This window comes from Cornus florida, unplaced genomic scaffold (assembly GCF_030987335.1).
Source record: "Cornus florida cultivar Cherokee Brave unplaced genomic scaffold, ASM3098733v1 CherokeeBrave_3.0.0_Hap2_Chr09, whole genome shotgun sequence".
Lineage (NCBI taxonomy): Eukaryota > Viridiplantae > Streptophyta > Magnoliopsida > Cornales > Cornaceae > Cornus > Cornus florida.
In genome coordinates this window covers 88,761,598-88,905,776 of record NW_026775579.1, presented here as the reverse complement: position 1 = coordinate 88,905,776, position 144,179 = coordinate 88,761,598, and the positions used below count along the sequence as shown (strand labels likewise).

The window sequence follows — 144,179 nt, the reverse complement described above, 5'->3', positions numbered from 1 at the left end:
ATTAAAGGTCTCTAATCCATTGCCTATGAAATTGTACTGTGACAATAAAGCTGCTATTTCGATCGCTCACAATCCAGTGCTTCATAACAGAACAAAGCACGTGGAGGTAGACAAACACTTCATCAAGGAAAAACTCGAAAATGGATTAATCTATATGCCATACATTCCTACTACCGAGCAAGTTGCAGATGTGCTTACAAAGGGACTTCCTACAAGACAGTTCGACCGACTAATTGGCAAACTGGCTATGGAGGATATCTTCAAACCAGCTTGAGGGGGAGTGTTGAAAAGGAAAGATTTGGTAGTAATACTACCAAATATTATTAGCTATAAATATAATATTTGGAGAATATTTTCTGTAAATAGAATATTGGTCAAATGCTGTAAAATAGGAAATTATTAATTAGGCCAGTTAAGTATGTACGTGTATTCTCTCCTATAAAGAAAACCTGTATAAACTCGTGAATTAAGTCTAATACAGAGAAAAAGGTTTTTCTATTTTTCTTTCCTTTATAGTTTATAGAATCAAATAATTAATATCACTGTAAGAGTCACGGTAAATGTAACCTATTGATTAAAAATAACCAATAGAGACTGATGAAAATGACATAGTGTGAAAATCACACAAATATTGTATGTATTGATGGTAAAATCAACTAATTTCTCTTACACTGTAGAGCACTCCTCTTTCAGCGCTGAGTTGGAGGTAGTTGAGGATAGGTAGCTTCTGAGAGGCTGGTGACGCGTCCGCCATGTGGGTTGTACACATCAGCACGTCTTAGGTTGGCTATGTTTTGTCCGAGTCTCATTATGCAGAGAGTTTCCTCAAGGCCATTGTCCCTCTCACCTTCTCGTTCTTCTTCTTCAAATCTAGGTCTTACCAGTTGAAGGTCTTTCTCGACTCGAACGATGCGACCTCTCTGATCATTACGGCCTTGGATCCTTCTCACCAACTCATCATCCACATTTAGACAATCGGCGAAGATCTGCTGATTGAAACCATTGAAGATGTTGCCACCTCCTTCTTGGCCTCGTTGCCACTGTGGACGACTCCCTTCTCATTGTCGTTGTTCTCTTTCCATCTGGCCATAACTCTCCCGATGTTCGTGCTCACCACACGCGCTTTGTTTTTGTTGAATACCTTGTCTTAGATTTCCAGTAAGCAAAAATTTCAGCAAAACATATATAATTAAACCATTAATAGTAAAATCAAACAAAGGTATATATATATATATATATATATATATATATATATATATATATATATATATTTCTTTCCCAAATAAGTGGTTTCTTGAGAATGAAAACCATCCAGTAAAAATACAAAATGATATCTGTAGTCTTAATAGAGTCCAGGAATATATTGACGGAACAGTTAGAATAAGTTTTGATGAACAACGCCTTCTGACTCGCTCTCGTGCTTCTACTTCCTCCAGACTAGATATTGACAAAGGTAGTGACTCAGTCCCTCCTCTAGCAAGAAAGAATTCAAAACTCAATCCTCCGTCTAAAGACACTAAGTTAAAAGGCATTCACATTGAAGAACAAATTAGTCATCCTTACTATGAGCAAACTCCTCCAGTTACTGTCAAGTCTCATTCTGCACCTAATTCCCCTTCCCCTTCTGATTTCATGGGAAATATAAACCCAATAGATCCTTCTCTAAATACTATTAGTAAACCTTTTAAATATAATCTCTCCAAGTTACATGACGAATATTCCTCCTCAGAAAATAAGCTTAAAAGGAAAACCTTCAGAAAGTCACATTCTGAGAAATAACAAAATAAAGTTCTCCGACATTGGCACAGATTTATGATAGATCATCGAATAGAAATCAAATTTTTTGATTATCTCAAAAATTATCATAATCAAGTCAATGTATTAACCAAAGTCAAGTGGAAAAAACCAGATAAGTCAATAGTTTCCTCTTCCCATCCTCCACTAGACTCCATAACTCTAGATCATATGGGAACAGAAATCCCTGCTTTTCCTTTAAAGGCCAGTACACATGAAAAATAATTGAACAAAATAATTTTACCAATCAATATTTGCATACTCTCGGGACTCAACTTGATAAGATTGAGTTTTCCCACACTCAATCTTCTATTCCTCCTGTCATATCCACCCCACTTGAGTCACCAATTATTTCTATGCCTACACAGTGAAAAGGCCTTCCCAAAGCCCTTCCTGATCCTTCTGTCATTCTCCAGATTGAGATTCTTCTCAAAACTATGGAAAAAGGCAAAGACATTAAAAAAGATAAAACACTCACTGTTATCAATAATACTGATGATTCTGATAGTCTTTCTTCTACCTCTAGTTACCCCTCTGATATCCAGCAAATCGAACATGCTTTTTCTAATCTAGAATTAAATCGATTAGTCAATAAACGTGTGAATCCGACTAGTCTTACCAAAAATTGGTACCCTAGACCGACACCTCCTGATCTTCAATATGAAGAAAGAAATATTCAAAATCAATTTTCTGTCTCCTCTGATAAACTCTATGAATAGAATATTGATGGTTTATCAAAACAAGAAATTCTTAATAAACTCAGTCATATTTCCATGGTGGCTAATAATTATGTTACCACACAGAATCTTAGTCAACCCAAAATAGTTGATTTGCTGGCTTCAGGATTTTCAGGGATGTTAAAATCTTGGTGGGAGAAACATCTAACTGAAGATTCTCGAACACAAATCAAAAATGCTATTCAAAAAGACAATGATGGTCTTCCTATTTTTGATGAAGCTATAGGCCGTGCTATTCCTGATGGAGTCAATACCCTTGTTTATACCATAGTTGACCATTTTATAGGTACTTCAAGTAACATCACCTCCAGAAAACATGACCAACTTACAAATCTCTCTTGCCCAACAATGAATGATTTCAGATGGTATAAAGATGTATTCTTGTCTAGAGTTATGATGAGAGATGATAGTAACAAACCATTCTGGAAAGAAAAATTCATTAATGGATTACCTAACCTCTTTGCTCATAAGATCAGAGATACCTTTAGTAAAGCCACAGGTAACATTGATTATGATAATCTTACATATGGCAATGTCATCAGCTTAATCCAAAAGGAAGGATTAAGAATGTGTATTGACATGAAAATTAGTAACCAACTACAAGATGATAGGAAAAGAGCTAAATATGAAATGGGAACCTTTTGTGAACAATATGGTCTTCCACCCATAACTCCCTCTCGACAACACCCCAAGTCACAAAAGAAGAGTTACAAAGGTTACCGTAGGCATTACAAAAATAGAAAACCAGTCTTTCCAAAAAATGAATATTATTCTCAAAAGCCTAAACCTACAAAGAAATTTGGGAAAAAGAGCTTTAAGAAAATGAATAACCCTACTACCATTGATGTTAGCAAGGTTAAATGCCACAAATGTGGTCGTCTAGGTCACTTTGTAAAAGATTGCTATGCAAAGACAAAGATCTATCAGTTACAAATCCCTAGTGAAATTAAAGAATCCATCTACCAAATTCTACAGTTAAAAGACACTGATGATAGCAATAGTGATCCAGAAGTTGGTTCCTCTTCCCAGTCATCCGATGCTTCTCCTAGTTCTCCCAATATCACACTAGGATGTAAAGATAGTTGCTGCAATCCTAATAAGTCACTTAATATTCTCACGAAAAATGATGAACAAGAAAATCTACTTATTGATTTAATCAGTATGGTAGATGACCCCGAGTTAAAAACCTTATATTCTAAAAAACTTAAGGTATTATTAGGTAACTCAGAACCTGAAACCCCAACAATTAATAAGCCCAATTTTAGTCTATATAAAAATTTAGAAAGGTTTAATAACAAACCTAAAGAAGTTACTATCCAAGATCTGCAAACAAAAATTAACATAATAAAAACTGAGATTAAAAATCTCAAGACAGATCACCAAGTCACCAAAAATGATATTCAGGAATTAAAACAAAATCCTGTTTTTTCTTTTATAGGAAAAGAATCTTCTGACTCCTCTGGTGAGGAAACTTCTACTCATTCAGCAGAATCAAAACATTTAAACCCCTTTGGTCCTGAATCTTCTAACAAACTCCAGACTTTAAATCACATCTTCTTCCAGAAATGGTATACTAAAGTTACCCTTATCATCAACAAAGATTTCAAACTTGAAGTCGTTGCTTTGGTTGATATAGGAGCTAATCTTAATTGCATTCAGGAAGGTCTCATACCAACTAAATACTATGAGAAAACCTCTGAAAGGCTAAGCTCAGCTAATGGTAGTAAAATGGACATAATATACAAGCTCTCTAAAGCTCATATTTGCCAAAATGATGTATGTTTCAAAACATCCTTTATCTTGGTCAAAAATATGACTGATAAGCTAATATTAGGTGTTCCATTCATCTACCTCCTCTACCCATTCACCATTGATAATGAAGGATTAGTTATTCGCCTTTTTGGACACAAAGTTCAGTTTGAGTTCCTTAGTCCTCCTTCTCGGAACGAATTAAAATCAATAATTGATTCCTCTGTGTCCAAATCAATAAATCTGTTTCAAAGTAAAATTCAACAGTTAAGTTTTTTTAAAAGAAGAAGTCAATTACAAAAGAATTGATATTCAGTTAACTGAACCAGTCCTCCAAACAAAAATTCAAGATTTTGAGTAACAAATTAAAAATACAGTTTGTTCTGATCTACCAACTGCTTTTTGGCACAGGAAAAGACATTCTGTGAAGTTACCTTATATTAAAGGATTTAAGAGAAGACATATTCCTACTAAAGCCATACCTATCCAAATGAGTCCTGAAGTCATGTAATTCTGTAAAAAAGAAATTAATGACCTTTTACATAAGAAGATTATTAAAAAGAGTAAGTCACCCTGGTCGTGTCCAGCTTTCTATGTCCAGAAAAATTCTGAAATAGAAAGAGGTGTTCCTCGCCTAGTTATCAATTACAAATCTCTAAATAAGGTCTTAGAATGGATTTGGTATCCTATTCCCAATAAAAAAGATCTTATTAGTCGCCTCAGTTAAGTAATAATTTTCTCCAAATTTGATATGAAGTCAGGATCTTGGCAGATTCACCTTCGAAAGAAAGATAGATACAAAACTGCCTTCACTACTCCCTTTGGTCATTATGAATGGAAAGTAATGCCCTTTGAATTAAAAAATGCTCCTGGTGAATTCCAAAATATCATGAATGATATTTTCAAACCTTATAGTCACTTTTCCATTGTTTGTATTGATGATGTTCTTATTATCTATTCCAAGTCAATTGATGAACACTGGAAATATTTGAAATCGTTTCTAGCAACAATTCAAAAGAATGGACTAGTTGTTTCTGCTACAAAAATCAAATTATTCCAAACCAATATTAGGTTTCTTGGTTACCATATCTATCAAGGCTAAATTCGTCCTATTGATAGGTCTCTACAATTTGCTGATAAATTCCTAGATCAAATTTTAGAGAAGGCACAATTACAACGATTCTTAAGGTCTCTAAATTACATTGCTGATTTTTACAAAGATCTTCGCAAGCAATGCAAGCCCCTATTTGATCGCCTTCAAAGTAACCCTCCTCCATGGACCTCTATCCATATTGATATAGTCAAATCTATTAAACGTTATGTCAAGTCATTGCCCTGTCTTGGTATTCCAACTACTGATTCTTTCAAAATAATTGAAACTGATGCCTCTGACATTGGATATGGTGGCATCCTCAAACAACAAGTCAGTCCAAATGCACCTGAACAATTAGTTCGATTCCATTCTGGCGTTTGGACAAAAGCACAAAGTAACTATAGTACTATTAAAAAAGAAATTTTATCTATTGTTTTATGTATTAGTAAATTTCAAGATGATATTTTAAATCAAAAGTTTTTATTCAGAGTTGATTGTCAAAGTACAAAATATGTTTTAGAAAAAGATGTTGTAAATATTGCTTCTAAACAGATTTTTGCCCGGTGGCAAGTTATATTAAGTATATTTGATTTTGATATAGAATATATCAAAGGAAGTAACAATTATATTCCAGATTTTCTTACAAGGGAATTCTTGCAGAAATCTGATGGCAGACTGACAGCCTCCCCAGAGGCCCCAATTAGTTAAACCTTTTGATATTTGCTCCAGCAAAGCCCCAGTCACCAGATCACAAAACCAGTTACAACAGTCCTATGCTTTGGTTGTCACCAACAGATTTCAACCACTTACTTCTCAGTTACCATCCTTCAAGTCTGCTTTAGTTGATCCTGCACCTGATCCTTTCCAAGTTACTACTAGGAGCTCCCCCCAGTCATATACGCTAAGAACCACTACCAAATCACCCAGTAACTACATTGAAAAACCTGTTTCTCCCTTATTCTACATTAAACCCTCTCTTAGTCACATACAGGACCCCATTGAATTGGCCCAGTCCTATTTTCCTCCTAATCTTCATTATTGTTCCAGTCAATCCTTCAAGTCACTTCAATTTTACAAAAATATTCTGTATTCCACAAAGTCCATCCGTATTAACCAAATTTTTGATAAAACTGATAAGAAAAATGTACTCTACCATTCTCTCTATATACAAAAAATCATGTCCTTAAAAGAATGGGGTAGTCACCCTGCTCTATGCAGACCATTACCTAATAATGATTATGTGTTTAATTACCATGATTACATGAATGCCTGGTTTCTCATCCTGCTTCACCAAAATGAGTCATTCACTCATTCCTGGTTTCTCAATTTTGATAACCAATTCAATTACAAAACCCAAATTCCTACCTGGTTTATTAAATGGTGGTCTCAGTATGGCTCCATTCCAGAGATCTTGCCCCTAGATCTTGCAAACCAAGTCAAGTACTTCCACACAGTTTACAAAGTTAACAAACACAACTCTCAGTTCCCTATTCTCCTTCTGTTCTCATGCAAATACAAAGTTCCATGGATATTCAAATGACAATATAATGTCCAAGGAACCATGGTTATCTGTCGTCATTATGTTAAATGGTGGGACGCCTTTCAAATTGACAGAATCATTGGTTACATTGAGGGAGAATTTCCAAAACAGTCACCAACCCCATTCACAGCAGTTCCACAAGCACAACAAGTAACTCGGCCCAAACAGCCCTCTTCTGCAACCACTTCCAAGCCCAAGAAAACTCCCGAGTCGGAGATTGAAGAGCTCAAGAAAATGGCTGCTTCCTTAACTGATCGCCTCCAAGAGTTATCACAAGAAGAAGAAGACGTTGATGATGCATCTTCTGCAGCTGGTGATGCATCTTCTGCAACTGAATCTAGTCACCCAGTTAATTTATATGATGACCCTATATTTCAGGATAGTCAAGACCCATACCAAGATGATCCATTTTGTTAAAAACTTGGTTTGGCCCGCAGTCACTATTTCAACAGTTCCCATTGGAAGAAATCACTATTTCTACAGTAACAGGTTAAAGTCACTATTTCTACAGTAACTGTCGGCAGAATCACTATTCCTACAGTGCTCCCAACAAGAAATTATTCATCTACAGTAACCGTCGGCACAAATGACAGGAACAGTAACTCACTATTCACCAACAGTTAAAAGCAGTCCGAAAAGTCAAAAGTTACTTTTTGAAAACCGGAAATTGCGCCTCAGATGTCTCCAGCCTTGCCTATAAATGCAGTGGTCAGTCCTATTGGATTTCAGGCTTCGTTTCAGAGAGAATTCAGGCTTCAGCTTTCATATCTATTGTAATCTTTAATATTTAGTTCAGTTCTTTCCTTTCTGAGTGTAATACACCAACAGTGTGTTGTATACATTAGACTACTATCAGTAACATATCAGTTTGTAAGTTATTCAGTCCTTATAATCTTTTGTAATTACTTTCTGTTTTAGTAATAACAATTTAGTTTCAATTATTTTACTCTTATATATATATATATATATATATATATATATATATATATATATATATATATATATATATATATCTTGGTCGGTTATATACCGTCTTAATTAATTTATCCTGTTTTATATATATATGCTTGGTCGGTTATACACCGCCTCCTTATCTATTTTAATATATATATATAGTTACAATAGTTACAATTGAGTTATATTTGGTTGTATGTAACTGATGAGTTAGAATTGAAGAAAAAATAGTTCAAATCTTAAACTAATTTTATCCCAATTCTATTTCCAAAACACCAATTCCATGTCTCTTACTTACCCTGACGTTCTGGTCAAGTTGGTTAGCATCATTGTCGGCATCAGCGATTGCAACATTAACAAGCGGGGCCTCTTCATCGTTATAAGCCCAATTGGCTACTCTAGCCGGCAAAGCGAAGATGTCACCTTCATGGAACCGTCGGACCTTCTGGTGCCGGTTTGATTATGATGGATATTTTGAGGTTTCTATCCTTGGGACTGACTGTCGCGTGAATGAAGATGTTATCCGTGGCATCTTAGGTGTTCCAAAAAGGGTAAGGTCATATCCTACCCCTTACTTCCAGGGCCTAAATGGCAAAAGATTTATGACATTTTATGCGTTCAGGGTTATCCGAGATTTGCTGACCACATCCCATCTCGCTATCTCACTTATAAGGCAACGTTTCTAAATTTATTTTCTATAGCCAATCTTGGCTATTGGAAGAAGGATGTGATTGAATTGGATCAGGAGATTATGTCTGAGTTAGATCTCCGTCTCAGATTCCGGAGATTACACAGATATTTCCCTCTAAAGGGAATTTCAAGAGAGATGATGCAAATATGTTGTATTCTTTGCTTCTTCAGAATCAGAAGGCCATACTTGATGCGATTTATGATCTCCAGGCTGAGGTGAGATTCCTTAGAGGACAGTAGGAAAGTGGTTCTACTGAGGATGTCTATAGACCTGCTCTTCCAGATCCATCATTAGTTGCTGAAGATGAGGATAACAAGACAGATGATGATGATAAGGATGATAGTGGTAGTGATAGTGGTGATTTTGAGGATATTCTGACCACTACTGTTCCTTTTGAGGGCAATGCTGATGCTTGATCTTTTGTTATCTCACTCATACATTCATGCATCATATTTTGTTAAGTTAACTTTGTCATTATTTTTGGATGTTATTATTTTTTATTAATGACATGTTTTAACTAAACTAGTTGTTTTTCTTATATATTCTTCGCTTTGATGATTATTTGTTTTGTCAATTTGTTCCAAAAAGGAGGAGAACAATGGTTAATTAAGGGGGAGAAAAATAAAAAATAAAAATGGATAATTTATTCAAGGGGAGTTTTTTTAGAAATTATTTTATTAAACCTTCACTGGTAGTTTGCTTGATCCATATGCAGGGAATGAGGTAAAATTCTGTCTAAGAGAAGAAGAAAATAGAGAAGAAAAATTATGTATCCTTGACAATTTGTAATCTATTTTTTTTTTTTTTTTTCTGCTTGGATAGATTATATTTGTTTTTAGGGTTTTGTCACGAAATTGCCAAAGGGGGAGATTGTGATACATAATTTTTATAATTGGCAAATTTCTATGTCAAAACAAATCCGTTCGAGTTGTAATTCTCAAGTTATCGTATCAAGATCGAGATCGGCTACGGAATTGTAAGGTTGTTCAAGTTTGATAATCACTGATCTATGAAAAATGTATGAACAACACTTTAGGAAGTTGTTTCCCACTTGGGACACTATACCTACATTGTATATTTTTCAAAGTTACCAAAACAGAATTTTTTCCAAGTTTCAAACCTTCTTCAGAATTCTGTCAAGTGGGAACCGGTGCCAAACTTGGGAACCGGTTCAAGAACCTTAACTACAAAGAATCCATTCTATCCTTTAGGAATCGGTTCCACTTCCTGACTACCGGTTCCACCTGTTGATACAGTTTAGGTAATTGTTTCATGTTCTGTCTAAAACTTCCTATTTGGTTTAGAATTGTTCCAAAAGTCCTATGCATGAAAATTACATTTTCCTATGCATATATAGGTTTTTGAAAATTCTATATAAACCTCGATTTACATCTAGGTTGATACGGCTCTTGTATTACAACTTCAGAATTCTTAAAAGCCTATTAGAGAGATATTTTTGTAGAAAATCAAAGTTGATTTTTCTATCTTTCTTTCTCGAACACACACATAAACAAAAGAGTAAGTTTAGAGTGTTGTTCAAATTTCTAATCGTGATCAAAGTATTGTTGAATCTTGTATCTACAATGATCAGAGAAAACAAATTTAGTAGATCCGCTGCACAATTTAGTAGATCCGCTGCACAATTCACAAATTGGTATCAAAGCCAATCTCTACACATTGAGTAGATCCTTGTGGAAAGTTTTGATTATTTTTAAATATTTGTTTTCATCATATCTTATGCGTTGAAAGAAAGTGGTTTTTATCAACGTGATCCTTTATTTGTAGGAAACAATTATAATTTTTGGAAATCTAAGATGAGAGTCTATTTACAAAATTCAGGTAAAGTTTGGGCTATAGTTGAAACAGGTTATACACTACTTACAGAAGAAAAAACTGTGGAAGGTAAAGTAACTCAAGTTTTGAAAGATGTTTTTACCTTTACTGTAGTTGAAACTGAGCGTAATGATGCTAATGGAAAAACCTTATATGCAATTATAAATTCTGTTGTTCCATCTGCATATGTTAGAATTTCTATTTGTAAAACTGTTAAAGTTGTTTGGGACATTTGCAGGTTACTCATGAAGGGACTTCAAAAGTGAAGTTGTATAAAATCCAAATGTTTTCTCATAACTTTGGGAACATTGTAATGAAAGAAGATGAATCATTTTTTTATTTTTATTCTAATCTTCTTGAAATTATTTCTGAACTGCGTCACTTGGGTAAAAGAGTTAGTGATAAGAAAATCTGTGAAAAAATCTTAAGGTATTTACCTAAAAGATTTCAAAAAAAGGAAGAAACTATCACTGAATATTATGATTTGTCTATCTCTAAAATAGATGAAGTTATAGGTTCATTGAAAAATTTTTGAGATACAGAATTTTGATCTAAATCATAATAAAAAGAATTTTACTTTAAAATCAAATTGATATATTTGTCGATGATAATTTTGATGATAATGATGATGATACTTTTATTGACCAAAAAAGTCATTACCATCTTAGTGTCTTACCCACTCAGCCCAAGGCTCATAAATGGGCTACTTTAATACACAAGCCGCTTGTCTGAAGTTGGGGAGCCTTATTCCAATTACAAGTTTCTACTTTGCTAGTTGTCACAGGGCTAAATTACACCACGAATTTTTGCCTCTGCAATGGCACTTGGGGCCACCAAGTCTCAGCCAACACAACAACACAATACACACAATATAGAAATATAAAGAAGACACACACAATTTACAGGGACAAGCCCCAACCTTTGCTCATATTAAACATATTACAAAGGAACATGAGTTCGTACAAGGAACAACCAAGGCTCACACCCTCTTCTCTGTCCCCTCTACAAAGCCCACCTTAGCATTATATAGGCCACTCTCAAAACCGCCCATAACTGCCCACTAAGATGATGGATGACACCCCCATCCACCTAGGGTCGTGCTGGCACCCTCTAAATGAGCCAGCACTATAATGCAGTTGACAAGCCCAACTGCTAGACTTGTTGGCATGTTCTGCTCATGCCACATAACCACAAGAAGTTAGATTCTGCATGGTGGAGGAAACCACCCTTAACCGCCTGTGTGTTGGTCCTCTCAGAATTGTGCCATATGTTTGGGAGGTTACTCAGCACTCCCCCACTTCCCATGATGAGTGGGAAGTGCTAGTAACGTCCCCCAACCAACCGAGCCCACTAAGCCACCACCTCTTGTAACCGCAAGCCATGACTTTGTGTTATCCATGCTCTAGCCACATCTGAGTCAACCTTGTGAACCTAGCCCAAGTCCACCAATCTGCACCCACATATATATGTCTCTGAGTGCACGGCGTGCCAAGCCATGCACGCCCGTGCGCACGCTCGGGTGCACACCAAAGTGCACGCCGGCGCACACACTAGTGCCCTTCTTTGCGCGCCATGTTTGTACCCTCATGCGCCCGTGGCTGCACACCCACCTGGACGCCCATGTGCACGCCGAGCTAGACGCTCGCGCACACTAGGTTGGACGCCTACCCGCGCGCCAACCTGCACGCCCGCACGCACGCCGCTGCACTCCAGCGCGCGTGTCGGTGCATACTTATTTGCCCTTCAATATCTTGGATGCTCCCCACTTGTGCAACCATCTTGGAGTGGTGCAACACGTGCCCATGCACGTTGGCTAAGCCCTCTAAGCAAGCCATGCCATAGCCCAACCGATGCGCTCAACAGACCCCCCCTAATATAGTCTTAAGGAAATCCAGCACTCTGACAGGAGTAAACATCACCCATGCTTGAGGAGTCATAATGGCCTTTCAGACCTTTCCCGACATCCAAATTAAGTGCCGTCTGCGCCAACCAGCTTCTATGGACTCAAGGTATCTCCCATAAAGATCCCGAGTCAAAACTCCAAGTTTCACTTTTCGCCATATTTACGAAAGTGCCACTGGGCACCCCCAGTGCACGCCGAGCATCCTTTTAAGCATCTTGTGTGCACGCTGAGCATCTTGTGCACGCTGACAACCCACTGAGCACCCTCATGGCTGTCTAATCAAAGCCAACGTATTCCTAAGACATGGCATGGCCTTGAAATGCCCATGTCTTCCCTTGGACAACCGTCAAGGGGCTAACAAACCACCCCCACCAGAAGAAGTCGACGCCCTCGTCGACTTGTCCAAGTACTCCTTTACCTGTTTCTCAAACTGCCATAATGTCACATCTCTTTCCCAACTAGCCTCTGCTTCGCTGCATCCTTTCCATTGCACCAAGTAATCAGTTCTGCGATTTTTCTTACTCTGACCCTGGGTCCGGTGAGACAAAATCTTCTCCACCTCCTTGTTAAACTGCAACCGAATAACAGGTGGGGCTCTCTTAGCCTGCTGTCTTGATGTATCTGCAGTGTCCTCATGAAAAGGCTTGAGGAAACTCACATGAAAAGTAGGATGGACCTTCAGTCTCTCAGGTAACTGTAATCTGTAAGCAACATTCCCAACTTTCTTCACAACTTCAAATGGACCATCATACTTCTGAATCAGCCCTCTGTGAACAGTCTTGCTGCTTATCTTCTTCCAAATCTGTGGAGTCAACTTCAACAGAACCTTGTCTCCCACTTGGAAGTCTAATGGCCTTCTCCCTTTATCTGCATACTTTTTCATCCTTCTCGCAGCCTTGGCAAGGCTGTCCTGTGCCTCCTCCACCATCTCTTGCATGGAACGGGCATATCGGTATGCTGCAGGGCATCTTCCACCTGTCCTCTGCACTGCCACCTCCTGTGGTGTGCGAGGTTGTTGCCCTGTTGCCAACTCAAAGGGACTCATTCCAGTTGCTGAAGACCTGTGCAAATTATAAGAGAATTGTGCAGTGTCTAGCAACTCCAGCCAATTTTTCTGACTTGCAGTGACATAGTGCCTCAGATATTCTTCCAATAACTGGTTCATCCTCTCAGTCTGTCCGTCAGTCTGAGGATGGTTTGCTGTGGAGAACTTTAGTTCAGAACCCATCAAGCCAAATAGCACTGTCCAGAACCTTCCCGTAAATCTGGTGTCGCGATCACTAACAATATCTTCGGGCAAGCCAAAATATTTCACCACAAACTTATGAAATAAACCAGCAGCAACTTCCGCTGGGCATGCATGTGGTGCAGCAATAAAAATTGCATACTTAGAGAATCTATCTACAACCACAAAAATAGATCTCATACCTTCCACCTTGGGAAAACCAGAAATGAAGTCCATTGAAACTGACTGCCATGGACGCTCTGGTATAGGCAAAGGTTGCAGTAGCCCTGCCTCCTTCTTCCTTTCATGCTTGTCTTTCTGACAGACCAAGCAAGTCTTGACATATAACTCTATGTCATCCTCCATCTTGGGCCAGTAATATGATCTGGATATCAACGCCAGCATTCTATCCACCCCTGGATGTCCAGCCCACTGAGGATCATGCATTTCCCGCATTAGTTCCCGTCTCAAACCTCCAACAGGAACATATAATCTACCTCCTCTGGCATAGAGTAGATTATCTTCAATGCAGTACTTTCTGACTTCACCATCAGTAACCTGTTGCTTTAGTTTCTGATAAGCATTGTCGGACTGAGATTGCTCTTTGATTCTGTCAAGGAAATCAGTATACACCGTTGTCAACGACGCCACATACTCCTGCACTTCTTTCCTACTCAAGGCATCAGCAACCTGATTCTGCTTTCCAGGTCTGTGAACCCACACAAAATTGAACTCCCCAAGAAACTCTTGCCAACGAGCTTGCTTTGGAGTAAGCTTTTTCTGTGTCTTGAAGTAGGTATTGGCCACATTGTCAGTCACCACTGTAAACTTAGTACCCAACAGATAGTGCTTCCATGCGTCAAGACAATGTATCACTGCAGTCATCTCCTTCTCGTGAGTTGTATACCTCTGTTCAGCATCCTTAAGCTTCCTGCTTTCAAAGGCACATGGGTGTCCTTCTTGGACTAGAACCCCACCAATTGCTCTATCAGAGGCATCAGTATGCACTTCAAATGGCAAACCAAAGTCAGGCAGTCTCAAGACCGGTTCTGTAGACACTGCCTGCTTAAGCATCTCAAAAGCATTCTGGCACTCCTCAGACCAAACCCACTGTTTGTCTTTCTTCAGTAAGTCCGTTAAAGGACTAACCTTCTTGGAATACCCCTTTATAAACTTTCTGTAGTAATTTGCCAACCCTAGAAAAGATCTCAACTCTGTCACTTTGGTAGGTGCAGACCAATCAAGGATGGCTTTCACCTTTCTCTCATCCATTCTGACATGGCCCTTACTGATCCAATGCCCCAAAAACATCACTTCTTGGCGACAAAACTCACACTTCTCCTTTTTGACAAATAACTGAAACTCCTTCAGTTTTGAGAAAACCAATCTCAAGTGTTTTAAGTGATCTTTCAATGACTCACTATAGACTACAATGTCATCCAAATAAACAACAACAAAGCGATCGATGTAGTCATAAAACACATTATTCATTAAGTTACAGAAGGTTGCCGGGGCATTAGTTAGCCCAAACGGCATTACAAGAAATTCATAAGACCCATAACGAGTTACACATGCAGTTTTGGGTTCATCTCCTTCTGCTATACGCACCTGCCAGTAGCCTGCACGTAAATCCAGCTTAGTAAAATAGGATGCCCTTGACAACCTGTCAAATAAGTCTGCGGCATTGGGCACTGGGTACTTGTTCTTCACAGTCACCTTATTCAGAGCCCTATAATCCACACACATCCGCATTGAGCCATCCTGCTTCTTCTGGAACAACACTGGCGCGCCATACGGTGCCTTGGATGGTTGAATATAGCCAGACTCCAGCAACTCATCCAACTGTCTACGCAGTTCAGCCAGTTCTGAAGGCGCCATCCGATATGGGGCCTGAGCAGGAGCCCTTGCACCCGGCTCCAACTCTATCTTATGATCAACAGCACGTCGAGGGGGCAATTGCTTGGGTAGTTCTGGTGGCATCACTTCTGCAAATTCCTCTAGAATTTCAGCAACAGAATCCGGAACTTCAACAAGCTGGTCCGGTTTGATCTCTATCATAGCTGCAAGAAAGGTAGAGTCTCCTCTCTTCAAACCTGTTTTCACTTGCAATGCAGAGATTATTTCGATGCAACCATATTTACGATCTTCCTTCTTTTGGTGCCCATAAAGAGCCACTGATGGAATAAAACATGGATAACTCCTGTCCCAAATAAAAACTCCTCCCAAATATGGTACAACTACCACTCTGGCTTTCGTAAGGAACTCAATTCCAAGAATTAGATCAAAATCATCTAAGGGAACAGCCATAAGACTAACTACGCCCTCCCAACAACCAACTTTCATAGAAGTGGTGGCCATGCCTAAAACAGGCTTGGCTTCAGAATTCACAGCTTTCATCTTATTAGCATGTGGAATTAACTTTAAATTAAAGTTACTTACTTCCCTCTGCGCAATGAAGTTATGAGTGGCCCCCGTGTCCACCATTGCCAAAACTTCCTTGCCGTTCAGTGTCACCTGAATGAACATGAGCCCTTTCAACTCCATGGACTGTTCTTCAGTAAGAGCATTCAGCATTTGCAGAGGATTAACTCGGGTTGGACCAGATTCCGAGTCTGAGTCTCCTTTTGATTCAGCGACAATAGCACTCAGCTTCTCCCTCTTGGGACAGTCCCTAACACGATGGGGACCATTGCAGATGAAACAACCGTAGTTGGGCTTAGTCCCACTACTACTCCCTTTGTTGTTGTAATCTGCCTTGGCCTTGACAAAGCCACCCCCTTTATCCTTCTTTTGATTCTTGTCCTTCTTTTTGTCCTTGAACCTGAAGGACTGGCCTTTGTCTTTCTTCCCCTCCTTGGACTTCTTCTTGTCTTGTGTAGTAGACCCAGTCATTTTGAAATCTACAAGACAATCTGCCGCTGTCATGGCAGTAGGAAGGTCCCTCACACCTTGCCTACGGAGTTCTGCCTGAGCCCATGGTTGCAATCCGGACATGAAATTGAACAGCTTGTCCTCCTCTGACATATTTCGAATGTCCAGCATCAAGGAACTAAAGTCCTTCACATAGTCACGAACGGTACCTGTGTGCTTCAATTTCTTCAGAGATTCCCTTGCAATCCATGCAGTGTTCTGAGGCAAGAACTGGTCCTTCAATTCCTTCTTGAGGGTCTCCCAAACTTCAATCCGAGGCCTACCCGCAGAAGCATCGTCCTCTGTCCGTGTGCGCCACCATAGCTTTGCATCACCAGACAGATACATGCTTGTAATGGTCACCTTCTCGCCATCAGGGATCCGAGCAGCCTTAAAGTACTGCTCCATGTCCCATAGGAAATTCTCCAACTCTTTGGCATTTCGGGTACCACTGAAAGACTTGGGATCCGGCACCTTGATCTTCTGCGAAAGAGGATCACCACCGCCTCTGGAACTCCCATGAATGGCCCTCTTCACCAAGGACACTTCATCTTCAAGGTCTTTCAGGTTCTTCTTGAAGACGTCAGTCAGTGACTCAACATCTTCAGAGATACGGGACAATTGCTCTTTGGTGGCCTGCATGAAGTCACCAAACCCATCAGGATCAGTCTTCAAGATCTCCAATTCAGAAGCCAAGTTTTCAATTCGAACAACAAGGCTCTCTGCACCATCTTGTACCTCTGTTTCTGTAGGAAAACCCACGAACTCTTCCAAATGGGAAACTCTTTCACGAGTATTACCTCCAGCCATCGTAGAACCGGGCTCTGATACCAATTGTCACAGGGCTAAATTACACCACGAATTTTTGCCTCTGCAATGGCACTTGGGGCCACCAAGTCTCAGCCAACACAACAACACAATACACACAATATAGAAATATAAAGAAGACACACACAATTTACAGGGACAAGCCCCAACCTTTGCTCATATTAAACATATTACAAAGGAACATGAGTTCGTACAAGGAACAACCAAGGCTCACACCCTCTTCTCTGTCCCCTCTACAAAGCCCACCTTAGCATTATATAGGCCACTCTCAAAACCGCCCATAACTGCCCACTAAGATGATGGATGACACCCCCATCCACCTAGGGTCGTGCTGGCACCCTCTAAATGAGCCAGCACTATAATGCAGTTGACAAGCCCAACTGCTAGACTTGTTGGCATGTTCTGCTCATGCCACATAACCACAAGAAGTTAGATTCTGCATGGTGGAGGAAACCACCCTTAACCGCCTGTGTGTTGGTCCTCTCAGAATTGTGCCACATGTTTGGGAGGTTACTCAGCACTCCCCCACTTCCCATGATGAGTGGGAAGTGCTAGTAACTTCCCCCAACCAACCGAGCCCACTAAGCCACCACCTCTTGTAACCGCAAGCCATGACTTTGTGTTATCCATGCTCTAGCCACATCTGAGTCAACCTTGTGAACCTAGCCCAAGTCCACCAATCTGCACCCACATATATATGTCTCTGAGTGCACGGCGTGCCAAGCCATGCACGCCCGTGCGCACGCTCGGGTGCACACCAAAGTGCACGCCGGCGCACACACTAGTGCCCTTCTTTGCGCGCCATGTTTGTACCCTCATGCGCCCGTGGCTGCACACCCACCTGGACGCCCATGTGCACGCCGAGCTAGACGCTCGCGCACACTAGGTTGGACGCCTACCCGCGCGCCAACCTGCACGCCCGCACGCACGCCGCTGCACTCCAGCGCGCGTGTCGGTGCATACTTATTTGCCCTTCAATATCTTGGATGCTCCCCACTTGTGCAACCATCTTGGAGTGGTGCAACACGTGCCCATGCACGTTGGCTAAGCCCTCTAAGCAAGCCATGCCATAGCCCAACCGATGCGCTCAACAGACCCCCCCCTAATATAGTCTTAAGGAAATCCAGCACTCTGACAGGAGTAAACATCACCCATGCTTGAGGAGTCATAATGGCCTTTCAGACCTTTCCCGACATCCAAATTAAGTGCCGTCTGCGCCAACCAGCTTCTATGGACTCAAGGTATCTCCCATAAAGATCCCGAGTCAAAACTCCAAGTTTCACTTTTCGCCATATTTACGAAAGTGCCACTGGGCACCCCCAGTGCACGCCGAGCATCCTTTTAAGCATCTTGTGTGCACGCTGAGCATCTTGTGCACGCTGACAACCCACTGAGCACCCTCATGGCTGTCTAATCAAAGCCAACGTATTCCTAAGACATGGCATGGCCTTGAAATGCCCATGTCTTCCCTTGGACAACCGTCAAGGGGCTAACACTAGTCCACTTAAAAATATATTTGTGTTAGTGGGGCTTTAAATGAAAACGTCATGGGTAGTTTCCTTTCTTATAGGCTGCTTCAGCAACACTTTGCATGCGTCATCAAGGACGTAAGCGAGAGCCCAAAATTTCAATTTTATGACCCCACTTTTTCGAGAGAAGTAAACCAAAAAAACAAAAAAGTACTCCATTAGTCCATACTACAATTGAGAAGCGACATTTCCTACCAGTCCGGTCCAACACACAAATTTTCAAAAATGGCAACTTGCTATCTAAAAAGTCTTGAAAGGTGTTGACATATATTTACACACACCACAAACACACACATGCGTATGTAGATGTAGAAGAACTAGCAGCTAATTATACACGATTAACTATACCATCTGATGGGAAGCAAAGAAGTGAAGCTTTTGGGACTATGGGTTAGCCCATCTGTCCGGAGGGTTGAGTGGGCTCTGAAACTGAAGGGTGTTGAGTATGAATACATTGAAGAAGATATCTACAACAAGAGTCCTCTGCTTCTTGAATTGAACCCAGTCCATAACAAAGTGCCTGTGCTCGTTCATGACGGAAAGGTGATCCTCGATTCCCTTGTAATTCTCGAGTACATCGACGAGACATGGAAAGACTATCCATTGTTGCCTCAAGATCCGTTAGAAAAGGCCATGGCACGTTTTTGGGCCAAGTTTGGTGAAGAGAAGGTAACCATCACCAACACTTTTCATATTTTTCGAATAAGATTTTTTTTTTTTTTTTTCAAGAATCTTTCTATGTTATTCGAATTTTTATTATTGAACCAATTAATAACTATGTATTGCAAACATCAATTACTCAGTCTAATACACTATCATGGTTTTTTGTTTTGAAAACTACTCATTTCTCGTGTATTAAGACAATTAATACTAATTCAGGATTTTTGTAACAGCTTATTGTCGCTGCATGGATTGCTCTGTGCTCCCATGGAGAGGAGAAAGAAAAGTTTGTGAAATTATCCATAGAGGCCTTAGAAAAGATAGAAGGTGAGCTCAAACTCAAAGAGAACAAGTTCTTTGGAGGAGAAAACATTGGGTATTTGGACCTTGCAATGGGAAGGATCCCTCACTGGTTGCCTGTCTGGGAGGAAGTTGGGGCCATGAAGATTGTGGACCCACTCAAATTCCCAGCCACCATTTCATGGATTAACAATTTTCTCAATCACCCAGTAATCAAAGACTGCTTACCACCTAGAGATAAAATGGTTGTTTATTTTCAAAAGCGTAGCAAGGAAAGTGAAATTATGGCTCGCGTCGCCGCTCATATCACGGCTTTTAGGAAAGGTTGATTCTAAAGAACTTAACAAGTCTGTACATGAAATTCACTGATTGCATGTATATATTTCCCTACTGATTAAATAAATCAATCTTATGTGGCGTTGATATGTACTAAAATTTGTGTAATTTTCCCTATGATGTATATATGTATATCAATGGTAAGCATATGATCTATAATTACCAGATGGCTCACATACATTTTAATTCGAGAAGAATACTGATACTCTCAAATTGATTGGTTGCATATTAAACCAAAACACACTAAGAGAGCTCAATTAATGCACTAAAATTGGAAGATTTCTGCATTTTATTATCTCGTACATTTTAATTAAACACAACATTCCCGCATACAGGTACAAGAACTAGGAGACACGCATCATAGTCTCCACTAGCATTAGGGGCTTTATTATATATTTAATCTAATCCCTAATGTACCACTTTCATGTTACTAATCTATACTACATTTAAGCATATTCCCCCTGCTGTGACCTAGATCCAGGTCCAAACACTGTGAGCTCCTGCCTGTTGTACTTCAAGCTCCTAGCATCTTCCCTAGATATATCATATGAGTTCATCAGCACTTCTTCCGGCATGCCGCGCAGAGCCGAGAGCCTTCCGGCCAACGGGCTAGTCTTGGCGTTATCGTTGGTCTTGAAGGACACCCATTCCAAACCTTGATTACTTGCCTTCTTCAGAACTGCGAAATTTTGAGGGACGATGATGAGCTGACCCTCACGGACTCGATCATTGAATGCCGATCTTCCGGCTTGGTTGACAATCTGAATCCGGCCACTCCCTCGAATGATATAGATGACACTGTGGGCATTCATGTTCCAATGTGGTGCCATAATAGCATTCTGCACATCACATGAAATTGTCACTATTAGAATGGAATAAAATAATATCATCGTGAGACACATGGTAAATGTAACCTATTGATTAAAAATAACTAATCCTGTGAATTTTCATAAATATTGTACGTATTGATGGTAAAATCAATTAATTTCTCTTACACTGTAGAGCACTCCTCTTTCAGCGCTGAGTTGGAGGTAGCTGAGGATGGGTAGCTTCTGACTGTTGAGGCTGGTGACGCGTCCGCCACGTGGGTTGTACACGTCAGCACGTCTTGGGTTGGCTATGTTTTGTCCAAGTCTCATTGTGCAGAGAGTTTCCTCAATGCCATTGTCTCTCTCACCTTCTCGTTCTTCTTCTTCAAATCTAGGTCTCACCAGTTGAAGGTCTTTCTCGACTCGGACGATGCGTCCCCTCTGATCATTATTGCCTTGGATCCTTCTCACCAACTCATCATCCACATTTAGACAATCGGCGAGGATCTGCTGATTGAAACCATTGAAGATGTTGCCACCTTCTTCTTGGCCTCTCTGCCACTGTGGACGACTCTCTTCTCGTTGTCGTTGTTCTCTTTCCCTCTGGCCACGACTCTCCTGACTTTCGTGCTCACCAGGCCTTTGTTGTTGTTGTTGAGTACCTTGTCTTAGATTTCCAGCAAGCAAGAATTTCTGCAAAACATATATAATTAAACCATTAATAGTAAAATTAAACAAAGGTATATTTATATATATGAAGGTCTTGCTTTGGTTTGAGTAGAGTTACAATTAAGCTATGTTCGGTGGTTGTATGTAATTGATGAGTTGGAATTGAAGAAAAAATAGTAAATTTTAAACTAATTTAACCCCAATTCCAGTTCCAAAACACCAACTACATTCTCTTACTTACTCTGACGTTCTGATCAAGTTGGTTAGCATCATTGCCGGCGTCAGCGATTGAGACAGTAACAAGCGGCACCTCACCATCGTTATAAGCCCAATTGGCTACTCCAGCCGGCAAAGCGAAGACGTCACCTTCACTGAACCGTCGGACCTTCTGGTGTCGGTCTCTAGACCTCCGGTGTTCTCCCTCCGACGACTGCTGTTCTGATTCGTACGTTTCGGGACAACCTGGAATTGCAGTCCCTAGAACACCCCTACCTGCATTATATTGATCAACAAAATCAACCACTGCAATCACACAACACATAGTGACAAATTCATGGACAGAAATGAGAAAATTAACTAGCCTTGGACAACATAGACGAGGAGAGGTGCATTGGTGTACTGAGGCAAGAGAAGGCCTTTAGGTTGTATACTATTGCGACACGCGGCCACTCCGGCACATTCGAATTGCTCGTTGTTTTCGTCCCAGAACTCTGTCACTCCCGCCTCTGACTCGACCCTGCGGTTGGGTTCTTGAGCGCTGAGACGGTCGATATTGCACTGGGTTCTTCCCCGGACCCGGTGTTGTTGCTGCTGTTCCTGTGACGGCTGCGTGTGGTCAGCTAAACAACCATGAAACAGAACAAGGAAACAGAGGCTGAGAGAGAGCAGAGAAATGGAAGCCATTGTGGAAAGTGGAAACACAAAACAAACACTAGGAAGAGATGTCTAGTGTGGGCTGTTGTGAAGAGGGAGTTGGGTGTGTGGGGAATTTATGGTGGAGAGAAGAGAAATCGGGTTTGACACGTGAAGATGGGTCGGTGCATGACACATTTGTCGTCTTTCTTTGCATGGATGATAAACCCTAATTTTTTTACACATATTAGTTTTCAGGTAGGGTATGTGGCGATGAGAAGCTGAGAAGAGTACAGATGTATTTATGTTTGTATTTGCATGTTTGTTTCCATCTGTGGGCTTAGCTAGCTTGAAGTGTTGAGGTGCATTATTTGCAATTAATGAAGGCTAGGTATACGATGGGTTTGTTCAGATGATCGGACGGTTCTCAACGTTCATGTTAGCTAGTGTCAAAATGATTTGTGGGCCAACAAACTCAACTAAAAAATAATTTTCAAATTTAGTTTTTAACCTGCCAAATTATAAAGCCAATCAAGTAACATTAACGAGTTTTTGTCTTTTTTGAATAACAAACAAAACCTGAATATTCAGACAATTAAACTAATGTTATAATATTGTTATAATTTTGATTTTGGCGCAAAACTTCAACAACGTTCATTACATTAGCAAAACTACTAGACCTAGTATTTTCTTTTTTACATTTTTAATTATTCTTGATGGAGTAATTTTGCATAATGTAGATAAAAATTAGTCATATAATCAACCTACAATGCGAACAACACTGATCAGAGTTAAGTTTGATTAAGCATTCCATTTTACCAATTATCGAAATCCAATTCTATCCAAAGTAATTCAATTGAAATGTTCAAGACCCATTTTGTCATAAATTTATGACTAGTCTAAAATTTTCCAAGGTGGCTTATTTTTTAAAATTTTCCATTTTCCTGTCAACTGGCCATTTGCATTTTTTATTTATTTATTTATTTATTTTTTTTGGTGAATTTGCAAAGCCTTTTATTTATTGAATGGAAGTTTATGAGAAATAATGCAATCTTTATTTTTGGAACAAAAGTATGAAAACTCACACTTAAATATCATACAAATTGGGACAATTGTAAAAAATACCCCTAAAGTATACTTCGCATGTACTGATTTTCAAAGTTTGAAGCAAATTTGGTTTCTTTAGTTTACAATTTATTTTCGTTTTTTATTTTTTTTTATTTTACTTTACTTTTTTATATTTTATATTTTTATCTTTATTTATCCATTATTGACATTATCTAATAGCGTCATTTTCGGTCATTTTACAAAATTATTTATTTTTATATATTTTATTATATATTTTATAAAATAGTTGATAATTTAGTCAACTTATAGTTTAAATTTGTCAGACCTATTTGTACCAAATTGAAACTTTAGAAGTATTTTTTGCACTGGTGTACTCGAATAGTGTCATTTCGGTTATTTTATAAAATTATTTATTTTTATAAAATTTATAAAATGGTTTAGTAATGATAATTTAGTCAACTTAGTGTTTAATATTGTCAGAGGATCTTATTTGTATGGAATTAAAACTTTAGAGTTGTTTTTTAATGAAAGATTGTGATATGTACGGTAAACATATTTTTGGGAGTGTTTTTTTTGCATATGACCTTATATATTATTTAATGTTAAAAAAAACTAGAAGTATAACCTAAATTAAAAAATAATATAAGAATTGTTCTTCATTTGATGAAGTGCATGACACGATAAAAAATTATATGGATTAAACTCAAAAGTGTTGATCTCATCCACTTCACATTGATCTCGTAATGCCACTTTTCAAATAATTACCATTTCTTCCGTAAAAAATTACAATTTTTATTTATTTATTTTTTTCAAACAAAATTTACGAGCAATGCCAAAGAAGCGCGCCAATGTCGCTCCCCTTTCTTCTGAGTTGCAAACGTCCCCCTAAACATCTGATCATAGTGATACCCATCTCTTTCTCTCTCTTCATTTATTCTCTCTCTTCAACTCTGTTTCTGTAATTTCCTCTGATCACACAGCTTTTGAATGTCCATTGCGTTCCTCAAAATCAATTCAACATTCAATTTATTTCACAATTTCAGAATTTGCTATGCTATTCGGTGGATTACATGTGCATCAGTAGTTTGATCGGATCGAAAGATAGCAATTCGGTATTGGTTGGGTATCTCCGCGATTTGAATGAAGATCAACTTATAATTTATGCAAGTAAGATTAATTCGTTCTTTTCAATATCGAAGATTTTGGGGATTTGATGATAGGCCAAAATAGATTTCATTGGCATCTATGAAGACTATGCGGAGGCTTCTTCGCCATTTCCCTAAGCATTGTTTTCAGATGGAATGGCAGATCTTGTTAGTTATGGCAATCCTGAGCGTGACATCGAGCAGGTCACTTTCTTTTCTTTTCTCTCTCTCTCTCTATATATATTTATTTACATATGTGTATGTGTGTGTATTTTATTCTCGATAGAACACGTTATGGTGGTGCATGATTCATGAAGACTTAACCAGAAAAAAAATTACTCGAGAAACCACAATTATGCATCACTTGCAGCAGTTTATTGTGTGGTTAATTAGGGTTAAAGTAATTTTTATTAGTTAATTCGAGATTAGGTGCTTGGGAGATCCACAATGGAGTCTATTTACTTAATAAGACAGTCAGTTGAAGATTGTATAATTAAGCAAAGAATCTGTATATGGTCTATGGTGGGCTTTACAGACAAAACAAATTTCTTTGAAAATTATAAGCATTATTCAAGTTGTGTATATACAGAAACTAGGGTTTACATTACATGTGGCGAGACTAATGAATTTTCTATAAACATGGGATTGCACCAGGGCTCTGCACTAATTCCATATTTATTCAATAATATTAGATGAAATCACAAAAGAATTACAAGGAGAAATTCCATGATGCATACTGTTTGCTGATGACATGGTGTTATTGGACACTTCTAAAGAAGATTCAGCAATAAATTTAGAAATGTGGAGAAACACATTAGAATCGAAAGGCCTAAAATTAGTCGGACAACAACTGAACATTTGGAATGTATATTTAGTAAAGATTCTATATTGATAATGTAATGATCATGCTTCAAAATTAAAAGAATATCCAAAGTGACCATTTTTTATATTTTGGGTTAATAATACAAAAGGATGGTCCGATGGTGAGATGGATGATGATATAATTAGTAGAATTGAAACAGGTTGAACAAAATGGAGACAGACTAGTAGATTATTTTTTATGCGATAAAAGAATAACAAATATAAAAGAAAAATTTATTAAATAGTTATTAGACCAACTATTTTATGTAATTGAAGTCTGACTTTAAAAAAGAAACAAGAATAACGAATTCATGTAGCAAAATGAGGATGTTAAGGTGGATGATAAGGGTGACTAGAAGAGACAGGGTTACTAGTCAAAATGTGAGGGAGAAATTAAGAGTGATGCTTATTAATGAGAAAATAGAGTTAGGTGGTATGTACATACCCAAAGAAGATCTATAGATGCTCCAATAAGAAGAAGGATACCAATTTGTATAAATGGTGGGAGGCAAAGAGAGCGACCAAAGTTGACATGGGATGAAATTATTATTATTACTTCATTAGAAATGATTTTAAAAAGTTAAATATTATATGAGGGATGACTTGTAATAAGAAAGATTGGAAAAAAAAAAAAAAATCATTCAGATGCCGAATCCATTCATATGAAATTAAGGCAAGGATGATGATAAAGAAGTAAAGATTAAGTGTTTTTACCCTTTTACCCTTTTACTAATTAATTAGTCAAGTACCCTGTGGTTAAATAGGTCCTAGTAACTTTTACTAGTCAATTAAGTTTCCTATCCTTTTAATTCGAGTTAGCATGTAGTTTAACTGAGGCGATGACCTTAGAGCAGATTGGAGAAGCATGATTTATATAGTAGACTTTATAGTTTGGGAGAAGCTTTGTTTAAGTTGAGTAATTATGAAACATGACAAGGTTCGTCATTTTATAGACCAATGTGGATATCAAACTTGGTCCTAACTTAATAATCAGTAAAAGGTAATTCCGTGATCTATGAATTTTTTTAGCTTGGAAGGAAGAGGTGAGAAGTCGATTTAGAGTACTAAAAAAAATTGAAAGCTTGGCAGTTAAATTCTAACAATTAATTTTGTTACTCAAACATCAAAATTGATGGATCTATTAATACCTTTTGCAGTTGAAGAGTTCGATGGTTGAATGCAACACTGTTTTGGAGTTCAGTTGTCATATCAAAATGAAATGTATTGTGTTATGTTGATCAAAGTGATATAAATGAACAAAGAAAATCCTAGAGATAGGGGTGTAAGGCCAAAAGATGCATATATTTGGGATAGTACTTTCTTAAATTTACAAAGCTTGGGACTAGCATGGCATGGATGAGAAATTAAATGCCATAAGAGGTGTGGAATAGGAAACTGGAAAAGTATTTATATCCTTAGGGTCCCTTTCAATTTGCAAGAAGATGGTTTGACTTATTCTAAGCTAGACTTACAAATTCAGCTGGCTAATGCTTTGAGTATTGACTATGTAGCTAGACTTGCTAGCCTATTGGGAAATATATGCAACCCTATTGGAAAAATTATGTGAAACAAATAGTTTAGTGAATGTAACAACTTGATACCCCTTCCCCATCCACCCCCCCCACCAACCCAAGGAATTGTTTGCAGCCAAAAGGTTTGAAATGATGCTTCATGAGGCACCAGGGCCAAATGACTTACTATTACAAGGGTCATTTGTCCTACATCAGATCCGGATGGGAAAGTGATTGGGTATAAATGGGTGGGTATGCAACACTACTTAATAGCTTGAACTTGAACTTTTGGGTAAATAGGCAAGCGCCCACCCGTGACAATTGATATCAGAGCCAAACCCAGTCTTTGGTCCGACGCCACGCCAAGCGTCCTGCCCGGAAGGCGTCCAGGTGATTCACCTGAGTAGGCAGGGTGGCCCGACCGCAACGAGGGCGTTGCGAGTTCGGGTGAGGGAGAATGTTACAAGGGTCATTTTTCCCGTATCGGATCCGGATGGGAAAGTGATTGGGTATAAATGGGTGGGTATGCAACACTACCCAACAGTTTGAGCTTTTGGGTAAATGGGCAAGCGCCCACCCGTTACACTTATCCACTTGAGCCAACAACCCCTTTGTGGTTGAATGTAACAACTCTCTTGATTATAATTATAAAAAGCTGTCATGTTTCACTTTTAAAAACTTCAAGGAGAAAGGAAAATGAAAACATAGAAAAATAGAAGCAGCCAAAGTCCTCAAAGTATTTCCTTAGTCTGCAAGCCACTCTCTTGCATGCTTTTGTCTTGTCAATAATGTATACGCAAGGTTTATGACTCTTGACAGGCCCAAAATGCTCACGCTTCCGAAACTGAACCTTATGTTTTCTTTGTGAGGCTCACACCTGATGGGACTAATATCATAAGTTCTTGCTCAATATATATTAAGTTCAAAATAGCAACTAATCAAAACTGAGGCAAAATACAAGAAAAAAAGGGCTTTTATTTTTTTTTTTAATTTTTTTTACATAATATTAATTTTTTTCGCTTTTAAATATGAAGAAGTAATAGTTATTGTGAGGCTTCCACTTCACCTCAGAAGGAATTTAATAGCTGAGTTATTGATTGAGCTTAACTCTTCATGTCAATGCTTATTTGATGTTTTAAGGTTAGTCCTGTAACCTTTTCATGTACACAGCATTTTTACCCTGTGACATACTTTTGCTGACATTTTTTTTTTTTTTTTTTCTTTTGAAGGCATTTGTTGCTTTGAAAAAAGGCACCCAGTTAATCAAGTACAGCCGGAAAGGGAAGCCCAAGTTTTGCCCATTCAGAGTTTCTCCGGTATTTTTTGGTCTCTGGCTTGAGATATTCAATTAATTTAACTTTAATGTGATCAATGAGTTCATTTTTTTCATGTTAAACATATTCACTTAGATTTAGAACTGCATGGAAGAATGTTTCAAAAACAAGAACTTATAGGAGTGTGGTGATCATAGTCATATACACTTTTCTTACATCTGATTTATGTTGTAATTTTTTATATTTCTTATTTTAATATGTGGAATGGTACATAATTTACCCACAAGAAAACATGTTTCCACTTGATAATAATTAATTTAATTGGAGATTCACTGATCACGAAAGGGCAATTATAAAAGTGATGCTACAAATTTTATCCCCTAGACTGTTGGGTCGTATGATTTTTGTAGATGCAAGGTTCTAGATGTTCGAGGAGATTGCTTTACATACGCCAAGAACACGAGTAGGCCTAGGTGGAGATCGGCGCTGACACAAAGGTCTTTCCTGTCAGGAGAGGAGAAGAGGAGGCGGGCTCATCTATGTCTCCAAGTTATGGTGGTGATTTATGTCTTTAATAAAGCCTCCGATCCCTGTTTGTACTACTGGATCAAAGACCACAGGACACAAGGGAGTCTCCTATTATTGCCCAATGGTTAAAAGGGATTGAAGCACGGCAATGAGACACCGAGCAGGTGGCCTGAGGCAAGCTATATCTCCTTTTAGGGGGACATGAGTGTATGTGCCATAAACAAGGGCCTTATTTAGAAGGATCTGCATTAAATGTGAGACCTCACCTCCTCTCCTTGTTTCTATTTAGAGGAAATTAGCTCTTCTCCACCTTTGCACTGGGCCGAAGATGACCCTTGGCTTAGCGATGTTGCAAGACCATTCTTTTGGCGGACCTTGGAACTCAGCCACCAGGAAATATAGAGGGATTCCTTGAGCTACAAGTTGCGCACCCATGGCTTATCTGTTGGAAGGAGGTCCTCGAGAACCGAACTGTGCCCAGGGGTTCTTCGTAGAGAGGAGGTCCGTGGGAATGATTTACATCTCGAGGCTTATCTATAGAGAGGAGTTCCTCTAGGGAATACAGGAAGAGGCTCGGCCAAATGAAGAGGAGCCTTCCTATTGGTGACCAGACCCCAGGCTTATCTGTAGAGTCGTCCTCGGCAGAGTAGATAGGGAGCCCTCGGGTTGTTGCAGGGATCCCCTTGTGGAGCCCTTTCACTTGTGGAAAACAGGCAAATAAACTTGATTAGATAGAGAGGGGGAGATCGAGAACCCCACAGGTGGGTCTCGCATCTCCAGCTGGCGTTGCACTTGGATGATGAGTTATCCATGATCATGACTTCCAGGTGACACGTGGTATTTGACTCGGTCACTTTCACAGTTGAGGCCTACAATTTTCAGGCCAGGACACCAATCTTTTTCCTATCTGTTTGGTTGAGGAGGAAGGAAGGGAAGAAAATAGGCCATTTAGTGCTCATTTTACGTTTAGCCATTACACATGAACTCAAGGCTGTTGTTTGAATGGTGAAATTTAATTGTAAAATCTTTGATGTAAGGGCGTAAACTAGAGCTCCAGTGACCTGGGATGGGAACAACCGCAAGAACATTGTCTGCCATTAGCGAAGGCATTCGAGCCTGCTTGACCCCCAAGCATTCTATTCTTTCCTTTTTTGCCACTTATTTTTGGGTGGATTTTTCTGGTGGCCTCTTCTTTCACTCCCACCAAATGATCAAAAATTTCTCCATTTTCTACTCCCTGTCATCATTCCAACCAAACAGGCTGTAAAAGAAAAATTATGATGTTAGTCTGAAGCTTTAATATCTGATTATAAGCCTTGGCTCATGCCATGATTCAGATGCAGTAGAATTCCTGGTAAAAAAACAAATTTGTGACTGTTTGTGTTGAACTTTTTATGCTGGATGACCTTTGGTAGACCAGTCAGTCAATTAGACACTTTCTGGATTATCTTCTGTGCAGATATGTGATTCCATGTTGAAGCAGGATGAGAAACAATGGATGGAGAATTACAACAGGACATATTTTAATATACAGTTGTAGGATTTAAGTCTCCTTAACAGTCCGGTAAACCTTCTTACTGAATGTAATATAACGTGTTTTTTCTATTCTAAAGGAATAGAGTATACTATAACATTCTTTTCAGAAAGTAAAGAATAAGATTGAAATCTTTGCATTTCTTACAAGAAATTAATTGAAAAACCATATAGTTCATCCTTTCAGAACCTGTACTTTTACTTGTTATGTCCTTTTTACCTCTCATTTTAATTTTTACAAGTCGCAATAAGGGATTTTTATTTTATGTGAACATAAAAAAAGGGTGAAATATTAATATATGTTTTGGCTACAGTCTATTATCCTTCTACCTCAACGGTTCTATTGAAATGAGTACTAAACTAGAATTGATTTGCTCAAAAGTTCCAACATTAGTCAATTGTGGATCCTGGACTGTTGGTCCCCAGAAGTTTTGTATGTATAGGCTTTTGAAATGACGGAAAGTAGAAATATAGAAGTTGTACAAATTTGTTGTTGTCAAAGAGGGAGGGATTGGATGGATGCTGACCGAGTTACATACTTTTTGTAGAAGCGATAGGATTTCAAAAATGGTGTTAGTAGAAATATAAAAAGAAGAAAAATGAGAGAATTGTGTAAAGGCTTGAATGAGATGAATCACTCATTCACAGCTCTAATATTTATGGATAAAAAGAGCACATGCTCATATTACATGAAAGGAAATTAAATCAAATCACAGCATATTCTATGGCATATCCTATAGCATAATCAAATCTCTGCTAATATGGTAAGTCATTCCATAAATTGTGGCCATCATATCTGCTAACACTCCCCCTTGAAGTTGGTGCGTGATATCTGAAACACCTAACTTGGACAATGCATTCTCAAACACAATCTTGTTGGCACCCTTCTTCAGAATCTACAAGTTGCAATGTGCAAATCTGACTAGTGATGATTTTCTCTCAAATGAAGTGTCGATCAACAAATCAAAAATGTCTCCTCAGACCATAAACAATTAACAATGTCTCCTCAAACCATTTCCCTTCAAATGTGTAAAACATGTAGATGAAAGAATCAACAATGTCTCCTCAGACCATTCCCCTTCACATGTTTAAAACATGGAGATGGAAGAATCAACGATGTCTACATACATATGCTTAAACAATGTAAATGAAAGAATCAACAATGTCTCCTCAAACCATAAAAAAGAAACAACTACATCTCCTCAAACCATTTCTGAATGGGTGGTGCCAAACTCGCAACACCCTCATTGAGGTTGGACCACCCTTGCTTACCCAACACCTCCCAGATGGGCGATATCACCTTAAACCATTCCCAAATGGGTGGTGCCGAACTTGCTATACCCTTATTGCAGTCGGACCACCCTGGCTCTGATACCAAGTAGAAATATAAATAAAAATAAAAATGAGAGAATTGTGTAAAGGCTTGAATGAGATGAATCACTTATTCGCAGCTCTAATATTTATAGATAAAAGTGCACATGCTCATATTACAAGAAAGGAAATTAAATCAAATCTAAATCAAATCACAGCATATTCTATAGCATATTCTATGGCATAATCAAATCTCTGCTAATATGGTAAGTCATTCCATAAATTGTGGCTATCATTTCTGCTAACAGTGTTAATTGATGTTCGCTCAACTTTAAGCTAGGTTAAAGTTATAATTTTATGATATGTGGTTCCATGTACCCATGCCCATGCATGAACTGTAGTGTGATCTGTTGAAAATTTTATGCACCTTTTAGTAAGAAATTGAACCTGTTTGATTCCTGTTTTTGTCAGACCAGCTTATTCAAATGCATGCATGTATGTATGCAAACTTGCAAAGTCAAAGACTCTAGTTTGCTTAATTTTTTCTATTAGGTATATCTGCTTCATCTTTTGCCTTCATTGAAAATCATAATGTATAGCTTAGTAACCTAAAGTGCATTGATGCTTAGGACTTAATAATATTTACAGGATGGAACAACATTGATCTGGTACTCACGAGGAGAAGAGAGGAATCTGAACTTGTCTGCTGTTTCACAGATTGTCCCTGGACAGAGAACAGTGAGTTTGCATGTCTTTTGTGACTGAATTGATATTTTGATGTTTATAATTCATTTAACCTGCTTTGGCATGTGATGGTATTGAGATCTTGTTCAGCAATTAACAAGACAAAAGGACAATGAAATTTTGACTTGTTAACTTTGACTTTGCAGGCTGTGTTTAGAAGATATCTGCACCCTGAGAAGGAGTATTTATCATTTTCCCTTCTATATAATAATGGTGAAAGATCTCTTGATCTGGTCAGTGAAACTAAAATTATTATTAATTTAATACTTTCAAACTAATGTGTACGTTGTTGATGACTAGTTGTAACACATTGATTACCTTTAGTTGAACTGATTCCATAGATTTGCAAGGACAAAGTTGAGGCAGAAGTGTGGCTTGCAGGCCTGAAGGCTTTAATATCTAGTGCGAAAAATCTTAATAGACGTACCCAGAGTGATATTTCTGATGTGAGTTTTTCATCTTAAATCTAATGCTTGAAGTGATTAGTCATTTTTATGTTAGTATATCTTAGTTTGCCCTTCGCTGACTACGGCTTTGTCTTATTATACACTTTGATTATTCCTTCTCTTTTATGTGGTGTAAATTCAAGTTCATTTGTTTATAGCAAAAAATGATTGCCAAGAAAGTGTCTTCTTAACTATTATAGAGAGATATCCTGCATTACAAGTTCCATCTCCGCCTTTCTTCTCTCAAGTTGTGAATATCATATTATCATATCACTACTTCCATTATCTGAAAGTTGATACTTTAATATTTAACTCTAGTAGGACACTTTTCTATCAAATATTTGGTTGAGAGTCACATTCTACATAGGCTACTAAATTCAACTCAACAAAGCCTTTTCCCAACCACTTGGGGTTGACTACATGAATCCTATTTTTTCATCCACTGTATCTAAGGCCATAGCCCCAATCAAACCACATGTTTATCACATCTTTCCTTACTAACACTATCATTGTTACTTTTGGTCTTTCTCTTCCCCTAGCATTACACTCAATGTGGACCGTGTCACTTTTCCTTAGCCTCAACCTGGACCATGTCCCTCTTACTAACTAGTGCACTTAGTGGCCTTTTTTTTTTCTCTACTTAGGCTACTAAGATGTTCATTATTTTAGAACAATTTTAATTGTATAGTTCATCTATGACTAATTTAGAAATTCAAAATTTCAAGTTTTTTAATACAACAAGAGATTTAAAAGTTTACAAATAATCAAATACTAATTTTATCCTTCCACTATATTTATAGAAGCCGCCAGGCAAGGATCTTCTGTGGGCTCAGTGGGTGTATCTGCCCCCACTGATTTTTTTTGTTTTTGTATTATATACCCCTGAATTTTTATTTTTTTGTATTATATCCTATAAAATTTTGAAATTGTCCCCACTGAAATTTCAGAAAAACCCTACTATATAAGTTTGCCCAACTCACATAATTTTTTAGGTCCGTCACTGAAAGCTGCTATAAGTACCTTGATTTTCTCATCCTTACGAGTTATAGAAGTTTCAAAATGTCCCTACATCAACAATTTGACATTTGCCTGTAAATTTTAGGTTTTAGGATAGAAACTGTTTTCATCTGACTGTATATTATTGTGATTGTGTTGCTTTCACATTAATAATACTCATCTTTGTACACGTTATATTTTGTGTGAGAACTCATATTATTTGGTTTCTTGTTTGTAATCTTTTTAAGATGTTTTCAATAGTAATTACAACATAATGAAATTCATGTATGTGTCTACTTGTTAAAAATCCCTTATTTGTTTACTTGTTGATCTTTTTAATATATTTGATCTCACTGTATTCTTTGTTTGAGTTTGTATCTGTCAATCTCGTCTTGTAATTTTCAATTTAGTATGACAGCTATCAGAAAATGTACCATATGATCGCTTGATGAGTGCACAATCCTTTACTGTAGTTAAATCATAAATCAACTGCAAGCATGGTACAGACACTGTAGACACGGTTTCATGTACTCAATACAGTTCATTTTTAATGTATTCATAGGCATGATCTCATCCATTAAAGTGTGAACAAGTTAGTGGTATATTATTTTCATGGGAACACAATTCATTTGTTTGCCATGTCCAAGATAAACATTTATAGGATAATAAAATTTTCAAACATGTAATTCAGTTGTTGATATGGTTTTATTGCAGTTACATGGTGGTTGTGATTTCATTCAAAATGGCCGTCCTAGTAATGCCCGTGTTAGGGTTTCTGTTGATCTGAGTTCTCGTGAAACTTCTTTGAATTTGCCAGGCTCAGGTGCGGGGTCTGGACATGCAAATATGCAAGCAAGAACAAGCGTTGGAGATGGTTTCCGAGTTAGTGTTTCAAGCACTCCTAGTTCAAGTCAAAGTTCTGGAACAGATGACATAGAATCATTAGATGATGTTTATGTCTGGGGGGAGGTTTGGTCTGGCGAGGTTTCGACTGATGGATCTGGGAGTCGATTTCCTACAAAAATTGACGTGCTGATTCCAAAACCCTTAGAGTCAAATGTAGTTCTTGATGTTCATCATATTTCTTGTGGTGTCCAACATGTTGCTCTTGTTACAAGGCAAGGTGAGGTTTTCACCTGGGGCGAGGAATCTGGAGGAAGACTTGGTCATGGAATTGAAAAACACTTCAGTCACCCTTGCCTAGTTGAATTTCTTGCAGTTACTAGCATTGATTTTGTTGCATGTGGTGAGTATCATACATGCGCTGTATCTGCATCTGGTGATTTATATAGCTGGGGTGATGGTACCCATAATGCTGGACTCCTCGGTCATGGCACTGGTGTTAGCCACTGGATACCAAAAAGAGTTTCAGGTACTATAGAAGGACTTCAAGTTGTATCTGTTGCATGTGGCACGTGGCATTCAGCATTGTCAACTTCTGATGGAAAGATGTTTACATTTGGTGATGGAGCATTTGGTGTTTTGGGCCACGGTGACCGAGAAAGTGTTTCTTATCCAAGAGAAGTTCAATCGTTGAGTGGGCTGAAGACCATTAAAGTTGCATGTGGACTGTGGCACACTGCAGCCATTGTAGACTTTTTAGGGCAGTCAGATGCATCTGTTTCATCTAGAAGGTTGTTCACCTGGGGTGACGGTGATAAAAATCAATTGGGCCATGGAAACAAGGAAACCTATCTGCTTCCAAACTGCGTCTCTTCACTTATTGACTACAATTTCCATCAACTTGCATGCGGACATAACATTACTGTTGCCCTTACTACATCGGGTCATGTCTTCACTATGGGCAGTACTGCATATGGTCAGCTGGGCAATCCAAAGGCTGATGGAAAGTTACCTAGCTTAGTACAGGATCGATTGGTAGGCGAGTTTGTTGAAGAAATATCATGTGGTGCATATCATATTGCTGTCCTGACATCAAGAAGGGAAGTGTATACTTGGGGGAGAGGTGCCAATGGAAGATTGGGACACGGGGACACCGAAGATCGGAAGACTCCAACATTGGTTGAAGCACTAAAAGATAGGCACGTGAAAAAAATATCATGTGGCTCAACTTACACTGCAAGTATATGCATCCATAAGTGGGTTTCCGGAGCGGACCAATCAGTGTGCTCTGGTTGTCGGCAATCATTTGGTTTCACTAGAAAGAAGCGCAATTGTTATAACTGTGGATGGGCGCATTGCTATGCTTGCACTTCCAAGAAAGTTCTGAAAGCAGCATTGGCTCCAACTCCAGGTAAAGCGTATCGTGTTTGTGACTCTTGCCATGCAAAATTAAGAGCTGCTGAGGCAGGTAATGCCTCTAATTTTAGTAGAAAGGCTACTGCCTCTCGTTGCTCGATAGATCTTAGGGAGACATTAGACAGGGTAGGGGCAAGGAATTCAAGAATTTTGTTCTCTCCCACCACAGAACCAATCAAGTACCTTGAGGTCAGGTCAGGGAAGCTGGGGGTGAAATCTGATTCATATTCTATGGTCCGAGCTTCCCTAGTTCCATCATTTTCACAACTAAAAGACATTGCATTCCCAAGTTCTTTGACTGCTCTTCAATATGCTTTTTCAATGCCTCAGCCACAACCCCAACCTCAACCCCAACCTCAACCTCAACCTCAACCTCAACCTCAACCTCAACCAGCAGCCAACTCAAGACCTGCTTCACCGTACTCAAGGAGACCAAGTCCTCCGCGCTCTGTTTCACCAGCATTTTCTAGGAGTGTCAATGATAGCCTTAAGAAGACAGTCGACCTTTTGAACCAAGAAGTGAAGAGATTGCAGAACCAAGTACTGATTTTTTCCCATCTGTTATACTGACAAACTTGATTGCATCCTTTTATTGACTGAGTCATAAAATCCTGTACTTAGAAGGTGAACCTTGGTTGGAATATATTTATTTATTGTTTTTTCTGGACTTCAGGTTAGAAGTTTAAAGCAGAAATGTGAAATCCAAGATGAAGAAATTCAAAAATTACAAAAAAATGCTCAAGCAGCTGCTCGGTTGGCTGCAGAGGAATCTTCCATGTGTGAAGGTGCAAAGGATGTGTTCAAGTCCATCATTACTCAGGTAGTCTTCATATTTCTTACTTTTATTGACTATATGGATTTTTCCCCCATAACCCACAGGGTTATGTATTCTATCATTAGGTATGAACGTAGAATTATTGCATGTTTATCCACTATGCGAGTGCATAATTGTCCATGAATTGCAGTAAAGTTGCATTTTCATTTCAGGGAGGAGCAGGTTCTGCAAGGAACTAATTTGTTAGGAAGAGACGTATCATTTTAAATCCTCTAAACAAACACTGACTACCTGTCTGTAGTCATGAAAATTCAAATCCCGGCTTTTCTTTTAACGAAATAAGTCCATTGATGTTTTATGTAGAACGATGTAATAAGTGGCCTATTTAAATATAGTTCTTGGGATTTGAAAAAGAAGAAAGATGACAAAATGAGAAAGGAAGATAGCTGTCATTCTTCTTTATCTATTTCTCAGGGTCGTGTTAGCCTGAATCTGTTGAACCTGTCTGCTATTAAACCTTACAAGTCCTATAGTTCACCAAGCCGAATGTGGCCAACATAATCTCGCTGGATTGCAACAATTTGCATCACTCAAGATATATCGTCGGAGAATTGTGGATTAGGAAACTTGAATGTAGGACCTCACAATGAAATTGAACACTCAATTAAAGCACCCAATTTGCAACTTTTGTCATGATTACTTTTTATAATGGGAGTTATATACATGTAAAATGCGTATATCTTTTTTTCCCTGGCAAGTGAAATGCATACATACTTGTACAATTTATTAATAATAGACAACAACATGGTTATAACACCGTATACATGAACAAACAAAGACCAGTAAGATATATGAGGTCGGCTTTATGGATCAAATTACAATCCATCAAGACTTTAGATTATTTTGTGACTGGCTCTTAACTTGCATTCTTGCTGTTTTCCATGCTATGCAGTTAGAGGAATTGAAAGAGAAGTTGCCTCCTGAGATCTCGAATAGTGAAACCTTTAAAGCCATGCATGCTAAAGTTGAATTTTTTTTAAATTCAAGTGGAACTCATGCGTCTGAAGGTCACTCTTCTTTGCCAGCAGACTTGGTATATGACCAGCAAAGCAGGCCTGACAAGACTTCTTTGGTTCATGAGTCTGCTAATGGGACATGTCATAGGATGGAAGACCATGGTGCAGGAGTTAGAGACCTACCGCAAAATGGTGAGAGTACTCTTCAGGAGAGTGGTAGATCATCTGATACCAGAGAGGCTTTACCTCAACAAAGCACAGAAAGTGGCCCAAGGTCACCTAAAGTTTCAAAATATGAGGGACAAAGAGAAGTTATTGAACAATTTGAACCTGGTGTTTATGTAACTCTCGTTCAACTTCAAAATGGTACCAGGATCTTCAAGCGAGTGAAGTTCAGGTACTCAAGTAGATTACTTGTTGCTTGTCTTTCCTTCTCTATTTATTTTTTATTTCGTAATCTTTCTGGAACTTTTACAACTTCAATGCACCTAAACAAACGGACACACAATAGATGCTACAAATATTCACACACAGAATAGATGGTATTTTTATTAGATAGGCCTAAAAACTGCAGTCATTTGCTTACATCAGATGTAATTTATCAAGATTAATAATAAGAAAATAGAACTCCTTCTCTAGTTCCCTTTTTCTTTTAAAAGATCTAGATATTAAGTGCTTGCTAATATAATGAGAACACTTGAAAACCAAAGGATTTCTCAAAATAATCACTTTCGCTACTCAGGGTCGGTTAGAAACTTGTTTACACTTCATTATTTCCTCCTTTCTCATGAGTATTATTCATCTGATTGGTGATTACTTTCATTTTCATGAAGCATATGTAACAAGCATTGTTGTTTAATAAATGAAGAAAACCACCTTGTTTGGGACAATTTGAGCTTTTCCTCCCTACTCTTTTATCTTTAACATTTCGAGTTCAACTGAAATGGTTTTACAGCAAGCGAAAATTTGCCGAGCAGCAGGCAGAAGATTGGTGGAAGGAAAACAAAGACAGACTGCTTAAGAAGTACTGCCTACCAAAGAGCAGTGCAGCTGGATCATCCATATCTCCCACGTCTGCTGAGGAAAACAACGAGGTGGCACCATCTTCCTAGGCTTGTTTTTGTAGGTTAGTATATTGTAATCAAATGCAGAAGTGGTTAAGTAGGAACAATGACCAGCTGCTGAGTGGCATCATGAATTTGTTGGGCCAACATGGTAATAGATAAGAAAATTAAAATCTTCTGGATAGGATGATACACAAGAATTCCTTTACGATAAAAAGGAAAAAAAATAGATTCATCGGTTGCTGAAGCCTAAATGATATAGAAACAATGTTATCTTTAATTTTTATCATTCATTTGATTCTTGATTCTTTTGTGTTGTAGTATTTTTGGCTTCTGGTAGTAATTTATTATGGTTGTACAGGAGATGAACTTGCTAGCACAGAAACACATTGTCATTTGTAAAGCCATCGTTGTTATGTTGAATCCTCTGCAGCTTAATGAAATGCATTTTCTGCTCTTAATTGTGTGTTTCAGGCTCTTATAAATTAAATTGGCTACCACATTACCACATTATTTTAAATTTCAAGCGCGTACTTTCTCTCCCACCTCTCTCTAACTTTCTCTCTCTACCCAGCTTTCGTCTTCTTCCCTCTGTGCCTCCCTGCTCCCTTCCATGGGTGGGGAGCTGATAGCTGCCTCCAACGGCTGCAATAAACTCGGCGTGTTTCAATAAGTGCGCTCCGTAGGTGTTTTTTACGCCCTTTTTTTGTTTTTGTTCGGCTAGATCTGCTCCTGTTGGGTTCATTTTCAGCTCACATGGGCAGATCTATTGTTTTTCTCCGGCTAGAACTCCGATCTAGGTCGGTTTTGGTCTTGTCCCGTCTAGATTTGATTTTTTTTTCCTTGATTTGATCTTGTGCGGAGTTTTGGGTGTCAGAGCGCCTTGTGGCAGTAGTTTTGGAGATGTTGCCTTAATGATGACCAGACATTTGGGTCACTCCTATTGTTGCTTTTCTTCCGTGGTGATTCAGAGTTTTAAGCTCTGTTTTCTTCACAGATCTGGAACCTTTTTTCATTTTATTGCTTGTTTTATGATTTGTATACCTCTTTTAACTTGGCTTTTTGTCTCTAAATTGCCGTTGGCTTGGCCTTTGTGCCTACAAAATGACCAAAAAAAAAATAAATAAATAGCTGGTATATTTATATTCCTCAGAGGTGCAAGAGTGACATTATTTTGTGTTATTGATCCTAGATAGGAACGTGACTCCTAGAATTCATAACAATTAGGCTGCCATCATATTTTAGCAGCTTATTTAAAAGCTAAATTTTTGTTCATGAACACGAGTGGTGGGTGCAGGTCTGTATCTAGTTTGTCATATCCCTAAATCCAATATATACAAACTAAATATTCAATTTTTTGATATTGTATCTAGTAAAATATCTAGTAAAATAAAAATTAAAAAAAAATCTAGTAAAATAATGTTTTTGCTGGTTTTGAAGTAAAAAGAATTATTTAATATACTTGTTAGGTTACTCGAGAAGATGACTAATCATACCTAGCATACACATATTCCAGACTAACACACACTTCTCATCCAACATGTTTCAGAAGCACTGGGACTAGACCACGCTGGTTGGGATATTCTCGGAATACCATATAATAGTTTTAAAATATATTTTTTTCAAAAAATTAGTTTTAATATAATTTTGTAAAATATTACTATGTATTAATTAGAAAATTAATGTCAAATTTTAGAAAACAGAAACAGTACAAGGTAGAAGACCAGGACCCCAAAAAGTAAAAATAATAACAACGATAATAATAGTAATTATATTTATAATAATTTTAAATAATATATATATATATATTTGTATATTTTTAAGTACCACAATTCTGTTCCAATTTTATTTATTACAGTAATTTATGAATTTGTAGTATAATTGTACCCAATATCGTACTGTGTCCTGTCGCGTCATTTGTTCTTAGATTTTGGGACATCAACCTATATTATTGCTGTTTCCCACCAAATAGTGGACCCCGATGATAAATATGAGTTAGACAAGTTAGTTGAAACCACTCGCTTCTGTGGTCATGAAAACACTGGCTCTTAACGCGTATTTCGGTAAGCGTTGAGCAATTAAGAAGAAAAAAATTAAAAAATTCAATAGAAAATAGATGACCTAGCATTACTTTTCTGTTAAGAAATCTCTTTGATTTTTCTTTTTTTATTCCAGAAAACTGGAACTCCCCTTAGCAGTGCTCCTTAGGGATCCATCCTAAGTTATAAATTTGTATTACGCGCACCGACCCCTCAACGTGCGCAACAATAATCTCTTTGATTTTCATATATATATATATATACACTTATTTTTTAATTAAAAAAATTAATAATATTTTAAATGTGTTGTGATACTATCATAAATTCGTAATGTGTCATAACTCTCTAACATAAATGAGTGATAACATATATATGTTTGAAATGATATATATATTTTGAATTATTATCACATTTTTAAGCATATAATATTAGCACTCCGATTTTCACTCTTTAAGCTTCGTTTAACACTTCATTTTAAGTATGGCATGACACAATTATTTTTAATGCATCTTTACACTTTACAAAATCGCAATTATACAAAAAAAAAATTCGTGCACTTAAGGTATAAACAACAACTGTGTTATGTTTATTAAAAGTCAATTTCTTCTAAAAAATAAAAAAATAAAAACAAAGTGTGCTTCTTTTATCTTCTATTTATTTTTAAAATGTAACTTTAAGTGTATTTTATATTTTTAGTAGAGGAAAAATTAATTGGAATGAAGGATTTAACCAAGAGATTGGAATTTTATATTCAAACAATGGCATTTCAGTTGACTAAAAAATGTAGCAACTTCAAAATGTAATGGGTTTGTTTGAATTTCGATTGCCAAACAAAGACCTATTTTGTATTAAAAAATACTAAACTAATGAACTTCTAGAAGCAGAAATTATTCATGCATCTACATCTTCTCTTGCCAAAAATGTCCTTTTTCTGTCAAATTATCATCTATTTTATAAATTATAAATGTACTATTAAAAGAAAATTCTCATTCAAACAGACACAAAAAAACACTCTGTAAAATAAAAGAAAATTAAAATCTTATTTAAGAAAAAAAAAAAGAAAAAAAAAAAGAAGATAAACCTTCGCAGAATTAGTAAAAGTCCTTTTCATTATTCAACTCTGACATTGGTTGTCTCTGATCATTTTGGTTCCGTGGATTTTTCCATCTCTTCGCATTTTCCCGGAACTGAAAAGCTTCGTATTGCCCTAATTTCTTCCAAGATTCAATCTTGTCCTTCAAAACCCTAGATTTATTCGAACTCAATGGGGCAACAACAATCCAAAGGCGAATTGCTGTATCAGCAAGTGAATTATGGCAACACAGAAGGGATCAAAGCTCTATGCAGAGAAGGCGCAAGCCTCGAGGTACCCAATCATCTCCCTTACTACATCTTTCATCATCTCCGTGTACATATACATACGTGTATCTATGTGTATACACACATACAAATATATGCGAATTCGAATATCTACTTACCAAAAAGATTACAATTGCAGTATTTATATTAGAACTTTTTTTTTTATGTTGGTGTTCATTTGATGGAATTTAAGTAATTGAACGTATGTTTACCAAGGTCCTTGTGGCTTAATGGTATCTCCTCTACCTCGGATTGTGAGGGTTGGAGTCCCCAAAGGGGCAAAATGAGTGTGTAAGTGTTGTGTGTATGTTTCTTGCCAAAGAACAAAAAAGAAAAACATATGTTTGTGTGTAATTAGAGGAGATTATGTATTTGACTACAAGATGATGGTTTTGGTGCAGTGGGTTGATAGAGAAGGGAAGACTCCACTGATCGTGGCGTGTATGAATTTACAACTTTATAATGTAGCAAAAACTTTGATAGAATTGGGTGCAAATGTGAATGCTTATCGGCCAGGTATGCTTCTTGTGTTTGTTACTGAGATTAATGTTATGGGTTTCAACTTCAACTTAGTGTTGTATATTATGCATATATGTAGTTTGTTTACTAGGGTAATAGAAATTTTGTAGAAGTTTGCTTGTTACCATAGCATTCCTAGTTTTATGTTCTCGTATGTATTGTCAGGTTTTACAAACAGAACAAATTGATACTACATATATTAGTATGATTATAGTATAGAATTATGAATTTTGATCAAGGTATTAATGTATTAATAGATTTTATTTATTTATTTATTTTTTTTTTTGATAAGTAAAATTTGTATAAAAGAAGCCTTCAAAAGGAGAATGCAACCCTTAGAAGATACACAAGGCCATAGGGCACTGTAAATTCTCAAAGAGTCCAAAAAATCGGCTCTCTAATATGCATAAATGGATTTTTAGCTATAAGAAAAGAATATTTAACGACGTAGTGAAAGGAGGTTGAGTGATACTGATGTAGGACAAAGAACAGGCTAAATAAGAGTTATGGGCTGGAAATTCAGAAACAAAGCTAAGATTCAGGGGTTGTTAGTAGAAAAGAATGAATGAAATTAACAAAGAAAAACCTATTGGAATCACTCCAATAGGACCTAGGTATCACACCTAGAGAAGGCCTCACACCCTCAGAATTTGCGAATCACTCACAAAGAAATCTCAAAGGATAATTTGATTCCATCATTCGCTGAGTATTCAGAGTTACATAGTATCCTTTTTATAATAAAAGATGACCCTTGGATTACCCCACAATGGAGGTAATCAAAACTTGACTCTAACTTAATAAAGTAACAAATAACTTAATTGATGCAATTTAATCTAATTATGCAATTTACCAAAACAAGGTAATCAAAAGTTGACTCTAACTTAATAAAGTAACAAATAATTTAATTGATGCAATTACCAAAATAATGAAATTTGACCAAACCCCCTAATTATGCAAGACTCCAAGTGGACCCCCCATCGTCTAGCATGTGCCAAATTAAGGTTTGAGCCTTAGAACCCTCCTTGCCACGCCTTTTATATACTTTAAAAGGCTGCTGCCACTATTCTCTACCAGATACTCACTGCAAAACTTCTATGGAACTTTTCCAAGAATAATAATCTGAAAATATGAATGAATAGCTGCATCAGTTTGATATACTCATAAGAAATGGAGATTATGAATAAAAGCCACCACATAGAGGCTATAGAGCTGATTTTTTTTTTTTTTTCTTTGTAAAATTTCCCCTGCTCGAGACCCATTCTTTAATTAAATACAAATACAAATACAAACAATTTGTAAATTGAAATTTACTGATGCATGTCTGTGTATATTTGTTTTGAATTTGCCTTGTAATTTTATTTTTTACCCTGGCAATTTGCCTTGTAATTCGTAGCATTAAATAGTCCATCATTTTCTAATACTTAATTAAATGAAACTCCTCTCAAATAACAGTGCATATTCATCAATTACAGTAGCTGGTTGTCATGTTTAGTGCACTCTAAAATGCGCTTGTAGTTTTGTCTTTACCCCCATTTGACTCATTTTAATTATTGTTCTAGGTCGTCACGCTGGGACACCTTTACATCATGCAGCAAAAAGAGGCCATGAACAGACTGTCAAGTTACTTCTTTCACATGGAGGTGTGTGTAATAGTATCATATTAGTTAACCTTGTGTTACTGTGATGATAACTACAAGTTTCTTGCAGCAGTAAGCAATATTCCTCATGTACTATCTGCAGTAGTTGAATATATGTTTTCTTGTACAAAATTTTTAGCAAACGCATTACTGATGAATGACGACTGTCAAACTCCACTTGATGTTGCCAGAGTTCAAGGGTACACCAATGTTGTCCGTGCAATTGAGGTATTTTGTAACGTCATTCACTATTTTACATATATACAATGTGTGCAATGGCAGGATTTTTTATTTTCTTGATTGGTTTATGTAATAATGTAACCCTGTGTTTTTATATAATGCTTTAGAGTCATATCTGCTTATTCTCTGGTTGGCTGCGGGAGCTTTATGGGCCAGGATTTCTTGAAGTGCTTGCTCCTCAATTGCTTTCAAGAAAAGTGTAAGATAACATTTTCTTACAGAATTGTTCTTATGTAGACAAAAGGAAAATAGAAGAGAGCTTTAAGTGTCATGTTTGGGAGCCACATGCATATCAGTTTTTTGGGGTGCATCCCACATATATAATTTCAACGAGGAGCATGCTGTGATTGACATGCAACACTCTGGTGCTTATCATGTCATACAACCTTTTTTTGTATCTTTGCTCAATGTTTTCTAATGGTTCTCCCTCACTTATTAGTATGTTCATGAGAAATATAGCCAAATGGCTTGGCATACATTGATGTATTTCACTTAATACATGCTAATGACATAATCCTTGTATTTTATAGTAAAGGAACTATTTTCACAATTCACTAGATATTTAGCTTATCAATGTTGCATTACTGCAGTTGGGCGGTTGTTTTACCATGTGGTTCCCGTAATCTTACAAAGCCTTTTAAGTTGGAGCTCGCTATATATTCTAGTTCACAGGTACTTTACTGTCTGCTTGTGACTCCTCTGAAAAGTTGCAATTAGTTTTTAATTTACATATTGTCTTTTTAATTCTGCTACTTCTTGCAATCAACATTTGTTTTGAAAAGCTCTTTATAGTCTTATTCTTGAAATATATTTAGTAACTCCGATCAGTATAACTTTAATTGTCCTAATGAATCTCAACATGCTCTTGTATTTCTTAACCCATTACTACTTGAAAGAATGGAAATTTATTCCTTGTCTTCTTGAGGGGATGTACTTTTACTTTAATTGTCATCTTCTATTCTAATGTTAGAAGTCTCTTTCATGCCATAATGGAGATTTATGAAAATTGGTTTCTCTTATATTAACAAATTTCTTTGACATGCTGTTGAGCAAGTTGCTAAGTAGCCTAAGTCACAATGAGACACCTGATGTTGTGGCCGTTTTGGACATGGCTGTGGTTTTCCCTTAATCTAAATGTGGGCCAACAGAGGACCTATTTTTAAGTTAAATTTAATTTCTATTTTGCACATGTATAAATACTTGGAATTTTTCTTTTTTAAATTTCTCTATAAAGTGGTAGTCATCACAGTTTCGGAAATATTATCGCTGTGATGATTATGTAAGGTATGCAATGGCATCCCTCTCCAATCTATTGTGCCCTACGTCAAAATAAGCTCCCTTCTGGAGGGGTATGAGAAGAGTGGCCCATAGTTTTTTTACCATCTTTGATCAGTCAAACATCTGGTTGCGACCCACCTGGATTTTTGCATCCACTTGCAGTTGGAATTAGATTGTAACTTGGTCCACGTAGCGTGAGCAGATAGGTAGATGACATGATACTGTGCAGATTCATATTTGCTTAGCAGTTGCTTGCAACCTTGTCACCTTGTGCTATCAGTAGTAAATGGAATCTCATTGTCCTCTTTCTTCTGAGTTTTGCACTGGATGTTCTATCGTCCAGGTTCCTTATTGTAAAGAGTTAAGTACTAGTGTTACTATATACTTGTATTAATATGTCAACATTCGCATTCTTCAGTCATTGGTAAAAGTAATAAATTGGACAATACGATTTCTCTTATTTTTAAAATCACTTGGAAGGAACAAAAACAACATCATTCTTGTCATTTATCCAACAATTTCAGATCTCTGATGGACCTCCCAGTAGAATTTAAACCTTGATGGAGTAACCATATATCATAGAAAGGAATGAGTGGATTTTAGAGGATTTTCAAGAAATTTATAGATTCTTCTGGAAGTCATCTGCTTCTCATGTTCCATTAAGATCCAGAAAGGCATCTCAGGGTTTAGTTTTGACTCTTATCTATATTCTTTCTCTTTTTATGAACACTGGCATAGTAAAATGGATTGCTTTTACAAAAAAATCTTTATGTCTTTTCAAAATGTAATGACTAGAAGTGCTACTGATAATAATGATCCACATAAAAGAGCTGCATAGCCCAATACCATCATACTTACGTGCATTATTAGTCACTCGGTGGATTTATTCGGGGCATTTCCCATTAAGTGATTTATATGAATTATTAATTTTTCTTTCATGGAGTTTCTCTATTATTCACATAGTTCCATATCTCAAAAAAATAAAAAATCATTCTATCTTTCGTTTTTAGTTGTTGTATCTCTCTTTGAGTGAGCAGCGTGTGATATTTGGAATTCATATCCCAACGGGTTTCCTATGATCTATGAATTGATCAGAAGATCCTTTTAAATGGCTAGAGTTTGTTAGTTGAACAAAATTAGATCTTTTAGAATCATCTTGAATGTATTGCATTCAATTTTGAACTTATATAATGTAATACATATATATATCTGCTCATTTGGAATATTTGTGTTGCCACTATTGTTATTTATAACTGCTAGATTATGTGTTTTTAAACATATTAATTTATACAGTAGTTTTGATTGAATGAGCAGGATGCCCAACCTCGCACTATTATTGCACTGTGGAAAGCCAACTTGGAAGAACCAAAGTTTAACCAGCCCGATCCTGCAGTGATAACTTGGGATAATTCCAGCAGTAATTTCTCAATATACTTAGTAAAATAACTGTTATCATTTAATATGCAAGTATATCTATATATTTAAATTTATTATGTTCATGCATAGTCCCAAGACGCTGGAGACGGAGGCGAGGTGTTTGTTCCTCCCGAGAGGCAAGGTGTAAGCCTCGAGGAGATAGGCGTAAGTATATTGAACTTTGAACTAATTAAAAGTAAGTTCACGTTCTATAGGTATATATTATTTTAGAGATAAGAGTTGAGATTTCAGAGTTTACCTGGGCTCCCACGGCTCCCACACTAATTCAAGCCTTCAATGACATTGTTAAATAAAAATTAATTTGAAATCCAATTTTTAAGCTTCCATGTTCTGCCAGAAGAAAAACATCCTGTCTCTGATTAATCTCTGTGCCTGACATTTAAAAATTATTTGCTGATTCAACTCAGGTCACTCACAACATGCTTCAGGCTGCCTCATTCTTAAAGCTATGAGAAGGACAATGCTTGGGTCCTGCCCTATCAGGGCCAACTTTGTCCTGATAGGTGAGATAGCCTAATAAAAGTTTAACACCTGTCCTAAAGTAAAAAATGACGGGTTAACCAGTCTCAATCTCTCTACCCATCTGAGTGATTCCACTTCCAAAATCCCCATACTCCCAATTCAACCTCCGTCGCCCTCCACCTCTCCACCACCCTTTCACCATGTGTTCCTCTGCCACACCACAACACCCTCCAAACTATCTCAAACCTAGACCCCACTGCCACGGACTCGAATAACAAACAAGAAATTATCCGAACCCAAAACGCTAAATCCACGACCCTTCTCCTACGCCGCCTCTCACACCACCAAGAACCAAACCCAGAACCAAACAAACAATCAATCAGCCCACAACGCCAAATCCACCACAATGGCAACTCATCTCTTCACTCCATACACACCACCAATCAAGCAATCACTTCGGTGCTCTCTCGCTCCTACTCTCTTTCTCTCTCTACGCCTCCATCCTCTTGTTGCTGTCTCCACCTGCTTTTGCCATCTCTCCCCATTGTCATCTATAATATGAGGCTTCGGGACTCGTCAAACGATGTCTTCTCTCAACGATCCAAATTCCAACCGTCAAATCGTCCCTTGAAGGAGACAATATTGGTCGATGGTTGCAATTTCGAGCACTGGTTTGTTGTTACAGAGAAGATGTGAGTGAGGCTGTGTAGGTTTGAGGAAGCTTTGTTTACCGACGGATGGTGGAGAGAGAGATGGACAGAGAGTGGGTAGTGTCGGTGGTGGCGGCGGAAGGTGGGGAGTGACGGCAATTAGGTATATGGAATGGAGATTTGTGTGTGTGAGATAGAGAGGGGGGGGGGGTGCGGTGTGGGGGGGGGGGGGGGGGGGGGGGGGTGATTTCTCTCATATGGGTCTACCTGGTGAATCCTTTTTTTAACAGGTTTAATTCATTAATATTATATTATTTTTAAGATATGTGTCACTCTTTTATTGGACCACATTGCCTATAAGAACGAAATTGGTCCTGATAGGGCAGGATGCAACTATTGTCCATATGAGGATAGGATTTTGAGCCTCAACAGCTTTACTTCAGGCTTTTTCTTGAACCTTGCCACAAAAAAAAAAAAAAAAAATGTCAAGGCATAAGATTTGCTTAATATCAACTTAAGCTTGACTTTCATTATGATTGGGTTAAGCCCTATTCCAATCTCCTCCTAGTTGTTAGGTGGTATTGGAATATGTCTGTTATTGGCTATGTTATGGGTAAAAAACCCTATAGTTTATCTAGAGCATTCTGAAGGTCCACAATGGAAAGTGATGAAATTGGGATTTATGTTTTACCCGACCTCCTGCTCTCTCCCAACGTAATATTTCTGGGAGTTGTCCTCTTATGTGTGTTGAGAGATGGGAAACAATAAGAAAATAATAATAGTAATATTTACGTAGGCTTTTTTATTTTTATATTTTAAATACCTTATATACTGAAACATTACATTTTGAATGCACCTGTATTTTACTTTCTCCTGTTTCAGAGACACGCATTAAACTTCTACCTGAAAATGAAAGGGACAAACAACTACTGCAGCGATTTTGCAATGCATGTAAAGGAATTCCACAGGTACAACACGCTTTCGTTATGGATGTTGCTGTTCTCTATCCTTCATAGCATTGGCGGAATTCATATATGATAATCACACAAGATAATTGCAGTGCTTTATACTTAATACTGCTAACTAATGAAGTTTCCTCTTTCAGTGATATCATAAATGACTAATAAAAAATGAGATCCAAGAGTTTCGTGGGCAGTTCAAATTTACTGGCTGCTGATATTTATGCAGATTGGTGCATTTAAAAAATAAAAAATTATTATTCCAATTTCATTGGTCATAGTTTCGACATGAACAAACAAAATAAGAACCTGCAAAATTTACATATCCTACCTATATATGCATATAGTTAATTGTATTCTGATTATGTGTTTTTAACTAAATGTACCTATTTGAACATTCAGGTGGTGCATCCAACATATCCTTTCAACACCCAAGCACCTCTTGTTCCCCCAACTGTCCCGCCAACAGCCCCACACACTGCAGAAGATGTGGAATTAGCTATGGCAATCAGCGCTTCCCTTCAATCTGCAAACTCTGGAGTGTCTGCCTCCACCAGTTCCTCTAATTCTGTGAATATCATCGGTCAAAGTGGTTGGAGTGCCCCCGAAGGACCTGCTCCTTCAAAAGGAAGTAGCAATGGGTGGGGAATCCAGGAAAGTGTTCCAAGTGGCAATTCAACTCAGCATGTCCAGACCCAGAGTGACATTTCTGCTGTTGTCCAAACAACACATGAGGCCTCTACCTCTGCCTCTGCCTCTGCCTCAGTCCCATCAGCTCCACCTATTGCAAACATAGCTGCAGATGCGGTTTTAGATAATGGTCCAGTTCAATATCCACCGATTGATTCCAGTCCTGTCAATTTGTCTTACCCGTCTGTTGAGAACTTACCTGCTGGGGCAGATGAAGTGCAAGATGGTTGTGTGATATGTTTAGATGCTCCAGTTGAGGGAGCTTGTGTACCATGTGGCCACATGGCTGGATGCATGTCTTGTTTGAACACAATCAAAGAGAAGAAAACAGGTTGCCCTGTATGTCGTGCCAAGATCAACCAGATTATACGACTGTATGCTGTTTAACTTCTGAAGCAGAATACGGTGAAGCCTTATAGGTTAGTGAGATTTGGCTACGTAAAATAAGATTGTCGATAATTACAAGTAGAGAGTATGCCTTTTAAGGTCTCGAGTATATACTGACTTCTTTTCTCTTTTCTGAAATATGACGGTAGGACTCCTGAAGTTTCGTGGTTATCATCATCCGTCGTACAAGTTTGTTGACGTTCATCACTATATAGGCAATACAATGCTTCTCCCCAAGAGAGGAAGCACACTGTAAGATTTACCTGATGATCAAACTTGTGGAACTCTGTGTATGGATATGTTGTTATTTATTGCAATTGAACTAGTTTAGAACATGTCTGGGATCTGCGTTTATTGGGGGAAATATATTCTGTAAGTAAATATCACAAATATTTTCTTCTTTTGTTGTGTATAAGCCGTGGTGAGTACGCTCAAGATTGAAATTTTCATTTGTGTAACCAATGAAATGTCATATTCATAATTTTTTGGTGGAAATCTGTATTTATAGAAAAAAGTGTTGGTTTTTGAATCCTAGTTCTAGTTAATTTGCTTGCAAGTTGAATTCTGTCATTATTTATTAAAGCATATACTAGACTCCTTTTTTGCATGTATTCAACGGAGGGCCTGTTTGGTTTAAGAAGCTCTCTCTATCTACCTACCTACCTACCTATCTATGCAGCAGGAAAAATAGAGTAGGAAGGTGTGGTTAGGCTTGTGTTTCTTGTGGTGACAATTCTCAGAAAATTCGGGGAAAAGGAGTCTGGTGGGACAGTTGTAATAATGATGTATGAGGGATTTTCGTTTTTTTATTTTATTTTTTTTTTCCTATTAACATCAATCATAAGATATATCAAAAGAAATCAATAAAATTTATCATGATATGATCATTTACAATAACACAATGAATTGAATAGAAAAGGGAATAAAACTTATTTATTTATTTTTATTTTATTTTGCATGAACTATTCTCTCTTTTTACTTAAAAGGTTGGCTAGTTGATGTTCATTTGCATGATATGATCATTTACAATAACACAATGAATTGAATAGAAAAGGGAATAAAACTTATTTATTTATTTTTTTTTTATTTTGCATGAACTATTCTCTCTTTTTACTTAAAAGGTTGGCTAGTTGATGTTCAGCAGTTGATTTAAAATGATAGTTGGGAAGTTGGAATTTCTATTGGAAGAGCATTAAACAAGAAGCTAAAAGATGTTTCAAAAAGTTGGGGACAGAATAAAGTTTGTAGTTTGTAACTAATGTAAGTGGTGACAACCCTTTTATAAAACTAAACACTTGTTGCTAATAATGTGGGAATCAACTAAATATTTGTAATGCAATGCATCCGTACCAACTTGCTTTATATTGATTTAAGAGTAATTTGGAAAAAAATAAAATTCAACAATATTAAACAAGAAGCTAAACATTATTATATTTAGAGGAATCATAAAGTTAATAAATTTGTACGGACGCAATCAGTGACAACCTCTTTTAGGTAAAACATTAACTTCTTGTGGTTGATTGTTTCAATGGAGTATAGATTCCATTGAACTGTTAATGAACAACCCTAATAAGCTACACTCTACCACACATCTTTTTGTCTGTTTTGAGCTTAAACCACTTCCGGATTAAGCAAATTCAGCGTTCAGATTCGAAAATCGTATCATTTTCATCTAGAGCAATACTTTTTATGCACATAATGTCTCACGTATTTGAAAAGATTGGGACAATATCACATCTGTAATCTACTTTTCTTTTCTGAATTAAAGAGAAAATATGTAAGTAATTTTGATCTTTTGCCCGTTATCTAGATCTTGATTCTGATTTCATTAGGTTAAATTGAAAGCTAAATTCTTTGTTTAAAGGACTAATCTGACCCCAAATTTCATGATTCACTAGGGCTTGTTTAAAGATGAACTCTTTTGACAACAATCTGTGAGATTTGGTTTGTTTGTACTAAATCAAGTAAAAGTAAGTATTAGGAAATTGATTTTCATGTAGGAGATATGTTCTATCAAACTTTTTTTTGGAGGAGAAAGAAAAGGAAATGAGAAAATGTGATCACAAAATTCTGATATTGATAGATCTGATATTGATAGATCACATGTGCCATGCTCAATTCAATAATTCATGACGAATATACATGCTGATATAACCACACACAAGATAGAGGTATGTTTAGTTGTTCCTGTCAATTGATGTTACTTCCAATGCGTTCAATGCGTTGTGTGGGCAAAGATATCTTTCATGTTGAGTACTAAAATAGTAAATCGAATTAATAATTAGGGATGGAATTTGGGCGGGTCAAGAGATTAGCGGACACCAAATTCAAGGTTCTAAAATTTTGGTCCGCGATAAGCTCAAGTTTCGAAAAATTCATTGTATTTCAATTCACATGTATTTCAACTCACATCATACCACACGGATTTTTCAAGTTTCTTAGGTCATCTCAAATTTTAATAACCTATAAATAAATAAATTTGTAAGAAATAAAATGTTAAAGTATATAGTGACATAAACTTTACTTAAAATAAAACCTCTTTTTTTTTTTTTTTTCTTTTTTGTTGACGTGGGAAAAATAAAACCTCTTTGTTTGAAAAAAAACAACCAAATTATGTGTAATATGATGTTATAGCAATAATTTATAATTTCTAGTAAAAAGGTATATCAATCATTCCAAGTTTCAATATAGATAACAAGATCCAAAAAGTTCCCATAATAAAAACTTGAAAAAAACTCAATAGTAATATTCTTTAATATTTTGTTTCCTTAACTAAAATTCAATTACTATAGATTTTTACTTTATAAAAATAAACGTGTTAAAAGTAATAAAGTTACTCATGATTGACATACCATAAATAATTTAAATATAACCTTATTTTACTTGTTGTCTTGTATAAAAGTTTTAAATTATTCTTATGTTTTGGTTCTTTGGGATTCTTTTTACTAAAATCTTTGTCCAAATTCCGCATAAAATAAATTTGGACTCTAAAATTTAAACTTAGTTTCATCTAATGGTCTCAATGACCTTGCCCATTCCGTTATAACTATCGAGCCCGGGAATCGGGTTGCTTAGGTTAGGCCCACCTAAGTCCCACCCATATTAATAACCCAAGGAGTCATTATAATTATGTTTTTTAATGAAAATAGAAAATGGCTTCATACTCTTTGATAATATCGTGATATTGTTTTCCCTAAGAGAGAATTCCTATAAAAGCAATATATGTATATGTAGATTCTCGCATATAAAATATAAAATGCGCTTCATCAAATTTCGGTAATCCAGTTGCTATGATCTCGTCTATGTTAAGACTGAGGTTCATGTGCTTATTCTTGCTATGCACTGCAAAGATGGATAAGGACAAGTATTTGAGCCTTATTTGGGACATATTGTAAGTGTGTACAATCTGTTTTAACGTAGGAAACACGGACACTCTATTTAGGGGTGTCGTGGCGGTGTTGGACTCTTAAACGCGATTCAGACATGTGTCAGTCACGACTAGAAGTATTTTAAAATTTTAATATTTTATTTTCTGATTAGACACGACTGAGACACAATAAGAACACGTTTTGGACACTCCTGAACACAACAGGGTTATTTTGTAATTAATTTTTTTTTTTTTAAGAATGAAATTCAATGCAATTTTAAATATATTAGTTATGTTATGGACTAATAAGAAAAATAATATAAAATTTAAAATAGCAAACATTTTTTCATTCATAATTACTGAATAAAATGAAACAAAATGATTGTTTTCATATAGAGTAAAATATTTTATTATCAAATTTTTTTTTGATGTAACCATATCCTATTTTTAAAAAATTTACTGTATCACCGTGTTTATATCGTGTCATACTAATATTCCGTGTCCATATTCGTGCTTCCTAACTTTTAACATTCCAGAACAAAAAAAAAATTGAAACAAAGCATCATCAACATATATGCCTAGTAATTTTAAAATGTCACAGCCATACATCAAGAGATTTTGTATACAAAATTATGTTTATAGAGCATTTTAATTTGATGCAAAAGAGAAGGAGATTCTTGCGTATTGCGGGCTAAATAGTCATACAAGTACAAAATTGGAAAGAAAAACGTAAAAAGAAAGCTTATGTACCATGACCAAGTTTCATTTGCCAAAGAGTAAAGGCAATGAAAGCTTTACGTGTGTATGCATGTTGTATTTTTTTACCTTCTAAAGAAATATAGAGAGTTCAACTCTATATATCATATATGTATCTTAGCGTTTGAGTTTCTTATCAAAATAAATAAATAAATAAAAACATTTATGAAATTTTTGGATATGAAACTATATAACTAAAAAAACATAAATAATTAATATACCTAGAAACTTTTCTATTCAAATTGTATCAAATCAAATTACGTGATCTATAAATATTCTCTCTCTTTTTTTTTAAAGCTGGTGACATCTCTTCTCCTTTCAAATCATGAGCGAATGATTCAGTGTCTCCGTGGGAATTGCAAAAGGATATTTGCGAAGAAAAAAACTTTTATGTGATGTTCCATCAAATTATATATATTTTGTAAAACCTACATTTCAAATATGATTTCCTATTAGGTAAGTGAATTGCATACTTTAACGAAAACATTCATTTCATATGTGATGTTCCATCAAATTATACATATTTTGTAAAACCTACATTTCAAATAAAAACATTCATGAAATTTTTGGATATGAAATCATATAACTCAAGCTCAGGAATAGTTTAGAATTGAAGTTGAACTCTTCTCCCTCACAGCTACAGACACTCTTCCAGCAGGGCTGCTCCACATCTAGTGGACATCTCTGGCCCTTATCCTAAGCAATGGTGATGATTGTTCATGGTTAATGCTACCATGGTTGAAGGTTAGAGAGGGTGCCTTATATTTTGGCTGATATTGTCTTTGATATTATGCTTTTGTTTTCCTTTGTAGTTGCAAAAGGAGATGTTGTTCCTGGAGTTGTTGTTCCTTTTTGTTTTTCCCCCCTTCGGACCTTTTTAACTAAAAAAAAAAATCATATAACTAAAAAAACATAAATAATTAATATACCAAGAAACCTGCCTATTTAAATTGTATCAAATCAACTTACGTAATCTATAAATATTTTCTCTCTTTTTTAAAGCCGGTGGCATCTCTTCTCCTTTCAAATCATGAGCGAATGATTTAGCGTCTCCATAAGAATTGAAAAGGATATTTGTGAAGAAAAAAACATTTAAGTTTATTTATGTGATGTTCCATCAAATTATACATATTTTGTAAAACCTATCTGAAATTGTAAAGCCAACTCATAAATCTGAAAGGTCTAATTAAACTTAAACGTATCAATATGGGATATACAACCTCTCAAGAAGAGAAGGTGAGTATTTACATAACTCTGTGTGTGTGTGTGTGTGTGTGTGTGTGTGTGTTGGTGGGGTGGGGTGGGGTGGGGTGGGGTTGGGAATGCAGAAATTGGTTAAGCCTTGCTTGACCTCCTAATTACACTGATGGTTTGAACTACTTTCGAGATGATCAGGTCTTAAAACAAGACAAAAAATGTTGTCACTTCTCGAACCAACGATTGTCCAATCGTTTCAACTGAGTTAGGCATTGACCACTGAGAAATCAATATCGTTCTTTAACTTTAAGTTGGCCATCCATGTCCAGCCCATACACACACACGCATATATACACACGCATAAATATGTGTTATCCAAGCACGATAAAAGTTTTCTCTCGGTGATGACTGGTTTTTGACATTTTGTTACATCTCTTCAACCCATGAATGCATGACATAAACCATCTCTCTATTCATCTGATTGAAGCCAGTCGCAGGAGTCTTTCATCTGCAGTAACTTTGATTCTTCCACGGAAATATGAAAGCAACAATTCACAACACCCATCATCTTAGGGACAAACTCTCGTGCAACTCATTATTTTGTATACTCATACATGTATATATTGTTATAATAAAGATACATAAAATAGATTACTCATTTTTGGTTTCATAAGCCTAATTTTTTATTTTTTATTTTTTACTCCGTACTGACTACTTTCAAGCTCAGATTTGCACCATTGCGATTACTTATTATTTATTTGTAAGCATGATGGTCTTCAATATTTCTCATATAGAGTCCAAATATGCTATATAGAGGACGGACTTGCAAGAATAACAAATTGTGTGCATTAGAAGTGTTGCTTTTATCTAATTCTAAATATGGATATGCAAAAAAATCATTACCTAAAATCTAGAATAATTTCTTCTTCTTTCTGTATTAATCTATAGACACACATACATTAGAGAACCAAAACAAAATAAATAAAAAAACTTTGCATCATTAGATATTCGAGAATCATAAGCAACTTGGTTATCTAATTCAATCAAAACTCACATCCACATCATTTTCACACACATTTTTATTTAATTATATATATATATAAGACTCATATCCAAATTCTTTTATATTATATTCTAGACTTTTGTAGATTCACTTTTCTTTTGATTGAACTGAATTGCTTAGTACATCATTTTCTGATAATTTCTCCATGCACCTATATTCAGCTCGATGTTAAGTTCATTTTTTAATAAATAAGTGAGATTTGAATCCTAACGTCAGTTACATCAAAATTAGCTGTTCCACAAATTATATGAACCTTTTTTTTTCTTTTCCCAGACAACACAAATATACTTACCCACTCTAAACATCAACTCTCTCTTTTCCGATTCTGTGATGATGCCACCGTGACAAGTTATATGGTACAATTAACTTTTTTCTTTTACCAAAAAAAAAAAAAAAAAAAACCGATATTTTTTGAACTCGTGAATTTACAATGTCATTGTCTGGCGCACAGTTGGATATCCATAATTTGACAATTTGAAGGTTTAAGATCAGCCCATAATTTGATTTTTCAAATTAACAATGAGGTATTACAAAATTACTTCCAAAAATATAATAGCAAAAAAACCTATACATGTAGAGGAAAAAAAAAAAGTACTGATTCAATTAGCTATAGTATTGCTACCAAATCCCTTTTTTCTTTTATACAATTTGGAGCTCCATTATTAAAATTTTAATGAGGGTAACAATATTATTTACCTGTAACGAGTGTCTCACAAAGTTGTAAATTGTAGGATCCACTGGATAATTATGTGACAAGACATATTAAGTTTTGAATTTTCTTCTCAATAATTCTTAATGAATTATATATATTAATAAAATTTAAAAAAGCATGCCATGTGTCCAAAGAGCGTGCTAGATTGATAAACAATTTCTTCATCCTTCAGTGTGAGCTTTTAGTTGGAAGATAGTTCCCATATGAGAAAACAGTAGCGAGTGGGTATTTAGGTCATTGTAGAGAAGGTGTTGTCAATCAATGCAAAAGGTAATCAAATTGGTGAAGAAACAAAATTATGTTGATTCCTTCACATATAGATATATATATATATATATTTTAACTCCAACAGCTTTTTATGTTGTCACCATCCATCACTTCACCTTACTGTATCCAACCCCTCTTTCCATTTCCACAAATTAAAGAAAAGCCCTAACTATATATCTTCAATTCCTTCCCACTGACCAATTACCACCTCTTTCTGAATCACAAACAAGCTAGTAATTACTATATACTACTAGTTTGCCTCCCCATTTTTAGGAAAATATCTGCCAATCTCTCTAAACATTTTCAGAACACACACAGCCCATAAAAGCCAACCAAACATGATATATAGATACCCTTTCATGGTTTTCTAGTATTGCTCAAACAATGCTTTAAAGCAGAAAGCATAACGAGGTTGAGCCCTTATCATCCCACATCATCCTCTCCCTCCCTCTCTCTCTCTCTAGAAATCCATCTTTCTCTCTCTCCAGAAATCCATCATCTTTATATATTTTGGACTTCAATCATCTCTTTCTCACTCATCTATCTTTGATGATCTCTGAGTACTAATAAAACTAGTACTTGATCAGCTAAATCAACCACATCTGTTTTCAAGAAAAATATCAAACACTTTTCATGGATTCAATCCCAGAAGGAGAGACCTCAACCACTGACAACACCACCACCGCCATCATCACCACCACCACCACCATGACCACCACAGCTTCATCGTCATCGCCAACAGCATCTACTAATACCCTAAGCCGCTACGAGAACCAAAAGCGGCGAGACTGGAACACTTTCGGCCAGTACTTGAGAAACCACCGGCCACCACTCTCTCTCTCCCGCTGCAGTGGTGCACACGTCCTCGAATTCCTCCGCTACCTCGATCAATTCGGCAAGACCAAAGTCCACACCCAACTCTGCCCCTTCTTCGGACACCCTAACCCTCCTGCCCCTTGCCCCTGCCCTCTCCGCCAAGCCTGGGGCAGCCTGGATGCCCTCATCGGCCGCCTCCGAGCCGCCTACGAAGAAAACGGTGGCCGCCCGGAAGCCAACCCCTTTGGAGCTCGAGCAGTGAGGCTCTATCTACGTGAAGTCCGCGATTCGCAGGCCAAAGCAAGAGGGATTAGCTATGCCAAGAAGAAGAGGAAGCAGCCTCCAGCATTGCCACCACCAGGTGCAAATTAGTCTGAAGCATGCACTACTCTATCATAATAATTAATCAACTACTCTTTTGTGAGAATATCGATTCTTGCAAGTCTGTTCGGGTCTGGAGTCTATCTGTACTTCAACCTTTTGGACAGGGCTCGAGGTCTGGTATCTTACTTGGCGGAGAATTTATGTGAGATTTGTTGGTGAATCTCATTTATATCATGATCTCTCTCTATGATCTAAACTAGCATAATATTAATTAATACATGTAAGCTAGCCTTTGTTTATGTTGCTTTAGATTTGTGGGTATTATTGAACTAGTGACGATAAGTAGTAGTAAGTACCCATTGTTGTTGCTATATGAATGCCAAAAAAAAAAAAAAAAATGGGTAGTTTTAGTATTGTAGAAGTGGTAGTGGATCTGCTAGTTTTAGTAAAGATCTATGAGACTGAACTTCCAAACTGTGTCATAGACATGTACTGCTACTTAATTGGAAAGTTATTTATGACAACTAGAGTAGTAGTAATAGATTAGCATATATATATATATATATATATATATATATCAAATTTGATGTCTTCTTTATGTTCTTTTAGTTATTTTAATGGGCATTGACAAATGAACCAGCTTTAGCAAAAAAGGGTGACTTAACTTCTCAAAGTTCAGATATGTCAGTTTTGCATAGCATCCAATCAATACTTGTTTATTCTGGCTTCTGTGTATAGTACTGCAAATATAGATGAGCTTTTGCTTTTTCTCTCTTCTTTTTCCATTGTGCTTTCATTCACTCTGAAAAGCTCAGAAGAAGCCTTAAATGTTTGATCTTTTCAGTTACAGTATTACTAGATTAGGTTAACAAAATGGAGTTTGTGATGATACTGAATCTCATTTATGAACCAAGTCCATTGGAAAAGGAGAGGGTGTACTACTGCATATAACATGCCAGTGCTCATAAAACAAAGCTAGCTCATTTGTCCTTCCTATTATTATTAATAATTAATATTACTGGTTAATTGAATCTCTCTCATTTGATCTCTCCTTTTTGACTAGTACACTATATAACAACACATTTATTATACAAATCCACCACCCATTTCTCTATTGTGTCATATCAGTCTTACATGTCCCCCAAATAGGAGATAGCATTAAATTAGTGAAGTACATTCACATGAACTCCGGTTAGGTCTTCAGTCTTCACTAAAGGCTACTATTAATTTGATCCATATCAAGGAAAGAAGACAAACCCTACCATCCCAAACCTGACCAATTTCCGCTGCTGCTATCCAGGAAAACACTCTTATTTAATTTAAATGATTTCTACATGCTGTGTAAGGCCAAAAATACTAAAATAGTCTGTGTATTCTATAAATTGAAAGACATCCCATCTACATTATAAACTATTGATACCCATGATTTGCTGATACTGTATTAGCTTCTTAGATATATATTAAATTTGTTTTTTCTTTTTTCTTGAAATCTCTAGATTTTAGTATGTAGAAGTTTGGATTAGGGAAGCTCTCTTATGATTAATCTAGATTTTCTGCTTTTTGTAGATTTAAAATGATCACTATATGACATATAAAGGATCTAATCCCACTACCACTAATCATTTTGGTTAATGTAGTACGATTTTGATATGAAGAAAGGGACCCATAAATGGGGAAAAAAAGAAAAAGAATTAATTTAATTAAATCACTTTCTATTGGCGCCATGAAATTTAATGCTAGTTGTTGGCGGTGGGGGTTGGGATTCTTTGTTTCTTTTGGCAAGAGGGTATTATAGTGCTACATCATATTTTAAAAGATTTGTTTTCATGATTGATCAGGGGCCTCCATGTATATGAAATGCTTGATCTCTATGAGTACCTTAAATTACTTTTCTTGTTATCAATGTTCCTTTTGTTTCAATGCTATAATTTTGTTTGCCTGAAACATCTTTTCATCTATATTTTCGGTCATGTTACTTAGTAAGACACGTGATTTGCATAAAAACCTAAATTAACTGTAAAATGAATATAGATATGTAGTTGAATGTGGAAAAGTGTATACGAGTTATTTAGTACTACATGCCCTTAGCACTTAGTTGTTTTGAGGTCATTTTAATAGTAGATCTCATGATTTATTAGCTTTTTTCTAAAGAGAGTCTAATTACTTATGTGATATTAATTATGTTATGGTAGTTCTTGCTTTGAAGTTTTTGATAGAATTTCAATACAAAGGACACCATGCTATATCAGAGCTTTATATATATATATATATATATATATATATTCAATACGGATGATTAGTTTACATGCAAAGCTATTAAAATTACATTGAATTTAGTCTACTTAATTTGTAGAATTCAATTTACTTCTTACTATTATATAAAAGTCATCGACATTCTGATAATCGAAACCCAAAGAAGGAATGCCCCGGCCTCATGCATTGTTTCATCATCTCCTTGTTTTTATCTCATATTAAGAGGGTCAGCATTATAAGTTCTCTTGTTCCATTCTTTTCTATATGTATTATATACTAAGCAGTTTTCTATTGAATTTACAAATTACATCTAATTATTTGATCCCATGTTAGTTTCATCGGTATTAACTATGTTCAAAAGTTTATATTCTTTCCGTTGTATGATTTAGTCTGGGAATCTGTTCAGAAGAATCTTGAAGGAAGAACTAGTACTTCCGTTAAAATTTTGAAGTAATGTTGTTAGAACTTAGAATCTCTCTTTGGTAAGTAAGTGAATTCATATAACCAAAAGTAGATTTCTATACAACCAATAATGGGCAATCCCGGGATTTAATTAATGTAAACCATATTAATTAAGGGGTTCCCAAAAGAAACTTTACCAACAAATTTCTTCTGGTTGAAGCTTGTTTACTATGATTTATATATATATGTGTGTGTGTTTGTGTGTGTGCTTCTAGCTAGGTTATCATGTATATTTGAAGGAGAAGTTTCATTGTTCAAGTGATTCCCAGAAGAAGATATAATATATGGCGGATTTTAGTTGCCAAGCACTTTTTCACCTTCGCCTTTAGCCAAGAATTTACTTTAAAGAACACCTTAGGTATGGTGCATGCTGGAGAGCTATAACGTTTTTTTTTTTTTTTTTTTGGGGTTTTGGGGAAATTCAGATGGTACTAATGATTCTGGTCTTTCTTCTTATTTTTATAGTCATTATGATGAACTCATTAAACATTAGTTCTTGGATACCATGTGAAGGTTACTGGTGCTTAAAATATGTCCTGTCAAAAGATTCTTTATGTGAAATAAAAATCTCACATAAAAATATTTGATAGAGCCTGGAGGGTAAAAATACTTGTACTACACTAATTATGAAGACCGATCCCATTAAAACTGATAATTTAGAAGAAAAAAAAAAAAAAAATTGTTCATTTCCTTTTATTATTTTGAGGGAAGCCATTTCTTCACTTGCAATTTGCGCTTACTAAGCTCATTAAACCTGCGAGTTGAGTTGTGATTACACAAAGATATAAAATAACAATAAAATATGATTTGTTTAACTAAAAAATAAATAAATAAAAAAGAATTAATAAAATCGGAGGGTACTAAAGAAAAGTTATAGGTTTTCATTTAATACCAGCAGCGAGGGGATATTAAACTATTTAAAGTTCTAGATGTAAAAAATCTAATTTCTATTTTTAGTAGTGTTAATGGTTTGGAGTGTTTTACCAGAATTGATTATACTTTCATAAAGTAGACTAAATGAATAATTTTATGTGAAAATTTAAAATTCTGTACATTTCACCATTGGCGAGCATATAACATCAATAAAAAAATATATACACGTAATTTTTTATTTTTTTACTTTTTTTGGGAAAAAGGGTGAGCTTTAAATAAATTAAAGTAAACTGTACATGACGTCCAAATTAGAACAACGGGTAGGGATGGCAAATTTTCCATCCCACCGGGGCCTCACCCCATTTATAGCTGGAATGGGGATCCTTTTAGTTAAAGGGAGATGGGAATGTGGGCAAATTATGAATCTCGGTCGATGGGAACCCGTCCCGTCCCACCCCGACCCGATGGGAATGTGGGCAAATTATGAATCTCGGTCGATGGGAACCCGTCCCGTCCCACCCCGATTAAGTGTGAAATTATTAATATACTCTTATATATAAGAATTTATTACTAAATTAGATTTATTATATATATAAAAATAAAAATAAAAATGTGTTTTTGTTTTAATTAAAAAAATTATGAGGCTGGGCCAGGGGGAGTATGGGGATTCTGGCCAAATTTTAAGCGGACATGGGAGATGGGGGCGAAAATAGAGAATGAAAAATGCATCGGGAATGGAAATAGGGAATGGAATTCTTGCCCCACCCGTTGTCATCCCTAACAAGAGGGTTGTCCAAAGATCAACAACAATACAAACATAGCACAGATGACATACAGTAAACAAGTACAGCCAAGACATGTTGTCCAAAGATCAACAAGAATACAAATATAGCACAGATGACATACCGTAAACAAGTTACAGCACAAAAGACCCCAAATGACCACCAGAAATAAGGCAACCAATATTCTGTAACCTTTAAAGCAAGAAGAACGAGAAATCACAGCAGGACCTTCAAACAGCAGGATACCCAAACAACAAGAGAGCGCAGATGCATGAGTGTACAAAAGCAAGTATCAACTAACAACAAGAGTATTCGTAAATTTGCAATAGCATCGTTCTCAGCTTTTTATTCTTTCCAAACGAACAAAACTCTCTTATCTGTTACGAAAATTCTCATCTTCACACTTGCCCCTTGTAACTTGTTACAAATGAAACTAGTATATATATAAAGCCATCACCTTCTTAATAACTACCCTGCGTTATGATAAAGATCTGGTTTCTAAAATTATCCACCTAAAATATCTATATATATATTTACAAATTATTATCTAGTCTTCAAATATTCTACAATATACCTATTTGTGTAAATTCTTTCATAGTCTAGAATCCTCGTCTCTACCATTCTCCATACTTTCTTGTAATCTTTTATATTATTGAAATAAAAATGAGAAAGAAAATTAATATATGATAGGGAAAAATAACCTACCTTGACCAGCCGGACTTCGACATATTTCATTATCAGAGATAAAGATTTCCATCGGATAAGAATGATGACATTTCTTATCTAGGATAATGAATGACGACGTGAGGATAACCACTGACGATCTCCTCTGATCTCGCACAAGCAGATCACCCACGGTACCAATTTGATTACGATTGACAGCCATAAATAGGGCACCTAAAGAATGTACGAAAACAAACCCCTAAACAAACTATACATAATTATTTTGTGATACGATTACAAGTACTAACTTGATCTCTGACACCCCAACTGTGCCATTCGAGGTGACATCCCTTTGTAGGTAAACGCCGTTGTTCCGAGTCGGAAGGATTTACGCATCAACAATATGTGTTGAAAACTTTTTTCCAAAAATATATGCACTATTGTGTATCGTATTTTGACACCCGTGCTATATATACAGATAATGCCATTTGGTTAATTTCATATAAAAAATAATATTTCCAACATATTTTAGAGAAAATAGATTATCTAAACATGAAACTTAATTCTTTCTATTTTAACCTATCATGCATATGTGTGAATAAAGTTAGAAATCTAAATATCTTTCATTTATTACAAAGAAGAAAAAACTGAATATCTAATTTTAATGATGCTAAATCTAGAATATAGACATACGCACTCAAATAGGTCTATTGTAAATCACCTAGAAACACGTACAAAATTATTCACATAAAGTACAATATATTCATGTTGAAATAAAACAAACCTAAATTTTTTTAGAGAATAATATTATATACATGGATATATGTAAGTATACCTATTCAAGTATTTGAAGAAATAAATGTGAAGTTATTGATATTAAACATGAGTGGGTTACATTGTACTGTAAGAAGAAAATGGATCGGACGATAGTATTGAGCAAACACTATACTACTACAGTGTGTGTATAGATAGATATATATATATAGAGATAGATGGATATACAAATTTATGCTTATAAATGCTGTCGTTTTCCATAACTTTTTTCATTTTCACATGAATCTGAGATCCTAATTTTTTACTAAAAGAAGCGCGTACGAGAGCCTACTCTGTGTTTTCGTCTTCACCAGCCAAAACCTAATCGGCAGTGGATTTTGATTAGACATAAAGTCCATGTTTGGGCCCACGGACATCTGCTCGGCTGGCCCATCCCACGTGCTTACCTGTCGTTCGTGTCGGCAAACTCCGCTTGGTCCGGGCCGAAGCATGTTCATGACATTTTTGATTGCCACGTGGCGCTACTGCAACCGTATTATAATTCGTCTTGTCAATGTCGATGAGTCAGTGATCTCCAGTTCCTATTGTTCCTTTATCAGGGAATACTTTCACCACGCTCATTTCAAGAGCGTGGTCATCACGCTTAATTCTCACCGTCTTCAACTCTTCTTTGTTTTCTCATCACTCTCCTTATCATAGGTTTTTTTTTTGTTTTCTCCAAAGCATAAACCACAAACATGCCTATCAAGAAGCCTTTAATCCGCTATATGGTTTAATGGTATTTTTTTAGTCCATCAAAGTGAAAGGTGTGAATTCAGGTATTTAGGAGAATAAATTGGCGCGTGACTACTTTAGCCTAGTTTTTATTCTCTTATCTTTTAAAATATTAAAAAATAAATGAGAAAAACATGCCTGACTTTATAATGACTTCAACCCAGGTCAATCATACACACATGATGCGTGTCCCATGTCATTTTTTATAAAAATTCAAAAATAAAAAATCCAAATTATGAGTAATTCACTTCTCAATGAGTTAGACTATATCGTATGAGTTTAGTTCAAGTGGTACATAAATGGATTGTTGAGGGTTCTAAATCTTTATGTGCATGTGTGTGATTTATCTATCAAAAAAAAAAAAAAATTGAATTATATGCTTTGCTGGTTTCTTTGTAATTAAGTCATTACATTTACATCAAACAAAAATGAAAAAAAGAGAAAAAAAAATAGAAAAAAAGTAACAACTGCAAATTATACTGGACTAGATGTTCTAGCCCAATGAGTCAATGACTTCCTGGGTTGAATTCCACACTATTGTTTAGTTTGAAACCAAGACAAGCCTGACATGGTATAATGCAACTGAAGCTAGCCTCAAATTTTAATATTTCTTCCAACATTTTAGTATGCATTTTAATACTAGAATCTAGTGTTAATTAAAGAGTAATCTCTCCGCATGTGGACTGTAAGATTGTGTACATGTATATCTAATTCTTTCCAAATCTCGGAGGCAAAGCCAGATTTGCTCTTTAGTTTTAAATGAGTCGTATTTCAATTTCATCCATTCATAAATTAATAAATAAATATATATTCTTAAAACATATATTCTTAAAAAGTCATGCTAACACCTCTACTACGATTACATGCACCGGTTTAGTAGATTGCGTATTTCAATTTCGTCCATTCATAAATTATTATTATTATTATTATTTTTACAACAATTCATAAATTAATTCGACGATATCATACAAATACTTTTACCTAGACAGCATAGTTTGAATTTGCCAATCACTAGATTGACGGGTTAATTTGGGTTGTCTCATTTGCCTATGGAGTGTGGAGCCTTGAATATTTGTTGGTCTCGGCTGGCCCAGTCCAGCAGCATGAAATGGATATCCAGAACTGGGCCGAGGACCACCAGTACCATACATCTTTTTCAAGTGTACTAGCAATGAATGATCTATAAATCGGACTCGATATGCAATTTCAGCCCAATCATATTAAATTATTATAAAGTACCACACCGACAATTCGAAAGTTCAGTCTTTGTTGTGCCACCATAGAAGAATGTAATGTAGAATTTCTTTTGACTTTTTGCTTCCCAATTGGTGTAATGAAGTGTTCAACCTAATATACCCTCCACCTAACCTAGTGAATTACTTCATAATTAACATTTTTTATTTTGAAAACTAGAAATGAAAAATAATAATAATTTTCAAAAAATCAATCTAGAGCCCATCACTGGGTGAGTCAAGATCAAAATGGCTTTCATTTTGCTTACAAAGTTTAGTTCTACTCCTTACAAAAGTTGATCCATTTAATGCTCACTAATCATTGAAAATTTAATTTAATGCTGAAAATAATATTAGAACTAACTATTTGACTTAGTTTTCCTCAATTGAATACAACCGCAGCAATCATATAACCTCTAACTATCTAATAAGTGTATTTAATTTTTCTAAAAGTCTAAAATAATAAATAATAATAATTTTTATTAATTTAATTTTACTTAAATTGATGAGTATGGTTTGTTTATCTTTTTTTCCCTCAAAAAAGTGAGATCCTCTGTAACACTAAATGTTGTATCCAATCTGACGGTCTAAAAGTATTAATCGATAATTTATAAACCGTCGAATATAATAGCAGGATCCAACTCCCTTTCTACTGTAATTCAATTGTATTTTTATTTCTTCTTTATAATTCAATGATAATTATTGTTTGAATTTTATTTATTCTTCATAATTCAACGATAATTATTATTTCTTTCCTTTCTTATCTAAATTTTAGTTACCATTTTACCACTTGTTACCATCTTAGATTTGCAACGTGAATAAAAGAAAGAAAATAATAATAATAATTAACGAACCACGACGTACCAACAGTACACTCTCTCTCTCTCTCTTCTCTCGCATATATTCTGCTCTCAGCACATCGAAATATTTATCCATGTCCTCATAGAACTCAAACTCTCTCTCTTCGTGCAAATCCAGGGGTAGCTGCCACATCTCTTCATTCGATTCGTTTATCGGAATCGTAATCGCAATTAATTGTCGAGGTTCGATTCAGATCTGCACAGATCACGGTAAGTTCTCGACCTGTTTATTCCTGTTTCTTTGGATCTGATTGAGTTTGCAGTTCTGATTGGTTGATTTGTTGGATTTGATTCTCATTGTTCTCAATAGGTCAACTTTATGTGAAATTTTATTGAATTTGATAGTTTATGGATATGTTCTCAATGCCAAGTGTAGTTTTTGATTCTTGTTTGTGATAGATCTGTGTGTCACAGTTGTGTGAGCTGTCATTTTCTGTATGTTGCAGTTAAGTTTATTGGAAAGATGATAAATTAATGCAATTTCCAGTTTTTTGGCTAGCTTTCATTATGTTTTTAGTTCAATCTAATTCTTGGAAAAATTTTGGAAGTGAGAAAATGAAAATTTTGAATCTTATGATCTGCTTTTTTAATATAATTTCTTTAATGATAGAAATAAGTTTAGCCAAATGACTGTATTATTCTAAATTGAGCTGAGGTGTTTGTTTTTGTTTTTTTTGTTTAGTATGATTTCTATCCTTTTCATTCATTTTCGCAGCAATTAAATGGATCATCGAGCTCAATTACGCTGATTGATCTATTCCATTGTGTGGTTTTCATTATGTTGCCTATGCTGCAGTGTTAAAGTAGTGTCGGCAGAGTATAAGTTGCTTGTTCTGATATGTTTTATTACCCTTGGCTGTCAATGAAGTGGTTACATTATTGGTAGCCGAGCTAAATTTAAATGCATGCCTTCTCGTCGGTAGTTTCTGACTGGGACCATGGCTTCATAACTTTTATGCTATCAGATGTTATACGCATAATGTATCTCACACTGTTTTTCCCTGTTAAGATGGTTTTTTCTTCATCAATAACACCTAAAATTATGTTTGTTGATTGACAATTTGACACGGTTAGTTATCTATTCATACTACTGTTCTTCGGTTGAATCTGTGTTGAAAACTATATCATGTTACTATTACATTCCCGTATAACTTTGGTGGAATTGGGAATTAAACACACACATATATATCACAGTTTGGATTTTAAGGAATTATATTCCTGGTAAAATGGTCTGTGGTTTTCGGGTTGACATTTAATAATCCTGCATCTGTTTGGATCTCAAATTTGGAGATCAAACATTAATTCTCTGTTTAATTTAAGGCTGATGGTTTTATTAAGCAGTCTGTTTTGTTGTTTAGAAATTTTGTATACTGTTTCCATCTTAAATTCTAAAAGAAAATGTTTCCTAAAGTGAGTCATATACTTGTATTAGGCTCAATTCAATGGAGGTGTTTGTTGTTGTTTCATATATTTCTTCCATTTTGCTAGATTTTCTCAGTAATCAGTTTGATCATAGAGCTCCACTTGAACAGCTTGCTTGACTATTCTTCGTAGATGACATGCTCTGCAAATTATATTGATAGGTACTTATCAAAAAAAAAAATTATATTGATAGGTTCTTGGTTTTGCTTCACAGGTTTCTCAGCCAGGTTATTTTCATTACTGAACTGTGTAGATCTGGAAAAAAAATTGGTGTCAGTATCTGTTGGAATTGGAACCAAATATTTAGTAGGATTTCATTGCCAATCATCATAGCTATGAAAGCCATGTTGTGATATATGATAACTGAAGTGAAGTAGAAGCTCTATTTGAAGATTTCAAAACTGCATTAATGATGAGGGGAAGATCAGATGGAGGGCAAAAGAAGAGGTTGTTCACTTCCGTATGTGTCGTGGCAATCTTTCTTGTCTTTCTTTATGTATATTTTGGTTCTCATAATCATGGTGAGTCAGCTCTAGAGTATGGCCGGTCTTTGAGGAAACTTGGGTCATCTTATTTGGGTGGGGATGAAGATAGTGATCTTGGCAGCAAGCAAGATGAATCTTCAACAAGGTTTGGGCAGGAAGACGGAGAAGATGGTATCACACCAAAGAGCTTTCCTGTACGTTTTTTTATAGCTAAGAAGGATTATAAACCCCTTCCCCCTCCCCATTTTCTTGGAATAAGTTGACCTCTACATTGTTCATTTGTTTTCTGTGTCTGGTTTGTTTTATTGACAATATTTAGTGCTTTGTTTTGCTTTTGAAGGTTTGTGATGATCGACATTCGGAATTAATTCCTTGCCTAGACAGGAATCTTATATACCAAATGAGATTGAAGTTGGATCTATCTTTGATGGAGCACTATGAACGACATTGCCCTCCACCCGAGAGGCGATACAATTGCTTGATTCCTCCACCACCAGGGTATAAGGTGAGAATATACCTATGCATGGTAGAAATGATGTTGAATTATTCTGTTAGAATTCAGTTAATTTCCAACTATTTGTTGTTCTTTTACCGTTACAGATCCCAATCAAGTGGCCTAAAAGTAGAGATGAAGTGTGGAAAGCAAACATACCTCATACTCACCTTGCACATGAGAAGTCTGACCAAAACTGGATGGTTGTAAAAGGTGAGAAGATAGTGTTTCCTGGGGGAGGCACTCATTTTCATTACGGAGCAGATAAGTACATCGCTTCACTTGCAAATGTAAGACTTCTGATCCTTAAACCAGAAACAGCTAGCCAATGAAACATGACTCGTTCATTATGAATATGTTGTGTGAACTATATCTGTTAATCTTGTATAGTTGGGATTTGGGAAAAGGCTTTGTTAAGTTGAATTACGTTTATCAGTCTATCCCGTTTTGGTTAATGCACTTCTTGTATTTCTTTTTTCGTCACAAAGATACTTATGGTTCTGACTTGCAGATGCTCAACTTTTCGAAAAATAATTTAAACAACGAGGGAAGGCTTCGGACAGTTCTTGATGTTGGCTGCGGTGTTGCAAGTTTTGGAGCTTATCTTCTTTCTTCTGATATATTAACAATGTCCTTGGCACCTAATGACGTGCATCAAAATCAGATCCAGTTTGCTCTAGAGAGAGGAATTCCTGCATATCTTGGAGTTTTGGGGACAAAGAGGCTTCCTTATCCAAGCAGATCTTTTGAACTTGCTCACTGTTCTCGTTGTAGGATTGACTGGCTTCAAAGGGATGGAATTCTTCTGCTCGAGTTAGATCGGGTGCTCAGACCAGGAGGCTATTTTGCCTACTCATCTCCTGAAGCATATGCGCAAGATGAAGAGGATCTTAGAATATGGAGACAGATGAGTGCACTTGTGGAGCGCATGTGTTGGAAAATAGCAGTCAAAAGGAACCAAACTGTCATTTGGGTTAAACCTTTAACAAATGATTGTTATTTGGAAAGAGAGCCTGGTACTCAACCTCCTCTCTGCCGGTCTGATAATGACCCAGACGCAGCATGGGGTGTGCCGATGGAACCATGCATTACCCCTTACTCTGACCGTAAGTGTTTTTCTCTTTTATCGCTCGTCATAATTGTTGTTCCCCTGACTGAACGACATTGTTAGAGGAGATGGTCAAAATTGCTTTATTTTAAATTGGAAGGTTTAGGTGCCTAGTTAGCTTAACATTGCTTAAAAACATCTTTCGGTGCATTGGCATCAATTTATTTGTAAGAAATCTAGTTTTTAGTCAATAAATAATTGTTGAGCTTTTTTCCTAATAACCATATTCAGTGGACAGAGTTGTTTCTGAAACTAAATCTGAACTCTTTTATAGAAAGATGAAAATTCAGAGTTAAGGGTAGGTTATGGTGAGTATTTTGATTTATAGAGTTAATTTCCAGACCGTATGGCAGACGGGAGAAATTAGATTGGAAATCTATAGCGATTAACACTTTACCTTCTTTAGTGAACTCCACTAGCCTATGGTTTAATTGGGATTTTTGTACTCTCTCTATGCTCTGATTTTTTGACTGTTTTACGTACTTAATACTTGGGTTCAGTGGCATATACGCACACCATTCCACATCATTTCTACCCCATGTCTTTCCATTTTATCTGTGAATGAGTTATGGGTTGTTGGACTCCTTCCCTCCCGTCCTTTTTATTGAAAATTTTTTCTGGGTCAGTGTGACTCAGTCACCATCTGCCTTTCAGGCTTTTGCTCTTTTACCTGTAAGGTTTCAATAATTACTGATATTTTAATATTTTGTTCAATGGAAAGTCACGGAAAATCTTTGTGTCGACACGGCAAATATAATGAGTTGCCTTTCCATTTCATATTGATAAAATATCTAAACCGTATGGAGTGTTTGGTTTGGCTGTTGCTTTATTATTGTTTGTGTTGTAAAATGTGATTTTTTTTACTCTTCACATAGCAGTATCACCATCTTCAGTTTTTAACCTAGAAGGCTTTCACTTTATAGAATATGTTGGAGGCAACTTTTGTTTTACGATCAAATTTTACATTATGTTCCTCATGAATCTAAGGAATAGGTCTGCCACATATAAATAATTCAAAATTAATACAGATTTTGGTTCCAACAGTTGTTAGTCTTTCAGTTTCGTTTTAGAGCTTTGAATCTTCGTTTTTTTTTTTTTTTTGGATTGTGTGGCATGTCTTGTATCCCTTTTGATACAAGTTGTGTACTCCTCACATTAAGTGAATCTGGCCTGTAACGCAAGCTATTCAGCACCAGCCAGTTAAATAGATTGAACTACGATCCCTTATATTTTATCTGCAATACTAATTGAAAAAATATATGTTTGGCCCTTTTGTGATGTCATTAAGTGAAAGAATACTGTACACCTAATATTTTCGTTCTTCTTTTCAGATGACCACAGCACTGGGGGAAGTGGATTGGCTCCTTGGCCAGCTCGATCAACTGCTGCTCCTCCCCGTCTCGCTGATTTTGGCTATTCAACTGGAATGTTTGAAAAGGACACGGTAATCTGAGGCATACTCTTATCTTCTGCATCTTTAGTTTGCTCGTAATTCAGTGCTGTTTGCCTTTGCAAATCATGTGCAATGAAGAAACAGAAAGAACTGAACGGAGTTTAAATATTGCTGGCTTTATGCAGGAACTTTGGCGTCGGAGGGTTGAGAATTACTGGAATCTATTAAGTCCAAAAATTAAATCTGACACTCTACGGAACTTGATGGACATGAAAGCAAATCTGGGGTCATTTGGAGCTGCTCTGAAGGACAAAGATGTTTGGGTGATGAATGTTGTCCCTGAGGATGGACCAAACACACTCAAGTTGGTGTATGATAGGGGCCTGATTGGCTCAGTTCACAACTGGTATGTAGCTCAACTTGTCATGAACCTTAATCTTAATGTAATTCTGTCCTTCCAACTCAGGACAAACGTATTTTTCCTGCTGGTCCTAGGAGCTATTTCCCAACAAAATAGATTCTAAGAGGTTTATGGGCTGCTTGGTTTAGTTTTCTGAGAACATTATCTAATAACTGAAATAGAATATAGTTTGAAAATTCATTTGGTTGACAGTTCCCTGAAAACCGAGCTAAAAAAGGTGTAATTTGTTGAAAATTCTTTTATAATACTCTGAAAATTAATTTATATTCTCAGAATTCTTGAAAGCTGTTTTAAGAGAACTGAACTAAACAGTCCTTAATAATTATTTGTTGTTCTTGTTGTTAGCATCCCTGTGAGGGGTTGGAGCTATATTATTATGTGCCCTTGAGATATCGAGGAATTGAAAGTAAGAATTTAGAAAGCCTAGTTAAATGATGCCTTGTTTTCTACCACATCCTGGTGATAATTGTTTCTGATGCAACTCCTGGAACCATATTTCATTTTGTAAATTGATAACAAGTTTCATTTGCTGAATTTTCACATCCTAGATAGCTTCACCTAAATAATGGTGCATTTCTTTCTCAATTGAACTTGGATCAAGTTTATAGATTTTGAAAATTTTCACTCGATGATTTGTACATAGGTGCGAAGCCTTCTCAACATACCCCCGGACTTACGATCTACTCCATGCTTGGACTGTGTTTTCCGACATTGAGAAGAAAGGCTGTAGTGCTGAGGATCTGCTGATTGAGATGGATCGCATTCTCAGGCCTACAGGTTTTATTATTATCCGGGACAAACAACCAGTGATAGAGTTTGTGAAAAGGTATCTACAAGCATTGCACTGGGAAGCAGTGGCAACGGCTGATTCCTCTTCGGACTCAGACCAGGACGGGGATGACTTTGTCTTTGTCATCCAAAAGAAGCTGTGGCTGACAAGCGAAAGCCTGAGGGAATCAGACTAAGGCAACACAACCTCTTTGTTCGTGATTCATATTATTTCCTGCTCTCAGGGTTTACGAAGCATTTCCTAAGAGCAACGGGGTAATCAGTTTCATTTTGTAGCATTAACTGATGTTTTACTGTATCTTCCTTGTTTTTACAGCTTCTCTTATTTTGATTTAGTTGATGAGCAATAGACTACCATCATATCTATAGGCTATTTTTCTACACTTTCCTTTTGGTTGTTTTTCTATTGTGCCTTATGAAAGCCACTGCAGCAAATGATCAATAATCCAAACATGGAAGATATGTTGTTTAAAACGCTATCAAGTGGCTCTTGAATTCATTTATAATTTATAAACGAATGCTCTACTGCTTCACCACTGTGAATTTCATTTTCTTGTTTTCCTGTGGTTCTTAATTATGCTATTGAGAACTTTATATATATATATTGGATGGGGCATTTTCTTTCTCAACATGCATTTTATATGCTTTGATCATCTTCTGAATTTGAGTATCTCATTCACGGTAAAACCGTAGCATTTCATTGTAAGAAATCATTCTTGAATGGGGACCATTTAAGTAAGATGGTAGTAGTCTCAAAAACAATCCAAAATTCTTAATTTGTCTTTTCATTACTAATTTAGTATCTAAGAATGATAATGAAGAAGAAATGTGATAAAGTTTGTATTCCTGTAATGAATCCATTTTGGGATTCCTTCCTTTTTTGGCTTGCTTGATTATACTTCGGCACAATTCAAATGGGAAAGGTTATGGCCTCATATATGGTAGTGGGTAAAAAATTTCATCTAACAACTTAAGGTTTTGGCTCAAATGGATAGCGTCTTAAAAAAAATTCGTCGAACAACTTAAGGTTGTCAAGCCAATAGCAAGCGCCGGGCCGATGCATTTTGCTTTCACTGCAAAATATAACGAAGACTGTTGAAATGGGGATTCTTTGTTAAATCGAGGGACGAGTAAATTGGATCAAGAATTTGAGATATGTCTAATAATATTTGTATATTTTAAGAAATCTTAAATGAACAAGGTTAAAATTCACTTAGGGTCCTTTGGACCAAAGGGCTTGCAGCCCAGAAGTGTAAATTTTTATTTTTATTTTTATTTTTCATGCTAGGAATGTTAGATTAGAAATTAGCAAAACTTTCTATTAGAGCAGGTCCAATGGACAAAAATTCGTCGATTTTGGGCCAGGTTTGTATATTGGACTGCTCCAATGGAGTCTCCAAAAATTGGGCCCCACCCAATGGATCGCGGAATGGCCCGCATTCATTTTCTTTTAATTTTTTTATTCTGGCCCAAAACTGACATTTAGCCCAAAACATTGTTCCTAAGGGCATGTTTGTCTAAAAAAAAAAAAAGAAAAAAATTAGTTTTTTGGCTGATTTTGGTCTCTTTTTTTTCTTTTTCTTTTTTCCTCAAAATAATTGAACCAAAGAACCGTTAAGGCACTATTTGGCTGACACAAACAGTGCCTTAAAGGCTTTTTTGGGCAAAAAAAAGTTTAAAAAAAATAGATAAAAATGCTTTTTTTTAAAAAATTTGCTTTTTAAAATATTCCTACTGACATATAGCCGTTTTAGGCACTGTTTGGCTGACCTAAACAAAGCCTTAACGACTATATTGGCACAAAAACCTATTTTTTGAAAACCTGTTTTTCCTAGTTGTTATGTTTTTAATTCATGTCGTATTGTATTGTTTTTTATTTTTATTGTATTATTTAAATTTATGTAGTATCGTATTGTTTTTAATAATAAATATTGTATTGTTTAAATTTTTGTAGTATCGTATTGTTTTTAATAATAAATATTGTATTATTTAAAATTTTTTTTATGATATAGCCGTTCTAAAAATATAGCCGTTAGGAAAAAGTTAAAAAATAAAATTTATTACAAATTTAAAAAATATTAATATTTTTGAAGAGCGAAAATGTACCATTTAAGTACATCCGATAGCTAAAATTTAGAAATTCTAAAACTCTAATGTGGTTATGGGAAATGCTAACGTGGCTATTAAAAAATGATGATGTAGCAAATTCAGAGAGCCTAAATTCAGAGAGCCTATTAAAAATGCTCTAATAATTTTGGAGTACATTTAACCCATCATACAAATAACATAAAAATAAAAAATCTTTTGGGACACTAGAAAAAATATAAGATGAGGGTAAATTGCACTATACGCAGGTTTGGGTTAAATGTTATCTACAACTTTAGTACTTTTTTCTGACAATGGCACCTTCCAAAATTTTCAAATTAAACAGTCACACGTCAATTACCTTTAAAGCAATATGAAATGTCTAAATTGCCCCTCAATAAAATATTATATTTTGGACCAAAATATCAGCTCAAAGAAATGATCAAAATACCCTTTAGTCAATATACCTTTTAATCTCCTCCATTACGCCCTTATATTTCCTTCTCCGCCGACCACCGCTGGCACAACCAAGTGATAAAAACAAAATTAAAATTTTTAATATATATAATCAATTTGTATATATATATATATATATACATATGTATATTATATAGGGACAAGTGAAGGATATATTTTGTGTAGCACTTTTACACCTATTTGAAAAAGTGTGCAAAAAACACCCATAATCTTTTCATATTGTGCAAAAATACCCCTCTAACATAAATTAATGTTGTAATACCCGTTTTTCCTTATTTCTCTTCTGAAAATGTCCAAGGAGGCATATATGCTACTAATTTCATAGCATAGGAGTATTACATGCACATTACCTTATATATATATATATATATATATATATATATTTAAAAAAAAAATTTCTCTATATATATCTCTAAACATCTTTGTTTAAACTTTGAGAATTTGTAGAATAAGGAGTTTAATTTTTTGAGATTTCAGTTTACTCTTTTATAAATAAAAAAAAAATTCTTTATTATTATTTTTTTTTTTGTACACAAAAAAATATAAATAAATAAATAAAATCCCCAATATTATTGTGCATTGATTTTTGGAATTTGAAATAATCTTTTTTTTTTTTTAGTTTGCACTTTTTTTTTGTTTTTTATTTTCTATTTTTATCTTTTACTTTTTTTTTATTTTTTATTTTTATTTTTATTTGCCCATTGTCGACGTCCTTAGATAATGTCATTTTCTATCATCATCATCTCCTTTTATACATATACATATATACGTGTGTGTGTGTATATATATATATATATATATATATATAGAAAGTGAATGGGGAATAGGAGGGCGATGGGTGGGTTGGCGTCGCCCTGGGCATCAAATTAGGTATCAATAGTCCAATAAGACCATGCTGACATTTCAAAAGCTAATCAAGTTTGTTATTAACTGGTGATATAATGGTACAGTCTTGTTTGGCACTCCCCTACAATCCCTCGTATGAAGTTTAATTTATGGTTGGCAGTGCAAGGTAGGCTCCCAACATTGGATTGCAAATCCATGGCAAAACACCATAACTCGTGTTCTCTTTGTCACAACAGCCCTGAATCTCAAGATCATTTGTTCATCAACTGCTGTTTCATCTCCCCAATTTGAAGGTTCCTTAAGTTCAAATGCAAATTCCACCCTTCAATCACAAATTGAAAAGCCTTAATATCTTGGATCAACAGCAATTGGAAAAGGAAGACTCCTATGAACTTCATTCGCAAGATTTGCTTCTCAGCCATGGTATACCACACTTGGGAATAACGGAATGAAAGGGTTTTCAAGCAGAAACACTCTACACAGAAGATCGTCCTCCGGAAAATTTGCTCCACTATGTCTTCAATTCTGAAGTTGGGATTTCTAAATAATGCTCAGGTCCAGAAGAATCCTCTCCGACTGGAACGTGTCTCCATCTTACTGTCGCCCCCCTCCAAGGCCTCCGGACTAGCTCTCGCCGGAGTTGAGCTCCTTGCTTGGTCTTACCGGATCGCTCACTAACACCCTCCTTTACCAGTTTCTTTAAACTGTTAATTGAGGTTATTAGTTTTTGGGTTGGGTTTCTCTCTTGTTGGCCCTCTTGGGCTTGTTTCTTGGTCCAAATGGACGTCATGGCCTATTGGCCCACATTGTAAATTCTTCCTTTTTTATTAATATATTTTAGTAGCTTTAAAATCCAAAAAAAAAAAAAAAAAACTGGTGATATAATGAGTCAGTTCGTAACAAAATTTTCTTTTTTTTTTTTCTTTTTATATTTATTTTTTTTTATATATCATAAAATTAAATGTTGGTAAATCAACATTGTACGTGTTATAAAAACTACTATTAAAAAAAATTAAAAAGTAAAAAATAATAAAAGAAGAAAGGGAAGCCCTAAGAGCTTTCATTAGTTTTAATCATTTTATTAAACATTGGAAGACCACTGTATAGATTGGTCAAATAATGATGAGGCTGTCAAGTGGTGTTAATGGCTTTTATTTCTTTTTCCTTTTTTCATTCTTGAGGGTTATTTTGGTTAATTAGTAGGAGGTTATAAAGGTAATTTAATAATTTATATAGATCAATTCAAAAGTTAAAGAATAAGTGCAAACTTTTATGAGAACTAGTTTACCAAATTTAAGATGTCATTGTCCAAAAAGTACAAAAATTATAGATAATTATCTTTAATTAACTTAAACCTGAAGTGTCAGTGCAATTTACCCTTTAACTATAATAGCATGCCAACATTACATGTAAAATAATTGGACCGCACTTTTCTTTAGGAGGAAGGAGAATCAGTTTTAAAGTCGAGAAAAGGACCAGTCCTACATGATGTTGCTAGCCATTCTCATCCCTTTACCCTTTATATGTCTATGTATCCTTTCATCTCCTGATTCATTACTTTATATATATATATATATATAGTTATATATGTGTGTGTGTGTGTGTAAGATGTAGAAAGCTCATGAATCTTTCTCTATTATCATATTCAACATGAAATTTTCAATTTATATATGGAAAAAATATACTGTATATATTTTAAAATATTCAGCCACTCAGTTCAGTTGCATGTGAAAGGCTATAAAAATGCCTAAAGAAAGATAAATTTATATATAGAGAGAGAGAGAGAGAGTTATACATATGTATATATACTTAAGTGTTAAGTAATGGCCTGAGTCAGTATTTTCAAAGTAGATATATTTTCCCTTCTTTGTTGTCTATAATTAATGGCATATTATATTAACATCAAATTAAAAGGATATGAAAATTTTTTTAAAAAAAGAAAAAACAAACAAACAAGAAAAAAAAAGAAGAAAAAGAAAAAAGAACGTATAAACTTGTCCAAATGAGGAATTAATTTGTCCAAGAAATTTTTTTTATAATTGTATATCTAAGTGACTCTTATTCTTCTCTCCATTATATGTAATAAAAATAAAAATAAAAATAAAAATAAAAGGAGAGAGAGAGAGAGAAGTGTGTTAGTATTTACTTTAAAAAAATAAAAAAAATAAAAAAATCCGAAACCTTAGCTTATGGCATAGTGTAAATCTGACATACAAGTAGACATGAATGGGAAGCACATGTAATGTCTTTGTGATTTATGTAACGGCCGGAATCAAGTGGGCATCTAATGTTTTCACAATGTGAGTCCAAACATCTTCTCTCTGGTCACCATGTCAGTTTCTGCATTATGGTATATATGAAACACCAACCTTCTACATTCACATTTTCATATCATGGTGTTTCCTTCTATTTCCCCATTACTGGGAACACATGGACCCAAGCCTCATTATCCACATTTCAACTATTTTCATTATATTTCGAATATATATATATATATTCATTATATGTTTTATTTTTAATCAATGTAAAGCGAACTCATATTTTGAGGTCTAATATCGGAGTCCGAAACTTCTGTCCTAAGGTAGTGTCCATTTTTTAATACATCACATCTGTTTTTCAGTACATTACATTATATATGGCTAAAAAATTATATGTAAAAGTATTAAAAATTATTGCAACGCTACTAGAGTAGTAGAATACCAAATTTTAAAGAGGATTTGAACTGTTATTACCTATGTCACACAGTGAAAGAGGGAGTCGGAGTGAGTGCGAAAATACAAAGGGAAAATTACATATAAATGGAGTCAAAGTTCCATATTTACTTAGAGGCTGAGTCAAAGTTTCATATTTCTCTAAAATGGATTGCTGAGGTGGCACATGATTTTTTACTGTTTAGAAATTGTGGTGCCTAAAATACCCTTCTGCGAAGGTACTACTTTTTCTTCAAAGGTACTACTTTTTTGAACTGAAGGTACTACTTTTTGGTGTCCAGGTACCATGTTTTTTAAACATCCGCGAAGGTACTACTTTTTCTCCGAAGGTACTACTTTTTTGAACGGAAGGTACTACTTTTTTGTTAGGGAAGGGCATTTTAGGCACCACAATTTTCTAAACAGTAAAAAACCATGTGCCACTTCAGCAATCTATTTTAGAGAAATATGGAATTTTGACTCAGTTTCTAAATAAATATGGAATTTTGACTCAGTTTCTAAATAAATATGGAACTTTAACTCCATTTATATGTAATTTTCCCAAATACAAAAATGATATAATCTAAGTTACACAGAGTGAGAATGAGAACAGAAACATTTGCGGAACTAAGAACGAAAACACATTCTAAAGTGTGAGAGCAAAGAAATATGTCACTTTGACTAATACTTGATACATTGATAACAAGTAGTACTAAGATGTAATGGGATAATGTGAGAAACTAGTTGGCATAGCTTTTGTACGTAGCAGTAGTAGCTCTCTACTTCCCCTTTTCTTGTCCACCCAAATGGAAATGGTCCCCAGTGATGCCCTAAATTCAAGGGATCACCCACCCTACTCAAGTTGCCTATGTTGTGGGGCATATTCTCCAAACCTTATCCCTTTTAGAGTTTTGGTAATCAATAAAAAGTCATATTGTTAGGTAAGCAAGATTTCAATGGTACTGGGCATATCTTATGAGCAGTGCATTAACTTCCTATAAAAGGAAACACTTTGGCTTGATTAGGAAAAGTTTAAAACCATAGTATGAACTTTGTTAATACAATGTAATTTTTAATGATATTCTCTCTCTGCTCAAGGACTGTAAGGGTTTATCCTTAGTTTGGACTTCTCGTGAAGGTAATATGGTTGCTCACTTGTTGGGCAAATATGCTTTTAAAGTCGCCATGGAGCGATTTAAAGTGGAGCATATAGCCTTCACAGTTGTTAAATGTTCTTCTTTCCGTTTATATAATTCTTTCTCTTTGATATCTAGTTCCTCTATTTGGTGTTAATATATATATATATATATATATATACACACACACACACACAATGTGATCAATAACTTTGTTATCATTTTTTTTTTCTTTTTATGGCAAAAAAATACGCTCAGACATTCACTTTATTCCTTTGAAAAATGATATAATCTGACCTGATCGATTTTTGCAACATTACTCTATCCCGTTTATAGAATTTAAGTGTATCATCGAGGCAGTATAGGACCAGGGGGCACGTGCCCCTTGTATTTTTTTCTTCTCTTAATTTCTATATATATTTCCCTATAATATGTTTGTATTTTTTATAAATGTGTAAAAATGTCCCCCTGAAAATTTTCCTTCCCTTGTGTACTATATATGTTTTCTTAAAAAAAATTAAATTATTTCATTATATTCCATATATGTAATTTATTTATTTTCCTCATTTCATAAATGTCCACCTATCTCTATATATATATTCTATAAATACTTATATATATATATATATATATTATGTAAATATGTACAATATTTAGTATGCAGTGTCCCCCTCTGAATTTTTTTTTTTTTGACACTTTTTATTTTGAAAAATAAAAAAAAATATCACTAAATTATAGTCTTTGATTTCTTTTGACAAATTCAAAACAATACATCTAACAACTGAGGGTGAAAAATAATATATATATATATATATATATATATATATATATATATATATATATATATATAATGTAAATATGTACAATATTTAGTGTGCAGTGTGCCCCTCTGAAATTTTTTTTTTTTTTTTGACACTTTTTACTTTAAAAAATAAAAAAATATCACTAAATTATAGTCTTTGATTTCTTTTGACAAATTCAAAACAATGCATCTAACAACTGAGGGTGAAAAATAATTTCATCCACTACAATGTGTACCATTGTCACCACCCCTATCACTTTTTGCCAACAGGCTCACCATTAATATTACTACCATTATAAGTTTGAAAATAAGTTTGATTTTTAATTTTGAAACCTTCTTTAGAAAGTGAGATTCTACCGGCCCTAGCTCACACAGGTTGTCATCACCATCTTCGAAGTGTAAGATGTTTCTTTTCTCTTTGACATTTTTCAAAAAGATAAAACCCATCTCTCGCAATTATGACTTCCGAACATTTATCAAATACTAAAGACTTAAGAGGACACTAATTGATGATGTGACACATCCATGCCATCCAGTAAGAAAAAACAATATATCACATGCTTGTAACTATATTTAATTAATTACCACATTGATTGGGTAGAAAAACATAACATCTAATGTCACAATATAATAGCATATATATATATATATATATATATATATATATGTTTATTAATTTATATATTGCCTGGATAGCCTCCTTGTCACCATATCCATTAAAGAGGAAGGTGGTGGGAAAAGAAGTAGAAGAATGTTGTCCATGCATGCACCCAGTGTTTCAGGCGGACATCAAGGCTATTAACATATTCATAATATACTATATATAATTATGTATGTATGTGTAGATGCATATATATATATAAATATATGTACGTATATAGATAATATATTTATTTAACTCCAGTGTCATTGTTAGGGCAATTATTCTTCAACATTCTGTTTAGTGGTCCAGCTCAGCTACATAGTTGCACCGCGTTTTCTTAATACTACTAGTCTATTTTTTAAATACATTTCAATTTGTGTACCTTTAAACGCCCAAATTCTCGCCTTCAATCTATCATGAACCGCTTAACCAAAAAAGTCTACGCTTTATGTGATTTGGTGCTAGGTCACCTTCTTGACCCATATATGTTCCTCCAACTTTCAAGCACCCAAAGTAGTCTCTCTTGCAATCGTATGAGTTTTAGGGTTTAGGTTGACGGGATAATTTGATTGCACATTTTGCTTCAATCTTTTTTTGAAGAAATTCAAGTAATTTAAAGTAGTAGTCCTCAACGTAAATTACCAAAATTTTATTATATTAATCAAATGATCAATAGTATCTTCTCACTGTTCAATATAATAAAAGGATTGAGATTTCAAATTCCCGAATGAACATAATCAATGTGTGAGTTATTTACTAGAGCAAATAATAATAATAAGGAAAATGTGATACTTCACGAATTTTAATTTGTGATTTTATCCTGAATCAGGTGGTTGCTTAGTTGTCAACTTATTTGAATACTACCAAAAGGACATTTGGCCCAATAGTATAACCTCCCCATCCTCAAAGAAAAGGGGAGGATTCGAGCCCCGGCGTGGGTAAAAAAATGTGTGTGTTTGCTTTACTATAAATAAAATAAAATAAAATAAAAACTTATTTGAATACTTTGTATATTTTAAAATTAATTTTTCCAATATAGAAAAAATCTCAATATAGAAAAGAGAGAAAAATAATAAAACTTGTTATTATAGAATCCAAACCTTAAAACTTATGAATATAACCTAATAACATGAATTCAATCTTATCCGTCTATATTTTCTTTTGGGAAACTCTTTCTTTTAAATCTTTAAATAATTAAAATTAAAAGTTACAAATTTTTACCATGAACAAGTGATCTCTTTCTGGTGAATAAGAATCCTAATTTACATAATATACTTTAAAAAAATTATAATTATATATTTATTTGGTATTTTCTAATTACAATTAAATTTTAAAGACATACCCAACAAAGATATATAATTGTTAAAAAACATAGAGAGAATATATATATATATATATATATATATATATACACACACACACACACACGCTTGTATATATATTGAAAAAGATTAAGAAAGGAAAAATAATTAAAGATAGAGAGAGAAAACTTACTATAATTATTCGTTTTTTTCTTTTCCTTCAGTTGATAATTCGTTTTAGTTCTATTTGCTGAAATAGGAAACACAAATGCATAAAGGATTACAGTGTAATATATACTTCGTATTAAATTAGAGGACATTAATATCTTTTTAACTATCACCACATCAGGTTCAAGATCATATCTAAAATTTTAATTCGAGATGTGTAACACCACTCTAATAATAATGATCTAAGGTTTTGTAATGACATATAATATAATACAATGCAATAAGGGTGGCTTAACCCGGTATTAAGGCGAGCAGTCTAAAGTGTCCAATGAGAGAGAAGATGCCCCATAAGAGTGATCTCATTATATTACTTATATAATTTTTGTAATATGTTAATTATGATTCATTTATTGTATTACTTACTATAATAATAATAATAATAATAATAATAATAATAGTAATAATAGGTCCCCCAAATAAGATAAAAGGCTTCATAAAAGTTATATCACTTGTATATTTCTTTTAAGGTATTAATAATGTTTCATTTATTGTATTAATTACCAAAATAATAACAATCCCAATGGTCCGTGGTTGGATAATTTGGTCATCTAAGGCTCCAATCAAAGAAAAGGCTTCATAAAAGTGATATTATTAAATTACTTATATATTTCTCTTAATGTGTTAATTACGCTTTATTTGTTGTATTTATTACCATAATAATAATAATCACAATATTTTGTGGTTGCATAACTAGAGAAGAGCTTTATAAAAGTTCTCTCATTATATTACATATATATTATGCCATATTTATTGTATTAATTACCGTAATAATAATAAAGGAGCTGATATTGGCACTCTACTTTATCCTAAAATGATCCATTCCTTTTTTTTTTTGTCTTCTTAAAATTAAATTACAAAATAATCCCTACCCTATACAGTGTTTAATTCTTATATTTTTAATGCCACTCTTCCAATTCTTTTTTATTTATTTATTTATTAATTTCAATTCATTTGAGTTTTATCTCAAATTCTATCTCCTCTTTTGAACTTTGTTAGGATTCATAATGTTTTCTCTCGTATTAAAATTTGACAACAAAGCTAAAATTTCGATTTTTATTTTGATGTTTTAGCATATATTTTGATTTTCAATTGAAATAAATATTTTTTTTCTATAATTTGATAAGTTTATTTATTTATATAAAAGTTTGTTTCCAACTCAAATACTTCTTATATTTAACAATAAGGTTGCTTGTAAGGGAAGTTCTCCGAACATTGGGAAATCTTGAACATCTCAGGGCAATGTTTCCATTGGAATTGTAGGCAAGAGGCAGTCCTTACTGGCTCTTTTTTAAGGAAGTATAAAAGAATAGCAAGAATTTTTACAGAATTTTTCAAGTCACATCAGGGATTGTATCTATTGTTCTCTGTTTTAAAATAAATATTGATAGAAAGATAATTGTAAGGATGCTCTATATTAGTCAAATTCAACAAGAATAAATAATATGTTCAAAATCAACTCAAAATATATGTTTTAAAATAAGACAGTAGAACAAAATTTATAAAAAATAAAAAATTAGTATAATGAGATTTCCTTGTTTTGAGAAGTTTAGTAACATTGTATTATTACGAAAATCTTCCATTTTTGTGTTTGAAGAGACAATGGAAGGTAACATCAATATAATTTGAAGAAATTTAGTTAAGAATTCTAACCTTAACAAGAGAGAGAGACAATTATAGTAATAAAATTTATAACAACCAAATATTGTTTAGTTTATGAATTCTTTTATAATTTCATCTTAGTAGATAGAATAAATGGAGTGCCTGAGGATAATAGTGGGACGCCAATATCAGTTCCATAATAATACTGTAATAATCACAATGGTTCGTGGTTGTTTAAAGCCCCCAATGAGAGAAAAGCAATGGTTGCGTAAAGCAGTCGTTTAAGGTCTCCAATGAGAGAAGAGCTTCATAAAAGTGCTCTCATTATATTACTTATAAATTATGCCACATTTATTGTACTATTAATTACTATAATAATAATAATCACGATGATTCGTTGTCGTGTAAGGTGATTGTCTAAACCCCCAATAAAATAAGAACTTCATAAAAGTGCTATCATTATACTCCTTATATATATGGCGCATTTTTTTTTATATTAATTATCATAAGAATAATAATAATCACAGTAATTTGTGATTGTGTAAGGTGGCCTCTAAGGTCTCTAATGGGAGGAGTTGCTTTATAAAAGTCATCTCATTATATTATTTATATATTTCTTTTGATGTATTAAGTATGCTTAATTTATATTATTTATATATTTTTTAATGTATTAATTGTGTTTTGTTTATTGAATTACTTACCAAATAAATACATATGCTCTTCTAACTATCAATAAATTTTTTTTTAATAAAATAATTTTATCTTATAATTACTTCACTTTATTCTATGAACAATTTCGCACCTTTTTGACTTATTTTAATTTTAAAATTTTCTTATATATCAATACTTGTTTAACATTATACATCTTGAAATTTGTAATTTATTCACTCTCTTACATAACAATTGCGTATTTGAGTGCATAATTAAATTAACTATCTCTTAAAGCTAAAGACATAAATATCGTTTTCAAATTTTATTGACTTTATTACAAGATACGAAAATAGAATGAATTTTAAATAAAAATTATTAGTATTAATACAACGTAGTTAAAGTAAGAAGACTTTTTAATTTTTAGTGATTTGGCTTTAAATTTTAAATACTGTGAGTGCAATCTCTTGGAAATATTATAAAGTCGAATTCTTTTTGTTTTTTTCTTTAATAGTCACCTGATTATAACATGACAAACTGAAGTCATATGGTGATTTAACATATGTAATAGAAGAGAACAAACATAAGTTTCGTACGTAATTAATTACTATTGTACGTGATCAAACAACAGATTGAACTATCACATTATATATTTTTTTCCCTAGACGATTATCATTACTGTGATCAAATTAATTGCATGACTTTCTTTGAGGGGCGCTTGATGTAACATCTTTGACTTTATTGCCTCGCCCAAGAAAAAAGTGTGGATCTTACGCCTTCTGTTGAATTGTAGGCAAAATTGGCATACAGTGTCCAAGTCATGACCAAAAGACATCGGTGGTCAAAATTGATTATATATATATATTATTTTTCTTAATTCATATATATATATATATATATTTAACATGACAAATGGATATAATTAAGCATCATGTGGGATCTTCTGCATTGAAAAATCTTTTGAAAATTTGTCACATACTTCTAGATATATATGACCTCCTCCAACTTGGCAACAAAATCTTCATTTGGTCCAAAAGAAAAGAAAAGAAAAAAACATAATTAGTTTATTTTATGGTTCTTTAGAATATTTTGATTAAAGGGTGTTGTAATCATCATAAACTTGTGGTCCTTCGAATTAAGAACTTAAACAATTTTTATGATTGCCCTAGTTCAGGTGAGGAAGTAATTATGATTGAATAAATTAAATATACTTTATAAACAAACTAATGAAGATAAACATAATCACAAGAATGTGCATAGATTGTATTTTATTATTTTCATATATTTTCATCTTAACATTGAATAGTTTTGAACTACAGTTTACTTCTATTTTAATTTTACTCTTATACATAATTTTAGAGATTTTTTGGCAAAACTTCTAGGTGATATAATTGAGAGTAGTGATATTCACCTCCCAATACTTGCAATGGGCTGCCTAATCGAATACTTTCTTATTTGTTAAGTAATTGACCAATTAAAAGAGTAAGTTTACCAATTCATTGCAACTATTTGTAAGAATCATTTTTCTGTAATAAATGAATATTGTTAAAAAATAATACAATAAGTCGTGTTTGGGTTTTGGAGGAAATAAATAGAATGAAAGAGAACGAAGAAAATGACACAGTTGAAAATTTCATCCCATTTATTGTTCTATAAAACTTTGTTTTGGAAATTGATTTAAAAAATTAGCTACTGTAATTTTATGATTTTTATCAGTAAAAAAAATAAATAAATAAAATTCCCTTCCCTTTCTCTCGTAAAGTTCCCAAACAAAGTGAAATGCGGAATACTTGTATATCATATTCTATTTATTTTCTTTTTCTTTCTACACCTCCAAACATGGCCAAAGAGAGAGGGGAGAGAAAGCGCGTATTGAAACAGAAACAGCTAAAATGGTTTAAAAGTTTGGGAGTTTCAACTGCCAGAAAAGAAGGGTCATAGTGGATCACACACAGAAAAGTTGTCACTACAACAACAACAACAACAACAACACTCTTCTTGCGGAATTGGCGCTCTCTCTCTCTCTTCTCTCCCTTTCTCTCTCTCTAGGGTTTGGAGCACTTTTCTTCTCCGACAGCAATTCAATCGGTACTTTCTCTCTCATTCTCTCTCTCCTCGCAAACTCCAATTTAGTTCTTACGCCTCAAAAGCACCAGAATTTGGGGGTTTGTGAAGGTTTACTAAGTGAATTTTGCTTCTTTCATGATTATACAATCGAGAGTTCCATATTTCGTGTTGTTTTAGATCGGTTGATATGTTGAAGTGCGCTTGAATTATCGGTTGATTGAATGGTCTGTATCAATTTTGATACCTACAAGCTTATTTTCTTTTTGATTGCATTCTTTTGGATAATTTGAGGTGTTTTGTTTGGGGCTAAGTTGACTATTTCATTCTGCAATTGGTGCAAAAGGAGATTTTTTACAATGCAGAATTTGAACTGAGATTTTTTTTTTTTCATGGTATTTTAGATTTATGGAATTTTGTTGAATTCAATGGTTGATAGATTGGTGCATTTGGATTTCAACATTTACACGCATTATTTTCAAAACTTGTTTGTGAATTGCTGGCATTCGCAGTTGTTCAAGATTGAATGACAAAATGTGAATCTAAACAGCACTTTGTTGATCAATTTTATATATTTTTTTCTTTCTAATTGTTAGTTTATTTGTTTAAACAGAGCGCATGGAAGTTGTTGGTTCTTTTGATACGGCGAGACATTGAAATTTGATTGTTAATTGATGAAGTGGGTACTCCCTGTAATTGGAGAAGAACAAGTAAACAATTGAGTGTGGATTTGCCAAGTTGAGGTGTTGAGTGAGGAAAATGGAAACAGCAAGGCGTTGGTTTAGTAAGTTCCGTTCAAAGGATAGAACGAAGTCCTCAAAGAAGGAACCTACAAGCAATGCAAAAGAGGGGTTAAAAGCACCAGCAAGTGAGGAAACACCTTCAAATGCCACTAAACAGAAAGTTGCCGCAGCTAAGCAGTACATAGAAAAGCATTACAAGGAGCAGATGAGGAATCTGCAGGAGAGGAAGGACCGGTATGACTTCTCAGCTCCATTCTATAAAGATCAGTGCAATCATCTAAGTGTTCATATTTACAAGTTTATGCATGACAATAATTATTATATATTTATTTGATTTAGAATCACTTTTCATAGTTTCTCTTTCATGAGCCACCTATATGGATTTCTGACTTTTTAGAACTTAACAATTGTCATAGTGATTTAAATTTCATGCTCAAGAAGCATTATCTTATTAAATTTTATAATTTTAGTTTAGCACTACTTTGTAATTTATATGGCTCTACAGTTGATATATAATCAATTAAATTTGGTGCTTTTCTACCTATAGTGGTTTTACCTATCTCGGTGTCTCATTTTTTTTTTCTCTTTGGTGGTTTGCATTACGCTGGATTCTCATAAATTGATTGGTAATTGTTCTGCTTTTTTATGATAATTTCATAAAGTAATTGTTGAAAAACTTCGTCTCCTCGAGGAAGTTGAATATAATTTTTGCAGGTGTTGATGATAATATATTGAATGAAGTCATAAAACAACCTCAAGGAACTCATCCAAGATGCACCTTTGCTTTTCTGCACTGGTGAAAAGTATTGCAAGTTCCACATCGCAGGCACCTGTGCTGAAGTTGAAAAATTGTTATGTTCATCTAATAGCAATATGGCATAAAAAAGCAATTGGTTCGGATACCCCTATAGTCACACACACACACACACATGTAAACAATATAGCAACTTATAATGCCTCTAAAATTGTGTTTAGCATCCAGTGTATGAGAAATGATTGGTGCTTGGTCATTAGACTAGCGCTGTTATAGTTGTCAAAAGACTTGATGAAAGGTCATTGGGCACATCAAAGGACCGTGCATAAACTGCAAGTCCTTTATTATTTCATATGCTTTCTGTCTTTATATATTAAATTAGTGAAACAATATCATTCTTTATTGGTTAGACATCTTTCAAAAGTTATTGTGAATATGGCTTGTGCCATTAAAGAACATATTTAATGTGCTAGGGGGTTTGGTCTGAGGATTGTCTGATCACATTTACTTGAAAAATACAAATTGAAAATGTAGTTGCATATCGTTGCTGATATTTTGATATTTAATGATGTTTCCTAGATGCAAATCCGAAGTCCCTACAGCTATTAACTCTAATAATATTTTTAAATCTCCGTCAAATGAGAATGAAAGTTCAAGATAGTTCCAAATTCTTATTAGTGAATTTTTTTACTAGAATTTGAGAAACGCAGACCATTACCGACATGGTGTCACCATGTTCACAGTTCACCACTTCTATGATAGCTTGCCATATAGCCAATTGAACTCATCATTAACATTGACTGAGCTTTGGGATCTCAAAAAATAATAATAATAATAATACCACAATCACCTCCATCTGTCCCTCAATGTCATCCCATCACTACCATCTTTGTTATTTTGCCCCTTTCAACAACCACTAATGTTGCCACCACTACCACTGGCTAGCATTTATAGTGAGCAAAATTCCACACACCAACCTATCACCACCCTATTACCTACTTTTACTCCCTCTAGCATAGTATGTTATTGGACTTGATTGTAGTGTTCGGTGTGCACGTTTTGGTGTTGATTATCTGCTTTCCAAAACTTCTACATCATACCGTTACACGTCATGTTGACACAAGTATTCTAGGATGAAACAGAGGTTCCAGTTAACATAGAGCGTAACAATCATGATCATATCATTTCCGATGCTGCTAATTTTTCCAACACATGTCCACTTGCTACCATATAGAGCACACAGTCAGTCAATCACGAGTATTATATAACAATGAAACCATCATTGTGACTACCATCTCTTATGCTGTCCCTGCAACCGTCTAAACTCCACCACGATCACTCCTACACTGTATCATGAATTATCATTACCTCCCCCTCTGGCTTCATTACCTCGTTGCTATTCCCACAATCACCATCTCACACCTTTGACAAAGATTCACCACCCTACCATCTCTATTTCCTGCCACAATGCCCATTATTGATGCCTAAGATATTTAGCTGCCCCTACCCTACCACCACCAGCTCCTCACTGCAGATGAATCTGCCACCACGGCTAGGTTGGGAACCTACCATCACCATAACCATCAGCAGAATCCTATTTCAAAAGTATTCAATGTTATTATGTAGAAGTTATTGCTAGTTGACCACTACATTCTGAAAAGGCAAGCTGCCACAATGCCATTGTTCTTGATGAGCTTTAATTGTTCACTGATTTTAAGTGGGGAAAGCTGTGATAGGTATCTTGTCATTAGCTTATTTTCAATAACCGGCTCTCTGAAGAAAAAAGAGTAAAATTTTGGTCATAAATGATGTAAGAACCTGCTTTGGCAGTTGGCACATAAGTGGAATTTTTTTTTAGGTAATATAAAAAAAAAAAAAAAAATCAGTAATTATTTCTGATGGAACATGCTAATGATCTGCTATTAATTTTTTGTTTGTAAATTCTAGGCAAGATATCTCAGTCTGATCTGCGTATTTCAGAACAAATTTATAAGGGAAACTCTTGTGCATGAGGATTGCATTGTTGTGTAATCTGTGCTTCTTTTACAAAATAGCCGTATTGCCCGGATATGGGGAATCATGCAAAGAAACAATCGTTTTAGTTACTTCAAATTTGTAGTGCACACATTTGAATTGGATGGTTGGTAGGTTTTATACATCTAAGGAGATAATACATGTCAACCGATGTGGAATTCAAGAACCTTGTATGAGGAGGCATGAGAGATAGAGGGAGAGGGAGGAGAACGTCATTTTTGGACTTAATGAACATACCTTGCAGCCCGAGAGACTCTAGGGAATAGAACATAGCCGTTAAATGAGGTTACTGGCCCTTTTATGGAGGTCTACGGATGTGATGATCAACTGGGTTCCCAGGAAGAGAAATCACATTGCAACCGCAACTGTAATCCTTTAGGACTTTCATCAACATGCTCGTAGGCTTGACTAACGCTGCGACTGCGGTCAGTCATCCTTGGACACAACATAATCTCATAGAGTCACATGTGTCTGAGGGATAACTTGGTCCCATCTCTTTCTGACATTGGTAAAAATGAGGTTGATCACTCTCAAGCTCTATTAAATACCTAGTCAAGAAACCTTTAATTGTCATGAGGTTGCAATTGGACACTATGGTCATACTATAGACACGCATCGAACTCTTATGCTTTGTTTGGTTGGAAGGAAGGGAAGAGAGTGAAGAACCATCCCTCCTGGCCCACGTTTTTTCATCCCTCCAAAATTGGACGGAAGAGAGGAGGGGAAGAAAGAAAAACTGGTCCATAAATATGGAATACCATTTTTGCCCTTCAATTATCTACAAAATTACTTTGTTAAACCCTACTAAATACTCAATTTTTACTTAAAATCACACTAGTAAACAGATTTACGAGTTCTTAGAAAAAGTCAAGTTCAATAATTTTTTTTTAGTATATCATAATTTGGAATGAATATTTACTTTTTATTGGTTTATATAATGAGGGTATACTGGTAAAAATAAAATGAAATCTCTCATTCCCTTCTTTCCAACCAAACAAAGAAAGGGGTCACTCATCCATCATTTCTATTATCCCTTCCATTCAACCAAACAAAGTGTGAGGGAGAACACCTTCCCTTCCCCAGGGTTGCCTCATCCATCTCTCCCTCTCTCCCTTCCATCCACTTTTCCATTCCTCCTACGAAACAGATCATTAAGGTTCCTCGGCTTCTGTCCTTGGACATTTATTAAACATCAGAAATTAGGGTACTGAGATAAGTTGCACATTTGTGGCATAAATGAGGTTGCATGATGATGCACTTGGCCACCTAAGCAAACACTCTCTACGATGGAGATCCTCGAAAGGTGATGCCTATAGGGGTTTCAATGGAGCACCTAGGCGTCCCTTATGAAGTGGATCCGTAGGACAACACCACATGTTGTGAAGTTGTTGGTTTCGATGCATAGGTATGAGAAGCCCTCAAACTAAAAGGAAAATGAGATTTGGAAGGTAGAAGGAATATATGGATGGACACACAAGGAAAAACAGTGATAGGATCGTGTATGGTGATGTTTATATATACGTGTATATATTTTTGGGATGGAAATAAATGTTTGTTCGATATTTTAATAATATAAAGATGTGTGGAATGTATGGATTCATCTATATGTAACGTATGCAATATGCATGTATATGTGTAGAAGATGTGAGGAAAAGTCCTCTTATGGAATAGAAGCAATAAGGGCCTTAAAAGGAGGTTAAAAATATGAAATTTGTGGAATGGAAATGGAAATGCGGTATATCACGTGTTGTTAACAACAACATTGTGATGTGGCCATGGTACAAATATTGGCAGTTACCCTTGTGTAACAGCTGCCTGGGGCTATGATATTATTGGTCAACTAGGAAGCACATACACGCCTAAAAGGGCAAAGAATCCGCGTCACACACCGATACGCCAAAAGACGTGTCTGATTTTTTTTTTGAATATTCAGACACGGTACAGACACGCTGCGACAAGTGGCTGACACGCCATGGATTCGTGTCCGACATGCATGTCGCATTTTTGGGGGTTTTTAAGAAAGTTTTAGAAAGAAAGCTGGGTTGAGGTGTAAACATGAGGAGTTTTATAATAACTTTCAATAATATGGTGGTCATTACGTAATTATTCACAATTTGTGTATTTTATAATTCAATTTTATATTATAACAATCAGTTATTTAGGCTTATATTTTAGTTCAAAGGTTTAAACTATTGCACAGTCAACTTTGACTCTCTTGTTCTCCCACTGACCAAGCTTCGCTGCTGATGGATGATTGCACTCTCTCTCTCTCTCTCTCTCTTATTCCTCCTATTTTCTTTCTTCTTCTTCACAAATTCTAGATCCTTCTCTTTTTCCTTTCACAACAAAATTCTTTTTGCATCTTTTTTTCCTTTTCCCTCTTGTTTCCATGAACTTTTTCTCTTGTAGGGATTCTTTTCTTTATTTTTAACTAGATCCCAATCCTCTCATCTCTTTGTTTTTTTTCTACTAAAAGCGACACTTTGGTGGCCGTTGTGGCTGAGTAAAGGCCGCAATATCTTTTTATGGCTCCACAACGGCTGGTTAGGCTAGTGAGGTATATAGACCTCCTTTCTCGGACTTTTTCTTTTTATTCTTTTACATAATTTTAACTTCTAAATCCATTATAAACACACCCTAATACTAGATAATAATTAATAGGTGCTAAATACAAATTAATAATTTAATAAATAAATAATATATGAATTATATAAATTAGTGGATTACTAGTACTAGTGTTTTGGATATTTAGATTACTAATCAGTAAATAATGGTTACTAATTTAGTAAATAACTATATACAGCATTTATTTTACTAAATTACTAATTTCTAATTAGTAAATTAATAAATATTTTTATATGTATTAATTATGTGATCAGATTATCAACATTCAATTAATAATTTAATAATCGCGACTGGTAAATATGTGATTTCATGATTGGCTTAAGATATGTTATCAAATTGTTTAATTGTATTTCAATGTATATCTTTTATATATTTTCGTGTTTAATTGTTTTTTTGGTATAAAAATATTGAAAGTAAAATTGGTAAGCTTTTACTGCTAATAGTGACTTAAAATTTAATGTTAAGACTATTTATATTTGATAATCTTTATAAATTGAACACAATTGTTAAGACTATTTATATTTGATAATCTTTATAAAGTAAACACAATTATTAGTAATCATTTAAAACCCTGGCATTTTTGGACTATATCATGATGTCAGTAAACATTAGAGAAAGTTGGGCGTTAGAAAATAAAAAATCCATGGCTCATGCGTTTGCGTTTGTTACATTATGGCTGTTACATCGATTGTTTATTACACTGTGTGTTACAAGTACGGTGCTGTTGCCATTGCTTAAAACCTTTGGTCTTTCAGTGAGAAGTTGGAGCTACAAACTTGCTTCTGTATCCAAAGAGTAATCTACTGCCGTAATTTAAGAATTAAGAAAAAAGGTGGATTTGTGTAAGAGAAATAAGTAAACAAGCCTTTGAAGTGGTTCAGAAAAGGCTATGAACAACTTTTATTTCTTAGAAAAGTTGTCCTGAAAAGTCTCATTTGGATTATATAGGCTATAATAGAACAACAAAATATAACCATTCGGATATCTTAATCTCAGCCCTGTAATAAGATATATTAGAAAGACACTCACTTGAACGTGGTAAGCATGTAACCGACTTAAGAGTAGATAGATAAAACTAAGTGTGGCAGCAGTTCATTAGCATATTTTCCACAATTTTGTACGGTCTTCTTCCATGCTTAAGAAAACAATACATCTGCAAGTTTTTCGGGAGAATGATTAAGGTTCCTCTCAGAGTAATTAATGTGATGTTGAGTTTGTGGGTTGTTAGGGCATGTTTTGTAGTTTGGATTTTTTTCCTTCTGGGTTTCCTTTTTGTATTTTATTTCAGTTCTCTCTTTCTTTGGAAAGGAGGGCCCGTCTTATTAAATTTTTTATTTATTTTTCTCTCTTGACAATTATGTTGTTTATGAGGAGAAAGGTAATTTTAAGTTGTTTTAATCTGTGGCACTTGGTGTGACTGGATTTGAGAATATGTTTTCATGTAGGCGTGATATGCTTGAAAAGAAATTAGCCGATGCTGAGGTCTCTGAGGAAGAGCAGAACAACTTACTGAAGTATTTGGAGAAGAAGGAAACGGAGTATATGCGCCTTCAGAGGCATAAAATGGGTGCTGATGATTTTGAGCCGTTGACGATGATAGGGAAGGGTGCATTTGGGGAGGTATGACTTACCTTATCACATTATACTGGATGTTTTTTTTCCTTGACAATCTGCATTTCCAACTCTGAACTTCCATCGGCTGTCAACTTTCTTGTATCATTTATGTTGCTGTTTTTCCTTCTCCCGCCCCTTCCTTGAACCATCTGGATACCGTTTGCAGGTGGCAAATCTTATTGTTCCAAAAATTGTGATTATTTTTATACCTTTTCCTATATCTATGTTATGCACCATCTCTCCACTCAGGTTGGGATGATTTTAGGAGGAGAGGCTATGACTAAGAGGAGGGAAATCCTTACTGAAAGTTTTATGTTGGAATAAATATTGTTTTGGGTCATTATACCTGAATATCATGGAATGCATCTTATGCTCTGTGTTTCCCTTTGTCCAGATTTGCATATCTGGTCCAAAAAGTTTTGTAAGTAGCCAAAATCTACATTGTTCCTGTTGGAATTTTCTGATGGCTCACACAAATACACTTCTGTTTGCATGTGTCTAAAATACGTGGGCAAGTTAGCAGGTCCGTTTTTATGCATATGATTATAAAAACACAATTTAGGAACATGTGTCATGCTTCAAATACAGTCTCACTCTAGCAGACTTACCAGAGCCAAGCAAAGATGATTTACAGCAACGATGGATAGGAATTCATTTTGTAGGTGGTGAAATTCTTCTGTCATGAAGTAAAACCACATATTACCTCAGGAGACAAACTTCTTGAGCATAAGTTTGAAGGGTAGGATGTTTTGCTTGCACCATGCTTAGAGCAAGGACTACCAGTTAATGATGTTATTTATTTATTTATTTATTTTTTACTTTTTAGGCAACCAGATAAATGTGTAGTTTCTTATACCATTTATGGGGAGCACCTTTCAGAGTACCAAACTAAAAGAACCAAGATAATAAACCTAAAATTGAATCCCCTTTTGCGCAAGTGATGATCGAAATCACTGATGGGGTCATTCCAGACTATATCTTGTACTACTTTATGATGCTCTCATAGTAATTTAATGATGTCGCGAATTGCATTGTGCAACTTGTTTTATTTCTCTGGTGCAGGTTAAAATATGTAGGGAGAAGGCAACAAGCCATGTGTATGCTATGAAAAAGCTTAAGAAATCAGAAATGCTTCGTAGAGGCCAGGTATGTACCTAATCAGGTTTACCAGACAATCATATTGAAGATTTTGTTCATTATGCTTATTGCTCTTCTTTGAACTTGCTTAGGTTGAACATGTCAAAGCAGAAAGGAATCTACTTGCAGAGGTTGACAGCAATTGCATTGTCAAACTTTACTGTTCCTTCCAAGACGAAGAGTATCTTTACCTCATAATGGAATATCTACCTGGTGGAGATATGATGACTTTATTGATGCGGAAGGATACGTTGACGGAAGACGAGGCCAGGTTTTATGTTGGGGAGACAGTCCTAGCCATTGAGTCCATACATAAACATAATTATATTCATAGGTTTGTGGGCAAATTTTTCTTAATTTTTTAGTAGGAACCATGAATATGCTTTTCAGGACCTTACTTCTATCATGCCAGAAGGAATGATTTCTGTGTTTACATGTTACAGAGATATCAAACCTGACAACTTGTTACTTGATCGATATGGCCACATGAAATTGTCAGATTTTGGATTATGCAAACCATTGGATTGCAGTAATCTTCAGGAAAAGGATTTTTCCGTTGGAAATAACCTTAGCGGGGCTCTTCAAAGTGATGGACGCCCCGCGGCACCAAAACGCACTCAACAAGAGCAACTGCAGCATTGGCAAAGAAACAGGAGGATGCTTGTAAATTCCCTAGTCCCTATCATCACATTACTGAAATTGCTCTTTTTATTGTTGATCTTGTATTTAATTGACAAAACAGGCAGTTTCTTTTGAGTGTGTTGTCGGGGAATGTGCATCTGTGTTACTCTTTTTAAATTTATAAGCATTTGGGATCGTTTGGGTATATGGGGACATGGGTCGGGCGAGATCCACATGCTTCATGCTACATGGAAACAATGAATCCAATGAAATGTAGGTCTGAAAAGCTGTACAATATTGCAACGCTTCTAAACAAATGAATTTAATGTAATTGTAAATTGGACATGTATTCTCAGCTGATTAACTGTCTTACAAAAGTTATCAAGTACTTGAGTTCACTTATTTATCATAAAGTGAGAAAGTTCTTTTGGTGACTGCATGGCAGTATGGCGATTATGTTGTCTAAAACTTGGATATTCTGATATTATAGGCTTACTCCACTGTTGGTACACCTGATTATATTGCTCCAGAAGTTCTGCTGAAGAAAGGATATGGAATGGAATGTGATTGGTTGGTATTTTCTAAGATATTTTCTTTCTTTTCATAATCTACCTTTTCTCAAAAATTAATGTTCAGATGATGTTCCGTTTTTACGTCCACAGGTGGTCTCTTGGTGCTATCATGTATGAAATGCTTGTGGGATATCCACCTTTCTATTCTGATGAACCAATGTCCACTTGTAGGAAGGTAATCTTGGGAATACTATACATTTTCTCCATTCAATTTATCAAATATATTTTGGACTAGTTTAATGCCTGTGTTTTAATGTTCTCTGCCGTTGCCTACCAGAGGTTCCAGTAATGTTTTATTTCACTACATCTTATTCTTCACTTGATGATGGTTAAGAAACTAGGAAATAATAGCAGAAAAACTGCTGATTGAAATCACTAACATTTTTAGCATTTATAAAATTCTTAAATTCTGCACATGTCCCTCAACAGTGCAAGGAAACCAAGCACTACGATAATTTCCACCAATTCTTTTTCTCAACTTTCAAAGTTTTTGTAATCCATATTCTTTTTCTCATCATTATCTTGATATTCACGTGACAAACCCTCTAGTAGGTGGCTGTAATGAATATTAGTTAGAGGAGTAAACAGACAGATTCGACCCCTCAGTCTGCCTAGCCTCATCTCTTTAGTCCATTCTCTCATTCCCTTTGTCTATTTCAAGCCCCCTTTTCGTGTAGTCTCATTTCGTCTTATTATTCTGAGCCCCTTCTTTCTTTTTGGTCCAACATCAACTCGGTGTCAGAGTAAACTTGCCCTCACATGGTCCTTTTGAAGTCAAGTTAGGCTTGATGGAAAGAGAGAGAATGGCAGTGTGTTCATAACTAGTGACTTCTCAGGATCAAGGTGCTATGGGAGAGTTTAAGTGAAAGAGTTGAGTTAGGGATTTAGGTGTAATGAGGACTAATTACCCCCTGTGGTTAGTTTATCATGGGGTTTAGATGAAGAGTTGGCTAGAGGATTTTCGGGGCTATATCCTGGGGCTTGGTAGAGTAGTTAGGTTTCTAATGAGTGTGATTGACAGGTGAGGATCTTATATCCCCTTTGCTGCAAGGTCACGGTGTATCGGGTGTCTTCCAAGCTAAGAAGCACGGATACGGATACAATACAACACGGATACACTGACACTCCAAATTCTAAAAAAGCAGGACACAGACACAGCGTGAACCCTGCTAATATAAATATAAAATTTCATTTATATATCTATTGAATGAGACAATTATAGAATTTTAATTAATTTATAAACTCTGTACTAAAGTTACATAAGTTAGAAGATGACGCTATTTTAATATAAAAAAGAACATGTTATATTATATATGATATTACTATCCTATCTTTTCATTATAATTACGTTTTTGTTCCTTAGAGGTTGAACACTTTGATGTATGTTCATAATGTTGTTTCCAGGACTATCACGTGTATGTTTTATATAAGACGGATAGTGTATGATGTGTTGGTCGAGTGTCTAGAATGTGTTGACCAAGTGTCCGAGATGTGTTGACCAAGTGTCAAGATGTGTTGGCCAAGTGTCCAAAATAATAAAAAATTTAAATAATAGACACGGCTACGAAGTGTTGGACACGTGTCTAGGCGTGCACATTGAGTGTCAGTGTTCAACACGCTGTCGAACACGGACACGGCACCTCATAGAAGTGTCAATGCTTCTTAGCTTCCAAGTGTTCAACAAAGCTTTATAGAGAAGAGGTCCTCATGACGGTCTTCAGTTCCTTGGTGAGGCTTACCTTATAGAGCAAGTGCCCCTTAGTTTTTGAGTCTCCAATGAGGCTTTTCCATGGAGAGGAAATTCTTGTGATGGTCTTCAAGTGTTAGAGGATAACCACATAACCCTAGGCTACATAATATGCTTGCGGAGAAGGTAACAAGGCTTATCCATAGAGAGAAGGCCTTGTGGCAAGGCTTATCAGAAGAGGAGATCTTTGCCAAGTATATGCTAGCAGCAAGGCTTATCTGAGAAGAAGAAGAAGAGGTCCTCACATGTAAAGATGTTTTCATCATCAGGCTTGCGCCCCAGTGGAGACTACAAGTGCCTGTAGGAGTGTCTTGAGGCAACGATGATTCGGCACATTGTCAAAAAATAAAGGTGGCCATTTGACATGCCCTGCAACAACCAAGGATTAGGCACTGTATTGTTGAGGTCTGTAGGTATCAGAATAATATTGAATGTACATTTTCCGTTAATTTCTCTCAAGGCTTGTGTTTAGTAACTACTTATCAAAAAAAAAAAGGCTTGTGTTTAGTAACTCTGGAGATAAGTGAAGTGCCACTCGGGTATTACTTGGGTCAAATGTCAAAGTGGAATTCCCCATGTGGAAGCCACACTTCAAACAGGGTCATGGACCCACACAATGTTTCGCGATCCTCTAGAATCTCCACATTTTAGAGCATAGTGGGTTCTTTAAGCTGGGCATCCCAAGTAGCTAGTATAGAAAAAGTCAGGTCTGGGACAAAAAAGCCTCAATCTTAAACTTCTCATATTCAATGGTTGTATGGCTGACTTCTCCATAATTTGACCATTTGCATCTGAATCCTGCCCAGAGCAGGTGAGGATACCCGATAAAAATTTCTAGGTAAAACATCCCATAGCATCTCTACAGGGAACTGTCACTTGGTTATTTAACGGATCCTTATTGAACACCCTGATACAAGCATATATGATCACCTGGTTCACGTTTCTTTGACCTCCAAAATGTTGTTACCTTATTATCGAACTGTAAATTTATTATGTCATGTAATTTTGACATTTTTACTTTTGTGAACTCAAATATTTAATTTCTGTTTGATCTAATTAATAATTTATTTCTATAATTAAATACGTCTTAACATCTCTTGCCCTCGTCTCTAAATTCTCTTTCAGGTCCTTTATTTTCATCCATTATCGAACAAGTTCTTTTTAATTTATGCAGATAGTAAACTGGAGAACTCATTTAAAATTCCCAGAAGAGGCAAAGCTATCTCCGGAAGCAAAAGATCTGATAAGTAAACTCTTATGTAATGTAGACAAGAGGCTTGGAACAAAAGGCGCAGATGAGATAAAGGTGTTGTGTGGTGTGTTCTGTTCTATATTCTTTAATACACTTCAATAACAGAACTTAAACTTGAGGAATCACCTGGTTGGTCTTGTTATTCTTCAGGCTCACCCATGGTTTAATGGTGTTGAATGGGAAAATTTGTATCAAATGAAAGCTGCATTTATTCCTGAAGTAAACGATGAGTTGGACACTCAAAACTTTGAGAAGTTTGAAGAGGTGGAGAAGCCTTTCCAATTTTTACAAATACTTGGGAGACGTTTTTTGTGGCTCACTTTTCTTTATTCTCATGATTCTTTCATGACATTGCAGGCTGACAGCCCAATTCCGACTTCGGCAAGATCAGGTCCATGGAGAAAGGTTGGTATTTAATGTGCATCCTGAGTCTATTAAGGCTGATTTAGTGTTGTTTAGAATTCATGTTACTGCATACTTGCTGCTGCAGCTGAGACACTACAGTCTGCTGACAGCCCTTGTTTTCTTGTCAAATTTGAGACATAAAAACCTTTGTATGTAGTCTCTGATGAGACAGAACATCATTTAGGCACTACGGACCTCTCTCTTACACCAAAAGGTCCGAAATGATTTTTTGAAGAATTAACATTCCCTTTAAATATCTATTCTGCTGGATCACCACCAGATACTCACCATTTGTTCTCATGATGGCAGTTTTCTGTCAAAAGAAATAGGAGAAAATGAAAAAAGAAAACAAAGGGAGGGGTAAAAAAACTAATAAAAGTCCATTCTTGTAGCAATTATTACTTTTAGGATGTAAATTATCAGGAAAGGCAAGGCTGTTTGGAACCATGAAGTGAGCCACCTTGGGCCCATTGGGGGCAGCTGCCCCACTCGATTTTTTATTTTGATTTTATATGCATAATTACAATTATACATCATCATAATAATCATCCTTACCTTAATTCCATGTGAATGGGGTTGGCCACATGAATTCTCTTTTTCCATTCTTTTCTATTACATACAATCTCCCCTATTATTTTCAACGTCTTAAAATCATTTCTAATAATTTCATTTTGCATTAATTTTGGACGCCCTATCTGGATCTTCAATGAAAAGTAATATTCTTCTTCTTGCTGACACGTCTATAGGTCTCCGTTGTATGTGTCCATACTATTTAAGTCTAAACTCTTATTTTCTCAATAATGGGTGCCACTCCTAATTTTTCTATCACGTGTTCATTAGCCCGTATCTCTTCTAGTCACACCGATCATTCATCTTAACATTCTCATTTCCATTACATTAATGCGTTGTTCTTGTTTCTTTTCTAAAGCCCAGCAGTTTACTCCATATAAAATAGTTGGCCTAATAACGGTTCTATAAAATCTTCTTTTTAGCCCATTTGTTATTCTTTATAGCATAAAATACCACTAGACTATCCCCATTTTGTCCACCCTAATCCAATTCTATTAGTTATCACTATCTATCTCTCCATCGTTTTGTATTATCGATCCTAATATTGAAAGTGGTTGTTTTGAATAATCCTTTGGTTATAAGTGTGAGTTTATATTATCAAACCCAAATCTTTATTAAATTTACATTCCATGTAATCTATTTTTAGCTCTACTAATTGATACTAGAACCACTACAGTCCATATATTCTATTTACATTCCAAAAGAACCTAATTTGTCATCTTTAGATTTACATTCCATAAGAACCCCTACATTCCATATACTATGTTTTTAGTTCTACATTCCATATAAGAAAAAATGATTAGTTTTACTAATCATCTTTAGATAAAATCCTAATTTGTTATTTTTAACCACAGGTTATCCATGTTATCTTTTTAATCCCATGACTTCCTTTTTAATATTTGTTCTTGACACGTTATTGCTTTACTTCCCTTATTTTCTCTCTTTCTCTACCAATCCTTGATCTCTAGACCTAAGAGTTGACCACACTAGTCGACTCCCAAGCCAAAGAGGCCATAAGATACGTTATTGCTCTACCTCCTTTTAACTCTTTCCATTTAATGCTTTAATGGCCTTTCTTATCTTCTTCTTTTTTTTTTATAAAATTAATAGGTCTAAAATTAGTATGCGATGTTGGTTTGTGAGGGTTTTTCCAGGAATTACTTTACAATTTTTACACTGGGTAAATTTTCCTCGTCTATATAAACAATAATCTATTTGCATTTATTTAGTCCACTCTTAAACTTAATTAAATATTCCTCTGTTTTTTGAAAATGCATTAGTTTTAGCTAAGTCATATGCTTTTGCAAAGTTTTTAAGAGTTTTTCTCCTATCTCATTTCGCTCTCCAAAACCATATCCTCCTCCTATCTCATTTCACTCTCCAAAATCATATCCTCCATGGACTTGTGTATTACCTTATCCCATAATGCTTACGTGTCCATTAAAATCACATCCTATGGATATGCTTTTATGATTAAGTATAGATTGCATCAATTCATTGATCGAGTCCCAAAAAACTTTTTTTGTACTTTCATCCAATCCTCCTTGAGGAGCGTACCCACTGATTAAATATAAAATATGTACGTATAAAACATCTTTAATAACTATTAACATTCCCCACCCAACACAAATAGACACACATTTGGATGTGATATTTGTTCTCCATTTAGCAATTTGCTTCCTCACCTTTCCAAAAGGGGGAAAAATGACATAATTACTTCTCAAAAGTCAGCAGTGGAGTGTAAGAGTGTTGGGAGAATTGTAGAGTATGAGAGAAGAACGAATATTATTTTCATATTAAAATGATCTCACATCTTTAATTTAAAGGGATTTCTCTTATTATTGCCCAAACTCGTTCCCCCCTATAGTAAATTCTTAGCTCCAGTCCCTGTTTGGAACTTTAGGGAACTGGGAGGAAACAAAAAAATTGCACCTTATTAAAATCGTTTTTTTGGCCATATTTTTCTATTTAGCATGTTCACAGACTATCATTTCGAAAAAGGAAAGCGAACAGAATTTTATTTTTGTTTTTCTTTGTTTCCTTTCCCTAATGACTAAAGGGGTATTCCCATCCTTCTTGTGGGACTAATCCTCTCTGGGCACTAGTGGGCAGCATGTTACTGAAGCTTTACCTTCATCATTGATTTCTGAAATATGAAGTTGGTTTTTGGTTATTGATTCAGGCTATTCAGTTAATGTTTGCATTGTCCGAATAATCATCTTTTTCTTATTGTATTTTTATGTTTTGCTGCAGATGCTTTCATCTAAAGATATCAACTTTGTGGGTTACACATATAAGAACTTTGAAATTGTAAATGATCATGAAGTTCCTGGAATTGGTATGTTGCTCCTCTCTTTGTACATATCCTATTGCCTTTCTTTTCTTTTCTCTTTTCTCTCAATTCTTGTTAGATTTTTTTTGTAGATGTCTCATTATATTCTCTAAAGAACTCAACTCATGTTCCTTTTTCTTTTGACTGATGGTGTCGAAGAAGATATATACCTACAGAAATACTTATGATGCATTTATCTCTATGCAGTATTGTTTTTTCTCCATATATTTTATAGTTGATTAATTGAGAATTCAGCCTCACCGTCTACTGGAGATCTATGCTTCTTTTGCTATGTATGGCTTTCCTTTAGTAGCGGTGCGGGGTGGGTAATTTTGAATTAGTGAAAAATAAATAAATCTTGTGTTGGCCTACTTGTTTTTGTGAGTTATGGTTCTTATCTCATTCTCACAGTATTTTCTTTAATGTTTAATCCCCTCTCCCTCCAAAAAAAAAAAAAAAGCCTCATTTTTACCAGTGATGGGTTCGAAAGTGCTTTCTCCATTTGTGGTTTAGCCAGTGCATTTTGTAACCTTATTCTTGAGATCAAAGTCTTGAATTGTAATAACTTATTAATTGTTTTAAAACTACATCTTAAAAGAAAAAAGATGGTTTCTATTATAAAGGATCAGGCACGATTCTGTTCATAATATGCTCTTTTACTGTCATTTGACTTTCTTCCTTATGCCACATTCGATAAAGACTTTAATTTTTTTGTTGAACATTACAGATTTTTGTTCAGCTTTTGTATTTTATCTTTGATGATAATTTATGATTGGTATTATTCTACATTTATTTTTTCAGCCGAGTTGAAAAAGAAAAGCAACAAACCTAAGAGGCCCACTGTCAAGTCCCTTTTTGGTATGCTCTCTCTCTCTCTAGATATATATATATATATATATATATATATATATATATATATAATATCTAAAATGCATGTTTTGTTCTGGCTGTTTTGGTAGTTGAATGTAATGCAACCGTTGAACCAACATGTTGAGCCAAGAAACAAAATGCTAGTAGCAGTATTCTAGCTCTGTGCTTTAAGTTTTAGTTGAATCAAGTTTAATCGTGGAGCCTTATTTTAGCTTTTAGAGGTAGTTTATCTGAAGTTTGTTTTCTGCCTTTCTAAGGTTCCAATTTTGACAAGCACGCACCCTAAAATTTTCATGTTGGGGGGTGCCAAATTGTACCGTGTTAGGTGTTAGAAAAAAATATTACAATTAACATGCTACAAATTGCTCTCCCAAAGTGAAAATTTTAGGATCTGTCCCTGTTGGTGGAATTGCCGGTTCTATAGCAGAAAAGTCTTATTAGTATATTGTCGTTAGGAAGAGTCTTTTTGAATTGAGTTGAGATGAGTCTTAGCTTATATTTATTATAACTAGAAAAATAAGTGAAATTCAACCTAAAAAGATGAGGAAAGTACAATCTAAATAAACAAAGATGGAAAAGACAAAGAAAAAGACAAAGAACATGCCAACCAGGCAACCCGCTAGCAAATGAGCTTGCCAATACTTATCAGATTTTACAAGACGTATATATCTATCTATATTTATTTAATAATATAAATAATATTATTAATTAATATAAAAAGAGTTTTTAAAAGAGTTTCTATAAAACTCAAATTACCTATTTATTATGAATTTTTATTTTTAAATTAATATAAGGTGTTTAGAAGAGTTTCTATAAAATTGAAGTTACCTATTTTTTATGAGGTTTTTAATAAAAGGAAATTTAATTAGACAAGGAAATATATAAAGAAAATAAATAATTTAGTCTTTCTAATTAGACAAGAAAATATATAAAGGAAATATATTTAAAAAATGAATAATTTAGTCTATTTATTATTATTTTTATCTCTTTTACCTTATGTCAATTTTATGTTTATGGATCATTTTAGAATTACACAAATTACCTATTTATTATGAGTTTTTATTTTTAAATTAATATAAGGTGTTTAGAAAAGTTTCTATAAAACTCAAATTACCCATTTGTTATGAGTTTTTTTAATAAAAGAAAATCCAATTAAAGAAGGAAATCTATAAAGAAAATAAATAATTTAGTCTTTCTAATTAGACAAGGAAATATATAAAAATAATAATAATAATAATTTAGTTTATTTAGTCTCCATGTCTTTTCTAATTTTATAAATAATAGATAAATAATTTTCTAATATATAAATAAAATATTAGTAAATTGTAATAAAAAATAGTTTTGATTTTGATGTTGTTTTAGGAGTTTGAAAATACACCTATCAATAATTGAATTCCTATTGTAAAGTTCAATTAAAAATTATTATTTTTATCTCTTTTACCTTGTGTCAATTTTATGTTTATGGATCATTTTAGAATAAAACAAATTACCTATTTATTATGAGTTTTTATTTTTAAATTAATATAAGGTGTTTAGAAGAGTTTCTATAAAACTCAAATTACCGATATATTATGAGTTTTTTTAATAAAAGGAAATCTAATTAGGTAAGGAAATATATAAAGAAAATAAATAATTTAGTCTTTCTAATTAGACAATGATATATATAAAGGAAATATATAAAAATATAAATAATTTAGTCTATTTAGTCTCCACATCTTTTCTAATTTTATAAATAATATATAAATAAATAAATATTAGTAAATTGTAAAAAAAAATATTCTTGATTTTGATATTGTTTAGGAGTTTGAAAATACACCTACCAACAATTGAGTTCCTATTGTAAATTTCAACAAAAAATCATTATTTTAATCACTTTTACTTTGTGTCAATTTTATGTTCATGGATATTTTAGAATTTACAATTATTTAATTACTTTGTTAAATATTAATTTTAAATTACATTTTACTCACGCACAATGCACGTACAGTTTTACTAGTATATATAAAAATGAATGGAGTATAGAAATGTAGATGTAACAAGGATTAAGATTAAGTAATAATAGGAGTTGGAAATTTACAGTATTATGATACTGTTCTTACAAAACATCCTTGAGTCACAAATACAATTTTTATTTGATATAAAATATTTACTTGAGTTTTATTTATTTATTTATTTGCTCTGATATTATGTGATTTTCTTTTTGAGAGGGATGATGGTGTCGAGGAACCTTGGACAAAGGCCATCTTTTCTATTTTATATATATATATATAAAGTCATATTCCTCAACCTGACTTCTTATGGTGATTTAAATATGAAAACTGCACTGAGCAACTTCATTGTTTAGTATTCTATCACTGCCTTTGTCCTAAACAAATTGCAGTGTAAAACAAGCTAGAGGAATTATTGCGCCGTTTGGACTTTGGATGGATTCTCATTTTTGCATTTTCTTGTTTGGCGTGTTACAGATGACGAGTCAGATACTGCTGCGGATCAACCTGCTAAAGGGAGCTTTATGAACCTCTTGCCTCCTCAACTAGAAATCTCAAGACAAGAGTGAATCAACACCATAAGCTTAACTTCTTTGTAACATCCGATGCCCATATTTGTCTAAACAAACATGATTTAAGTTCTTCCTAAGAGGACAGCTTTTGTTTGGCTGTTCCTTGCATTTGGATACATAATCACAAAAGAAGTAGATAGGTTTTGGTTTTCCTCCAGGGCAACTTAGGTTTTGGTTTTTGTAAATTATGGGCTGGAAGTGTATATTGCTCTCTCTCTCTCTCTCTCTCTGGTAATGATGTGTATTTTTCTTTTCTTTTTTCCCCGGTCAAGTTCAGAAATGTGTACAATGCCTTGTTAATGTTTTTAATGTAATCACCCGCTCATATTTGGTTAATGGTAAGAAAACATTTTTTAAAATTATTGTTTCGATCTTTGTGTCTGGTTTCTCCAACGACGCTCGTCTCTGTATCTGTTTGTCATGTGATCAATCTTTGTTACAGATAAAGTTGTGCATGGAACCATTGTTCAGTGAATGGTTAACAAAGTGATGACATGACAGCTAAGAACATGATTCTATGTTAAGATTTAGTCATTTTAGTGAAGACACCAAGAATTGTTTTTTTGAAAACTCATGACAATGATTATAATTTTTCTTTTTCTTTTCCTTTTCATTTCCTTCTTTTTATTAATTTTGTGATGTTGTGGCCTGAATTTGGAGCATGGTCGCAACAGCATGGTCACGGTGCGACCGACGATCTGGATGAGTTTTGTGCGTGTCTAAGCCCACCAAAAATTTTGACCCATTTTTTGTTTATGGACTGTGGATCCTAATTAGTATTCTCTTGTAGTATGATATATAAAGGCGTCTAGGGTTTGAAATGGGTAGGTAGATGTAACTTGTAATTTTCAATTTTATATATAATGAAGACTTTCGTTAAATCTCCACCGTAGACATAGGTTTTGGTAACGTATAAATTATTGTGTTATTTGTATGTGATATATTTACTTTTTTGTTGTGTTTTGTGATTGTTGCTTGGGTTCACTGTGTTTTTCATAACAAATTTCATTTTTCTTTGTCCTCCTCTTTTATCTTCTCGTCTCTCTTTCCACAAAGTCCTGGACCAAGTTGCTTATGAATGGTTTTGGATTGATTTTTTAGTTTGAAGTTTAGCGTGAGCTTGAATTTGTTCATTAAGTTAACGAATCGAGCATGAACTCAAATTTTAAGCTAATTTAAACATTCTCAAATATTATTGGGGTCGCTCATGAATTATTTCGGTAGGCTAGGAATATAGGAAAGTTTAATATACTCTCTGTCCTAAAAAGAATATCATGCTTTACTTTTTATCTGTTCCAAAATAATGGTCTACTTCTTTTTTTAAATAATATATTTTACATCTTTCTATATATGTCCTTAGAGTTTAAAATTTTAAACTTGAATCAAAGGATAAATTAGTAACTTTTTAGATAGACAAGACATGTCTTACATGTCCCTTTAAAAATTTTTACTCTTCACAAATGACATCTAAATTGAGACAGGGGGAGTATACGTTTTTTTTTAAATCGAATATATTTTCATAGAAACTCGAGTCTTGTACGAAAATTTTATGTGTGTTGATGGGTACTTGAGACCTGAGGACTAGGATTGGGTTTAAACATTGGAACCTGAATTTATTTTGGGCGGATTTGCGAAAGGTTTTATCAACACGAAAAAATCAAAATATGAGAAAAGTTTAATTTTTTTTTTTTTTTTTTTAATTTTTTTTTATATATATAGATTTTAAGGTTATACATTTATTTTTATTTTAATGTAAAATAGAGTTAAAATTATATTATTTATAGTATCATAGGTTTTAAACTACATTCAACATGCTTTTTTTTTTTTAATTTTAAAGTAAAAAAATTATAATAGTTAAATTTTAGTTAAGAAAATAAAATATTTCAAATCTTTGCATCTACTGATCTAATTTCTAACACTTTTTGCTTTGAAAAAAAAAAAAGTTAAGAAAATAAAATAATAAAAATTTAAGATTTTGAGTTCTTTTACAATTCTCATAGAAAATAATATTATTAAGTCCCACAAGTTTATTTTTTTGTAATGTTAATTTATTAAATGGTTATTAAAATTTTGGATGATCAGATTAATTCGGAAAATTCATAAAGTCCCATGCAATATGGCACGAATTGAAATAGTCCCATGCTATATGGCACGAATTGAAATGTAATAAATTTTATCAAGACTTGTAATAATATTACTCAAGAATACGTATGGCGAGCTTGGGCTTAGTAGCCTCAGTTCACAAATAACAAACTAGGGTCCGTAAATATTGAAACCCGACCCATATCTGTTCAGACCGACACCCCATTTCCCCAACAATCCAGGCGGGTCACGGCCTCATCCATGTATTAAGTCGGCGTCGATTGAAGGGAAGTGAATTTAGGATACGTTTCTCTCCAACCAAACTTAGTGTAGTTCTGTGGTTGGTTCGTCGGCTCCCCAATTTCTGCACTTCCGAAGAGCAAATATGCAGGTAAATCTCATACATACTGTTTATATATAAATATACACACACGTACAATTCAATACAACTATATTGCTTTTACTGATGTACTTATAAAAACTTTAAATTCTGTATTTGGAAAAAGAATCAAATTCAAAAACCCTAATTCTCACTTCTTTTGTAGCAATGAAACTGTTCAAATTCTTTCAGGAATTATTCTTTCATTCAAATCTAACTATTCATTCTTTTTAAATTTACATCTGCATGTTATCGATCTCAACCCTAAACTCTCGTTTGTTTCCGGAGTAAACTGAGGAAAAAAGAAAGAAAATTTAAATTCGTTCGTTTCAATAAATTTTCTAGATTTATTGATTGCTATGGTTTTCTGATGATAATAAGGTAAAACTTACCTAGAATAAGTCTACTTTCTCTCTCCAACCTCTCAATCTCCTCCATCGCCACCACAACCCACCCCACCGCCACCACAATCCTCCTCTGTCCAACACAAAATCCAAAAAAATCAACACAAAAGATTCAGAGTAAACCCATCATCATCACATTAGCCAGACAATTGTCCCTACGAAAAAAAAATTGCAAATAAACAGAAACAGCATAGATCTGCGTAAAAGAATCTATATGAAGCAAAAAAAAAAAAAAATAGAAAGGAAAAAAGAAAACCCGCTGTTGGTGTTGCTTTTGTTAAATATTAATTAATTAATCAAATCTGTTTATCTTTTTCTCAGCAATTATCTCTATCAGCTGTGTCCGCACGTCCTTCTGTCTCGGCTTGAGGTAAGGAATTTGCCGGGACAGGCAAGCACTTTGCCAAAGTTAGAGAGAGAGAGTCTTGCTTCTAGATTAGACTTTAGAGAGAGAAATAGAAAGAGAGAGAGAGAGAGAGAGAGCAAAGAGCGTCATCCGATGGAGACATTCGTCCTAATTTATTCCAAACCTCGAGACTGCTTCAAGTTGGCGCTTGGAAGTTGTAAGAGGCGTCAAATTTTCTGTTGGATGGTGCGCTCCATGTAATTAATTGACGGAGGTGGATTGTGGTGGCGGTGGCGATGGTGGGATGGAGGAGATTGAGAGGTTAGAGAGAGAAAATAGAGAGATGGGTTAATATTGAAGAGGGTGATTTCGTCCGAAAAATTAGATTGAGACGGATGTAAGTTAAAATGCCCCCCTCAATATAGTTGAGGGGGATTTCTCGATAAAAATATTCATAAGGGGGTTTTTCTTGCAAGTGGGTAATAGTCAAGGGTTTTTTTTTTACAATTTGCCCAACCAAAAAAAAAAAAAAAATTGCATATATATATATGTATGTATATATTTTTGACTGAAAAGGGGAGAGATGTGAGAGGGAAAAGTTGTCAATATATCTAATAAAGAACCAAGGTGGAGCGCTGGAGGCTAAATTTGGAGAGCCAATAGCACCTCCCTTCTTTATTATTATTATTATTTTTTCTCTCAGACAGGAAAATTTGAAAACCCTAAGAGATTCAGAACTGTTACTTCTGTTGTTTTGTTAGTTACTTTGCAACCAGGTGGATGCTGAAGAAATTCATTTGATTGGAATGGACTCGCATGGATTACACCAAAAGATTTTGTGAAAATATTTTAAAAAAAGAAGCCATAATGGACAAATTTTTTAGTTTTGAATGATTGAAACAACTTTAAAAGGCTAAAATTTCCTCTCTGTGTATTCCCATGTGTGTTTGCGTGAATGAGAGTGTGTGCATGTGATAATTAGGAAATTAGAATTTGGTTATCCAAGACTGTGTGTTGATATAGTAATGCATCTTTTATGTAAGTATGTGATATCGAATTTTTTTGTTAGATTAGCATCTCTTTGTTTTTTTGGTCTGAACTAATAATTATATGTTCAAATTTCTGCAGGCCAGTGACAGGTTTAATATTAATTCCCAGCTTGAGCATTTGCAAGCTAAATATGTTGGAACTGGGCATGCAGATTTGAATAGATTGTAAGTACCCAATTCTTTCAAAAAATTTATTTCTGCAGATTTTTTTTCCTTCTTTTCTTCTTCTTCTTATATTATGAATTGTTTGATTGTGTAGTGAGTGGGCAGTGAACATCCAGCGCGATAGCTATGCATCATATATTGGCCATTACCCGATGTTAGCTTATTTTGCCATTGCAGAAAATGAATCAATTGGAAGAGAGCGCTATAATTTTATGCAGGTTCGATCCATGTTAAGCTCATAATGTTGTTGCTATGATCATCCTCTTCATTATTATAATTTAATGAAATTCTCATCTTATTTCTCTATAATAGTAGTTGCTTGATGAGATCTATCAATGGAAATAATTTGCTTACACTTTTCATTCTCTGAGTTTTTTAAATTGCTGGTTATCGATCTTTTACTTTTGACACTACCATTATGTGGTCTGTTGGCATGTAAAAACTCTTAGATCTTCAAATCTCTTCGAACTTGGTGTAGATTACAAGTGGATAGGTGTAACGGGTGGGTGCTTACTCATTTACCCAAAAGCTCAAGCTGTTGGGTGGTGTTGCATACCCACCCATTTATACTCGTGTTACTTCCCATCCGGATCCGATGCGGGACAAGTCTCCCCTTGTAACATTCTCTCCCACTCGAACCCACGCAACGAGGGCGTTGCGGTCGGACCACCCTGCCTATCCGGGGTGAATATCCGGACGCCTTCTGGGCCGGGCGCTTGGCATGACACCAGATCAAGGATTGGGTCTGGCTATGATACCAACTGTAACGGGTGGGCACTTGTCCATTTATCCAAAAGCTCAAGCTGTTGGGTTGTGCTGCATACCCACCCATTTATACCCATGTCATTTCTCATCCAGATCCGATGTGGGACAAGTCTCCCCTTGTAACAATAGTTTTATCGTCAGTTTTCTTTGAATTTGGTGTAGATTACCGGTGGAGATGGTTTGATATTGGAGTTTGCTGACTTATTTATTTAAATTCTTTGATTTGGGACTAGCAGAGTGAGAGAGGAGTAATAGTCCCTTTATTTATTGTATTCAGTATAATAGAAGAGGAGAAGAGGATTATTGTTCATAATTTTTTGTACCTGATGCCCCATTTGGTTCATGGGTTGAGGCTGATTTTTCATTTCTTATGAAATGTCATCATTTACTTGATAAATTTATTTGAAATTAATTGAGATCTGGAGAGAAATTATTAAGGAGAAGATTTTGGCCTCCCCTCTCCCATCATATTCTTTATTTCCTTTTACAACCCTGTAGAAACACCACTACGCCCCAGAAACACCAGAACCCCACACACATAAACATACACAAACCAACTCACACACACACAAGGGAAAAAAAAAAAAATGGTGTCAAGACTATCTGTATATGCCGTTTTCACTTTATTTGCACATTTGCTTTTGCATTATGTATATCTTTCATCTTAAGTGGCTTGGTTTTTCATATCTGTTTACTTCACTCTGTTTTTTCATCATCTGCCTATATATGTTATGTAAAAGCTAGTTTAATTTTTCTGTTCTTTTTTATGTGTATAAGAGCGTTGTGAGTAAATTTTCTATTCATGATCGGGATCTTTTAATATTCTCATCAATTCGCATGTATGGAGGACAGTTTCCTATGAGGTATATGGATTGGTAGAGGAGAGGATTAAAAAAGGGGGGAGCTTTGGAACTAGTGAGGGTAAGGCGTAGGTGGGATTTACCATGCTGCGGGCCCTGTGGGGGTGACTTTAGCAAGGTACTGTACCCATGTTCAACACTGGGGTACTCGAGGATTTATTAGCTAAGATGGAAATTTGATTATGTTGTGGCATTCAGTTCGATGGACATTCTTTCCAGAGAGGCAAGGTTTACTTGGTCCAGCACTTGGGCCTCATTTTCTGGTGCACATTGGTAAATTTGGAATTTCTCTGGTTTGGTGGAGCATACTTAGAAGGGGCCCGGTCTTGTGTTTCCTGACTGAGGTAAGACTATTTGGCGATTGTTCACAATTCTGGGGTGAGAGGAGGGAGAAGGCTGTTCAGATTTGAAAATATGTCGTTTAATATAGAGCTTGTTGAAATAGCCAGGGCCAGGGGTTGAGCGTATACAGATTGGAAGGATTCCCTAGTTTTGTATTGTCCTGAATTCTAAAAGTTGTTTTGAAGAGGTGGAATAAGAAGGTTTTGGTAATTTGACTATAAGAAAAGCTCGAGGGACTAAAAATGGTATTTAGGAGTTAGTGGAGGAAGAGATTTGTAGTAGAAAGGAAGAGGAAAGCTGGATGGGGCAGCCCTTGAAAGAAATTTGCTGTTGACGGAAGTCTAGATTTTTATGACTTAAGGAAGCTAACAGAGATACAAAATTTTCCCATCGGGTTGCAAATGCCCATGGGAGACTTCATCAGGTGGAGGAGTGATGATGAGAACAGGGGCAGATAATGTTGGGGGAGTTTTAAGTTTCTATAAGAGGCTGTGTAGAGGACAGCAATAGGAGGCTGCAGTTAAGATGATGTGGATTTTGGCGAAATTCTCAGATGAGGGACGGGGAGTTGTTTTGGCCATTCTCAGAAGAAGATATGGTGGATGATGCTTTGAAGTGTCTGAGTGGCTTACAAGGCTCCGATGCTAGATGGTAGGAGTATGACCTACTTGAATATGTAGATAAGCATGTGTTTGTATTATATACTATATGACATTGTGATTTTCATATATACCTGTTACAATATAATTTAGTAACTAGTTACTAGTTTCATTAATACACAATATGTTCGTTATGACCGATTCTTCAAAATAAGGAAAAACTATAGACATGACCACAATTTTCATACTAAAGAGTAAATACTGCCTAGTATGTTCAATTTACCAGGAATGGCCGAGTGGTACCTTACACCAGGTTAATTTTCTGTCTCCATGAAAAACATGCAAGTTGGATTATGGTGATTATAGTGCTTGCCAGCTAATTGCTTTCATACTGTTGTCAATGTCTAATGTTTTAATTTTAATTTAATTTATTTAATTTTAATAAATTCTTTATATTCCTGTGCAGAAAATGCTTTTGCCTTGTGGGCTACCTCCTGAAAGGGAAGACGATTAAGAACCATGTTGGGATGCTCTTGGAATGTGATTTGATTGATTGCCTCTTTTGTATTGGCTTCAAGAAACAATGTTTTTACCTAATATGATACTTGTTTTTACCTAATATGATACTTTAGGAGTATGACGTCCATTTGACTTGTATTTGCCCACTTCTGAGGGCATTATTTTATGATTGTGATTTGGTCTTCATCGTTTGTTATGTTAAAAGTATTATTTGAAAATGGTTTGTACTAAATGAATATATATATATAATCACTACTATGATATGGACTTCTCTTTTTGTTGATATGTCGAGGAATGGCTATATCCAATTATTCCTGGCAGATAATTGAGGTTCTGGTTATTGGTTAACCTAGATTATATCAAAAGTTAACCTAGGTTATTTCAATATCTCTTCTTTTTGTCCATATGGTTCGGATTGCTTTCAGTTAACATTTCAATATTTGGATTAGTTTGTTTGGTGGGATATAATTTGTCTTATAAAATGGGGAAGTCTATGATAACTGTTTCACAATTTAAAGTTGATTTGGTGTTTAGAAGCCTATCATAACTAATTCTACTAATCATGAGCTCAAATCATGACTTGTATATCATAACTTTGTCGTACTTATCACAACTGCTTATCTATTTCGTGCTTATTACTGAAAAGAATCCCAAATCATGAGCTCCTAGAAAGGATTCGAGTCATTGCTTTTTTTGTCAGTTAAGCAAGACATAACCCTACACCACGCGTTCAAACTCTGGCATTAGGATTCTCTCGCGTGTCATTTTTGCGTGGACTGTGCTTAATGTAAAAAATTTACACGATACCTTATCGTTTTAAATGGTTAATGCAATAACTTTAAATCGGCAATGCAATAATTATGTAAATTTTTTAAATTTTTTATTTATTGGCATTACAAAGTTGCACAACGATATTATGTGACATGAGTGTTGTATAGTATAACTGTTACATTATTATTGCATGATAGTCGTATTTTCGCACCCACGTATATTACAGGTTTTCAAATCCTTACCCTTCTTTTTCGAAAAAAGTAAGTAATACCATTATGCCAAACAAATCATAGGGAACACAATTTAAACCTGTCTCACATCAATGTTAGGTTATATGAATGGTGCCCAAAAAATTTAAAAAAGGACAATGCTTGTAATTTGGACAAGAGGCTTGAACTGACAATGTTTAGGTCATTCGGGTCACCAACTATCTATTGTTTGAAAGCCTGTGAAAGCAACATTTTGCATATATGAACAAACACAACGTTGGTCCAGATTTTTTAGTTATATATTCGTTTTCACTTCCAAAATCATCATCAACAACATCATTTATAGAATTTTTTTTTTTGTTTTGGAGTGAGAGAGAGAAAGATAAGAGGACATGCTGCATTTACAAGTGGAATCATGTTTAATGGGTTAGGCAGGCTCTGAAGGTGAGACAAAATAATGTAAACTACTTGCGGTTCAGCGGTTGCTGTTCAGTCCACCTTAATTTATTATTATTATTATTATATATATATATATATATTTTTTTTTAGCTGTCCATTTATCAATTTTTTTTAAAATTTTTTAATAAATTACTAAATGGATAAAGTTATAGATTTGGTTCGTGGACAAAATTTTGAGCTACACATGCTCAAGTCAAGATTTTAACAGTTAGCGGACCTACAGTTATTTTGAATTTTTGAGGAGCTCCATTATCCAATTGTTTCTAGCAGTTACATGCTTGCAGCTTCTGATTTCAGTCTCATTTACCAATTACCAACAATTAGCTTAATGTTATTATCACAGTTATTTTTGACATTTATTCTTTAGATTCTTATGAATTTTACAAAGAAAATGTGGTTATCAAAGTAGTTTTTGCTGCTTTCCTCTCTGTTTTTCAAATAGTTTTTAAATATTGACTTGCTTTCACAAAGAAATGAATACCCAGCGCCATCAAACTAGACTTTTTAGGCGGAAATGCCCTTTAAATAGCACTTTAAATCTAATAAAGTTAAATGTTATTTGATAATTTAATTCAACGCTTAATTCTATACGAATTAAATATTTATTTAATTAAGTGCATTTGATAACACAATTTAAATATCATGGCACTCATAAATTTTGTTGAGAGGGAGCGCAATTGAATTTTTTTTTCATAATTTCAGTGAGAACATTTTCCAAATTTTTAAGTAAATAAAACAAAATATATATATATTTTCAGCAGGCGGCTGCCCCACTCAGCACAGCATAGATCCATGCCAGATCACAGTTAGGGGTGGCAGAAATCCCCAATTCGGTGGGGAACTGCCTCGACCCGCCCCATTTAAAGCGAGTTTGGAGAACTTTTTACTTAAATGGGGTGGGAATGGGGGTTAAAAAAAAAAAATCAGCCGGTTGCGGGGAGGGGGCGGGGGACTAAGATCCCTGCCCCATACCCGCGCCCAAAACCGTCCTGTTTAATATTTTAAATTATTAATTTATCCTACCATGTTAATATATTTACCAAATGAACCTTCACTCTCTCTCTCTCTATATTGGAAGCCCTACACTTAACACTTCTATATATATATATGTGTGTGTGTGTGTGTGTATGTGCTATGATTGTGTTTAAATAAAAATATAATCGGTGATGGGGCGGGGGCGGGGGCGGAGATTAGAGGCAACAAATTAACAGGTTATGGGACGGTTTTGGAGGCACCAAAATTAAACGGGGGCGGGGATGGGGAATGGGAAACCTGCCCCATTGCCATCCCTAATCACAATAAACCACACTAAATGAAATGAAATTTTATGTAACATATTATCACTGATCACTTAATGCTGAATGTTAATTTATTTTTATTTTTTAAATAAATTTAATTACCACTTAAATACTTCAACACTTAAAATTCAACTCTTAAATTTTTTTTACAGTAATACATACTTTTAAATTTTATCATACATGACTCTTATTAAGTGTCACAAATTTTTTTTTAATAGGTACTACACTCACGCTCCAAACTCACTTTCGGTCTCACGCTTCGCACATGCTCTCGCTCTAATTTCTACTCTGTGTGACTTACTTTTGTACTTCAGCTCTCAAATTCGATTTTACTTCCAGTCCCGCTCTGTGTGCTTAACCACATGCAAGGTATTAAATAAATATTGAACTTTTCAATCACAAAAAATAAATGCACATTTTAATAAGTGTTATATTACTAGAAAAAAAATAAATGTTACGTTGTTGGTATTTTTCTTTTTATTTGAATTTTACATATACAGAATCATATTTTACTTGTTATCGGGCAAAAAATACAAATAAATACATGTCTTTTTATTGTAATATTATTTCTATACAATAATTATTTTCTAAAATTCAATATACCTTTTCATACATATATAAATAATAAATATTATATGCTTTTTTGTTGGATGCTTTTTTATTTTGAAAGTCCCATCCTTTGACGTTCTACATGGCAATCATTATTCTTTAAAGTGAGTATTAAGTAATAACCATCGTCAATTAGTAATTACACATAAATAAAAATGAAAAAACAACACCCAATAATATCATTATTGCATTATTTATTAACTTGTTGCCTTTTGTATCCTTCTTCTTTTCTCCATCTGTTTTCCTTCCTCCGTTCACTCTCTCTCTCTCTCCTCTCTCTTCCCAAATTTATTCCTTCACTTTCTTGACAAATTTCCTCAAAAATCGTCTTCTTGCACAGATCCCTTCGAATCTGCGCCCAAAAATTTCCCCAAAATTTGGTGTCTTGGATTTGTTATTATTATTTTTTTCTCGCTCCAAATTGTCATTTTCTTTATTTTCCCAAATCTTCCAGTTCTTTGTCACCATCTTTCTGTTATATATATATATATATTGTTTCAAATTTTGCTTTTAATCTGCTTTTCGGAGGAATGTATCACATAGGAAGGGTTTCGAAGGGGAAAAGTTAGTTGCGGATTTAGGGTTTCTTTTTCTGAAGATGTAACTTGAATGGTGTTGATTCATTTATCTATTGCCTTTTTTTTTATGCCCGTTTATTCATGATTTGATCGTTAGATACTGATATTTCAATAATCTTGTTTTTGTTCTGATATTGGAGATTAAGGGTTTGAGGTGGTGATTGATTTTATGATTGAAGGGTTGGGGAGATTTTCCGATGATTGTGCATGGTGGGTCGGTGATGGATCTGAGATTTATTTGGAGAATATAATTGTTCAGCGATTGATCTGCAAAGAGGGTTTACTGATTTGGGATCGTGAGTTGATTGGAATTTGAAGAACGGGAATAAGATATTGTTTTTTTTTTTTGGGCATTTGGGATTGGAGTTGGACTGGGATTCGAATAATAGGAGAGTAAGTTATTAGGCTCTTTTGGAGAGGTAATTTTGATTGGGATTTAATGATGGATCATGTAATTGGTTCAAAGTTTAAGCTTGGGCGGAAGATCGGGAGTGGATCTTTCGGCGAGCTCTATTTGGGTATGTGCAATTTGAATTTCTCAGTGACTCTAAATTTTTTGTTTCCGTATTTTTGTGGGTTCTATATTCAGTTGTTCGAATTTTTTTTTTTTTTTTGATAAGTAGTTGTTCGATTTATTTCAGGAGTAAATGTTCAAACTGGGGAGGAAGTTGCTGTAAAGCTGGTATGTATTGGTGTTTCTTTTTGTGTTGAATTTTGGTAGTGGGTTAGATGACTTATGATCTTTAATTGTGTAAATATTTCGGATAATTCTCGTTTTGAGTCTTTAATTACATGAAAGTGGGTTTTTAAAATTGTTCTCTTATTACTCTAACAACCATTTCTTAGTCTGTATATTTGTTGATTAATATCCCATCATTGTTCTTAGTAGATCTTATTATACCTTGTAAAATGACTGTTAATTTTGTAAGGCAATTTGCATTTGGGTTATTAAACCAGTTGACCAACCAATTTTTGTTATCAATGAGTCCAATTTGCATGTTGAGTATTCTTATTCTGTTTGTCTGTTCTAATACCACAGAAAATTATTCTTACAGATTTTTATCCAACATGTTTATGATTAACTCATATATAAAAACCACAAAATATTTCAAACTGTAGATATTAAGTTTTTTAGTTTGATGGGAATAGTGGAATGTGAACTTAGATATTGGTATTTGCATTTGAAGTTTCTCTGAAGGTTATTTATGCGACTGGAAATAGGTTTTACATTGTAATTTATACTCCCTCCGTCCCATATTAGATTTCCCTTTTTGGGGATTAGAACTTTTTAAGGGGACATGTAATTATTGCATTGTCCCCTTCAAAAATTACAAAACTACCCTTTCAAGTTTAAATATATATATAATCAAGTTTGAAATTTTTTAAAATTTTGAGTGTACTTTTTACTTATCAAAAAAATAAAAATAAAAATAAGGGTATTTTATGAAAAGATGTGAAAAAAATAAGGGTATTTGGTAAGTGGACAAGTATTTTGGGACAACCCAAAAAGGAAAGATGGACAAATATTATGGGACGGAGGGAGTATATCTTATAATTAATCAATGGATGAAAATGTTTGTAAAAAATATAATTGGAGTCCCAGATTGAAGGATATTTCTCAAAAACACTTGGCATTGTCCACCCACTGATGTGGGTTTAGGTTAGAAAAGATGTGAATTCAATAACCTTAACTGAAAACTTTTTCTATTATATTGCGAATAATTACCGTCAAAGCAAAATAATGAAAATAAAGTATCACTTCTCCTAACTCCCTAATATTTTGCAATTAGATACATTAGGTAGTTTGGTGTGGCCCATCTACTTTTGGGTCTGGACTCCAATCTACAAGTTGCATACCTAATTGACCTCTAATGCTTATAGAATTTGAGGATTCAGATTCGGAACTTCTCCTGAGAAAAATCTTAGATGCAACACTTAGGTTACTATTTATATATTATTTGTATTAATTTTGTTATGTTCACTTTATTAATTTTTACTTGTATCCATAGATCCCAGAGAAAAAAGAGAAAGAATGCGTTTGTATTATAAATTTTTATTAAGATACTTTTCTTGTCATGGTATGGTCCTTATTTTATTTATTATTTTATGTTTTTCCAGGAATCAATAAAGACTAAGCACCCTCAGCTTCACTATGAATCAAAATTGTACATGCTTCTTCAGGGAGGAAGTGAGTGGGTCTTTATAATGTTTTTTCCCTAGAGTTTTCAGACACAATTGATTATTTTGTCGAATCAACATCATTTTTACATATTTATTTATTGAATGAAGCTGGTATACCCCACCTCAAATGGTTTGGAGTTGAAGGCGAATACAATGCCATGGTTATTGACCTTCTTGGGCCAAGCTTAGAAGACTTGTTCAACTACTGTAATCGGAAATTCACTTTGAAAACAGTTTTAATGCTTGCTGATCAGTTAGTAAGTATGAAATTGTCTTGGAATGTTTGACTAGTTTTGCTAGATGCTGTACTTATAGTTTTTCCTGATATTATATGTAGATAAATAGAGTTGAGTATATGCACTCGAGAGGTTTTCTACATCGTGATATTAAGCCTGACAACTTTTTAATGGGTTTAGGGCGCAAAGCAAATCAGGTATATTTTCTGTGGAGTGCTTTTGTATATGTGCATTTGCATTGGTGCTGACTTGAGTGATTGCAACTTCTGAATTCTCATTCATACACGGATTTTGTTGATTGTTTCCTATTTTGTTATAACCTTTTTCAGTGTGCCTTGTTGGATTCATTTGACATTTCAGTGTGAAATATTGTATTATTTCTTGTTTGACGATCTATATGTGATTCATATTTATTGAGAATTACAATGTATGATATGATTTACGTTCAATATGATACGTTATACATAAAAACGAGACACATCATTGATATGTATCCCATTTTGACTCCATTTTGTGGTACACATACATACGATAAGAAATAAAAGGACATCACCTATTTTGAGGTTGTTTTGCACAAAACAGTTGCTCTCAAGACTTGGACTCGGGTTTTGCGCTTGTCACCCTTAGCTTTTAACATTTTACCAAGTAACGATGCCTATATACGAGTGATACACTATATGGTAATAAATATGCAAAGACACTTCTATTTTGTTTTTTTGTATATTTTTTTGAGGAAAGAATCAATTTTGAACTTTCAAGTTTTAACTTTAATTATGAAGTTTTAATATGAGACCCTCCCTAGACTCTGCAGTGGCGTGAGCCTTGTGTGTGAGCTAACCCATTTTATGTATATATATATATATTGAATCTTCGTATGATGGAGATTGGTACCTAAAGATGTAAATTGCGATAAATATTATTTTATAATTACAATATACAAGGTAGAACTTCTGCAACTACATTGTTTTAGGTGTAACATCGGAAAATGTATTTTCTTGTTGCATTTGCTTTCCACTATTGAAGGGGCAGGTGAAAATGACCTGAGTTTTTAACATGAACTTTTCGGAACCTAGACCATCAATACCTAGAGTTGAATTGGGGAGGACAAAATGATTTTTGAGTTAGACCAGGATGTGCATGGGAATTCAGAGGTAAATCATTGGTTTAAAAGTCAATCTAGAAGTAAAAACATTTGTTAGTTATTAGTGTGGAAGATTCTAACTTTTCAGGATTGTTATGCTTGATAAATTTAATGAGAGTTTAGAAATTAGAAGTATTTACTCCCAAAAATTATTTCCCTCACATGCAGTGTGGATGATTTAACAACTAGCCAGTTTAGCCCGTAGTTAATTCTTCCCTCCTAAAAATCACACTTAAGCGGAGGACTGAGCTCTCACGCTACCACTTTTGAGGATGGGGAGTTTATATGAGTTTTTTTCTTCTTCCATCATGACACGTAGAGGATTGGGGTATCTGTTTGGTTGTGCTCGACTCATATCCCATACTCGTGTCTATGTCTTGTTGTGCTGACATAGATGTGTTGAGGGTAATAGGAGAGTTCATACAACATAACTTTTGTGTATCTTTTTGTTGTTAATCTCAACTAGCTTATCATTTCCATTAGATTAATTGATGTCATACTCTCTATAGTTTTGATTTGGTTAAGGTTAAAATTGTATTTTAAATTATTCCTTTGTTTTTTGAGCTTAGGTCATTAATAGTTTCTTCCTATGGATGCCGAATCAGCTTTGTTATAAACAATATAGAAAGATGGGACCTTTGATGATTCATTACATGAAGCTTTAATGTGATGGAAAATAAAAATAAAAATTCATTTATCGGCTTCATCTCATAATTATTGCATCATCGCATTCACCCTTTATTCGAAACTAACATTATCATCTTTTGCGTATCTGATTGGATAACGTATGAAGAACACTTTAGCTAGTTAATCTGTCAGCAATAGTTGTTTTTCGAAAACATATCCTAATATTTAAGCTTTTAAAGTTTCCTAATAAGGAGGAGCATAATTGTGGAAGTCTCAATTCAAAGGAATGGAAGGAGTGTTTTTGATTAACTGGTAGCTTTAGGCTCCACAAAATCAGCTTAGAAGTTCAATGTTTTTTTTTTTTCCCCCCCCCCCCCCCCCCCTCCCCGTTGTTTTTTTGTCCATGACCACAAGTACTAGTGAAATTTATAATTACATACATATATATGTATATGTTTAACTGTAAATGGTTATTGGGGATGTTCACAGTTATTGAAAGAAAAAAGAAAGTAGGAAAAGAAGTTTGTACATTTTGTTGTGCTGAGTTGGGATGGGCTCAAATCTTGTCAGGCTCATAACATCGTAAGTGAATTACATCTGGAAATACCAAAAAGAGATTTAAAATGACCAATACAAACTTTATTTTGTCAAGTTCACATGAGGTTGCACTTGCTAGATCAGCAATCAATTATATATTTCTTTGAGAAATGTATTTGCTCCTTGAGTGCTGTGGTTTTTGACGGAATTGTTAAGGCAGACAAAATTTAGACTTTTCTGCAGTCTCTCACTTTAAAATTGAAAATTGGGCATGTTTTAGGAGTTGCGTAGTGCAGTTATAGCTCAACTTCTTTTTGCTGGTTTTATTTTACAACAGGTATATGTCATTGACTATGGCCTTGCAAAGAAGTATAGAGATCTCCAAACACACAAACACATACCATACAGGTATAGATGTGATCTTCTATATTTTCCTGAGAACATGATATAATACCTTCTGCTGTTCTCTTTAAGCATTTTGCTCCTGTGGCACTTTTTTCTTCTCTCATTTTGGTAGGCAATGACAATGCCACAGTAGTTAGTGTGTGTTTGTGTTTATAAAAAGCTTGCCATGTTGTTTTGATGGTTCATTGTTATGTTTATAGTGTGGATTAGAAAGCAAAGGTGAGTGAAAGGAGTTTTCCTATTATATATCTGAGTTGCAATTTATCCCACAATACGTGGTTTTCAATAGTGGCCTTTTGGCACTTTCTGTTTATTAAAGTTTATGATGGGGATAAATAAAGAAATAAGAAGTGTTCTTATGTACATGGATGGTCAATATATCATGTAGTATTTGTTTTCCCAAGTTTCCCACTGACATTCTTCTCTGAGATGATTAAGCACCCATTTTGACTAAATATGAGATTAAAGGAAATGAACCAATAGATTAGTCTGTTTTTGTTTTATATGATGAAACTTGAGATACCACTTTTTTGTTTTCATTATGGTGGTGTTGGTGTAATATTTTAACATGTTAACATGAAATTATTAATTTCTTTTGTAACTAAAAGAAATGTCATTGAAAGTTGGAAATGGCAATCATATTATGGGCAAAATTTGCACAAGGAATATGATGAAGTAATTGGGTGGTGATTAAGAGAGGAAACTCCCAGTGAACATTATCCTATTGAGAACTCCATAAGTCTTAAACCAGTATTTTTGAAAGTGCAATGATTATTCTATTTCTAAAAGCACCATTTTGAGGCAGAGAGAAACATTCCAAAATGATATTCTGATTCTACCTCTACCCTTAATCCACCCACCACTAAGCAAGCCCATGTTTGATTTTGATATGGCCAAAGACATCTCCGGTGAAGAAAAGAGGATAGAGTAAAGGTTCTAATCTAAAGCATATTCAAGTAAGACAAGTGTCACCATTTCTTTTTGGCACTTACACGCGCTACATCTATCAGGATACATCCAACCTCTGCAAATCAGGTGATGCACCATGAAGCATATAACTTTGGCTGCAGACCAACAAAGAAAGCCACCTCTGAAGGAGTACAAGCACCCTCAAAGCTCCTGACGGAGACAACACTGGCGTTGTAACATTTTTAATGATGATAGAATGACATGGTTAAAAGATTAGTTGAACTCATTCCAATATGGCAAAGAAAAGCCTCACAAAGAATTGTAAAACTATCTAAAACTCCTAATCATGAGAATTGCTAGAAAAATAAAGATACTTTTCTTACCAAGCAACATTGTCAATTACCCATGCTTCTTTTTCTTTCTCTTTGATGGATCATCTTTCCATGCTTCTGCTAAATGTAACTGTAAACTGCATACAAGCTTGGAAATTCCTTTAAAAAGATCGTGTAGTTCTGCTCCAAATGCATATAAATTGATTGTTTTTTCAGTCATCTCATACCTTAAAACCTATAGGTCCTACTGCCTTGGGAGAACAGCCCCTCGAAACAATTCACAATGGATTTCCAGGGCCCACATAATGCTAGAATGGAGACATGAAATTTTTATCTTGGCATTATCAAGATTGGACTAAACTTGAGGAACTGGAATTTCTTTTGAATAGAAACTTGAACTATTCTTTAATCTTCTTCTGTTACTGTTAGTCCTGACACATGTCATGATATTCAATACCAGTTGTTGCCAGAAATGCAATATCTTCTTTCTTTGAATTTATTGCTTTAAGAAATTCAATTGTTGGAAGTTCAACAAAATTGATTGAAATATTTACTAGTTGAATTAATTATTGTTGTGAATCATAAAGATTAAATTATGGTTCAAGTTTTTGACTCAAATGGTAAAAATATATGACAACTGATAGAACCCTAATCTATATGACAGCTGTTATTCAGCTCAATCACTTACATTTTATTTTTATGTAATTACATTCTCAGTCATTGTGGTTTTTCTATTTATTTGTTTACTTAATCACTACTCTGAACCTTATATCCTCCTCCCTAAGCCTTTAGCCTATGAATATTTGAATTGAACAAATTTGGATTTTTTTTTCACAGGGAAAACAAAAATCTCACGGGCACAGCTCGCTATGCAAGTGTTAACACCCACCTTGGAGTTGGTAAGTTAAATGTTTTGCAACTATTAACTGAGGATGGTTCTCATTCTTGCTATCAAATATTCAAATTCATTTAACTTCACATTTTATCTAATTTTAATGTGGTATTATTGCATGCAGAGCAAAGCAGAAGGGATGATCTGGAATCTCTTGGTTATGTGCTTATGTATTTTCTGAGGGGAAGGTAATATTATCAAGAGCCATTCTTCACTTATTTTTTCATGTAGCATTTCACATAACACTGACTTCTTATGATTCTCCTTCCTTAGCCTTCCCTGGCAGGGTTTGAAAGCCGGCACTAAAAAGCAGAAATATGATAAAATCAGTGAAAAGAAGATGCTGACTCCAATAGAGGTACTGTCTTTCTCCTGCAAGTGGCTTTTCTTGGAAAGTTGTTCCATAATATTAAATTTATTGTAGAAGGTTGTGATGGGACAACAGTTGGGTTGTTGGATGTTCTGCTTGACATCCTAACTGCTGCTTGTCCTTCATTTGCTTGAAGTTTTAGCATTATGTAGCTTAGTTAACTATATTTATATGAAATCTTAAGCATTGTTCACAGGTGCTTTGCAAATCTCATCCATCAGAATTCATCTCATACTTCCACTATTGTCGATCATTACGGTTTGATGACAAACCAGATTATTCATACTTAAAGAGGCTTTTCCGTGACCTGTTTATTCGAGAAGGTAAAATTTACTTTTGAACTCCGTATCCTCTTACTTATGTTTACCTTTATACTTATTTTGATATTTAATTTTCTTTCTGAAGATCTCAACTTCAACCAAGAGCAGTGTCTTGTTAGTTCTGTAACATTGTAAATGTTTGGACTGTTGTAATTAGTGCAGGTTATCAGTTTGACTATGTTTTTGACTGGACCATTTTGAAGTACCCGCAGATTGGATCCAGTTCTAGAGGACGGGTTGGTTCTTCTCAAAATTGTACAATGATTATCATTTATTCCTCAATGGATGATTTTTTTTTTTTTTTAATCTTACTCTTAATGTTCTCTTTCAGCAGCCAGTCGGGAAATTACCTTTGAACCCAGGACCATCTGCGGAAAGAATAGACAAGACTCCAGGTCTGTTCCATTTTTTCAGCAATGCTTGAGAATGAGTTGAGGAGTTTCATGTTTAAATAGTTAAGATCTTTTAGAATTTTTGTAAGACAATTTTGCTTTTCATTTCCTGAATCTGGATTTTCTGGACTAACCTTGTCTGTGCTGGAGCTGCATTAATATTTTGGAACTTGAAACTTTGATGCTGCCCTCATAGTGCCCTTAAATCGTTTAGAGCGGTGTATTGCACAGGACTTCTTAATTTTTGTAAAAAATTATGCTTCCAGTTTTATTTGTATATATATATTTCTTATTCACTTGTTTTTTCTCCTCTTTTCCTTCACCCTCTATTTCTCATTGACATGATTCTCTCTCTCTCTCTCTCTCTCTCTCTCTCTCTCTCACACACACACACACACACATTTGTATGAATATGTACACACGCATGATTTTACTTTTTATGCCCTCCTCTACATTCATTCTTTCTCTTACCCTTTTTTGGTCTTTCACCATTAGGTTGGTCCTATAAGTCTACCTATGAAATTCTATACCATTTTTTTAAAAAAAAATTTAAAAATCATGGGAGCTGAAGCCACTCTCTTGCCTTAATTCTCTACTTCATTCAAACTTATCAAAAATAAATTAAAAAATTCTCGACTTTATTCAAATTTTGTACCATCTACCACTTCATTTTATTATCACTCTCACACTTACTGTTTCTCACATTTTGTTGCTTTCCATCATTTTAAGAAAAGTTATTTAGCTCAAGAAAAAAATAAAGCAACCGGAGATTACGTCACGTTATAGTATTTTCACTCCATCGCTGTTGCTATGAAATAGCAGACATATATTTAACATGTTCTTTTGGTTGGATGCAGACATATATTTAAGCTGAAATAGCAGTATGTTGTCAACTTGTTAATTCTTTGTATTACATTAAATATAATTATTGAAATTTTATTGGATCATTATTATGAAACCAAATGTATATTGCTGAAAATTGAATTTAACTAGAACCAAGTTTATTATATAAAAACATATGTTACGTATGTATATTTTTGTCTTAATTTTTCCAGACTGCCATGCGCATTTATATTTGTAAAAGTTTATGCAGCCTATTAGGAAATAGCGTGAATATTAATTTTCAGCGTTTTCCATTATGTATTGTCATCTAGTGAGACAAGAGATTCGAGATAAATTCTCAGGTGCAGTTGAGGCATTTGCTAGAAGGAATGGTTCTGGTACTGGCTTGCATGGTGACCACTCCAGGCACAGATCTTCAGAGGATATACCATCATCCAAGGATGTGGTAAGTATTGACAATGGAAAATGTATGGTTTCTTTGATGTAAATTTTAATTCCTTTTGTTTTGATCTGGTTTCAAGTGGATCAAAGGCTCATTTCTTTCTTTCAAATATAAATTCACTATTGTGCTTTACTTCCCTACCTGTGCTGTTCAGCAAGCTGATCCCGAACGAAGCCGTCGAAATGGCAGTACTTCAAAGAGGGTTGTCATGTCAAGCAGCCGGCCAAGTTCTTCTGGTGAACCCAGTGAGAATCGGGCGAGCCGGCTAGGCTCCGGCAGTGGTCGACTGTCCGCTAACCACAGGATCCAACCTGGGTTCGAGTCTAAATCATCATCTTTCACTCGTGCTGCAGCTGCAAGAGGTGGCCGTGATGATACTCTGCGGAGTTTCGAGCTGCTAACCATTGGCACAGGAAAGAGGAAATAAAGAGGATGACAGAAATTCATGCTAAGGGGAGAAAATCTCAGTCTTTGCTTCTATCAAGATCTCAGCACTACTGCGTTCTTAGCTCTGTTAGCATACGTGAATATCCTTTATTGGGTTTCCATTCATAGCCGGAGCGCAGATTTAAGTTTTTCCTTGAAACACTTGGAGATGCTCTGCTTCACCAATTCTTGCGATGATTATATTGCATTACGAACTTGTCGAAGAAAGAGATTAGATGTTTCACCTTAGGGAATTGTTCATATATTTGAGACCTTGGTAGTTGTAATAAATACTGGTATTATGATGAACTTTACTTCGAGACCATCACTTCCTCTGCCTCTCTTTGTGCTCACACTAATTGGGCCTTAGTTATCTTGGAAGCCTGTCAAAACCCTAAACTTGCCAGTTTGTGCTGTAGGTAATGCAGCTGCAGGTGCCACAGCAGAAAAGATGCGTGTACCTGAGCTAGGAAATTACATCATGTTGCGTTTGGGATTACCGAATCGGTGTTTTGGATTTGAGGTTTGGGATTACTGAATCGGTGTTTTGGATTTGAGATTGATGTTGCGTTTGGGAGCACCGAATTGGTAGGGCTTTTGAATTTGGGGTTTGGGAGCCACCGAATTGGTAATGCTTTTGAATTCGGAATTAGAGAAAATTTAGTTCAAAGTTTTAATCAATTTTCTTTTAATTTCAAATTCAAGTTGTCAATTTGGTTCTTTCAAATACTCTTAGGCATTTTCTTCGTTCGCTGTTGGCGGCTTTTTCTGGTCATCGGCCTAACTTTGGAAGAAAGTGAAGTCAACACGGCAGTCATTTAAATGCGCATTGCTGGCACCTTTGATACATAGAAGAGTAAGTGAAAAGGTCTAATTTCAACTATATCCTGGAAATGTGGAGTACAATGTGAGACGGACGTAGGACCTCTAAGTACAATCAGAACAAGCTTTCAGCACAAAAATAAATAAAAATAAAAATAAAATAAAATAAAAAAATAAAATTAATTAATCAAATGATAATCAACAACAATACAAAATTAAAGTATATTGAGTATTGACCTATTCAAGCGACCGAGCCATGATATTTCAATAGAATTTTGAGTAATACATGTGTCATAAAAACCAGTACAAAATTAAAGATTTGGTTTGATAATATACACTGTTTGTTTGTTGGAACCTAAGTCGCATAGAACGAAAGCGGGAGCGAGAGCGACAAAGCTTAAAATTAGGTGAGAGCAGGAATGCCCCGAAAGTGTGTATATTATATATTTATTTTATGTGAAATATGACTATTAATTTAAGGAAAAAAGTATGATTATATTAATTATATATATATATATAGTTGTTGCTATTGTATTTCAAATATATTATTGTCTACTAACATTAATATATATATATATATATATATATATATAATATTTTTTTAAGAAAGTTGGGCAATTTTATAGATAGATAAATATATATTGGGCCATTGGGAGAATACATTTAAAACAAAACAAAGCCAACAATAAAGGCCTAAAAACAACAGCCGGGCCCAAGAAAACATCATCTATATGCATATACGCGTATAGCATTATAGCACCAAACAAACCACTCAACCTCAACAGAGGCTAGGGCACAACGGCGGCACAACAGAAGGGCACAACGGCGGCACAATAGAGGCTAGGGCAATTTCAACTTCTATTCAAGTTCTCAAGCCTCTGGATTGGAGAGGTTGTTCTTTGATGTCTCTATGTACCTCAAGCTTCGACAAGTCTGCAACAATCATTCTTCTTCTTCCTCTTCTCTCCAGATGCAAAAAACTTCGTCTACTTCTCCATATGCGAACTTCAAATCTGAATTCGCGAATTGCAAAACTTGAATTCGCGAATTGCAGCCGTATCCGTTCTCAAATCGTTGATTCGCATTCGGAGCTTTGGAGTGGCACCCTATACAGCGAATCGTGTGACTTAGGTTGGAACCCAAGGATGTTCACTTGGTCCCATTTAGTATGTAATTGTTTAAAAGTTTTTTTTTTTTTTTTTTTTGTAAGTAATCGTTTAAAAGTCAGGATCATAAAGGTGTTCTTAAATAACTACGGTTTTCGAGAATTAGTTGAATTATTTTAGAATTATAGAGGTAAATATTTAATCCGTCAATCCGACTCGATCCAATTAGTATCATGGATCGGCGACGGATTGAGAAAATTATTAATTATTAATGAAACTTAATAGATATATATATATATATATATATATATATATAAAGTTCATAATATATGAGCAACTTTGAGGGAAAGAAATTTAATTGTATATATAGTATAATTGTATAATCTTTATTTTAGTAAATTAGCAAAATATATAAATGTTAATGTGTAATTGTTGTGTACTTGTGTTAATAAAATATGTTGCATTTCATTGTTTTAAATTTTTATGATAGGTTGGCAATTGACACTGGTAGGTTGATGCTGTGTAAAATTTAGATTGAGCCTATTGGAGGAGTGTTACAATTAAGGAAATTAGTTACAGTTCATTTATGCCGCATAATTTAAAAAATAATAAAATTGGGCCGTTTGGAAAAAGTCCAATCCAATCCGATGTTTCACGGATCCAAATGAGTATTCTCACATATTGGATCAGATTGAAATTTCATCAATTCGTTGGTACCAAATTGGGCCCTTAATCCAAATTGATCTGATCCGTACCCAACCTTAGAAAAATCACTTCTACCTTTGAAAAATCACTTCCATACATGTATTCATCCGATGCCTCTACAACAGAAATGATGCTTTTGCACCAAAAATAATTTTCGTTGCAAAAGCTTTTATGTTTTAATCTTGTTCTTAGTAACAAAATTGTTTTTGTATAAACTTGATATCTAGCTCTCACCATGCTAGCCTCTCATCTTTAGGAAACCCTCTCTCGCCACGGCAGCCTCCCATATTGAACTATGTTTGACTTTATTCTCACACCATTAGCATAGGCAATCCTAAGCTCAATCAGGTCCTCCATCACTTTATTTTAAAATTAGCTTTAACGACAATCTCAAGTTTATTGCTAAAAGTGATGAAACCTTTTCAGACAACACCGTTGGAGCAATGGAAATTTTTGTGTTTTTTTGTCCTTCCTTCAGTGTACTGATACAAAAAAACTTTTTGGGCCCAAACTTCCTGTCTCAAAAGGAATTGGCCGTTTTTTTTGAGAAAGGTATATACATTTATAGACGGAGCATATTTAAATATCCAGCAATAGCAAACGAAAACGAACTTTCGTTGCAAATAACTATCGTATGCACCATATTTTTGCTAAGTAACTAACTGCCATGAAATTTGTGCTTTTTGCTACCAAAACTATGAACTTTACCGTTGCAAAAAGTCCAAGTTGTAAAAAGTGCACCAATCTATTAAGACAAATTTTGTGTTACAGTGTTAGCTAAACCAAGAATTCAACCTTGGTAGTGATTCTCTAGGGGTGCACACGTGACGGAATCAAAACTGGAACCGGCATTGGAACCGTTATATATGAAACCGAATCAAACCATGACTACTGATTTGGTTCAGTTCCACGGTTTCCCAAAGCGATGGAGTTACAACGGTGTGTAGGTGTAGATCTGAGATGGTGAGAGGCGGCTTCAAAGTTCAACCGCAACAAACAGAGGCCTGAGACAACAACTAGGTGTGTCGGTTTGAAAAGATGAGAGACTGGAACCACGAATCAAAGTTCAACAGAGGCGAATCGGTGATACTGTGATACAGAAGATGAGAAGAGACTAACACTGTGATACAGAACGTGACAGGACTGAATAGGTGGCTTCAAACCTTCAAAGATGAGATGAGAGACTGAGAGGTTAGGAACTTAGGTAGGTTTAGGTTTACATTGTTTTTAACTTCTTGTGGTTTACAACTTTACAATGAGTCAATGATTATTGACTAAGTCCACTAACATGAACCATGCGGTAAGTCTAGTACTGTATGACCATATATATATATATATATTATATGGTTCGGTTGGAACTGGAACCGAACCGTTAACTAACGGTTCTAGATTTTCAGAACATGCACTGAGCTCCGGTTCGGTTCCACTGTTTTTTTGTGCACCCCTATGATTCTCAACCAATATGCCAACTTTACAGGATAAAAGGTGTAGTTTTTACTTTTGATCGGTGGAATATGCTATTTTTCTTCTCCAAAAAATTTAAAACCCTTTATTAATCCTAGTTAGATAAGCATTATTATTATGCTTTTTGTTAACAACAAATTAAGATAATTAAGCATTAAATAAAATAATTAATCAATTAATTGTTTATGTGTTATATATATAGAGTGCAACACTATATAATTAGTATGAGGATATTGCTTCAGTCACACCCCCTAACTCCTCATTTTTGCAATTATTATTTAGTTTTGTTTAAAGCGTGAAATTGATTTGATCCAAGATCCGGTCATCCAAAATCCATTTTACCTTGGAATGGACCAAGGATTTCCTTTACAAGATCTAATCCTTATTATTATTGTGTGGGGGAAGGTGGACGTTTGGATTTGATTGAGATTTGAACTTTGCTACGAATATTGATATTATTGGATTCAAATTTGAGTTTAGATTGATACATTCCTTGTCCACTTCGTCTTATATCCATGCTTCGTAGCTTGTGCGTGCATGTGTACAAATTTGCAATCATATATTTATATCATGACATCACTAGTAATGCGTTTGGTAGGATCGGAGGGAGGAAAATATAGGGGAAAGAAATTGATTAGCATATTATTTTGCAATAATTTTTTTCTTGTTTGCCATTTGATTTAAACAATATTTATTTGTTGTGATTTTACTTTTTATTAATTTATTTTTTTATGTTTTGTTTGGTAGGAAAGAAAAAATTTGAATGGAATAGAGAGAAGAAGGAATATCATTCCTTTTTTTTTTTTTTTGATGGAAGAGAAGAGAATAAGCCCACAATTTATTTTGTTCGTTAGGATAGAAGTGAAGAGAGAGTTTTAAATTATTTTTACTATTATATTCATCACTCTTTATAATATTGTAATTTATAGAAAATAATATTGTAATTTAAAAGTTATATAATTTAAGATAGTATCGTAATTCAAAACTAACATAATAACACCACTTATCTTCCCTCATTTCCTCAGCCTATAATTGAAGGGATGAAATTTTGTAGAGGAGGAATGATGACTAATTCCTTTTAATATCATTTCTCTCATTGTCTTTCTCTCTACCGAATGAAGGAAGTTCGTTAATTTCTTCTTATTTTTCTTCCACCCCTGTTCCTTTCTTCCTACCGAACAAAACATTAGGGTAAATTATACGGACCTCGCCTTCAAGTTTGAACAAATTATACATGAGTAAACCATTTAGCGTTTATTATATTGCTTTTCAGATGCTGATTTTGCCTTTTCCCCATGCCTTTTGACATTGCAAATTACCGCATTTGTTGTAGGAGGAGGTCACCGTAGTTTAATTACCCTAATTTTATTAGGTACATTGTGCACTCCTGCATCCCTACTTCACGGGGAGGAATGGCTGACCCCTGCATCCAACCCTCCCTCAATATCTCTCCTACCCAACAATGAAGACTTGTTCCATCTCTTTTCTCATTCCGTCATCCTATTCCCCTACCAAACGAAGTATAAAGGCCCCATTGTTGTATCTATTCTATCTATATTAAGGATTCTCTATGTAGGAACAATTGAGTACTTAAATTTCTTACCAAGAAAAAAATAAAAGAATAACGCCACGTGTATATACATCCACTTATGTTATTTCATTGTCGTTTAAAATAGCAATTTATTAAAAGCCTTGCCTAGTTTAATTAGTTGTTTCGGTAAAAATTGTAATAGTAAAGTATATAATTTAAATGACTAACAAATGTGTGAATGGAAGCTAATTAATTGACATTAGAGATAATATCACGTAGATTCCACGTGAATATACCATAGATTATTTTATAGTTGTATTTTTATTTCTCTGAAATTTTTGACTTGTAATTAAAAATATTAATTTAATGTCACCATTCCCTTACTTCCAAGTGGTACTTCCTTAATTTTTGCCTCACAAAGAAAAAGATTGAGGGTTCAAATTTTTTAGGAATAGTTTTGGGTGTGTGTTTAAGGAGCCACCAAATTTGCAAGGTAAGCTACTTATATATATATATATATATATATATAAATTCGCCTCATTCATAAATTAAGGTCACCCGTGATGACTTACACCATAACTTATTTAGGCAACTATATTTATTACATTTAACAAAAAAAAAAAAAGTAAATAAAAAAATATTGAGGCGAAAATGGCGAAATTCGGCGCCGTGCTATCCAAAGATAAGTATAAATATATTAAAAACACTCATATAATTATAATAATATGAAACTAAATTATGGAAGCTTCATTAATTTTTTTGAATAATATATGTGTCATAAACAACAATATGAAATTAAAGAATATTAGAAAAAAAAAATTAAAAAAATTCAAATGTGCAGATGGGTATTCCCATAATAAGAGCTAACTTGCAAGTAAATTCCTTAATTGCACTCCTAATTAATTTAGACACTTGAATCCATTAAATTTTTTTTCCTTAAGTGGTTTTGTTTCTCATGACCAAGATCTATATAGAATTATATTACCCACAAGGCTTTTTATAAAAAGAATGCCATTAATATCTTGCAAAGAAATCTAACAAAATGATACAAACATTTAATATATATAGATGAATTTTATTATTAAAAAAATTGACCTTCAAGCTGGTAACAATGGCTATAAATTCCTAAATCCTCCAAACCTTCCATGCACTTTCCTCTTCCTTTCTCCCTCCAGTGTGGTTATTTCATCTTCCTTCATTTCTCTTCATTTTAGGTTTCTTTACCATGTTTAATAACAATTGGAACCCTAGCAACATAGGCATGCCTTACTCTAACCATTTGCAGCCATGGATACACACTCCTGTCCACAACAGTGTTTCACCTAATTATAATGGCGAATCCGTTGTGCACCACACTGATCAGTCTCATATGATAACCTATTTAGAGACTGTTAGAAGGTTACACCAAATCCTGAACCCCATTCCACCATTTCCATCCCCATCAAACATCTTTGATGCGCCGCTGCAACAACCGCTGCTGCAAAGGACTTCTTCTTCCAGAGACAACCCTCTTGTTTCATTGATGCAGCCCAAAGTCATCCCACTGGCTCCAAGGAGCTATTCACTTAGGCCGAGGCCAAATCCTACTCCTCCTCCTCAAGTCCTTCCCCTAACAAGGGACAATCAAACACAAGGGTTGATGGGAGCTTGGACTAACTTAAGGCTTTCACCACCACAAAGTCTACCCCTGCCACAAGCCCTCCCACCGCCTACCAGCAACGCAGTAGGGCCGCCTGATCTGGACAGTCTCACAATGCCATATCTTAACCAGTTGGATCGCTCTATTCGAGTGGTGTTGGACTTGGTTGAAAGTGACAACGAAGAAAATGCTTGTAATGTGCCGGATTTAACATTGAAGCTTTAAGATCTTACAACATGAAGGAATTGGAATTTTAGTTACTGTTTTATTTGTTTAATTTGTCTTTAATTTATCATAAGTTGTTGTTGTTGTTGTCATTGCGGTGGTCGTCGTCCTCCTTTCATTTTATGTTTTGTTTTTCTCTTTCTTTTGGAAATAGCTTTTGCCTTCCTTTCTATTTAATTCCTTAAGGTATGCATTAATTCATCGCTTTTAATCATATGTTACTAAAGACATCATTACTTTTATATAAATTTCTTTCCCTCAAAGTTGCTCATACTCGCCATATTAACCTGGCAAGAAACATATCACCGTTGTAGCCTTTTTCCGTGATATGATACATAAATTTAAACTTTATATAACTTTCCTTATATATATATATATATATATATATATATATATATATAAGGCTATATGTGCTTAATATTATTTGTATAAAACATTAAAGAAAGACATTTTCTAGTTTAATTTTTGTAATAACAAATAAATGAACGAATGTTGTGGAAATCAAATGGAAGTGCCTCAACTTTTAAAGAAGAAAGTCGAGGGTTCAAGGGTTCAAGTCCCAAAAAAGGCATTGTGTATGTGTGAGTATGTTTAATTTTTACCAATGAAAAAAAAAAAAAAAAATGAAAGTGTAAGGTGAAACTTACAAACCCTATTTTTTCTTAATAAAAAATTAATTAATATAAAAGAAAGAAGCATCTATGCCATATTTTTCATTGACCGCCCTTAAATTTTGTGTCACTATAGTGTAAAGACAGATAAGAATGTTATTCTAAATTAATGCAATGACAGATAGATATAAATTAAATTTGTGTAGACCAAAGAGATTAAAATAAAATTTTTAAATAATTTTTCATCAGAAAATAATATTTAATTTTCATTAATAATTCATATTTTTGAATTTTTTAAAATCACAAAACGATAAATGCAATTAAGAGCGTAACTGTCATGCGTTGTAAGATGTTTGAATTAGAGGAATTACAACAATATATATTGTTACAATTATAATAGGACTCCAAATAAATCAAATCAAGTCGAGTTAGAAATTTTTTAGATTCGGCTCATTTGTTTATGGTCTTAATTAGGGCTATGTTTGTAAATGTTATTCTCAAGTTTGGTTTGATCCGAATGAGATTTGGACTTTGCTATGAACCTTAATATTAATGGATACAAATTAGACTGATATGCTCCTTGTCTACTTCATTTTATATCCATGCTTCCTAGTTTGTGCAATGCACGTGCATGTAGCGTGCAAATACAAATTTGTGATGAATATCCTTGAACAATGCGATCATAATTTCACTAATAATGTGTTTGGTAGGATAAAAAAAAAAATGAGAGAAGAAAAAATAGAGGGACATAACAAGTTTTCATTTTATGGTATAAGGGAGAAAAAGAATGGAAGGATTGGAGAAAGGATGTAACAACCCCCCGGGCCTATCATTAAAACGAGAATAAAGTTATATTTTTCAATTTATATAACAAAATCTATTTTTATCTCTCTATTTCTTCCCATTTTGATTGGAAATAATATTGTGGGTCAAACGGAATCAGGGACATAGCCAATATAATCACGGTGGCACCCATAGCCCGATCCCACCCAATATATAGTTGACACCCCTAAGGTTTGGACAAATCTCACACGGAGACTCTTTTTAAAAATTATTATCATTCAGGCCCCAAATGATTTTACCGTCACTTTAACCACTATATATTAAGGTGAATTCATTACTTTTAATCATACAAAAGGATGATAGTAAAGAAATTATTATTTTTATATAAATTTATTTCCCTTAAAGATTGTTATACTTACCATATTAATATGGTAGGAAGCACCTCACCACTGTGGCATTTTTCCTTCATATGCTACATAAAATTTTAGAAAGTTAGGGTTTCATATAATATTCACATCAAACTCCAATTAAAGCATGAAATCCAAAATAAAATTAAAAAAAAAAAAAAAAAAACAATATTAATGGAATTTACCTAAAAATTAGAATTGAAGTAACAAAAACAAATAAATTAGAATCAAAGCTCTTGATTGAAAATGTTTGCACAGATAGAGTGAGAGAACAATAGATATGCTCGACTTGATGTAGAGCTTGATGCCCGACCAGGAAGAGTGGGACTTGGAAACGCAGGATTATATTGGCTATGTCCCTGACTTTTCTTGACCCACAATAATGTTACCAATCAAAATAGGAGGAAATAGATAAATAAAAGTAAATTTTGCTATATAAATTAAACAATACAACATTATCCTCATTTTAATGATAGGTCTGGAGGGATGTCTCATCCCTTCTCCCAGGGGCGGAGTTAGGATTGCAAAGTGGGTAGGGCTATATATAAGAAAAACTGGAATCCTTCGTTTGCTCAACTCTTGGAAATTTTGAAGTAGGCTCTTGTTACTACTAAATAGAGCTTGTAGTCTTAGGACAGGTACTCGTACTCGTAGAAACTGCCACAATTTTTGACTTATCATATTTTCGTTTATAAAATGAAAACAAAATTTTCATATTAAGGGTGGAAAATTCCTACCTTGTAGTGCTTCAACAAAAAAATATAAAGGGCATGCCTAATTGCCTATCACCTATAAAGCTGACAGGATGAAAAAGAAAAAAAAAGAAAAAAAAAAAAATTAGTGTGTCATCTATGTGATTTGTAATTTTATACTTTATATATGTGTGTGTCCACAACACACTTTCATTTCACATCTACAAAACTCAATCTTCTCATATTGGGGAAAAATTAGCCTGTAAGGATCAAACATAGAGTGCTGCAATTTGTAGAAATACATTATTTATCCAAGAAATAATTTCTAAATAATTAAAAAATTATCTAAAATAATTAAGTATCACTAACCCCCAATTACTTACAAAATTAAACAAAATAAAATGAAAATCCTATGCATCACTCCTACAAGAAGAAAATTAAATAAATAAATAACAATTCAGAACTCATGATGTCATACTATATCAATTGGAAGAGAGAAGAGTGAACGGGAGAAATTTTACCTTGAGAAGATCGATAAAACAGGCGTAGTGGCCTCCGCTTTATCAAGAGAAGTTGATGGCAACACTGCTTCCGATTAAGAGAAAACCCTAGCGCCGACGATAAAGCCTCCTCTAAGTTCTAACAATGACAGGGATCACATAACACGATTTATCACTCAAGCTGCGAGATGGAGACGATGATCGACAGTCTACAGTTACACCCGAATAGTTAGGTTTTCTTCAATCTTCCAATTCCATAGACTAATTTGTTTGTAAGCTTGTAGCTTTGGTTTGTTAGGCTGGGTTATTTATTATTTATGTTTTATTATGCATTGGGTAGCTTGGGCTAGGCTATGGCTGATAGGAACTAGTAGTACTAATAATTATTATTATTGTTTTTTTGGACCTGGGCTATAGCTCACAAAGAGTTACGCCCTTGCATTCTCCCATCCTTCCATTCTTTCTCTCCCTTATACCATACGATGAAAACATGTTTTGTCCTTCTTCTTTTTCTTTCCTCATTTCTTTATCCTACCAAACACAATACTAATGAAGTTATGATATTCATATGATCTTGTAATAGTTTGGGTTGTATCGTGACTTATATGTTGTACATTTTTCTTTATTTATAAAATCTTACCCATTCAACTAAAAAAAAAAAAAAATCTTGTAAGCTCATGAAACATGTCAAAATAAAAATAAAAATAAATAGGCATGTTCATGAACGATTTCATATTTGTGTCTGGCAATACGAGCTAGAGATTTGGACTTCGATATGAATCTTGATATTAATGGATACAAATTCAAATTTAGATGGATATGTTCCTTGTCAACTTCATTTTATGCCAATACTTTCTTATGCGATGCACGTGCACGTAGTGTGCATGTACAAAATTCGTGTTGAATAACAAAACGACCATATACTTTTGTTTGGTCCCTTCAATGTCGTGTGTCAGGGAGTGTTGGGTAATAAGCGTTAGTATGTGTCAGCCTATCGAGCGAGGGATCTCTCAGCTCACTTCAGAAGTGGCACGAATATGCTTAAACCGTTGCGGGTCGGTCTACCAACTCATACCCATGTAAGGGCGGAGCCAGAAATTAAATTCAGGGAGGGGCACAGTGCAAAAATAAAAATTCAATAATCAAGACAATAAATATAGATTCTATAAATCAAGAGATAAAGAAGAAAAATTACTCAAAATAATATGTCAATCAATGAGTAATTTAAGAAAGATAAACAGTTAACAAAAAATTTAAAAAGGAAAGAAAAATAAGAGAATTTTGAAAGAGAAAAAAATTGGAGTTTGATTCAAAAAAGGAAAATTTGAATTTTTTAAAAGGAAAATAAATGAATTTAAAGAGTAAAAAAGAGAAAAAAAAATACAAAATTTAAGAGATAATTTTAAAAAATACAAAATTTAAGGGGGTCATTATATGAATTTTTTAGAAAATAAAAATATATAAATTTAGTATATATATTATAGTAAGCGGGGTCAGGCTAAGGGGCACGTGCCCTCCCTAGGCATACACTGGCTCCGCTTCTGTACCCATGGGTCATAATCCTTACCCATCTAGGCTTCCTATCCAAGTAATCCATGAAACCCATTTGATTGGTCCATTACTAATATCCAAGTCTATCTCCTTTAAATAAAATAAAACAAAACATTTAATCCTAATGCATAATTACAAATAAATACACACAATTTTTTTTTTCCTAAATAAATACACACAATTTAATAAGCAAACACACACAATTCACATAAACAAATAAATCAAATAAACATATAATTCACATAGCCAATAATCAATTAAATGCAATAAAATAAATAAATAAATCCTCCATTTAATTTTTAAAAAATTAGGGGTATTACAAAACCCGAAGAAAAAACCACAGAGATTTAACCATCTTGAGTGAAACAATCCACTATCTCGAAGCAAAGTTCTATAAATCCTTTTCTTAGGCTCACTCACACTCCATTCTTCCAAGAGCTAGTTGTTTAGCGCTTCAGGCTTAATCTTACGACTCTTTGTCCAACAGCTCAAACTTTGTTTACTCCTCAATCTTTTCAAAAGGGTTGTTGCAACAACATTTCTTCTTCGTAAACACTCTATCCCCTACGTAGTGTGATTGAATTAACCTTTCTTATAATCACGAAGATAAAAGGAGAAAAATACATTATGCTTTCTAATTATCGAAATGAATACGATATTTAATAAACCCTAAACGCCGATCATACCGAGAATACCATCTTAAAATCAATCTAGTGAATCATATATGCTCTCAAGTAGAAGAAAAAATACATAAAAAAAAATATGGTGATTTCCCTGTGAAAAATAATCTCGGAGTTTCTGTTACTCTTGAAAAATAAAATCATTATGCACATATCTTCATCAAGAAGTTAGGAGAGTAGAGTATTTATATAGAAGATAGTCATTAATTTGGTTGAAAAATACTTTTTCAAACATTATTAGACAGACCTACAAGTTTGGTTTCAAAAGGAGTTTGAAAACAGCTTGAAAAACAAAGTCCTAGTGCAATCTAGATAAGTCCAACTGGTTGCCAAAAGTGCGATCGGTGGGACTTTATAGCAGTCCAAAACCTAGACTAATTGAGTTGGTTGCCAAAAGTGTGATCGGTAGGACTTTGTAGAAGTCCAAAACCTGAACTAAGTGAGTTGGTTGCCAAAAGTGCAACCGATGTTACTTTGCAGATTTTGCAATTTCATTTAAAAACCCTAATTTTTTAATCCCAGCCAAACTTAAACAGATGTGTCAGTGTCCTTACTTCACATACGTTTTTTTTTTTTATACACGTTCTTAATGATGTTCACAAAGAATCGACGGTATCCTTGCTCTTGTCGTACAACTCCAAAGACTCAAATCTAAACAAAATAACAACTCAATCGACACGTTTTGTCAATGAAATTAGTTAACACAAAATTAAGTCCTTCACAGTGTGTGTTTGATAGAACTGGGGGAATGAGGGATGAAAAAAATAGAGAAACGAAATAATTTTCCATTTTCCATTTTTTTGGATGTGTGAATGGATGAAACATCCCTATGGGCTTATCATGATAAGGTTGTCGTTTTGAATTTATATAACAAATTTTTTTCTTCCTCCGCTTCCTACCACTTTTGATTGGAAACAAAATTATGGGTAAGGAGGAATTAGGGACAGAGCCAATATAGGCTCAGGCGGAGTTGCTCCCTAGCCCTGCCCGACCCAAAAAAATATAAAAATATTTATATATTATGTCCATGTATGAGAGATTTTTAAAAAATGCACTCTATAATTTTCAATTTCTAAAAGTAACTCTTAATTTTTCTATCTTTTCTCTTTTACTCTTCAAATATATTTGATTCCTTTAAAAAAAATAAAAAAAATTACATTCTCCTTTAATAGAATCCTAATTTTTTTCCCCTTCAAAGTTCTCGCTCTTTTTCTTCTTCTTAAAATTATCTTCATTCTTTTTGAACTCATATATAAATGATGTATATATTAGAAAATGTTATCAATCAATATTTTGGTTCTTATATTTCTCAAGAATTTATCTTTCTTATACTACTCCTTAATCAGCATATTACTTTGCAATATATATATATATATATATATTTGTCTTTTAATTTAAAAAAATTTATTTTTGTCATGTTAGTTGATTTTATTTTTTAATGAGTACATTGCACTAGCCTAAAATGAAATGCTAGCTCCTTCACTGGGAGGAATGGCTAATACTTCCATCCAACTCTCCCTCAATCTCTCCTACCTTATTAACAATGAAGACTTGTTCCAACTTTTCTCTCTTCCCTCATCCTTTTCTCCTACTAAAGGCTCTAGTGTTAAGGAAGAATTCTCTATAGGAACAAATGAGTACATGAATTTTTTGGCAAAAAAAAAAAAAATCCATATATATCCACGTATATACATACAAGGATGTTTTTTTTTATTTATAGATAAAGGGTAAGCTA

The 144,179-nt window shown here is 34.6% G+C and overlaps 8 protein-coding genes and 2 pseudogenes across 13 annotated transcripts; 8 read left to right on the top strand and 2 right to left on the bottom strand.

Moving 5' to 3' along the window:
- Positions 1-2,203, bottom strand: part of LOC132273114 (13S globulin basic chain-like) — a 15,159-nt pseudogene extending 12,956 nt beyond the window's left edge.
- A 16,788-nt stretch (positions 2,204-18,991) lies between these two features.
- On the top strand, positions 18,992-20,266 carry LOC132274988 (glutathione S-transferase U7-like). Its single transcript, XM_059776370.1, has 2 exons — positions 18,992-19,455; positions 19,680-20,266. Exons 1-2 carry the CDS (start codon positions 19,141-19,143, stop codon positions 20,073-20,075), a joined length of 711 nt encoding a protein of 236 aa, XP_059632353.1. The 5' UTR covers positions 18,992-19,140; the 3' UTR covers positions 20,076-20,266.
- A 99-nt stretch (positions 20,267-20,365) lies between these two features.
- On the bottom strand, positions 20,366-22,502 carry LOC132274989 (11S globulin seed storage protein Ana o 2.0101-like; annotated as a pseudogene).
- Positions 22,503-24,329: 1,827 nt separating this feature from the next.
- On the top strand, positions 24,330-39,388 carry LOC132274985 (PH, RCC1 and FYVE domains-containing protein 1-like). Of its 2 annotated transcripts, XM_059776366.1 has the most exons (9): positions 24,330-24,829; positions 28,227-28,313; positions 32,292-32,381; positions 32,534-32,620; positions 32,729-32,833; positions 34,544-36,628; positions 36,762-36,908; positions 37,816-38,276; positions 38,835-39,388. In XM_059776366.1, the coding sequence occupies exons 1-9, from the start codon at positions 24,782-24,784 to the stop codon at positions 38,989-38,991; spliced, it is 3,267 nt and encodes a 1,088-aa protein (XP_059632349.1). In that variant the 5' UTR covers positions 24,330-24,781; the 3' UTR covers positions 38,992-39,388. The 2 variants fall into 2 exon arrangements, with proteins under 2 accessions (XP_059632349.1, XP_059632350.1); XM_059776367.1 differs by lacking the exons at positions 24,330-24,829; positions 28,227-28,313; positions 32,292-32,381; positions 32,534-32,620 and having other exon boundaries at positions 34,647-36,628.
- A 2,634-nt stretch (positions 39,389-42,022) lies between these two features.
- Positions 42,023-51,095, top strand: LOC132274983 (putative E3 ubiquitin-protein ligase XBAT35). Of its 2 annotated transcripts, XM_059776363.1 has the most exons (11): positions 42,023-42,348; positions 42,743-42,857; positions 44,420-44,500; positions 44,637-44,725; positions 44,845-44,936; positions 45,328-45,409; positions 47,330-47,432; positions 47,522-47,596; positions 49,447-49,532; positions 49,926-50,632; positions 50,750-51,095. In XM_059776363.1, exons 1-10 carry the CDS (start codon positions 42,247-42,249, stop codon positions 50,598-50,600), a joined length of 1,500 nt encoding a protein of 499 aa, XP_059632346.1. In that variant the 5' UTR covers positions 42,023-42,246; the 3' UTR covers positions 50,601-50,632; positions 50,750-51,095. The 2 variants fall into 2 exon arrangements, with proteins under 2 accessions (XP_059632346.1, XP_059632347.1); XM_059776364.1 differs by lacking the exon at positions 47,522-47,596 and having other exon boundaries at positions 42,025-42,348.
- A 6,953-nt stretch (positions 51,096-58,048) lies between these two features.
- On the top strand, positions 58,049-59,626 carry LOC132274984 (protein LIGHT-DEPENDENT SHORT HYPOCOTYLS 4). Its single transcript, XM_059776365.1, has one exon. It carries the CDS (start codon positions 58,596-58,598, stop codon positions 59,148-59,150), a length of 555 nt encoding a protein of 184 aa, XP_059632348.1. The 5' UTR covers positions 58,049-58,595; the 3' UTR covers positions 59,151-59,626.
- An 8,142-nt stretch (positions 59,627-67,768) lies between these two features.
- LOC132274982 (probable methyltransferase PMT3) lies at positions 67,769-74,515 on the top strand. The gene is made up of 8 exons (XM_059776362.1): positions 67,769-67,985; positions 69,412-69,876; positions 70,023-70,187; positions 70,283-70,465; positions 70,687-71,281; positions 72,615-72,727; positions 72,862-73,082; positions 73,741-74,515. The coding sequence occupies exons 2-8, from the start codon at positions 69,607-69,609 to the stop codon at positions 74,060-74,062; spliced, it is 1,869 nt and encodes a 622-aa protein (XP_059632345.1). The 5' UTR covers positions 67,769-67,985; positions 69,412-69,606; the 3' UTR covers positions 74,063-74,515.
- Positions 74,516-88,163: 13,648 nt separating this feature from the next.
- LOC132274981 (uncharacterized) lies at positions 88,164-108,600 on the top strand. Its single transcript, XM_059776361.1, has 14 exons — positions 88,164-88,429; positions 89,019-89,382; positions 96,007-96,181; positions 97,238-97,321; positions 97,405-97,646; positions 97,756-97,975; positions 98,424-98,503; positions 98,596-98,680; positions 101,427-101,558; positions 101,655-101,768; positions 101,862-101,909; positions 104,733-104,817; positions 105,613-105,669; positions 108,147-108,600. The coding sequence occupies exons 2-14, from the start codon at positions 89,165-89,167 to the stop codon at positions 108,236-108,238; spliced, it is 1,632 nt and encodes a 543-aa protein (XP_059632344.1). The 5' UTR covers positions 88,164-88,429; positions 89,019-89,164; the 3' UTR covers positions 108,239-108,600.
- Positions 108,601-110,576: 1,976 nt separating this feature from the next.
- Positions 110,577-116,036, top strand: LOC132274980 (uncharacterized protein At4g14342). The gene is made up of 4 exons (XM_059776360.1): positions 110,577-110,714; positions 112,581-112,666; positions 112,761-112,884; positions 115,699-116,036. Exons 1-4 carry the CDS (start codon positions 110,709-110,711, stop codon positions 115,744-115,746), a joined length of 264 nt encoding a protein of 87 aa, XP_059632343.1. The 5' UTR covers positions 110,577-110,708; the 3' UTR covers positions 115,747-116,036.
- Positions 116,037-119,314: 3,278 nt separating this feature from the next.
- On the top strand, positions 119,315-130,053 carry LOC132274979 (casein kinase 1-like protein 10). Of its 4 annotated transcripts, none has more exons than XM_059776359.1 (14): positions 119,315-120,193; positions 120,317-120,357; positions 121,794-121,863; positions 121,965-122,113; positions 122,194-122,289; positions 124,735-124,805; positions 126,881-126,942; positions 127,060-127,123; positions 127,209-127,293; positions 127,502-127,628; positions 127,788-127,861; positions 127,960-128,020; positions 129,202-129,305; positions 129,457-130,053. In XM_059776359.1, the coding sequence occupies exons 1-14, from the start codon at positions 120,115-120,117 to the stop codon at positions 129,727-129,729; spliced, it is 1,356 nt and encodes a 451-aa protein (XP_059632342.1). In that variant the 5' UTR covers positions 119,315-120,114; the 3' UTR covers positions 129,730-130,053. The 4 variants fall into 4 exon arrangements, with proteins under 4 accessions (XP_059632342.1, XP_059632341.1, XP_059632340.1 ...); XM_059776358.1 differs by having other exon boundaries at positions 127,957-128,020; XM_059776357.1 differs by having other exon boundaries at positions 119,316-120,193; positions 129,172-129,305.
- The last annotated feature ends 14,126 nt before the right edge of the window (positions 130,054-144,179 follow it).

What these genes read in the sequence shown, in the direction of transcription:
- LOC132274988 (XM_059776370.1), top strand. Translation starts at nt 19,141, where the DNA reads ATGGGAAGCAAAGAAGTGAAGCTTTTGGGACTATGGGTTAGCCCATCT. An exon ending in CCAAGTTTGGTGAAGAGAAG is followed by an intron (nt 19,456 to 19,679) that starts GTAACCATCACC and finishes TTTTTGTAACAG; the next exon opens with CTTATTGTCGCTGCATGGAT.
- LOC132274985 (XM_059776366.1), top strand. Translation starts at nt 24,782, where the DNA reads ATGGCAGATCTTGTTAGTTATGGCAATCCTGAGCGTGACATCGAGCAG. An exon ending in CCCAGAGTGATATTTCTGAT is followed by an intron (nt 32,834 to 34,543) that starts GTGAGTTTTTCA and finishes GTTTTATTGCAG; the next exon opens with TTACATGGTGGTTGTGATTT. An exon ending in TGAAGAGATTGCAGAACCAA is followed by an intron (nt 36,629 to 36,761) that starts GTACTGATTTTT and finishes TCTGGACTTCAG; the next exon opens with GTTAGAAGTTTAAAGCAGAA.
- LOC132274983 (XM_059776363.1), top strand. Translation starts at nt 42,247, where the DNA reads ATGGGGCAACAACAATCCAAAGGCGAATTGCTGTATCAGCAAGTGAAT. An exon ending in ATGTTGTCCGTGCAATTGAG is followed by an intron (nt 44,726 to 44,844) that starts GTATTTTGTAAC and finishes ATAATGCTTTAG; the next exon opens with AGTCATATCTGCTTATTCTC. An exon ending in CTATATATTCTAGTTCACAG is followed by an intron (nt 45,410 to 47,329) that starts GTACTTTACTGT and finishes TTGAATGAGCAG; the next exon opens with GATGCCCAACCTCGCACTAT.
- LOC132274984 (XM_059776365.1), top strand. Translation starts at nt 58,596, where the DNA reads ATGGATTCAATCCCAGAAGGAGAGACCTCAACCACTGACAACACCACC.
- LOC132274982 (XM_059776362.1), top strand. Translation starts at nt 69,607, where the DNA reads ATGATGAGGGGAAGATCAGATGGAGGGCAAAAGAAGAGGTTGTTCACT. An exon ending in CTCCACCACCAGGGTATAAG is followed by an intron (nt 70,188 to 70,282) that starts GTGAGAATATAC and finishes TTACCGTTACAG; the next exon opens with ATCCCAATCAAGTGGCCTAA. An exon ending in ATTGGCTCAGTTCACAACTG is followed by an intron (nt 73,083 to 73,740) that starts GTATGTAGCTCA and finishes ATTTGTACATAG; the next exon opens with GTGCGAAGCCTTCTCAACAT.
- LOC132274981 (XM_059776361.1), top strand. Translation starts at nt 89,165, where the DNA reads ATGGAAACAGCAAGGCGTTGGTTTAGTAAGTTCCGTTCAAAGGATAGA. An exon ending in AAATGCTTCGTAGAGGCCAG is followed by an intron (nt 97,322 to 97,404) that starts GTATGTACCTAA and finishes GAACTTGCTTAG; the next exon opens with GTTGAACATGTCAAAGCAGA. An exon ending in AAAGAAACAGGAGGATGCTT is followed by an intron (nt 97,976 to 98,423) that starts GTAAATTCCCTA and finishes CTGATATTATAG; the next exon opens with GCTTACTCCACTGTTGGTAC.
- LOC132274980 (XM_059776360.1), top strand. An exon ending in CATGCAGATTTGAATAGATT is followed by an intron (nt 112,667 to 112,760) that starts GTAAGTACCCAA and finishes TTGATTGTGTAG; the next exon opens with TGAGTGGGCAGTGAACATCC. An exon ending in AGCGCTATAATTTTATGCAG is followed by an intron (nt 112,885 to 115,698) that starts GTTCGATCCATG and finishes ATTCCTGTGCAG; the next exon opens with AAAATGCTTTTGCCTTGTGG.
- LOC132274979 (XM_059776356.1), top strand. Translation starts at nt 120,115, where the DNA reads ATGATGGATCATGTAATTGGTTCAAAGTTTAAGCTTGGGCGGAAGATC. An exon ending in CATGCTTCTTCAGGGAGGAA is followed by an intron (nt 121,864 to 121,964) that starts GTGAGTGGGTCT and finishes TATTGAATGAAG; the next exon opens with CTGGTATACCCCACCTCAAA. An exon ending in ATGTATTTTCTGAGGGGAAG is followed by an intron (nt 127,124 to 127,208) that starts GTAATATTATCA and finishes CTCCTTCCTTAG; the next exon opens with CCTTCCCTGGCAGGGTTTGA.